The sequence below is a fragment of the Gorilla gorilla genome, chromosome 11 (assembly GCF_029281585.2).
Source record: "Gorilla gorilla gorilla isolate KB3781 chromosome 11, NHGRI_mGorGor1-v2.1_pri, whole genome shotgun sequence".
In the NCBI taxonomy this organism is placed as follows: Eukaryota; Metazoa; Chordata; class Mammalia; order Primates; family Hominidae; genus Gorilla; species Gorilla gorilla.
The window spans coordinates 34089482-34233660 of NC_073235.2; the positions used below are offsets into that span (position 1 = coordinate 34089482).

Here is a 144179-nt window from a genome sequence, read left to right on the forward strand (position 1 = left end):
TGATGAATTTCCATGCATTACTGTTGTGCTGTAATAATTTTAATATGTTGATGGATTTTGTTTGCTGCTTTCCATAAAATTTTGCAGTTCTATTCATTGAGACATTTTCCTTTAGTTTTCTGGCTTTTGTTGTTGTTGTTGTTGTTGTTGTTGTTGTTGTTGTTTTTGTTGTTGCTCTGTTGGGGTATAATTTGGTTATCAAGATTATACTAGGATTTGGGGTAGTAATATAATAAGCTAAGAAGCTCCTAACACGTTCTGCTCTCTGGAAAAGTTTATTCTAATAATCACCTCATTGTAGGTTTGTGTTATTTCTCTCTTAGAGCATTCAGAATAGATTTCCTATTTGGGGATGAACCTTAGGTTTCTTCTGAGGTTGTTGTTTTATTTAGCATTTATACTGCTTGTTAAATATATTTGCATTCTCTATATATTCCCTGAGAATTATATTCTTCATTTCACCTCTGTTTCTTCTGTATTACCTGCTTTCCACTTTCTCTGGTTTTGTTTTGCTGCTGTATATCTGAGACATAGATAGTTCAGTGTTAAGAGCATGGGGCCAGGCTCAGTGGCTCATGCCTCTAATCCCAGCACTTTGGGAGGCCGAAGCGGGTGGATCACATCAGGTCAGTAGTTCAAGACCAGCCTGACGACCTTGGTGAAACCCCATGACTACTAAAAACAAAAAATTAGCGGGGCGTGGTGGCTCATGCCTATAATTGCAGCTAATTGGGAGGCTGAGGAAGGAGAATCACTTGAACCCAGGAGGCAAAGGTTGCAGTGAGCTGAGATAGTGCCATTGCACTCCAGCCTGGGCAACAAGATCAAAACTCTGTCCAAAAAAAAAAAAAAAAGCTTGAGCTCTGGAAACTTCCTCTCAGTTTGTTGTACTAGATTGTTTAGTAGTTGGTCTGCCTTTTACTAGACATGCCGTTCTCTGTACCTCAGTGTCCTCATCCATAACATAGCAATATAATAGTGCCCATTTTGTAGTGTGACATGAGAATTAAATGAAGTAATACACATGAAAGACTTAGAACACACAAATCCTAAATGCATATCAGCTACCACTGTTATTACCACTTTCTTGAAATGGAAGTTAATTTATTTTCACTCTTGTGTTTCATAAATTTAACGAATGTTACAAGTTTTCCTCTGAGTATGATTTTAAGCTATTTTCCTCTGTTTTGGATATGTACTACTTTTGTTTTTATTTATTTTCAAATGGTATGTGACTATTATTTTGATTTCCTCTTTAATCCAAGCCTGCATTTAAAGAGTGTCCTCGGGTTCCTTTCAATCTTGAGGTGAATAAATAACTTACAGAACACTCTTTGGTGAATTTAATTGCATTATGATCAATGAATGTGACCTACATGGTTTCTGTTCTGGGACATATGTTATCTATTGCATTCGAAAACTACCATATGAGCCAGGCGAGTTGGCTCAGGCCTTTAATCCCAGCACTTTGGGAAGCTTAGGCAGTGAAGTTTGAGACCGGTCTGGGAAACATGGCAAAACCCTGTCTGTACAAAAGATTAAAAAATTAGCTGCATATGGTGGCATGCACCTGTAATCCCAGCCACTTAGGAGGCTGAGACAGGAGATTCCTTGTCTCAAAAACAAACAAACAAACAAAACAAAACAAAACCTACTATGTGTTTAACTCATGATTCTATAAATCAGTAGTTTGAGTGTGCCTCAGCCAGGCTCACGCTTGCATCTGAGTCAACTTCTAAGTTCACACTGCATATAATAGAACTCACGCATCCTTGTCAACTGCACCAGCTGGGTCCTGGGGTGGGGTGGGGCCCTCAACTGGGATCTCTGCCCCACTTGGTCTTATACTTCAGCAGGTCACACACTCACAAAGTCATAGAAGTCACAATGGCCCCAGAGACTGAACAGAGTTGTGCATTCTGTCAGATAAAATAAGTCACAATGCCAGCATTCCAGGGATGGGGGAATAGACTTCAGCTCTTGAAGAAATAAGGGGCTACAATGTCACATTGTCAAGAGTGAAAGATTTGGTCACTTCTGCAATCTCCCACAGAAAATAATTCTTGAGCTGTCATATGTAGTCTATATTTTGTTCTTCATCTTAGTTTCTCAGTGCTTTTTAATGCGTGTTTCAAAACTATATTAGTTTCCTCAGGCTGCTGTAACAAAGTACCAGAAACTGGGTGGCTTCAAACAACAGAGATTAATTCTCTCACACTTCTGGAGAATAGAAATCTGAAATCAAGGTGTCAGCAGGGCCATGCTCTCCCTAAAAGCTCTAGAGAAGAATTCTTCCTTGTCTCTTCCTAGACTCAGTTTCCAGCAATCTTTGGCATCCCCTGGCTTGTATCATTCCACTTTTTGTCTCCATCTTAACATGGCATTTTCCCTCTGGGTGTGTCTGTGTCCAAAGTTTCTTCTGTTTTTTAGGACAGAAATCATTGCATTAAGGCCCACCCTAATCTAATGTGGTCTCATCTTAATTTGATTATATCTGCAAAGATTCTGTTGGTCAATAAAGTTATGTTCATAGGTACTGGGTGTTAGGACTTGAACATATTTTTGGGATGGGGGGGCACACGATTCAACCCACAACAAAAGCCATGCATTTTTTTCTGGTCTTTGTGATATAAAAATTATGTATACATGAATATTTACAGCATTTTGTACTTCAAAACCTTTGTATCTCTTCATTTTATGTCAATGTCTCTGTCACTTTTGGAAAGCAAATGATGTTCTTCATCCTATCTCATTCATCCTCCTCCATGACTATTCACTAGTCCTTATTTTAAAAAAATCAAAACCTCAGTTTCCATGATCAATCTGCAACCCCATCCCTGAAGTTTATGCATCCTTCCCTCTAGTATCCCAACTCCAGCAATACCTTGTCCTGAGGGAAACTTCAATTCATAAACCCATGAATTTCTATGACTTTATCACACACCTCATGTTCCCATTTTTTTCTCCATACCCAATCCATAGTGCATTATAACCACAGCCTTTTGTATATCCTGAGTTCCCATTCCATTATCTCTCTTGCTTTTGTGGCAAAACTCTTATCCTTATTAAATGCAAATTTTTATCACAAACTTGTTGGGCATGCTGGCTCATGCCTGTAATCCCAGCACTTTGGGAGGCTGAGGTGGGTGGATCTCCTGAGATCAGGAGTTCGAGAACAGCCTGGCCAACATGGTGAAATCCCATCTCTACTAAAGATACAAAAATTAGCAGGGCATGGTGGCGGGAACCTGTAACCCCAGCTCCTCAGGAGGCTGAGACAGGAGAATCGCTTGAACCCAGGAGGCAGAGCTTGCAGTGAGCCGAGATCGCATCATTGCACTCCAGCGTGGGCAAGAAGAGCAAAACTCTGTCTCAAAAAATCAAAATAAACAACAACAGCAAGAAAATGTATCACAAACTTACCTGAGCAGTGGCTGGAGAAAAAAACACACAATTGTGCTGCCTGGTCTTCCCCTAAATTTCAGGCCACAGACAATGAACCTGTGCTCACTGCTTCCAGGCAATCCTACTCTATTTCTCTAGACTATTCAGCCTCCCATTTGCCAGAATGACCATTTCCCACTTTTCCATCTCTTCCCAAACATCTCTCCCTGCCCTCTTCTCTTCTAGCTCATGACCTTGCTTCTCCTTTCACTGAGAAAATAAAATCAATCAGGAAAAATATGCCACCTTCTACTATGAAATCTAGCAAATTTCTTGCACTGAATCCCCATATGCCTTCATGTCACCATGGCTGGGCTGTGCCTGCTTCTAACTGTAATCCCCTCAGCTTGTGCCCAAGATCCCATCTCTTCTTGACTAGTCAAGTACTCTGTTCCTACTGCTGCCCCTTCAATTCTCCAGCATCACCAGCATCACTCTCTTTCAGTGCATTTCCATCAACTTAGGAACTTGGTTAACATCTCCAGTCTTGGTAGGCGTGGGATGGTATTTGATTCCATTAGCCTTCCTAGCTACCCTCCCTCCTTTCACTGCTGTTCTTGACCAAAAGTGGTCAAGAGACACTGCCTCAGTTTCTCTAATTCTTTTAAAACGCACTCCATTCATGCTTCCCACAACCTCCACATCATCTTGTCTGGCACACACATTTCCCCATAGCTGCTCTAGTTAAGATTACATCGCCAAATCCAGCAGTCAGTTTTCAGCGTCTCTCGTCTTACTTGACCTACCAATAGCATATGACTCCACTTGTATCATTAGTGTGGATGATTGTTTCCATTAGTATAATGCAGCGTTGTCTCAATTAGTATAATTATATTAATATGCATTAATATAAATTCTATTAATATTATTCACTATAAAGCCATGTTCCCACATGGTTATGATTCTACTACCACTAATACAGTTTTTGTTTTCCTAGTGTTTCTAAGTGCTTTTTTGGTACATTATATATAGTTATTATTTCTCCAAGTTTTCAGTGTCTCAAATATGTTCTATAATGTATGGAGTCTACTTTTTCCAGATTCCACCTTCCTGGATCCCCCCATCTTTATCCTTCCTTGAGGGCTGATTACCATCTTGGCCTGATTACAGTCTGGTTCAGTCTCCTGGGACTTCCTTTCGCTGTGATCCAGCAAAAAATCCAGGGTTGAATTTCCTACTCCCTAGATACTAAGTCTTCCCCTTTTTAAATTATTACCTCATTTGCTGCAGCACGTAATCAAGTAACAGCATGAGGGTTACTTCTCCTGCACTTAAGAGTACATAAAGAGTACATAGGAAGTACATTTTCTAAATCCCAGTATTTTTCCATTTAGGCAATTTATAGTTTGCATAACTATTACTGGGTCTAAGTTGACAATCATTTTATTTCAGAATTTTAAACAAAAATATGAATTGATGGGCAGAATAATGGATGCATATTGCTGAAGGTGCAAATTAGTGAGCTGGAAGATTAGGCAAGGGATTATTCCAGAAAGTAATGCAAGCAGATGGCACATTAGGATATGTGATGGGTATATGATGGATATTAGGAGACATGAAAGAAGGAAACAACATATGGATAATAAGAGTATCACAAAGGGAGGGAATATACAATAATGGGGAGGAAAACCTCAAAAGAAAAAAATAAAATAAAATATCCCAGAGCTGGAGGAGAGATTTGAGATTCTAATTGAAAGGTCCTGCTGAGTGCTTAACAGGAAGAAGCAAAAATCTCGTCAAATTTAATTATGGTAAAATTTCAGCTGATAAAGAAAAAAAATCCTAAATGCCTCAAGAAAAAAAGTAAAACCCAAATATTACCTATTAGAGATTGAAGAATTAATTTGGTATCATAGTATTCATCAGTAATAAAAACTAAAAGAGAGAGAGATAATGTTTCAAAGTTATGAAGAACTGTAACTTGTGTCTAAGTATTATATGCCCAGGCAAGCCAACATTTGCTGTGAGGGAAGAATGAAGACATAAGACAAAAGGACACAAGGAACTTACCAACTTCAGACTGTCTGAAAAAACTTCTTAAGAATACAGTCCAGCAAAATAAATAAATTCAAGATAGAGGAAGATGTACAGTATGTACAACAAGCAAGAATATACAGTAAATCTTAAGGTTAAATCTAAATAATTGTTTATATGTGAGGAAAAAAGAAAATTTAGTGTTCAGATTCTAGAAGACATAAGTATGGGAGACGAGAGGAGAAGAAAGGAAGAAAGCTTGTTAAAAACATTCTTGTGGGCCGGGCCTGGTGGCTCACGCCTGTAATCGCAAGACTTTGGGAGTTCAAGGCGGGCAGATCACAAGGTCAGGAGATCGAAACCATCCTGGCTAACACGGTGAAACCCCGTCTCTACTAAAAATACAAAAAAAATTAGCCGGGCGTGGTGGCAGGCACCTGTAGTCCCAGCTACTCGGGAAGCTGAGACAGGAGAATGGCGTGATCCTGGGAGTCAGAGCTTGCAGTGAGCCAAGATTGTGCCATTGCACTCCAGCCTGGGCAAAAGAGCAAGAGACTAGGTCTCAAAAAAAAAAAAAAAGGAAAGAAAAAAAGAAGAAAAAAACATTTCTGACCAGACTTGATGGCTTGTGCCTGTAATCTCAACATTTTTTCAGTCCAAGGTGGGAGGATTGTTTGAACACAGATGTATTAGACCAGCCTAGGCAACACAGTGAGACTCTATAAGAAAGTTTCTAAAAATCAATTAGGCATGGTGGTGCACACCTGTAGTTCCAGTTACTTGGGACACTGAAGTGGGAGGATTACTCATGCCCAGGAAGTTGAGGCTACAGTAAGCAACAGAGCAAGACCATGCATCAAAACAAACAAACAAAAACCAAAACAACGAACAGAAAACATTTTTTTAATTTGGAAAGATGATATCAACACTGATGAACTCTAATAAACTTTTAATAGAGGAATTTTATAACTTATATTTATAAAACATCTTATTATGTTGCTATAAACATGTGTGTGCAACTATCTTTTTCATATAATGACTTCTTTTCCTCTGGGTAGGTACCCAGTAGTGGGATTGTTGAATCAAATGGTAGTTCTACTTTTAGTTCTTTAAGGAATTACCACACTGTTTTCCATAGTGGTTGCAGTAGTTTACATTCCCAGCAGCAGTGTAAAAGTGTTCCCTTTTCAGCCCATCCCCACCAACATCTATTATTTTTTAAATTTTTTATTATGGCCATTCTTGCAGCTGTAAGGTGGTATTGCATTGTGTTTCTGATTTGCATTTCCCTGATCATTCGTGATGTTGAGCGTTTTTTCATATGTTTGTTGGCTATTTGTATATCTTCTTTGTAGAATTATCTATTCATGTCCTTAGCCCATTTTTTGATGGGATTCTTCGTATTTTTCTTGCTAATTTGTTTGAGCTCCTTCTAGATTCTGGATATTCATCCTTTTTCAGATGTATGGATTGTGAAGATTTTCTCCCCCTTTGTGGGTTGTCTGTTTAATCTGCTCAGTGTTTCTTTTGCTGTGCAGAAACTTTTTACTTAAATTAAGTCTCACCTATTTATCATTTTTTTCTATTGAATTTGCTTTTAGGATCTTGGTCATCAAGTCTTTGCCTAAGCTAATGTTTTGAAGGGTTTTTCTGATGTTATCATCTAGAATTTTTATGGTTTCAAGTTTTAAGTTTTTGATCCATCTTGAGTTGATTTTTGTATAAGGTGAGAGATGAGAATCCATTCACATTCTTCTACATGTGGCTTGCCAATTACACCAGCACCATTTGTTTGAATAGGGTGTCTTTTTTTTTTTTTTTTTTCTTTTTGAGACGGAGTCTTGCTCTGTCACCCAGGCTGGAGTGCAGTGGCGGGATCTCGGCTCACTGCAAGCTCCACCTCCTTGGTTCAATCCATTCTCCTGCCTCAGCCTCCCGAGCAGCTGAGACTACAGGCCCCCGCCACCGCACCAGTCTAATTTTTTGTATTTTTAGTAGAGACGGGGTTTCACCATGTTAGCCAGGATGGTCTCCATCTCCTGACCTTGTGATCCACCTGCCTCAGCCTCCCAAAGTGCTGAGATTACAGGCGTGAGCTACTGCACCCGGCCTGAATAGGGGGTCTTTTCCTTACTTTATGTTTTTGTTTGTTTTGTCAAATATCAGTTGGCTGTAGGTATTTGGATTTATTTCTTGGTTCTGTATTCTGTTCCATTGGTCTTTGTGCCTATTTTTATACCAGTACCGTGCTGTTCAGGTGACTACAGCCTTATGGTATAGTTTGAAGTCAGGTAATGTGATGCCTCCAGATTTGTTCCTTTTGCTTAGCCTTGCTTTGGTTCTGCGGGCTCTTCTTTGGTTCCATATGAATTTTAGAATTGTCTTTTCTAGTTCTGGGAACAATGATGGTGGTATTTTGATGGAACTTGCATTGAATTTGTAAACAACTTTTGGCAGTATGGTCATTTTTACAATATTGATTTACCCATTCATGAACATGGGATGTGTTTCCATTTGTTTGTGTCATCTATGATTTCTTTCAACAGTGTTTTATAGTTTTCCTTGTAGAGGTCTTTCACCTCCTTGGTTAGAAATATTCCTAAGTATTTTTTCTTTTTTTTTTGCAGTTCTTGATTTCATTCTTAGCTTGGTTGCTGTTGGTGTACAGCAGAGGTATGATTTGTGTACATTAATTTTGTATCCTGAAACTTTGCTGAATTCATTTATGAGTTCTAGAAGCTTTTTGAAGGAGTCTTTAGGGTTTGCTGTGTATATGATCATATCATCAGCAAACAGCAGCAGTTTCACTTTCTCTTTACTGATTCGATCATTTCTTTCCCTCCTTTTGTTTGATTGAGGTTGTTGTTCATTTTCTTTCCTTTAGAGCAGTGATTTTCAAGGGGTTACTGTTGGGCGTTTTGAATGGATGACTTCTTTGTTGAGATAATTAATTTACAGATGCAATATGTTTAGCATTCCTTACCTCTACATACTAAACTCATACCCCAGTCACTGGAGCAAGCAAAGATCACCCACACAATTCAAAAGAGTCTTAGGGGGGGCTATTTCCTTCCTCTTTGAGGGTCCCTGTTCTACTTTTTCATTTTCTTTTTCTTTTTTTAGACATAAAATCTCATGCTGTCACCCAAGCTGGAGTACAGTGGCACCATCATTGCCCACTGCACCCTGAACCTTCCAGACTCAAGCCATCCTCCCACCACAGCTGCTTGATCAACTAGGATTACAGACCAGAGTCACTGTTCTATAGTTGGGAATTAGGAGCAGCTCCTAGATCAATTATTCAAGCACTTTGTCTTTTGTTCCTAACACACCCATTTAAGTGTGTATTTTCAGACTAAAGACAAGCTCTTAGATTAGGTAAAAGTAACATTTAAAAATAACTATAATAATAAAGAGTATATAAATAATAAGGTAAAAAATGCTAATTTTAAGAGAAAGTGAAAAATAAATACTAGAGGAAATCTAATGAAAAGAAAGCAGGTACAGTCGGCAGTCGGCACTGAAAAGTAAACTCAAGGTGAAAATACAAAGTACTTAAAATGTTAATGACATTTTTGGTCCATCAAGAAGATATGACCATTATGAAACTTACACAGGGTCAGCATCACTAAATTTTAAAATCCAAATTGTTCCACAATCCGAAACTTTTGGAATGTGAACATGACACCACAAGAGAAAATTTCCACACCTGAAATATTTGCTTTCTTTCTCTTCTTTTCATTAATTGATTTTTCTTTGGTCATCTGACGAAGGCAATCTTTGCTTCTGATGGTTCAATGCACACAAACATTGTATACAAACCTTGTGAACAAAATTAATCAAATAATTCTATAAAATTAATTTCAGGGTACGTGTATAAGGTGTATAGGAAACGCAAATGAATTTTGCGTTTAGACTTGGGTCTCATCCTCAAGATATCTCATTATGCATATGCAAATATTGCAAAATCTGAAAAAAATAAAAAATCTGAAACACTTCTGGTCCCAAGTGTTTCAGATAAGGAACAGACCACTTCCATACCTAATAACACGACTTTTAAAATGTAAAGCCGCTTGTATACCTAATAACATGACTTTTGAAAAAATGAAGTAGGCTGGGCGCGGTGGCTCATGCCTGTAATCCCAGCACTTTGGGAGGCCGAGGCGGGCAGATCACAAGGTCAGGAGATGGAGACCATCCTGACTAACACGGTGAAACCCTGTCTCTACTAAAAATACAAAAAAATCAGCCGGGCGTGGTGGCGGGCGCCCGTAGTCCCAGCTGCTCGGGAGGCTGAGGAAGGAGAATGGCATGAACCTGAGAGGGGGAGCTTGCAGTGAATTGAGATGGCGCCACTGCCCTCCAGCCTGGGCAACAGAGCGAGACTCAGTCTCAAAAATAAGTAAATAAATAAATAAATAAATAAATAAAGCAAATGCTATAGAGAGGAAAATGACAAATATACCATTATAGGCTTTTTTTTTTATTTTTCTTTCTTTCTTTCTTTCTTTTTTTTTTTTTTTTTGAGACAGAGTCTCACTCTGTCGCCCAGGCTGGAGTGCAATGGCACAATCTCGGCTCACTGCAACCTCCGCCTCCCGGGTTTGAGCGATTCTCTTGCCTCAGCCTCCCAAGTAGCTGGGACTACATGTGTTTGCCACCATGCCTGGCTAATTTTTGTACTTTTAGTAGAGACGGGGTTTCACCATCCTGGCCAGTCTAGTCTTGAACTCCTTACCGCGTGATCTGCCCACTTCGGCCTCCCAAAGTACTGGGATTACAGGCTTCAGCCACCACGCCCAGCCTGTGAGCCTTTTTGACATGAACTTTTCAATCACTGACAGATGCTTAATGAAAAAATCTAAGTAAGCATAAATAAGCATGTAGGAAATTTAAATAGCACAATTAACAAGTCTGGTGAAAATATAAATGTATGCATATCCCTCTGATAGAGAAAACACATTGTTTTCCAATAGACACAGATGTCACAAAAATTAACATTGTATTAGGTCAAAAATAAAAATGTTCCTGAACTCGCTTTTTAAAATTCAAGTATGTCAAATTAAATCAAGTAATCCTTCAACTTAGAGCAATATATAAGAACATCAACCATGTAAACATCAAAAGGCAGAAATAAGCCAAAAGAATTGCACTGTCCCTTTATGTGCCCTAAGTTGCAATGTCAAGCTATAGTTGGATATTATTCAACCATTTCCTGCCCATTGCCTAGAGGTAGGGGTCTTCACTTCTCTGTCTAGTCTAGGACTGGGACTGCCTCACGACCCCTACAGCTTGAGGGTGCATGGAAAACAGAATGCCAGCCAGATATTCCAAACAGAGCCTCTACCAGCAGGACCAGGTGACCATTCCTAGGAGAGAGATTGTTCTCACCCTTTATCAGGGCTTTCCTCCAGGCTAAAACTGTGGGTCTCTAATGGAATTCTTATTCAATTTTCTCATCCCATTAGAGTACCCAAAATTTTCTTTAATAGAAATCTTAATTTTTTTTAATTTTATTATTATTATACTTTAAGTTGTAGGGTACATGTGCACAATGTGCAGGTTCGTTACATATGTATACATGTACCATGTTGGTGTGCTGCACGCATTTAGCATTAGGCATATCTCCTAATGCTATCCCTCCCCCCTCCCCCCACCCCACAAAAGGCCCCGGTGTGTGATGTTCCCCCTCATGTGTCCATGTGTTCTCATTGTTCAATTCCCACCCATGAGTGAGAACATGCGGTGTTTGGTTTTTTGTCCTTGCTATAGTTTGCTGAGAATGATGGTTTCCAGTTTCATCTCTGTCCCTACAAAGGACATGAACTCATCATTTTTATGGCTGCATAGTATTCCATGGTGTATATGTGCCACATTTTCTTAATCCAGTCTATCATTGTTGGACATTTGGGTTGGTTCCAAGTCTTTGCTATTGTGAATAGAGCCGCAATAAACATACATGTGCATGTGTCTTTATAGCAGCATGATTTAAAATCCTTTGGGTATATACCCAGTAATGGGATTGCTGGGTTAAATGGTATTTCTAGTTCTAGATCCCTGAGGAATCGCCACACTGACTTCCACAATGGTTGAACTAGTTTACAGTCCCACCAACAGTGTAAAAGTGTTCCTATTTCTCCACATCCTCTCCAGCACCTGTTGTTTCCTGACTTTTTTAGTGATCTTAAATCTTAAATGCAATAACATAAAGTAAAATAAAGCCTAAGTCCCAACAAGGAGAAATTTTCAAAAATAATCTGAAAACTTCCCGCGTTTTCTTGTTATGTTGTAATGAGTATTCCTGCAATTCCCCTATTAAGGATTCAGACAATGGTTGTTAATTCATTCTGCTTCTTCTGAGACTAGGAAAAAAATTACAGGGCTATGTTATATCGCAAGTGTAGATTATGCAGTGTCTTCATCAACAGAAACAAAACATGATGTGGGGCGGGGATGGAACTATTTAAGTGAATTTTAATTGAAAAGTTTCGTGGTTTTAACATTAAAAGACATGCCTATAAAATAAGAACCTGTAAAAGTCTTCACTAAAATGGTAAAGTGCTCATTTCCAAGTAATAAAATATTGAAACTTTTTCTTTTCATCGTTGATAGTGATTTAACATTTCATTACTTTATCGTTATTATGATTGTCATTATTTTAGACGAATGCACGAAGTCAAAGGACTTCCAAATGCACGGACGTCAAAGGCTACCTTCACCCGGGTAGCCTTGCGAATGGCCACTGCTGCGCGTGGGGCTTTCTGGTGATTGTAGTCCATAGGCCTCCTTGCGCAAGCGCGTGGTACCAGACGCAAGCTACGGGCGACATTGTTTGGGTTGCTGGGTTGAGTCCCGGCTGGACCGCGCCCCTCTCGGAAGTGTAGCCAGGAGTAGGGGTGTAGGATGTGCAGCTGTGACCCGTCCCTGTGAACTGAAGTAGGAGGAGTGGAGGAGGGGACTGGTGACCAATGAAAAGGCCTCGTGGGTGGTGTAGGCTGGGGAAGTTCAGCGGCCCCTACCTACCCGGGATGGGATGGGATGGGAAGCGCTTCGGCTCGGTTTGGGGAGCAGCCCTGGGTTTGACAAAACGTGCATCTTCACGTTTCGTGACAGCGACTTGCGCTGTGCCACCTTGGGTCGAGGCTTAGGGTCAGTCTTGGAATGTGCATCTCTGGATGAGGGCAGAGGGGCGCTGGCTCAGGGTTTGGGAGTAATGGCTGGGGCTGTGCCTCCCTGAATGGGATGAGGGATTTGCTTAAGCAGCTTGTCTCTGGAGATAGAGGATGGCTTGGGCTATTCTCGCTCAGTTTGGTGGGGGCGATTCTGGCTCAGCACCCCTAGGTTCTTGGATGGGGAGTTGTCTTGGGTCTGAACTCTGGATTTTGGCAGCTCTGACTCCATTGGGGCATTTCTGACTTCAGGGCAGAGGTTCCGGCTTCTGGCAATAAAGAAACAACTCAGACTGTAAAAACTCTGGAGTTTAATGTCACCGAACACATTTTGAAAAGAACTGCCCCAGGCCTGGGGCGGTGTCTCACTCCTGTAATCCCAGCACTTTAGGTGGATCACGAGGTCAGGAGATCGAGACCATCCTGGCTAACACGGTGAAACCCCGTCTCTACTAAAAAAAAAAAAAAAAATTACAAAAAATTAGCCGGGCATGGTGGCAGGTACCTGTAGTTCCACCCGGGCATGGTGGCAGGCACCTATTGTCAGGAGATCGAGACCATCCTGGATAACACGGTGAAACCCCGTCTCTAAATAAAAAAAAATAATAATAACAAAATATTAGCCGGGCATGGTGGCAGGCACCTGTAGTCCCAGCTACTCGGGAGGCTGACGCAGGAGAATGGTGTGAACCCGGGAGGCAGAGCTTGCAGTGAGCCGAGATCGCGCTACTGCACTCCAGCCTGGGAGACAGAGCGAGACTCTGTCTCAAAAAAAAAAAAAAAAAAAAAGAAAGAAAGAAAATAAAACAACTGCACCAAATTATTAACTCCATTCTCACCTCACATGCTATGAGCCAGGGAGTACGGAATTTGAGTATTATAAAGCACATGAGCAAATGTAAGTTGTTAAATTACACTCACCAAATTTGAAGTTTGAACGCTCTCTGTATATTTGATAAAGTTAGAGATTTAGTGTTAATTATTTTAGGTGTAATAGCAGCATTTATTACATTTCTGATCGTGTTTCTGGACAATTGCAGTTCCAGATTCAGCTGCACTTTTCCTCTAGGTCTTCATTCCCTGAAGAGGTTGATATGGGCATCTGGTCTCATTCCTGATGTATTCCTCAGATAAGAGTAGTTGTCAGGTTGAGGGATGAGAAAGGCATTTGTGTGAGAGAGCTGTGTGGACTTTGGCAGATAGGGAAAAAACAAGAGTCCTGAGGTGGCATGTGTCCCATGCCTTTGGCTCCCCACCTTTTCCACCCTGCTGTCTGCCCTGAAAGGCCACCATTGCTTCTGGCCTTGCTTGTCTTTGGCCAGTGGGAAGTCTCAACAAGAAAGTTTGGAGAGAGGAAGAAGTGTGAGTTGGAGGATCTTGTCCACCAGTTCTCTCTCTGCAGGATTGTCACAGATTAGCTGTCCTTCTAAACAACAGGTCATGGTTTGGGTGGCCCTGGCCACACAGTCCTCTCAGTTCCAGGCTCCAGGGACTGCTCCCTCCCCTTACCTCTTAAGGTCCAGGTATTATAATGGCACCTCCCTGTCACTTCCCAGGATAGAGCCTTATCCACTCTGATTTCCTTACTCCCAGCCAACACCATCGTAAGCCGTCTGTTTATTAAACTCCCCTCAAATTTGAATGTGCCATCTGGTTCCTGCCATGGCCCATAGTTGATACAGGCAGGGAGTGTCTGAAGCCAGAAATTCAGGAAACCAAACCCTCAACCATATATGTGTGACTGCATGTGTGTAGATGTGTGCTTGAAAATAAATCTGTCCCATTATTGGCTCTTAAGTGAGAACAGGTACTAGAAGTAGAGGGTGAGTTTATGTCTTTGCACGTGCGTATAATGTATAATATCCAAGCCAATTCTATTTGTTCATTTGTTAATATTAAGAAACATTGATTGAGTGCTTGTTAAATGATAAGATCCTTAGCAAGTACAGTGGATAAAACACTGCAACTTGTTTTTTTTTTTTTAGGATTTGTAGTTTTTTGACAGGGGAAAGAAGGAGTGTTTCCTTGGTAGGTTTTAACTATTGTAAAATGATGTAATTCATGTTGTATTAATAAGTTGAACATTTCTTATTTTGGCCTTTGTTGGAGCCCAAAATAAGAAGTGATTAATGATGTCTCTTAAAGGTATTAAAGGAGAGAAAAAGAGTCCAAGGATTTACCAAAAAGACATTTCAGATTCTATTAACCTGATTCTATAACTCTGTAAGCTGCAATTCAAAGGGTAACCAACAGACCAGTGCCAATAAATGATATTGGTCTGTGACCAGATAATTTGAGAACTTGATTGTAGATGTTTAAAATTTTGTCTTATTGATTAATATAATAATAACAATTGGGCTTTAATTTGCATACCTTCTTTATTTCCTTTTTCCAGTAATTTCTTTTTACTGTATCTTACCAAAATATCAGTCTGTGACAGACTGAAAGTAACGGTAATAATAATATAAAAACTAGTCCTTTATCACAGATAGTGTGAGAAGCACTATCTGAGAAGGCAGAAACGTGGTTTTTGGCTTTTATTTTTTAATCTTTGGAGTTTACACAGTGCTTAAAGTGGCAATTTTATACAGTAAGTTTCCCCACAAAAGCGAGAGGCAATTGTGTTTACAGGGTTTACCAGATGGAATCCCAATAAAAAATAAACAGAACACTCAAATTGGGTAATTTGAGAAGAGCTTAATAAAGGGACAATCTATAAAGTTGTAGGCAGGCTGTGGTAATCAACAAAGGGTATTGCAATATTTCAGAGCTAGTGATAGCAGGGTAACTTACTGCCTTTAGGACTGAAGGGCTAAGGGAGGAGGCAGTCACTAAAATGTGAAGAAAGATTTATGGGATGACAGCTGCCTGATGGTGGCCATGACCTTTGGTCAATGGATATGGAGCATAGCCATTCCACAGCAACCTCTAGGGAAAAACCTGGGGGAATAAATATTCTGACTTCACTCTTGTCCCTTCCCTGGATCTCTTGCTGGCTTTCCCCATTGGCTGAACCCAACTGGAAGCTAATTGGCAAGAGAATCCACTGATATAAGCAGAACAGGAAGGGACTTTAGTGTATATGAATTGGCAAGCTTAGAAGGTCTATCTAACTACTTTGGTCTACGTGCAGTCTGAGAACATGTATAGTTCAGTATACTGTGAGCATTTCCAGAGCAGAGGTTGTGTCTTATATGTCATAAGTGTGTCATCAATATTTGCAAAAGCAAGGGATAGAATGGGTGCTGGAGAGACAGTTTAGGAAGCCAAGAATCAAGGTGTAGATGTTTAAAAATTTGTATTATTGATTAACATAATAATAAAAATTGGGATTTAATTTGTATATCTTGGCTAATCGCAAGTTCTTTAGACCACAGGCCTGGCCATACAAGATCAAGTCTTGCATGTGAAAGTGGAAATAGCAGAAGGTCCCTGTCATCCTGAGATTGCTCTCTTTTTTTTTCCTTTTTTTTTTTTTTTTTTTTGAGACAGTCTGTCTCTGTTGCCCAGGCTGGAGTGCAGTGGTGCAAGCACAGCTCACTGCAGCCTCTGCCTCCCAGGTTCAAGTGATTGTCCTGCCTCAGCCTCCTGAGTAGCTGGGATTACAGGTGCCCGCCACCAAGCCCAGCTAATTTTGTATTTTTAGTAGAGACAGGGTTTCACCATGTTGGCCAGGCTGGTCTCGAACTCCTGGCCTCAAGTGATCCACCCATCTCGGGTTCCCAAAGTGCTGGGGATTACAGGCGTGAGCCACTGTGCCCAGCCCTGAGATTGCTCCCTTACTCAGCAATTCTGGGGCCTTTTTTCCAGCATAATTCAGATGTAGATTATGTCAGTTCATTCACAAGTCTAAGAAAAGGAAAAGAATGTGCAGGTTTTGACCCAAAAGCTTGAGGAGAGAGATAGGAGTTACATAGTGGTCTGAGATTGAGGGACTGGCGACAAATCTAGGGAAGTCTTGAGGAGGTGGGAGTTCAGTCTGTTCAGAATGAGAAGAGATGATATCTAGGGAGAGAAGAAATTGTGAGAAATTTGTACAGATAAGGAAGGAACCAATGTTCATTTATAACTTGTTGAATCCATGATCTCATGGATTCTTTCTTCTTTGCAGTTCTGCTTTTCCAGAATCCTGCCCTTTCCAAAAGGAAGACGGTATGATTAAGTTCCAGGTAAGTTAAGGGTTTCTTTCTCTTTAAATATACTGTTCATTCTGGGGAACCAGCACTTCTGTTTTCTGAAAGGAGGTCAGCATTTTTTGAGTGACTACTATGTATTAGGTACTTCATCTTGCTCATAATGACTTTGTGAGGCAGGTGGTTTGACTCCCTTTATAGAAGTGAAGAAACAAACTCACAGATTTCAAGATGTCTACTTTGGTGCTACTCTAAGTGTGGTTCATGTACCAGTACCAGTCCATGAACTGCTTATCACTGCCCCATGAGGGAAAAAGAATCAAGACTAAGTTCAGAAGCTTTTATAGCAATTTGGTGTTGCCGCAGCATCTGAGTGCATGGGCAGCATATACATGACCATACTCTAAATGTCACTGGTCTCGTGCGATAAGTAACAAGATTTGAATGGGTATGTATTGGTCAGAGTTCAACCAGCAAGGCAGAACCAGTAAGAGATATATATTAAGAGATTTATCGTAAGGAATTGATTTATATGATTATGGGGGCTAACTAGGCAAGTCCAAAATCCACAGGGCAGTCCCTCAGGAAGGGTGGGCCAGAACTCTTAGACACAGACTGAAGCCGCTGTCTATGGGTGGAATTTCTCCCTCTCCCAGGGAAGCCTCAGCTCTGCTCATAAGACCGTTCAGTTTTTTGAGTCAGACATACTCAGATTAGTTAGAATAATCTCCCTTAAAGTCAACTGATTATGGACTTTAATCACATCTACAAATTATCTTCATAGCAATACCTAGATTAGTGTTTGATTCAATAACTGAGGACCGTAGCTTAGCGAAGTTGCCACATTAAAAAGACCATCACAGTGTGGAGGAAGGATTTTCTTTTAATCATGAAAAAAATTAATTATGAAAATACACAAAAAGAACAAATGGTATTATGAGGCTCCATTTGCAGTACCCATCATGCAGTTTCAACGATTAACTTATTGCCAAAGGGATTTGCTTAATCTCTTTTTCAGTTTTTTCTTTCCCAGAGTATTTGAAAGAGGCATGGTATTTACACTGTATTGGTTTTTCTCTGAGCACATCGCTTTTGTATAGTACCTTATTATATATGCAGCTAAAATGAATGAGCTCACACTTTTATCCTTCTGCCTGGAAACCATCTTGCCCAAGTCCAAGATTCATTAGGTACATTTTCTATCTTCTAAATTACAGCAACAGTTTAACAAGTGTTCACCACTACATCACCCAGGTCATCATTTTTCCATCCTCCTATAACAGTGTCCTCAATGGTTATGGCCTGGACCTAAAGCCAATGCCATGAGTATTTGGTAGCACTCTGCTGGTTTTGGTTAGCTTGGGTGTGTCCTCATAGTGAAGACAGAGGGACAAGAGAGCAAGTGAACACGTGAGATCTGTCAAGGCCCAGGTTAGAAATGGCACATTCTCACTTCTGCTTCATTTTGGTAGCCAGAGCAAGTTACATTGCCAAGTCAAAACTAAAGGGGTAAGAAAACACACTCTGGTCCTTTAGTGGGATTGGTGAGCATGGAAGAGGATATTTCTAAACAGCAATCTAATTTACCACATTCTCTATGTATTTCAGTATATATTTCCTTAAAAACTGACTAATGAGATAATCAATAATTATTTGGTATTATCTAATACCCAGACAATAATCAAATTTCCCTGATTATCTCAAAAAATTTTTAACAGTTGGTTTGTTCAAATGGGATCTTACCAAAGGTCTATACTATCATATAGTTGGCAGTTGTGTCGCATAATCTCTTTTAATCTAGAGAAATCTGCCCCTCTACTTTATTCTCTCCTGCTATTGACTTGTTGTAGAAACCAAGTTTGGTGTCCTGTGTTCTTTCCTACATTTGGAATGCATTTGTTTGCTTCCTTTTGGTGTCTTTCAATGTGTTACTCTATCCACAGTATTTCTTGTAAGTGGAAGCACCAGATGCTTGAATAGATTCAGGTTCAAGGTTTTACAAGAATACTTCATAGATGGTTATACAAGAATACTTCAGAGAGGAAAATATTTATAGGTTTTTGCAAGTGTTTATTCATTGAAAAATTTGGTTTCTTAATATTTTGGGGCTGTCCTTGTATCTGCATCCTATGACAATCGCTGCCTAGGATTCCTACAAGGCATCCATCCAGCTACAAGGGTGGTGGAGAAATGAGTGTTTTGTTTTCCCAGGCTCTATAGTTGAGGCAGAGAAGGGAGAATGGGGTGTAGGCTGGGTGAACCTCTATTCCTAACCCCTTCTCCCTACATTGGAACACCCCAAGCAGACTTCAGGGTATCTGTACTTCCTGAATGATTAACTCCAATTCAATTTTGTTGCCTCCCACAGAAGAAGGCATACAGTAGTGTTACTGAGAGAGTGATGCTATTAGGACAACCGTGCTGACTCCCCTAGATTTTGTTTTTAATCATTGTCAGATTTTGGTAATTGGACAATTGTTAGGAACATATTCTTTGTGAAGTCCTTTGTAACTGCTTACAACTTTCATTTGAAAGCTCTGCATTATTTAGAGATGCAGAGTCTATTGAGAGAACATATCTGTAAATACTTAACTCTGAGCAGTGTGATATATGCAGCAATAGAAATATTTTATGTAAAAATTGTTTTCTTGATTAGGAGATGGTTATTAATATCAGATTATTCCCCACATCCTTTTATTTTGAGAAATTTCAATTTATCAGGAAAATGAAAGAATAGCATAATGTGTAATCTTCACCTAGATTCACCAATTGTTAACAATCACCCATAAACATATGCATAATATACGTATATACACACACATATCTATATTTTATTTTGATGACCAAGTTGGGGATAAATTGCAGGCATGATTATAATTCATCCCTAAATATTTCAGCTTGTATCTCCTAAGAGTAAGAGCATTTTCCTACATTTCCACGTTACTGCTAACATACTCAAGAAATTTCACATTGATACCACTATTTTTTAATACCTAGTTGATATCCAAGTGTTCTTAATTATGCTAATAATCTCCCTTTTCTCTATTGTGTTTTTTGAAGCTGGGAGCCAGGCTTTTAGTTACCCTGTCTTCTTACTTCCTTTTAACATGATAAAAATAGATTAATCTGCCATGAAAAAGTGAAAATACCAAATCTTGGTGTGTGATGAGAAATGAACTCATGGAACAGTACTAGACTTGTGTATCAGCACAACACCTTAGTATAGATTTATCTGTGCCTATTTCCTGGGCCATATTTTATAATTTGATTAATATTGTCCTTTGGGAATCCCTGATCCAATAGGATTAATGTCCTTATGAGACAGCCTCAACAGAGCTTGCTCTCATTCTCCCTCTGCCATGTAAGGAGAGGACAGCTGTCTACAAGCCAAGAGAAGAAACCTGAATGAAACCTATCTTGGTGGTACTTGATCTTAGACTTTCCAACCTCCAGAAAAGTAAGAAGTTAGTTTATTTTGTTTAACCTAATCAGACTGTGGTATTTTATTAAGGCAGCCCAAACAGACTAAGACCAGTCATTTGTGTGGATGATTGACGTGGCATGTGGTTGATGTTTTAGGAAAGGGTGACATTCAAGGACATAGCTGTTATCTTCACCAAGGAAGAGCTGGCAGTATTGGATAAAGCCCAGATAAACCTGTACCAAGATGTGATGCTGGAAAACTTCAGGAACTTCATCTCAGTGGGTGAGTAACTGAGCATCAGACCACTGGACCTGTGTCCTGAAATCATCATTTCAAACCACATAGAAAACTCCAGTAAGATCACAAAGATAAACTTTGACCACTGGAAAGAAAACACCTAAGAGATGCATGTGCAGGTTAGAACCCTGCAGTTAATGAGCTTTTACAGATCAATGTGAGGATCTGGCCCTTTGTGATGGGTTTGTGAGGGAGCTCTCCCCAAATCTCATACCCCTGGCCTGTGGGCATCCAATGCAGGCAGTAATCCCTCCCTCCCCTAATCACACATTTAGGCTCTCATTCTTTCCTCATATTTCTCAGAATGAGACATAAAATTCACACATCACCAAGAGCCTTGATCTATTGGATGCTTCTGGAGAAAAATCAATGTTTATCCAATGTTTTGGATAAATCAGTGTTAAAGGAACAAAGGGAGAACTTTGATTTGGTTGGCAGTTACAATAGCCAACACTTACTGGTATGTAGTAAGTGTAATCTAAGTGTTGGCTTATTTGATTACTTTTTGATAAATATCTAACCTCATTTTCATTTCTCAGAGGTTCATATACAGTTATGTGCTACCTAAGTTTATGAGATAGAGATATGGTTTGGCTATATCCCTACCCAAGTCTCCTCTTGAATTGTAGTTCCCATAATTCCCACATGTTGTAGGTGGGGCCTGGTAGGAGGTAACTGAATCATGGGGCAGGGGTCTTTCTCATGCTGTTCTTATGAGAGTGACAAGTCTCATGAGATTTGATGGTTTTATAAATTGATGTTCTCCTGCACAGGCTTTCTCTTTGCCTGCCACCATGTAGGATGTACCTTTGCTCTTCCTTCACCTTCTGCCATGATTTTGAGGCCTCCACAGCCATATGGAAATATGAGTCAATTAAACCTCTTTCCTTTATAAATTACCCAGTCTTGGGTATGTCTTTATTAGAAACATGAGAATGGACTAATACAGATAGTTACTGTTATTATCCCCCTTTTATGGACATATTACTCTGTTTTCACACTGCTGATAAAGACATACCTGAGACTGGGCAATTTACAAAAGATAGAGATGTATTGGACTTACAGTTCCACATCCCTGGGGAGGCCTCACAGTCATGGTGGAAGGTGAAAGGCACGTCTTACATGGTGGCAGACAAGAGAAGAGAGCTTGTGCAAGAAACCACCCCACCTTTTTTTTTTTTTTTAAGAGTCTGGCTCTGTAGCCAGGCTAAAGTACAGTGGTGCTATCTTGGCTCACTGCAACCTCCAACTACCAAGTTCAGGCAATTCTCCTGCCTTAGCCAACCCAGTATCTGGGGCTACAAGCATGCACCACCATGCCCAGCTAATTTTTGTATTTTTTAGTAGAGACGGGGTTTCACCATGTTGGCCAGGATTGTCTCAATCTCTTGACCTCGTGATCAACCCACTTTGGCCTCCCAAAGTGCTGGGATTACAGGTGTGAGCCACTGCACCCATTCAGAACTCCCTTTTAAAAACCATCAGATCTCATGAGACTCATTCACTATCATGAGAACAACACAGGAAAGACCCGCCCCCATAATTCAATCGCCTCCTACAGGGTTCCTCCCATGACACATGGGAATTGTGGGAGTTACAATTCAAGATGAGATTTGGGTGGGGACACAGCCAAACCATATTATCCCACCCCGGCCCCTCCCAAATCTTATGTCCTTACATTTCAAAACCAATCATGCCTCCCAACAGTCCCACAAAGTCTTAACTCATTTCAGCATTAACTCAAAAGTCCACAGTCCAGTGTCTCATCTGAGACAAGCCAAGTCTCTTCCATCTATGAGCCTGTAAAATAAAAAAACAATTTATTTACTTCCTAGATATAGTGCAGGTACAGGCATTGTGTAAATGCTGCTGTTCCAAATGGGAGAAATTGGCCAAAACAAAGGGGCTACAGGCCCCATGCAAGTCTGAAATCCAACAGGGCAGTCAAATCTTAAAGCTCGAAAGTGATCTCCTTTGACTCCATGTCTTGCATCCTGGTCACGCTGATGTAAGAGATGAGTTTCCATGGTCTTGGGCAGCTCCACCCCTGTGGCTCTGCAGAGTATAGTGTCCCTTCCGGCTGCTTTTGTGGGCTGGTGTTGTTTGTGGCTTTTCCAGGCACACAGTGCAAGCTGTTGGATCTAGCATTATGCTGTCTGAAGGATAGTGGCCCTCTTCTCACAGCTCCACTAGGTAGTGCCCTGCTAGGGACTCTGTGTGGGGGCTGTGGCATGTGGGAATTATGGGACATGACACTTGGGAATTATGGGAGTTACAATTCAAGAAGAGATTTGGGTGGGGACACAGCCAAACCGTACCAATGGATGAAACAACTGAGTCACTGAATTAATAACTTGCCCATGATCACACAGCTTATAAGAAGAACTAGGATTTGAGCCCTCCTAATCTGGCCCTAGGTCCTGTGCTTTTAATAAATAACCTCGTGAAACCAAAGTGTAATCTGTAGACACAGGACCTTCTACATAAATCTGCATATCCATGCAGTTGTTTCTCAAACTGCAGGATAAAACCCTCTTGGTGAGTCCTGAAATCAAATTACTGTGTCATAACTAGCAATTTTTAAAAAGCAAAATAGATTAATAGAGCAGAAAACAGAAGAATTTATCAAAATGCATTGCACATCGTATGTAAGTATCAGCTGATAAAACTTCTGTTTTAGTGAGCAGTCTGTGTTGATGTCCGTGCCTATTCCTACTGAGTCACAATGCTGATTTTATTGTGGGTTACAGTCAAAACAATTGGGAAACCACTGCTTAAAACCCATTTGGGGCAGCTCATGGTCTCCCTTTCCCTGATACTATCTTATAAACTAAAGTCACTTTCAATAAAACAACCCAGAAAGGACCTTGAACCAGAAGCAGTATCCAGTGGGACTTGACCGTGATATTCATGCCATTTTGAAACCCATCTTAGGGTCCCAAAAATATGATCATCCTCTTCTGCCTCAACCCCCTGTTTGTTATATACCACAGTCTTGCTTCCCTGGGTGCCAGGCCATTGACAGTGCCACAGTATCTGTTCCCCATTCTCATAATCATGGCTGTTTGAGATTCTGCAATAACTTAAAAGGTCAGAACTTAAGGAAATGGATTATAGTATCTGAGTGGTCTCTATCTTTTCATGAAGACAAAGAATCTCGGGGAAAATAAAAAGGATGTCTCTTAAAGCTTGTCTCAGAGGTTTACATATGCATCCCCGCACAACGCCAGGACCACGTTTCACAATGTTTATCCCTATTTCAATCCCCATTGCCTTTTTATCCCCATCCCCTTAAGGCTCACCATGTACAGTTGTGCATGTTGTACACAAACATACATGATAGTCCTCCATATGACAGTGATGTGAAGGAAGGGAAGCCATCAGGAGATAGGACTTGCTTGTTTCTGAAACCTCTTGTGACCCTTGTGTCCCTTACTCTGCCCAACATATAAAAACCACTCCATCAATATGTATTATTTCTATACACACATATACTACATAAAATGGGAGCCTTTCGCATACCTTCTGTAGCAAGATTATTAAAGTCTTTTTATTGACCACTCTTATAGTGGGGAGGTGAATTTCTTCCTTCATAAATTTTTCCTAAGATTTCCTTTTATTCTTTTTTGCTGTGTGGGGGTGGAAATGTCTTGCTCTGTCACCCAGGCTGGAATGCAGTGGCACAATCTTGGATCACTGCAGCCTCTGCATCCCAGGATTAAGCAATCTTCCAACTTCAGATTTCCAGGTAGCTGGGATCATAGGCAAAATAGAACCAATTTTCAATTTTTTTGTAGCGATGCGATCTCACCATACTGCCCAGCCTGGTCTTGATCTCCTGAGCTTGAGTGATCCTCCCACCTCAGCCTCTGAAAGTGTTGCTGTGATAGGCATAAGCCACTGCACCTGGCCAAGATTTCTCTTAATTTCCCTACAATACTTGATTTCTAATTGGCAGCTCACAGGTTAGAATTACTGTGGCTCTAACTGTTTCTCTTGCCAATAGAAGCCAGGGACAACTTCCCACCCCATCATATTTCATTTTCTCAAAACCTCTGGACAGGTGATTCACAAATTCTCTTTCTTCTCATGGGAGATGGGATTAAAAACAACATTTTGAATCTTCAGGGAAAGGGGTTAAGTTACCTTTCTCAAGAAGAGCTTCATTGCTGGCAGATTTGGAAACAAAGGATCCGGGATTTAAGTGTGACTCAGGATTATATCATGAACCTTGAAGAACAGTGCTCCCCACATTTAGAAGATGTTTCCCTCTGTGAAGAGTGGGCAGGCGTGTCTCTTCAGATTTCTGAAAATGAAAACTGTGTAGTAAATGCCATTATCAAAAATCAAGATATGACAGCATGGCAAAGCCTGACACAGGTTCTTACTCCAGAATCTTGGAGGAAAGCCAACATAATGACCAAGCCCCAGAAATCTCAGGGAAGATATAAGGGAATTTACGTGGAAGAGAAATTGTACAGACGTGCTCGGCATGATGAGAGCCTCAATTGGACCTCACGTGATCATCATGAGTCCCAAGAATGTAAAGGAGAGGACCCTGGTAGACATCCCAACTGTGGGAAAAACTTGGGTATGAAATCAACAGTTGAACAGCATCATGTGGTCCATGTTTTACCACAGCCTTTCACATGTAATTACTGTGGGGTGGCCTTTGCAGATGATACAGATCCTCGTGTCCATCACAGCACTCACCTAGGAAAAAAATCTTATAAATGTGATCAGTATGGAAAGAACTTAAGTCAGAGCCAATATCTTATCGTTCATTGTAAAACCCACTCAGGAGAGACTCCCTATGAATTCCATGAATGGCCTACAGGCTGCAAACAGAGCTCAGACCTTCCCAGATGTCAGAAAGTCCCCTCAGGAGACAATCCCTACAAATGTAAAGAATGTGGCAAGGGCTTCAGGTGCAACTCCTCCCTTCACAACCATCATCGAGTCCACACAGGGGAGATGCCCTACAAATGCCACGTATGTGGGAAAGCGTTTGGATTTAGGTCACTTCTTTGTATTCATCAGGGAGTACACACAGGGAAAAAGCCCTACAAATGTGAAGAGTGTGGGAAGGGCTTTGAACAGAGCTCCAACCTTCTTATCCATCAGAGAGTCCACACTGGAGAGAAGCCCTACAAATCCAGTGAGTGTGGCAAGTGCTTTAGTTCAAGCTCCGTTCTTCAAGTCCACTGGAGGTTTCACACAGGGGAGAAACCTTATAGGTGTGGTGAGTGTGGAAAGGGCTTCAGCCAAAGTACACACCTTCACATTCACCAGAGAGTCCACACAGGGGAGAAACAATACAAATGCAATGTGTGTGGAAAGGATTTTGGGTATAGTTCTGTTCTTCACACTCATAAGAGAGTTCACACTGCAGAAAAACCATATAAATGCGAAGTGTGTGGAAAGTGCTTTAGTTACAGTTCATATTTTCACTTCCATCAAAGCAATCACACAAGAGAGAAACCATATAAATGTGATGAGTGTGGTAAAGGCTTCAGTCGGAATTCAGATCTTCATGTTCATCTGAGTCCACAGAGGACAGAGGCCCTGTAAGTGTAAGGCATGTGGTAAGGGCTTCAGTTGTAATTTGCACCTCCTTGCCCAACAGAGAGTGCATATAGATGACACACAGTACACACATTGTGAGCATGGGAAAGACCTTCTGACTCATCAAAGACTACATGGCAGAGAGAAACATTATAAATGTAGTAAGTCAGGGTTAAATTAGGAAAACAGAAGCCACACTCTATTCCAGATAATAGAGGCTTACTCAGCCTGTGGGAGGGCTAGGGTAGCAAAAGACAGGGACACTGCCATCGATAATGTCAGCCTGCAGCACTGGAGTGTGCCAGGCAAGGGTTGTGGATTTCAAGAACTTCTGTGAAGCTCCCATCAACTGCTGTATGCTACAATGGCAAAGTAGGTTACTCTTGACAAATGGGTGGTTTGTGGTAGTGTATATATACATGTATATATACATGTATATAATATCACTTTATAGCCCATAATTATGTATATATGTGTCAATTAAAACAAAAGAGAAGCTACATTCATCCCATTTAAAACAAAGAATATGGGCCAGCCTTACTGACTTCCTTCTAATGAGTAGAATGTAGTGAAAGGGATACCATGTGGCTTCCGTATCTCAGACTGTTTTCCCTTGGAACCCAGCCCCAATTGTGAGAGCCATCAGGCCACAAAGAGAGCCTGAAAGTGCCTGTGTCAGTGTTCATGCTGCCTGTCCCAACCAAGTTTACAGCCAATGGCCAGCATCAACCATCAAACACGTGGGAGAGCAAAGCTTCAGAGGATTCCATTTCCCCAACTGATCAGCTGTTCCTAGGGAAGCTGAAGGGAGCAGAGACAAGCTGTCCTGGCCAAGTTTTTCCCAAACCACAGGTTCATGAACAAAATAAATGTTTTTCTTTCAAGCCACAAGACTCTGGGTAATTGTTAGGAAAATAAGTTTTAAAAAGAGACAACAGGAAACATAACTTATGCAGCAGAAAAGAGTCTCCTTTAAAGCAGGATCTAATAAATGTTGATATTTATTTATTGATGTCAAACATTATTGAGAAGCAGCAGATAACCAGGAGAGAGACATAAGCTGCTGAGGAGGAATTTTCCTAAAACTTCTTCAATTATGAGCTCTGATAAGAAGGCAAGGGTGTCTCTTTATAATTTCCCCTCAAGTTAGGAAATAAGACTGGGAAGCAAGAAGATGCATGATGTGAAAAAAAATTAGAAATACTTGGTGACATAGCCAAAATCAGACATTTACATGATTTCAATTAACTAAAATTCTAAAAGAAGAAGCTTTGAGTGTTTATTAATCAACCTAGTATTCAATTTTAATTTTCTTTTCTAAATGAGGAAATAAGGAGAATATTATGGAATGATTTTTAGTCTTCACAGAAGTAAAATAAGCATAGTGTGTTTTGAGTGTTAAGACATCAAATGCAATTTCTCCTTTACCTTACTCCAAGCTTGTTTGTATGGAGAGGTAAAGACCATCCCATCTCTATGTTATGCCACAATGTTTCTCTATAACACACAACTTGGCTCTGAAATTTTGAAAGTCAAAATACTTATCTACTATGTGTCTCTGATAAATTGCCTGAACATTACCTGATTTTGAAGTGCTACACGCCTAAGACCTTTTCTTGGAATGAGTTAAACTTTTTATTCCAAGAATCCTCTACTGATCTAGAAAGCAGAGCTGTGCATCTCTGTTTCAGTAAAAGGAGGTCAATACAGGGAACTGTGGTTTCTGAGAATGCAAGATCTGCACTAAGAAAAGGATTAGCCACAGTGCTACCCCAGAGAACCAGCTACCAGCAGGAAAGAGGGTCTGTAAACTGCAAGATGATGACTTCACTTGATTTCCACTGAGGAAAGCTGGAGGCTCAGACTTAAACTTCTCCTTCCTAGATGGTAAACATCTATGGAAGGTTCTATGAATTCTAATGAGTTAGTGAAACATAATGCACTAAATATTAGACTATGTCAGCAGATCCTGTGACCAAAACTTACTGAAAATATAACTATAGTGGGAGGCAATGGAAAAGAGACTAAAGGTTTGAATGGAGAAAAAAAGAAATTAAGTGTGCCTTGTAAGCCTGGCTTCTGATCGTGTCTTAGAAGAAGTAAGGTATAAGCTGGCCAGAGACTCCTTTGTGACACAAAAGGTGAAGTTAAAGATATTCCACTAAATTTAATTTTTATTATGACATAAGACAACTGGTAATATGCAACATGATTGAAAAAAAACTTCTCATTCAATTCGATTGGGCCTTGACATAAGAATAAACAAGCTAAGAACTGATAATCTAAAAATAAACCTGCACATTTACAGTCAATTGCTTTTATACAAGCTTAACAAAAGAACAAAATTAGAAAAGAATAGTCTTTTCAAGAAATGGTGCTGGGACAACTGGGTATCCATATGCAAAAAATAAAAAAAAATTGACCAAATATCTTATTTAGAAATTAACTCAAAATAAAACAGTTAACTGTAACAGCTAAAACTATAAAACCCTCAGAAGAAAACACTGGCATAAATCTTTGTGACTGCATTTGGCGGTGTTTTCTTAGCTATGACTCCAAAGAAAAATGCATTCAATGGACTTCAAAATTGAAAACTGCTGTGCCTGAGAAGACAGTATCAAGAAGTGAAAAGGTAAGATGCCAAGTAGAAGAAAGTATTTGAAAAGCGTATATCTGATAAAGGACTTACATATATAGGAAATATAAATAACTCTTGCAATTAATAAACAACAAGATAACCTAATTTTAAAAAACGGGCAAAAATTTTGAATAGATATATCTGCAAAGAAGATATAAAGATGGATAAGCACATTAATAGATGCTTAACGTAATTAGTCATTAGGAAAATGTAAATCAAAACCACATGTGGCATCACTTCACATCACAGGATAAAATCTTTGTTCAAGAAAAAAGAGTGTTAGGAGAAATGTAAAGAAATTAAAACACTTATCTAATGCTGCTGGGAATGTAAAGTGATACAGCCACTTTGGAAAACAAACAGGCAGCTCCTTAAAAGGTTAAGCATGAAGTTACCATATGACCCAGAAATTCCAGTCATAAGTATATACTCCAGAAAAATAAAAACATACGCAAGCACAGAAACTCATACATAAATGTTTACAGCAGCATTATTCATAGAAGTCAAAAAGTAGAAAGAACCGGAACGTCTATCACCTTTGGGTGGGAGAGAACCCAAAGGTCCATCACCTGGCCAATGGATAAATAAAATGTTTGATGTATCCATACAATGGAATATTACTCAGCAATAAGAAGAAATTAAGTACAGATACTGTATTAGGAGGAGACAGCAAAATTCCTAGGCAGATACGGAAGGGTCCCCGGAGAATCTCCAACCAGCCCCACAAGTGTTTACACCAGATGTTATGTGCAGATAAGAGAACCTGGACTTGTCTTGCCTGGACATGCCTGCAGCAGACCGGAGGCCCACATGCACTGGGGGGATGGGGTGGAGTCACCAGGAATTCACGCCTTATGCAGAGGAGGAACCTGGCCGCTTCAGCTCATGTGCTCCTGGTATTCAATTGTGAGGTGGAAACCTGTTTGCAGGACCCCTCTCTTTGCTGAGAGCTTTCCTTTCACATAATAAATTCTGTCCTCCTCAATGTGTCTGCGTGCTTAATTTTTCCTGGTCATGAGAGAAGAACCCAGATGTAGCTGAACCAAGGAGCAAAAGCCCGGCATCAATACCTGCTACAGCACAGATGCAGAATGGAAAATTATGCTCAGTGAAATAAGCCAGTCCCAGCAGACCACTTGCTTTTCATTTCAGAGGCTTATAGGCAAATCTATACAAAGAAGGTGGGTGGTTCCCTAGGGCTGAGGGAGGAAGGGAAAACTAATGAAGATGGTTAAATGATGTGGGGTTTGTTTTTAGGGTGATGAAAATGTTCAAAATTGATTGTAATGATGACTGCATAACTCTCTGAAAATACTAAAGTTAATGAATTGTATATTTTAAATGAGTGAATTGCATGGTGTGTTCATTATTTCTCAATAAACCTGTTGCCCCCTACCCCAAATTAATTTGGTACTAGTGATTTTGGTACTAGTGATCTGGAGACAGGTACTGCTTGGTTTCAGATCACTGGCCAGGGTTCAAGGCCTAAGAGAATCAACAGCATGTCCTCTATAGAAAAAGAGATTTATATTTTAAAAGCTATCCTTTTCATTAGTATCAAGCCTGTAAAATTAAATGAAAAATCTTTCTTTCACTGCTTAAAGCACTGACAGACTTATATTGAGGAGTAAGACCTTGTTTTCTTTGGCCCCAATTTCTATCTAAAGGGTCTCATCAGATGGGTTGTATTAACTCTTATAATGTGGCTTCCTTTCTAACTTGATTCTGGTGCAGCATCACAGAGAGAAGAAGCTGAAAGAAATCAAAATATTTTACCCCTAAATATATTTTTTGACATATTTTGAAATGGCTGCTGCAGGGCCAAGAGATTGAAATGGCTCTCACTAATGTAGCCCAATCTCTCCCCTTCTAGGTCTTCCCAGATCTGGGGAAGATTAACTAAGAGCCTGAGGCATTTAAAGTCTGAAAAAATATATTTACCTTCTATTTTCTCCACATATTTTGGCAGAATTTGGGTTTTTCCATTATCAATATTTTCCAAAATTACGTGATTTTTAATACCAAAACTGATTTAAAATTACTATACGTTGGAATATAAATTATTCTACTATAAAGATACATGCATTTGTATGTTCATTGCAGCACTATTCACAATAGTAAAGACATGGAATCAACCCAGATGTCCATCAGTGATAGATGGGATAAAGAAAATATGGTATATATACACCATGGAATACTATGGAGCCATAAAAATGAATGAGATCATGTTCTTTGCAGGGATATGGATGAACCCAAAGCTGATATCTTCAGCAAACTAATGCAGGAAGAAAAAACCAAACACTGCATCTTCTCACTTATAAGTGGGAGCTGAATGATGAGAACATGTGGACTCGGGGAGGGGAACAAAAAAAACTGGGGCCTGTTGGGGTCAGGAGGGAGAGCATCAAGATCATAACTAATGCCTGCAGGGCTTAATATCTAGGTGATGGAGTGATGGGTGCAGCAAACCATCATGGCACACGTTTACCTATATAACAAACCTGCACGTCTCACACATGTAATCTAAACCTTAAGATATTTTTTTTAAAACTACCTTCTGTTTTAGTTTCTTAATCAGAATATCCATTTTTAGTTGATCTGTTTTTAAGTCTTCATGGCAAACAAAGTCTTCATTTCCAAATACATTTAACATATTTATTGTCATTTCCAGGAGTTTCTTATATCTGCAGAAATGTACAGAATTAGTAAGTCAAGTATTTTTAAGAGTAAATATTTAATAATTGTTTAAACATATGTTATGGCATATCAAAGAAACAAATCTATAAACTATGTTCCTTTCAGTTTCAACTGAACATAGTTTGAAAGCATTGTATATGGAATTATAATCTTAGATAAATAATATGAAGAACAATTTTATGGCATATATGGCAGGTAAAGTGATATTATAACCATACAGTGTTTTTGTTTTGTTTTGTTTTGAGATGGAATTTCACTCTTGTTGCCCAGGCCACAGTGCAATGGTGTGATCTCAGCTCACTGCAACTTCTGCCTCCTGGATTAAAGTGATTCACCTGTCTCAGCCTCCCAAGTAACTGGGATTACAGGTGTGTACCACCACGCCTGGCTCATTTTGTATTTTTAGTAGAGATGGGGTTTCACTGGTCAGACTGGTGTTGAACTCTTGACCTCAAATGATCCACCCACTTTGGCCTCCCAAAGTGCTGGGATTACAGGTGTGAGCCACCACACCTGGCCTAACCATACACTTTTTGTAAATAAACTACTCAAATCCATGTTGGTATGCTAGGTAAAATAACCTATTACTAAATATAAGCCATAACCCAGAGATGAGTAACCAAGATAAAAAATTAAAACACATACATTTGAAAAAGTCACAAAAATACATTTTGATACCCATTGACCACAGTCTCTCAGAAGAAGAAAAAGTACACACAAAAAGCATCAAGGAGATCATTCAATGTAGAAAAAGAGAAGAAAATATCTTTAATATCTGAGTTGAGGAGAAAAAGGAAACAGGCAGTTTTAGAAAAAAGGAAAGGGGCAGAGAGATGTGAGACGATTTAAAGACTTTGAAGAAGAGATCTAGACACCTTTGCTGACATAATGTCGACAAAATGAAAGAGATACAAAACCATGTAGAGAAAGGCAATGACAGAAAAATGTTGATTAGAATCAGAAAACCAAATTAAGTGCTCAGTAAATACATAGAAAAGTAGCTGTGTTCAGGGCTTCAAAGACAGATTCCATTGTTTTTAAAAAAATCTGTGATCAAAACGTGAATGTTCATTTTACTTTTTCTTCAAGTTATACATATATTTATATATATGAAATTTATTTATGTAAAACAAGTTTAATAACATTCATGTATACAACAGAGGTACTCATGTACAATGAGTAAATTTCCATGATATGTTTTATATCTAAAAGAAAAAAGCAGAAACAAAATATAAGCTACATATCAAGATAAATTTGATGTTAAAGAATGACACAAGCAGGTCTTCTTTAAAGAATTTGAATGCAGCAGAGGATACTACAAAAGAAAGAAAAAATGACCACAGACAGCAAAAAACATCTTCAGAAATAAAAATTCAAACTAGATAATGAAGAGTGCACTGGACATTATATGTCCAAGGCTTGGTCATTGTTCTCAAAATCATTAAAGAACAAGTGGCCAGGCATGGTGGCTCACGTCACTTTGGGAGGCCGAGGCGGGCAGATCACGAGGCCAGGAATTTGAGACCAGCCTGACCAACTTGGCAAAACTCTGTCTCTACTAAAAATACAAAAATTAGCTGGGCGTGGTGGCATATGCCTGTAATGACAGATATTCAGGAGGCTGAGGCAGGAAAATTGCTTGGAGGCATAGGTTGCAGTGAGCCAAGACCGTGCCATTGCACTCCAGCCCGGGAAACAGAGCCAGACTCTTTCTAAAAAAAAAAAAAAAGAATATTTTGGCATTCAAAAAAAATTTCACCTTGCCCCAGCAGCTCAGCTGACTCCCACCCCCATGACACAAATGTCTAAAAAGTTGCGCAGTGAGTTTCTGAAATACATTTTAAAATAGAATTCATTTAATTATGAAAATGCAAACATAAAATGAATTAGTATCTATGTATTAGTCAAGTAAAATTAGAGTTAAATCAATTAATAAGTGGTTAACATGTTCTACAACATGAAAACCATACCCAGTTGCCTCTTCTTCTAATTCATGATTTTTCTTTCTTATTCAATCCACATTATACTCCAGTGATGATATTAACTCAAAAAGTTTTCTTAATTCTACATTTTTTTCTTCAGGCTTAAAAAAAGTGTTTAAATTTTTTTTTGTAAAATCTAGAGTCCCTCTTTTATGTCAAAAATATTATTTCTCATAAGTGGATGAGTAATATGTATTTAGGCAGGTGTATAAAGTGCATTTTATAAACCTGATGCCAATAAGGGCAGATTTCAAAAATAGTCACTTTTCTTAAAACTGCTAAAAATGATTCAAATTTTCATCATCTTTTCTGAAATTTAAACTGCCAAAAATGTTTGTTACAAATGAGGGTTTTTACACACAAAATACTAAGGGTTAGTCAAAAAAAAAAAGAGTAGATATATTTACATTTTAGTTTTTAAAGATGCTCTAGAAACATTATCTTTAATAGTTTAAGATATTCCAAGTTTTCTTAAATTACATCTTACTAAGACAATTTTTAGAAAACTCTTATCTACTTCCCATTACAGTTTTGATCCTCATCTGTCTTCAGGCTGAGCTAAATACTGTCATTCTAAGTATTCACCCATAGGTTTCTGTTTTTCCCTTTCTCTTAACCATTTCTCTTTAAGTTTATTTTTTCTATAATCAACAAAAACAACTTTTGTCTACTTTTTGTGGCTTTTCTATTATCCTGTTTCTCCCCTTCCATTGGACTCTATGACACATGGTCTCATTCAGAAATCTATTTTTCATCACTTATTGTGTTTTTTATACTCAAATCTGATTTTTAATAATTCCAATAAAAAAGTCCAAGGGTCATGAAGGACTTTATCCTGTTTTGCTCAGCAGAGCAGTGACCAAATGCTCCCTCTGCTCCTCTGACCCCTCTTCCTTTCTAAATGCAGTGACCTCTATTCTTCAGCCCTATCCCTTTCTATTCCTCTGACCCCACTTCCTTTCTAAATGCAGCAATCTCTGTTCTTCAGCCCTATCCTTTTCTATTCCTCTGACCCCGATCATTTCTAAATTTAGCAACCTCTGTTCCACAGCCCTATCCTTTTCTGGTTTTTTGTTTTGAGATGGAGTCTCCCACTGTCACCCAGGCTGGAGTGCAGTGGCATGATCTCAGATCACCGCAACCTCCACCTCGTGGGTTCAAGCGATTCTCCTGCCTCAGCCTCCCAAGTAGCTAGGATTACAGGCATGTGCTACCACGCTCAGCTAATTTTTTGTATTTTTAGTAGAGACGGGGTTTCACTGTGTTGGCCAGACTGGTCTTGAACTCCTGCGCTCATGATCTGCCTGCCTTAGCCTCCCAAAGTGCTGGGATTACAGGTCTGACCACCACACCCAGTGGCTATTTCACATTTTACATTCTCTCAGGACTCCTAAAATCTCAAAACTTTGACCTAGATTCCCTAATCTATATTTCCAGCTCTGAACTTCTTCTTGAGGTCTCTTCCTTCTAGTACACATATTATAGACAATATTCTCAACCACACGCTCATACATTGCTACTTGGTGCAGATTACTTTCGTAGATAGTGAATCTTGTCTATTTTATGTTGGCTCTCATTAATGTTACTTTGAGTATACTGTTATTTTCTAATCTCAAAGGGGGACTATCTCACTGTTATGATACTAACCAGTATACTTTGTCCTTTTTTTCTTTCTTTCTTCTTTTTTGGACCAGTATACTTTGTCCCTTTTTTGTTTTACATTTTTTATTTTTTTTATTTTTTTGAGACGGAGTCACACTGTGTCATGCAGGCTGGAGTGCAGTGGCACCATCTCAGCTTACTGTAACTTCCACTTCCTGGGTTCAAGTGATTCTCCTGCCTCGGCCTCCCAAGAAACTGGGACTACAGGTGCACACCACCACACCTGGCTAATTTTTGCATTTTCAGTAGAGACAGAGTTTCACCATGTTGGCCAGGCTGTTTTTGAAATGCTGACCTCAGGTAATCCACCCACCTCAGCCTCCCAAAGTGTTGGGATTACAGACATGAGCCATGGCAGCCAGCCCTCTTTTTCTTTTATAATGAAAACTTTCCCATGTGAATCAGATTATCAATTGTTTGCCTTTGTTTTCTTTTAAAGAAATTCCTTTTCCATAGAGATATGGCATGATGAAAGGCTTGTTCTAAAGTTTCTTTTGGGGGACATTTAACTATGTCATTGGGAAGCTTCAGTAAGTAGAGATCTCCCTTCTTCCCACTCAAGATTCTTCATCTCAAAATGGTGTCCACCAAATGTCTTAATCCAGGTTGTCTCTTGTTTAGAAATTCATGAAATAGGAACCTTCTCGAGAAGTTGGAGGCTATTGATTGAGATGGTTAAAGCTGCCCCTTATTATATGTTTACTCCCAAGGTAGACATCAAAGTGGCTAATAATTCTATGTCTGATGTCTAACTCACTTCTATGGGAATCTATACAAAACGTTTTATTTATGAGACAGAGTCTCCCTCTGTTACCCAGGCTCGAGTGCAGTGGCTTGATCACCATTCACTGCAGCCTGAATATTCCAAGCTCAAATGACCCTCCTACCACAGCCTCCCAATGTAGCTGGGACTACAGGCATGCAGCACCATGCCTCAGCTAAGTGTTTAAAAATTTTTTTTTTTTTTTAGAGACAGGGTCTCACTATATTGCTCTGGCTGGTCTCAAACTCCTGGGCTCAAGCGATCCTCCTGCCTCAGCCTTCCAAAACCAAGTGTTTAACTGGGGACTAACATGAAGCACTTAGAAGACTACATGGAACATAGTGAGCTACATAAAATATTTGCTATTAGCATAATAATTTTATTGTATATCTTAACAAAATTGTGTATTTTAGGCAGGTGGCATGCCAATGGAAGTACTGTCCTATAGCTGAACTGAATCATTCTTACCACTGAGAGTTGCAGCAAATGGGGGACATAATTTATAACTTACTTTTCTCTCTGTATGACTCATTAGTCAATGACTATGTATGTACTACAATGTAAACAGCACCTCCTGGATTCAATAGAACATAACTGACATGACCAGCAGAAACAGACTAAAGACACTGAGCTGAAAACCCTGGACTCTATTGCTAAATCAAGGCTCCTGAATCCGTTCACTCTGAGCAACTTTTGCTGTGGTGCTGCCTTCACAAGCACTCTGCTGAGCACTCAGACTGAGGGGCTGTGCTATCCGTCATCAGAGAAGCTGCAGCCAGAACTGCTCAGCTGACAAACTGGTAACAGTCCAGAAACACAGTTCTGATTGCATAGTGAAAAAACGCCAATTTAGATTCTTTTTCATAGAGAGAAAAACATAAACACGTGATTGAACACGTCTCCTGTATTAGACTAATTGGTTTAGATTTGATATTTAATTGCTAAAAATACATTTAGAATATAAACCTTACTATGTCAAGGTCTCAAAGCAGAAACAATTGGTATGGCATAAAGGATTGAATTGAATGCTGCAAACTTCTAAGCTAAAATATTTTCAATGTATACAAGGATAGGTGGCATACATATTATATATTATTCCCCCATTAAGCAAATTTATAATGAGAGAAAATTATCTTCCATAAAAAAATAAAAGCCATGTAAAATTAAGGACTAAGTTTTTCTGCACAGACTAGACAACGATTGCTAACACATAAGGTCAATGAGAGAACACTCAGAGAAAGCTTCATGAAAACAATAAATTGTCTGCCACGTCTGAATGAATGAGGCTAGATGAACAGAAACTGAGAAGGCAGAAAGGATAGCATGAGCAAGACAAGTGCTGATATCTGCCCAATTAACTCTGAGGATAAAGTCCAATGGCAGGGAAATAAAAACCCGTGTCCACATAATAACCTGTAAGTGAATGTTTGCAGCAGCATTTTTCATAATAGCTAAAAAGTGGAAACTAACCTGAAGGTCCATCAACTGATGGATGAATGGAAAACCAGTATAGCCATGGAATAGAATAGCATTTAACTATAAGAAGAAATAAATTACCAATGTGTGCTAAAACATGCATGAATTCTGAAAACATTATGCTAAGTGAAAAAGCCAGTCACAAAGGACTAAATATTGTATAACTCTATGTATATGAAATATGCAGAACAGGCAATCATATGGAGACAAAAGTAGATAGATGGTGGTTGCCTACAACAGGGGTAGGTGGAGGGACATGGAGGAAGGCTGCAGTCATGCCTAGGAGATGGGGGGTTGCTTTCCAGGGTGATGAAAATGCTGTGAATACACTAATAGATACTGAGTTGTACATTTTAAATGGTTGAACTCTCTGAAATGTGAATGATATCTCAGTGAAACTGTTTTTAAAATCCAAAGGCAGGATCAAGATAATTTTCTCAACTCTCAATTTTTGATGTACATGCTATCTCAAATTTAAATATTTCTACAGTTTTATAGTATATTTTAAATAAAAGACAAATAAAGAAAATGCCTAACTTTTCAAATAGTTTGCAAATTAACCTAAAACATGCACATTTCAAAGAATAGTATAATGGCCTTTCTGTACAAGTTAAGCTAGAATCTGTGAAATAAATAGACACAGATTCTGTGTCCATTCACAAAAGTGAAGAAATAAGACAATTTTCTGGAACATTCCATGAAACATTCTCCTCTGATTTAATCTCACCTGCATCATCAGAGCAATACAAAAATTACTTAAAAATACTGTTTTAACAGGAAAAAAGTCAGTTTTCTATGAGGAATGATGTATAATTCTCAACTTTTCCAAGGGTACATATTGTAAGAGAAAACATATGTAATGGTTTTTCAAAATGGTAGAATGAAAGTCACAATATAAAAAAATAAGTACATTATAAAGATAGTAAAATGGAAATAATTCATTGTAATGAAAATAAAAAATCAAGCTTCTGCCAAAATTAGTATCCTAAAACATGTTATATAATTCAACTAGCTACAGAATACAGTTGACATGTTAAGTTCCATACATACTGACTTTCCACTTGAAATAATTTCTTCTTTGGGGCCTGTGTCTCATCCAAATTAATGTGATAATGTGATATACCTTCCAGTGGAGACTCTAACATAGTTAATATTTTTAAGCTGTCAACCGCTTCTTGTTGAAGTTGTCTCACAACCACCTGAGAAAATATTTTTGTTACTAATTTTATAAATTGCCTTATTATTAAATTATGTTAATATTTAACTCTAACATACCTACTTTGAAAATTATCACCACACATATCAATTCACCTTCTTTTAATCACATGTACACATTTTTATTTATTACTGAATTCAGTGAGGGATGCAGAATATGTTCTCTTCCTGCCAAATTGGTATTCTCTTACTTACACAACAGATTCATCCCACCATTCAATCATCTTAGAAGCTCAACTCAACCTTAAAGTTCCTAACATATTCAATCACCTGTTCAAATCCTTCCAACAGATTCCTATCTCAGAATAAAAGTAAAATTCCAATGGCCTTTGAGGTCCTAAGTAAACAGGCCTCTACCTCCCTCTCTGACTTCAAAGCTCCTACAACTCCCTCCTGTGATTACTCCATTCCCACTGTACGTGAAGCCTGCCACCCCTCAGTCTGAAAATAGGGATCTAATGCCTAATTCATAAATCACAGGCAGCTACAAGTATCTTTGTACTGAACAAAATTATATTCCAATGATAGTCATTGAGCCTTGAAATAAAAATTATCAGCTAATTATTAATATAAATATTCAAAGTAAACTATAAATACCAGTGGGAAGACTAAACCAAATATAGTTTTGATAGTTATTACCACATGTATCCTAAATTATGATTTTATAACAAGTAGGTGCCTTTAAAACATTACATAGTCATAAAAATATGTAATTTGACATATTTTCAGATTTGTTAAATTAATATGAATAATAACAAAGATATACCAACTAAAATACATAAAAAGCTACCTAAAGCAAGGTATTACAAGACACAGCAATACACTTCAGTTCATCTGGGAAATCTAGAATTAAGTGTTGAAGAAAATCACTTAATTAAATTTTAATTTGAAAATACTCATTTCAGGTGTAAACATTTCCATTTATACCTATATTATGGTCTTAACATGTGGCAACATAAAGTCATTAAAATTATTGTTTCAGCAGTACAGAACTATCTACCTTAAAATATGACTCTGTGCCTAATAAAATTTCATAGGTGACACAATGTCTTTTCTCAAAGTAAATCATCTCTCACCTCTACCTTTTATTTCCTAGAAATGAGGCATGTTTCTAAGCTGGTATAGTAAACACATTTTTCCTTTTTTTTTTTTTTATTAAAACAGCTTTGTTGAAATACAATTTACATACTATAGAATGTATCTGTTTTAACTTAAACTTAAACGATTTTTAGTACATTTACTGAGTTGTGCAACCATCTCTACAATCCAACTTTAGAGAATTTCCATCACTGCAAGATTCCTCACGCCCATTAGCAGTCACTACCAGCTTCCAGCCCCAGCCCTTTACAAACATTAATCTACTTTTTGTCCCCATACATTTATCTTTTCTGGATGCTTCATGTAAATGGAATTATACAGTAAGGTAAACACACTTCTTATCCATTGATTTTTGTATTCAACTAAGTTCAACATGTATCCAGAATCAAATGTTTAAATTTTCTTTCTAGAAGTTTGAAAATATTTATCTTCCTTGATACTTAGTACTCTTTCTGCTTTCTCTCTCTCATATTGAAAGAGACTTTCTTTTAAATGATCACATTCATTCATTAGCTTCTTATTTTTCTCTTCTAGCACGAGGTCTTTCTTTCCACTCTCAATAAAGCCTCTTTGGATATTAGTTACTATCTCTTTATGATCCTTTTTCTGATGAACATCATCTAGTTGCTGTTCAATGCATGGATTTTCATATTGGAGTTGACATATCCTCTCTTCTACAGAGCTCCACTTTCCAGTGGAATTACTCACTTTAGCTTCTGCACTTTGATACATCTCTTTCATTTCCTTTATTTGCTGCTGTGTTTGGCTTAGGTCGTTTTGGACAGTTTCTAAAGCCAAGGACTTTTTTCTGAGAGTATCTCTTGTCTTACGGAACTTATCTTCTAAGGTATTGAATTTAATTTGTGTTTTAGAAAGTTGTTCAGTAAGAAACTCATTCTTATCTTCTACTTTGGGAATATCAGAACTCATTTTTACTTGTATGGAAACATCTTGTGTTCACTCTAAAGCAAGTTTTAGCTTTCTTTCTGTTTTCACACTTTCACTGTGTTTACTTATAGCAGCAGCCAGTCTAGACTGATAAGATTCAATTTCAGCTTCCAGTCTTTTGTTGCTTTCTTCTTCCTTCAACAGTTTGGAATTGAGCCTTGTATTCTCAGCTTTGAGATCATTAAGCTCTTGTAGATACTGGAATGCTGTTTTTGTTATCAATTCCTCATTGAGTTTTATATAGTTTTCAAGGGCAGCATTTGTTTTTTTAACAATTTTAACATCCTTAAGATATTTATTTTCTTTTCCCAGGTTGTCATTTTTCATTGTGCATATTTCCTGTCTGAGTATAGCAATATCTGTCTTCAAAATGCAATTTTCATCCATCAGATCTTTTATTTCTTCATGATTATGAAAATCCTAAATAAAACAAAAGAAAGTTTTAGCTAGTACTCAATAAAATAACATATCATGATTGCTTCTGAAGTTAAAGAATAACCTGCACATCTATACACTAAAAAGGTTACTGTAAGTGGATGTCCAACTGGAGAAAAAGTTGAAGCAAAACTTTGAACCCTATAGAGCATAAATTCCAAAAAGTTCAGAAATTTATTTAAAAGTCAAAGAATTTATAAAAGTAAACACACATACACACACGCATACCAGAGAACTTTTAAGAATTTCAGAATTGGAAAAGCCTTTCCCTGAATTACAACAAACTTAAAAGCAAAAATTAAAGCATTAACAAATTTGACTAAATTAAAATATATCAAAAAATTGCATTTACCCTTTGATATCTAACCCATACACCACCCTATAGTAAGAACCTTAGTTCACATGTATTTGGACGGATAAAATTTCCCAGAGTTATTACAGTTCTGTTTCACTGATAACATTCTATTTCAATTTGACTCTTTTAACACTTTTATACTCAGTTGTAAGAATTACATTTACTAAATCATAAATCTAGACATTATACTAGTCACTCCTATATACATTCATTGATGAACTCATCTAGTTACCACAATTTTGAAAAGAAATGTTGAAAATATAAGCAAGCTACAGGATTTTCCCCAGGACTTCTGACTCTACTTCTAGTTCTCTTGACAGATCACAGTTACTTCTGTGGTGTAAATATATCAATACGAAAGAAAACTTTTATTTCAAAACACCAATGGTAAATAAGATAAAATTTATAAAGCTCTTCTTAGAATATCATGAGATTATTTGTGATTGCAATAATTTGTTTCCTCTTTCTAATATTATGTACAGTAATCAATATGAAATAGGGGGGAGTACAAGGAACAATTTTACTGGGAACAAAATCTTTATCAATAGGTTATCACTAAGTATATATTATGGCATATTATTGTTTTCAAAAGCTCTTTGTAATAAAATAATATCCTACATGGATGCCAAGATTTATAATAAATATTAATAATTGTACCTGTAAGTGTCATCATTCATTTTTTAAAAATGAGATAACATTTCTGGTTTGTTTTAGAGCTAAATATTACATATTAAATCAAGAGGATATTATAAGTAACATTGATAAAATAAAGTTTAAAATATAGAATTTTTACCAAAGATTGATTTATCTGATTTGGAGTATTTGTTGCAGTCTTCGGTTTCATCTCTAGTGATTGAACAGTTGGTTCAAGTTGTTTTGCTTCAACTTCTTTCTTATATTGTTTCTCTTTCCTTTCTAATTCTTCTCTATTTTTTTGTACAGCATATTAACATTTGTTTTTTCTTCATTTTCTTGTCTTAAGATGCAGCTGCAGATAAAGACATTTATCTGAAAATTCATTTTGTTAAAAAATAAAGAGATCATCCTGTGATCTACCTCTGCAGATGCTCTTTATCATCCTAATAAAATTTCTATGTTCTGGATTATTTTTCCTTGTAGTTCTCAGATATTTAATTTCTCACTTCAACATCTTCAAACGAATGCATATACTTGAAAAGTAGTAAGGAAAGAATATTCTGCTAAAGTTTTTGTTACTAGTCCCTCTAGTATGTATTATAAAAAAGGATACTGGAAATAATTCAGTATAGTTACAAGTTCAAAATTACCTTTTCAAATCACACAGTCATAGTTACTCCCTGATTAGAAAAGGTCATTTACAATCAACTAAATTTTTAAAGTTACTATTTATTGACAAGCGTATAAGTTCAGTAGAAATAAATTTTCATCTCTATGAAGTATTACAGGTATCTCTCCAAATGATTTACAGAGTAAGATGTCTCTCACACAAACTGTATCTGCAGATGATTGTCATCTAAAACTAGGCTAAAGAGTCTAACATCTGTTACTCCACACTTTTTATAATTCTTTCTTAATACTTCCAACTCACCTTCTTATTACATATATTTTATATATTTATTAAGCTATTGTTCATTATGTGTAATATATAATTAATGCCCTTAATAAGTGTGTGTATGTTTACACAAGTTATGTTTTCCTGTGAAATCTAGTCCCAGAAGTGGAGTTGTTGAGTTAAAGGGATGTCAGGTTATTTGAAATTTTGATACACAGCACTAAGTTACCCTTCAGAAATAATTAACCAATTTCATATATGAACAGTGTATGAGAATGCCTTTTTCCTCACATTTTCAATGGTAGTAATTACTTTTTCAATATCAGCATGACTTTACAAAATATATCTTATTTTATGTTAATTTGCATTTTTCTGATTACCAGGCAGGGCTAAATATCCCTGGTAAAACTGTAAAACTTGTTAATCATAAGGAACATTAGTCCAATTTTGAATTAGTTTATAGCACAATGACAATTATCTGCTGAGAAATACTGCTATAGGTGGCCAGGCATGGTGGCTCACTCCTGTAAACCCAGCACTTTGGGAGGCCGAGGTGGGCAGAACACCTAAGGTCAGGAGTTAGAGACAAGCCTGGATAACATGCTGAAACCTCATTTCCACTAAAAATACAAAAAGTTAGCCAGGCATGGTGGCACATGGCTGTAATCTCAGCTACTAGGGAGGCTGAGTTAGGAGAATCACTTGAACCCAGTATGCATAGGTTGCAGTGAGGTGAGAACACACCATTGCACTCCAGCTTGGGCAACAAGAGAGAAACTCCATCTCAAAAAAAAAAAAAAAAAAAAACACACACTGCTATAGGCTTACTTACCTATCATGCTCTTCCTTCAGTTTCTTGGGAAATTGCTGAGGATACATTTTCCCAATCTTTCTTTGTTTGGTTAATCGGTCAGCAGCAGCAGATGTACTATGACATACATTTTCTGATAGTTGTATTTTTTTCACTTTTGTTTGTATTATTTCCTTCTTTGACCTCTAATAAAAGTAATATGAATAATAATTGTTATTATTTTATTCAATAAAAAGAACTTTTTCCCTGATTTTTTCACTTGATTCAGGTTAACTATCACCATTTTACTGATAAAAGTATTTTGTGCTTACTTTAATTTTATCATTATACATAATTATTATAATTATAAGATACTCATCATTTTATCATTGAAATTTTTGTCAAGTCTTCTCATTTCTGTTTGTGTGAATGGAAGAATTTTCCAAAATTTCAAAAAGGGCTCTTCTCCATTTTGTGCTTTTATTCCCATCCACTCTTTGCTATCTGATATCAGTGTTTATGCTATCTGACTGACAGAAACAGAGAAATAAAAAAACACAGGCATAACATATATCTTCTGTCATTGCCACCTGGATTTTACATGAAATAGCCAGATTAAGAGGATGTGACCTTGTAGGGCTTCAGGAACAGTAAAGAAGTTTTCCCTTTTCTTCACTGAGCTATTCTTTTCCCCACTGCCTTTTATCTCTTTTTTTTTTTGAATCCTGTGATATCAAAAAAGTGAAACTTCTCCCTGAACTATGGGAACCAAAGTTTGCCACAACACAAGAAGCAGAGTGAAACTGCTGAGTTTCTAGTGCAGAATTCTGGAAAACGAGATGCTTCCCAGATTTCACATTCAATTACCACAAACGTTTATAGGTGGAAAACGTATGGCACAGTTATCTACTTTAGCCCCATTATCTATTGAAAATGGGAGTCAAACCAACCAAGACATATGAAATGTTTCATCCAGAGCTCTTGAGGTGGCATTCTCTAGCATTTCATGGCACCAAATAACACGATACAATTCCATATCGCTGAATGACATAAATTACCAGATAAATTTATCAAATTAGTCAGATATATTAAAAGTCTAACTTGAGCAAAGCAATTTAACGCCTCAGAGGGTGGAAAAAGGCCTCATCTGCTTTTATTTTGAAAGAAGAAAATCTCTAGATTTTTGTCTATCTTTAGAACACAATGTACAGAACTCAACTTTCTACTAAAGAGTCAAAGGCTAAATTTTTAGCTAAGAAATTACACTTCTTACATGATAAAAATCATACATGCCAAAAGTTACCATACTTTATTAAACAACATAATGTAAGGTCTGATTCAACAGAAATATTGGAGTGGTGATTTTTTAAAATATGTGGAAGTATATATTTGTTTTCAAAATATTGGAAATAACCATGATGGAACTATAAGTTCAAATAGTTTGAGCTAAGCAGATAAACTTAGATGCATGAAAACACATTAAACAGACTCATTTGGCTGGGAATATTCATTGCAACTCTCAAGGCTAGACGTATTTTTGTGGCTCATCTCAGTCATTGCTTCCCTCCCATTGCATCCCCATTTTATCATTAAATAAATGTAATTCATCTCTAAATGAATACAGAAAAAAGAATCTAGAATCTAAAGCTTATTTCTTTAGGAATTTCTTTATGTTGATCTGGTTCAGAACATCACATGGTGTATGGCTGAATTAGTTTCCCAGCTCATATGCCACTTCGAAGACTGAGAGTGAGACTTAGGTTGATTAATGAACAAACATTATGAGAACATTCTCCAGAACCATTGTTTAGATAACAGGACTAATCTACTTTGACACATAATTACACATTTAGAAAACCCCACTGTAAATGTACACATGAGATTTTCTTGAATGGAAAATTTGACTAAATCAAATAATTGATAAAGAGAAAAAAGAAGCAGCAAGTGAACCTCTGTCTTTTTGAAGTTGGACTTTCTCTTTCTCCAAAGCCAGGAACTCTACTTGTAACACGCCTACCTAATTCTTTTTTAGTATTATTATACTTTACGTTCTGGTACATGTGCACAATGTGCAGGTTTGTTACATATGTATACATGTGCTATGTTGCTGACCTTGGAATATCTTGCTGTAAGTCTTCTAGCTATATTTTTGATGTTCTCTCACTATGTGGCAAAGAATAAGCCACATTTTATAATTCAAGATTCATGCTTTTGTAGTTATTAGCACTGGGACTGTCATATAGTGGCTTCTGGAATAAGCACTGTATTGGATTTCTGTTTTTATAAGTATCTGTAGCAGCAGAAATACTGTGGCTTTCTATCTGAATCATATGCTTCATTTCTTTGGGGTGGGTAAACCACAAATCAAAAAGACTTTCTGGATCTCTAGACTGAGGCCAATGCCTAATGTCTAATTTCCAATTAGTGGTATTTGGGTTTATATTTTTTGCCATTTGCATGTCAAACTCTTAATCATCTTTCATTTCAATAATAATTACTGGGTTCCTTACTTTTCCAGTTTCTGTATCATAACACAAATTTTCATTACCTGTGTTAGAAACAAGCTATATGTCTGGTTTGTTACCATTTTTACAGTCTGATTTATTTTAATTTAAATGAAGCTTAGAAGATGACTGGTAAGTGTATTTCAGGGACCTGCAGTGAGAATGGAATAAAAAGACATTTGACATGGGCTTCCTCTGTTCAGGCGCTGCCTGGACTGCCACTGAGTTAGATCCTCCAGATGCATTTTTCTCCTAACAATCAGGGACATGATTCATCAGATTAGAGGGCACTCCTTTTTTGTTCATCCCTCTTTGGAGTTACTATGTAGGAGCTCTTCCTCAGGGCAAGCAGTAATTTTGGAGTTTTCAAAACTTTTACGAATATTCAGCTTGAAATTTTTTGTAATGAATTTTAAAGAAAGTCGTGAATATATAGATAGATTCCCTGTATCACAATTCTTACCCAGTTCTGGTTCTTGCGACTTTTTTTTTTTTTTTTGGGCAGGTGCAAAATGGAAAACAAATTTGCTTGTTTTGTTTTTCAGATGTCTTTTCTGTCAGAGTGCATGTTTTAAAATTAGCTTTAATCAAGTATAAACAAAGAAATATTAGAAAATAATTAAATTTTAACTGCGAAACTTAATCTGTGTGTTGCTACTCTTAAATTATGGGATTGTAACTAAAAATTGAAAAATAATTTGCCTTGGCTTAACATAGGACAGAAACATGAACCAGCAAGCTGAACTATCAGTGTCTGTTTGTACCAAACTTAATGCAATATGTGTAAAATCTACCAGAAATGAATTCAAAGATGATAGGTAGTATTATAAAAGCTTCCTCTCTTACAAAGACTTTACCTCAGCAAACCAGAAAGAGTGAGCCCCTACAATGCCTGTTTATTTCTGAAGATTAACTAGAGCACTAGGCAAACACTAAATTATTAAGAGCCAAACTGAACACCAATAAGAAAGAGAAGCAAAATTTTAAATTCTAATTCAAATGATATACTATGATACTGTTATGTATCTAGATAGAATTTCTGCTTATATCCACTTCTAATATATTTTAAGTTCCAGTAGTGACAAGGTTTGGATTTTTTAAATTTTAGTAATATTTACTACATATTTATGTTGAAATAAAGTTATTGTTTGCACCCTGACACCAAAGGTCCCATTCTGCAAGATAGGATTCTCTTAATAGGCAACTGGGTTGACTTTTATGACCCCATTCATTCCCTGAACACAGACACAGAAGTCAACTGGTGACCACGAAAGAGAATAAATCTTTAAACTCGGCACTGGTGACCAGCAATATAAAACTGCAACATTTGAACCACTGGCAATGATGACTCCTTTAACACTAGTTTAACTCAGTGGCCATTGTTGTTAAACTGTTCATAATTTCTATTCCTTAATAATATGACCCAATATTTCATGTTACCTTCTGTATTATGAGTAAGGTTATACAAATAAAAGAGCAAGATAATTCTGAAAATTTCTTGCCTCAATTCCAAGGGTAAAGACAGCTATAAGTTACTAGAGATAGTAAGAATTACTAGAACAACTAATATTACTAGAGATAGTAAGAATATTTTAAGTTTCATAACTGGTTAAAATGTTTTAAAAATTAAATATAAAATTATGATCTATTGGATTGTAAAGGTATAGTCTAAAAGGTCATATCATTTGGACTATGCTTTGTTACTAAAGCAAAAAAAAACTAACATTAAACAAGAAACTTAAATTTTCATATACCTGTGGTTGCTTCTTTTCACTTCTTTCATACCTTTCTTGTTCTTCCTCTGAAGCCACTGGTAAGGCTTGTTCTGTTGACAAATTCACTGGTTTAGTTCAAATGAACTAAGAAGAGTTAGATAAAGACTATAATCTTTATAAAAATAAATAAAGAATAACATTTCTTTATATTTTGAGAGTTTAAATGAAGCTTAATGTTTACTGAAATATTTACTTCTGTAAGAAATACTTCTAATTATCCAAAACTTCAACAAATCACTTGGGGAGGCACTAGATATCACCAGATTCAAGCCATACAAAATCTCAGGGTCACTCACAAATTGTTCCACCCAACGTAAGTCAACAAAACTGTTGGAAACAAAACAGAATTTTGAAATACAGTCAAAATATACAATGTAACACTTTACTATATACCTCATAACAGTATCTCTTTAACAAGACACTAATTGAGTTGGCAGTTACTAATAATTTGCAAAATTACCGTTGTTTATATCTCAATTAGTGTGCACCCCATTTTTTATATCACAAATGTTTTCCCCTGCTATTCTGAAAAATTTATTTTCATCTTTTAAGACTCAGAAAGTAGGCTGGGCATAATAGCTCACATCTGTAATCCCAGCACTTTGGAAGGCCAAAATGGGAGAATTGCTCAAGGACAAGAGTTTAAGACAAGCCTGGGAACCACAGGTAACCTTGACTATACAAAAAATTAGACAGGTATGGTGATATGTGCCTGTTGTCCCAGCTACTCAAGAAGTTTAGGTGAGAAGATCCCTTGAGCCCAGGAGTTTGAGGTTGCAGTGAGTCTCAATCATGCCATTGCACTCCCTCCAGGGTAATAGAGTAAGAACTTGTCTCCAACAACAGAAAAATAAAAGGCTCAGAATGCTATGTGAAGTATTCCTTGATTCTAGCTATCTTACTCCACACACACAGGTGTCTGCTTCGTTGGGGTCCCTTAGTACTTTGTCAATTTTTCTAGTGTCACTTTACCACCTGAACTGCACATCATTTCTTTACATGTTAATCCCCTTTGCTGCCAGACTGTAGAGGACAATCTTTTGAATCATCTTTGTATAAACAGTCTTAATTTTGCTAAATAATTAGTTATTGAGTTCCCGATAGGTGTTAGGCACTGGGGAATAAGGAAGGAAAATAAAAGCTGTCAGGGATGGCTTTCCTAAAGATCATGCATGAGCTGAGACTTAGAGAGTGAGGTTGCCAGATTAAGTGAGGCAGAGGGCAGGAAAGAGTGAGCACATGCCAGGCAGCAACAAGAGAGGGAGAGAAGCCTCCAAGAGAATACGTATTTGTCTGCAGAAGAGGAATGGTGAGGGGGCCATTACAAGCAGCTCAGTAATTCCGGAGAAAAAGGCAGATGGGGAAAGGGCTACAGATAGAGATTTGGGCAGAAATCACTTTCCTTTTCTTTTCTTTTTTGGGACAAGGTCTTACTCTGTCTCCCAGACTGGAGCGCAGTAGCATGATCTCGGCTCACTGCAACCCAGCCTCCCAGGTTCAAGTAATTCTCCTGCCTCAGCCTCCTGAGTAGCTGAGATTACAGGCGGGTGCCACTACCGTCTGCTAACTTTTGTATTTTATTAGAGATGGGGTTTCACCTTGTTGGCCAGGCTGGTCTTGAACTCCTGACCTCAAATGATTCACCTGCCTCAGCCTCCCAAAGTGCTGGGATCACAGACATGAGCCACCATGCCCAACTCAGAAGTCAGTTTCTGAAATCCTTATATAAACCTTTAAGATGCTTGGACATTAGGTATTCAGGAGTGGTTCACGGATCTATTTGCATTAGGGATAATTCACTCTAAATACTGTGAGGAGCATAAAATTCTGAGGCATATAAAGAAATGAACAAAGATAAAATATAAGACAATGTTGCAAAGATGATGCAGGCCTGAGGAGATGTTTTCAGAAATATTTAGGATATAGGTATCAGTGGCCATTATAAGAATGAATTTCTATTGAATGAATAAATTTATATATCTGGGTCCCTGGAAAAATACACTCTGCTCATTACTTTACAAATTTTATCAAATGAGAAGTAAAATAATATACATAAACTCTTTCAGTTACTTGTATTTACTTTACACTTTTTCTGTTTCAGTTTTTTTGGGTTTTGTGGTGGTTGTTGTTATTGTTGTTGTTGTTTTTTGAGATGGAGTTTCACTTTTCCTGCCCAGTCTGAAGTGCAGTGGTGTGATCTCAGCTCATGGCAACCTCTGCCTCCTGGGTTCAAGCGGTTCTCCTGCCTCAGCCTCCCAAGTAGCTGGAATTACAGGCATGTGCCACCATGAACAGCTAATTTTGAGTTTTTAGTAGAGACAGGTTTCTCCATGTTGGTCAGGCTGCTCTCAAACTCCCAACCCCAGGTTATCTGCCTGCCTCTGCCTCCCAAAGTGCTGGGATTACAGGCACGAGCCACCGCACCCAGCAACATATGGGGATTTTGTTTTAAAAGTTCTGTTTCCTGGATCTACCAAGCTCATGAGAAAATAGAGCAAACAAGTCATTTGCATAGGTAAGAAACTTTGGATTTATAGCTTGTCATCACTACTCTAGAAGATTATCATCATGTTTTGCAAAACAAAATGTTAATTACAGACATAAGGGGGAAAAAATTAAAACTATAGGGGTGGGTGAAAAAATATGGCATAATTTATTACTGTTGACCTCATCATATGACTGATTAAGGGCACTGAATTTAACTTGTATGTGAAGTACACTCCATATTAGCTGCAGTTAATCAGTAGACCAGGTGTTCTAGCAGAATTAAATTTGATGCTCCTGTGTTATCTTTAAATGACACAGCTTTTCTGAAAACCCATACTCATAGTGCATGATTATCCATTAAGAAAAGGTGATGAAATATGTGAATACAGCTGAGGAGACACCACAAGGCAAATGCTCAATGGTTCCCATTAATATTGGGAAAATCAACACTATAAAACAGAAAGCCATAGACATTATTTAATATTTGGTTTTGGAAGGTATTTTTAGTGACACTGCATACAGTTGTGCCTAATAATTGCTAAATTAGAGATGTAAAAATAAAACAAAGGCACATTGTTTTTGAGTAGGAAATCTGTAGACATCTAGGTGGTTTGCCCATCCAGCCACAAAATTCTAAATATAATCATGGTACCTGCACTCAAATTTATGTTAAATACCAACCTCAATGAAATCACTCTTTCTTCTCATTCTCTTTGTTATTTATATGTTGCTTTCCTTAAGGGAAGAATACAAATGCCTTGCTAAGAACCATTCTGTTTGGTTGTAGCCTGCATAAAGGGAGTAAACACAAAGTACATTTGCCCAAAAAAGGACTTTTTAAAAGTCAGAACTATGGTAGCATGAAGCCAAACGAGGTAATCTAGAATACATTTTTCTATGCTTCTTTCCCTTCTTTGCTCTCTTTCTACTCTAATAACTGCGATTCACACAGGTAATGAAGAGTGTAATTCCCTGATAGAAACACAGCTCCAAGATTAATCCTTTCTTTAACTATGAAGTTCGCGTGTCCAAAATCTGTGGTAGTTGCTGTCTGATTTTTGATCACTGATGGTGATACAGATATTTATCATGAACTCACAACTTCCCAAATCTTTGAAAAGTCTTACTATTATTGATGGTTCAACTAGTAGAAACATGATGTAAAATATCTGAAAATAAAGTTTTTATTTATTAGAATGTAAATAATAATACAAATTGTAATAAGGTGTAAAAGTTTTTTCTTCATTGAAGCAGTACCATGTTGTCCTCTACCCCACAAATGCACTACTCCCCCATGGTCTAATGTATTTTAAAAGTCCTGTAATTGCTATTAACTCAAACAAGTTTACTTAACTTGTTCTAAGCTTCTGGTATTTACTACAGTTTACTTTCAATCACTCAACCATCTCTGTTATATATGTTGTTTTCCATGAGAAATTTGTTTATTAGTAATTAAGATTCTTCAGGGATAAGAAAATATTTGAATAACTAAGTTTGTGCATAAACACATTAAGGTCAAATACCCATGATATTATTGTGTGTTTCTGTGTACTAGAGACAAAAACTTCAAAAAAATTTTTAATGAATATACGTTAAATTAAAAACTGCTTTCATTAAACTGAGATAATCTTCCCTCAATGCATGAATACCTTCAGAATTCACATAGACCAAAGAATTGTATAAAATATAATAGCCTTAAAAATCTTATTTGTAGCTGGCACAGTGGCTCCCACCTGTAATCCCAGCACATTGGCAAGCCGAGGTGGGCAGATCACCTGAGGTCAGGAGTTCGAGAGCAGCCTGGCCAACATGGTGAAACCCCATCTCTACTAAAAATAGAAAAATTAGCGGGGTATGGTAGCACGTGCATGTAGTATCAGCTACTCGAGGGGCTGAGGCAGGAGAATTGCTTGAACCCGAGAGGCAGAGGTGGTAATGTTATGCCCAGACCATTTATTCCCCAAAGAAGACCACCAGAGTCCAGAGTCAAAGCCAAGCAGCAAGGATCTTTACTACAAGTTCGAACCTGGTCCCTCCATTCCACAGCATACAAGAGGGCCCTGAACAATGCAAGTGTTTGCTTTTTATAGCCTGAGAGTTACAGGGGAACAAAGGAATTCTTTTGGTTCCCGCTTTTTCAGTAAAACTTTGAACGGCTGTCCCCTTATCGGAGACTTTCCTGGTGGTGTTTGTACTGGGCTCAGGAAGTTTGAGAGATATATGGCGATATGTGGTGAGATGGGAAGATGGGATGTGTTTGTACTGGGCTTGTTTGTTTTGAGCCCAGGGCTGAGGAATGTGCCCGGCTCCTTTCATTCCCCCCTTTTCTTTTCAGGTATTTTTAGAGCCAATCTTGGGTCTTATAAGTCTGATTCTGCTTCAGCGTTTAAAGGTTGGTATTGGGCTCTGAGGACCATGAGTTGTACAGTGTCAAACCTTTCTCTAATGAACCGCAAAATTCTGTTAACAACACAAGGTCCTGCGGTAAGCAGAAATAGTAGACTCAGCAGGGGTCCAAGGAAGGGGGCTAACAGAGAAAACATAGATGAGTTCCACCATTGGTCTGCAGCTGAAGCAAACTGCTGTGTTCTTACTTCTGTGCTTAACTTGCGTAACTGTTGGACCCGGTCTTCCACGAGCCCTGATTCATTTATGTAGAAACAACAGTCTTCCTTTAGAAACATACACGTTCCCCCTTTTTCAGCAGTGAGTAGGTCTAAGGCCCTCCGGTTCTGCAAGGTTACCTGTGCTAGGGACGTGAGCTGCTGCTGGAGGGAGGCAAGGGATTCAGCTGACTCCTCCATAGCAACGGCAAATTGTTGGTACAGCTTGTTACTTTCTATAAGGGTGTGACCTAGGGCTCCCCCAGCCAGTCCGGGCACCATGAAGGATGCGGTGAGGGAGATTCCTGCAATGAGGGGGAGAAATATGGCTCGTGCAGGTCTCGGTCTAGGGTCTGGATGAATAACAGCACTAGTCCAGTTACCGGTATACCCTAGGAACTCGCCGGCAGTAAGCAGAGTTAACCGGGGAACTAATGTGACAGGAAGACACAGTAGGTTGGTAACAGAGGGGCTTGATAGGTTTTTAGATAATGTTCCATTACACCAGAAGAATATGCCTGACGAAGCCCTTAAGGTGATGTTAGGGGGCATTGCAGTGATGCTGCAGAGGCTGGAATTAGTTCCTGAGAAACAGTAGGGAAGCTTTTCTTGACTGGGGTTTAGGTATAGTGGCACGTTAGGGATAGGGGCATATGAGAGGTTTCGGTGGTTGTTAGCTTGGGCTGAGGTGGAGGATCCCCACGGCAGGGGGACAGCGGTTAGCGGTGGACGCCCTAGAGTGGCACACAGAAAGCAGCCAGACAGGCTGTGAAGTCCTGTAAGGTGGGCAAGTTCTAATCCTTCTTGCAATAATTTTAACCAGGAAAAAGGACGTAAGTCTTGTGTCAGGCGGTTTTCTTGTCGCTGGATATTTCCATGGACCAGGGGCCGTACCTGCACTAGACCCCGCCACAGATAGAGGTGACTGCTAGGCCATGTGGAGGCGGAGGAGTAGTATACAGCCCCGTGTTGAGGCGTGGTCCAGCGGGAGTTCCAGGGGTCTCTAACTATCCATGTATATGAAAGGTCTCTATCTCGTCTGCGATGGAAGGGCCATCTGGGATCTATCTGTTCTTTTCCACTCCACCATTGTTTATGGATGTTACAATAGTTATAAGGGCAGCCGGCACTTTGGTGCCACCAATAGTGCTTACAGTTGTATTCAGTCTGATCATACTCGAAGCATATTACTGGTGCCACTGGTTTGGCTACTGGGAAATCGGTAAAATTTAGTAAAATTGGGCTATTGCACCCTGAGGAGGGGCAATCTGCACTGGCCACTAATTTCCCGGGCTTATGAGGTTGCCTAGGGTGGGTTTGGTTTTCATAAAGCCAGAATCTCCAGACAAAGGGATTAGGAGCTGGCTTTATGTTTTCCCCAGCGGCCACTAGGGCGACTAATGTTAGAGTTAGACTACCTAACTGCATGTTTGCAGTGAGCTATGCTGCCGGCACAGGGTGACTTTTAAGGGGTTGTTCTTAGCTCTGTCCACAGTCCACGTGTCCGGTGCTTCAGCTGCCACCGTGATTGGCCCCAGAAGGTCGGAGGTTGGGTCCACTGGCTTGACGTGGGTATAGTGGATCCACGACGCAATGCCTTCTACCTTCAGGGCAGTGGGTGTGGTCAGGAGTACTTGGAGTGGTCCTTTCCACCTGGGCTCTAGGGTCTCTTGTCGGTGTCGCTTAACCAGGACCCAGTCTCCCGGCTGGTACGGATAGGGTGTCGGTGGGGGACTGGTCTCATATAGCTCTTTCAGCTTGGGCCAGATTTCTTGGTGAATTTTCTGTAAGGCCGTACTTTCCTGGCTTTATTTCAGTAAAATCTACTTCTCAGTAGGTACCGGGCCTGGTTCCCCTGAGCCTTGTTCCTGTTGCAGCTTGAGATTGGGGGTATGCGTTGTTAAGTTGGCAGACTTTGCAACTTGTCATGATACTGCTGGCCGTCTCAGCTATATGTCTGATTTTGAGCTTGGAGCGTCTGATCAGGTCTTTCATCCGCCGGGCCCCCAGGTGGGTGGTTCAGTGGATGTGTTCTAACACCTGTTGTCCTAGTTTTTCTGGTAGGATGGTTTGGTCATTATTATCAGTCCACCACCCATTCTGGATTTGTTTCAGGGGAAGTTTGTCAATCCACTGGAGATCTTGTTCTGAATATTCAGGGAAATATGGCAAGTCCCGGGGGCCCGGGTCAGGGAGCTGGAGTGCAAGGAGTTGGCTGGGAGCCTTCGCCACATTCCTTGCAGTTTGGTCTGCCAGAAAGTTGCCTTGAGCAGTTGGAGTAGTTAGTTTCTGATGCCCTGGGCAATGTACAATGGCTAATTTTTCTGGCCTCCATAGGGCTGTTAGCAGGGCTAGGATCTATTGCTTGTTTTTTATCTCTTTTCCTTCAGCCGTCAGTAACCCTCGCTCCCTGTAAATGGCCCCATGTATATGCGCCGTTGCAAAAGCATATCGGCTGTCTGTATATACTGTCAGCTTTTTCCCCACCCCTAAGGTAAGAGCTTGGGTGAGCGCTATCAGTTCGGCCTTCTGGGCCGATGTCCCCGGGGGCAGGGGTTCCGCCCAGATTACCTCAGTCTCTGAAGTTACTGCCGCTCCAGCGTACCTCTGGCCTTGATGCATGAAGCTGCTCCCATCAGTGAACCAGACGAGGTCGGTGTCAGGAAGTGGGCGGTCCTGCAGGTCTTTGCTCAGATTATCATGCCGGGGGGGCCACCTAGGTTGGGTGTACTCTGGCTGTAGATGCTCTTTCTGTACCACTGCTGCCAGGACCTTGGTCATTTTTTCAGTGGCCTTAAATTGCTTTTCCTCTGGAGTATCTCTGTTATTGTAAACCCGCTGGGCTATCTGAAGGAGATCCTGAATCCGCTTTCCCTCCAAGTCTTCTAATTTCTGGAGTTTTCTCTTAATATCTGGGGCTGCCTGATTTATGAAAGGCATTATAACAGCTGCCTGACTTCCTGGAGCCTCTGGATCTATGGGGGTGTACTGTCTAAAAGCTTTCATTAATCTTTCTAAGTAGGTAGCTGGGCTCTCTGTCTTCCCCTGCAGAATAGAATATACTTTAGCCAAATTAGTGGGCTTGCGAGCAGCTGCCCGGAGACCTGCCATTATAGTCTGGCAATAAAGGTGTAGCCGTCCCCTACCTTCTGCCGTATTGTAGTCCCAAGCCGGCCTGGTCAGAGGAAAGGTTGCGTTTATGAGGTCGGGTTTGGCAGTCGGTTGACCGTCGTCCAACGGGACCAGCTTTCTAGCTTCTATCTGTATTCTCTCTCGCTCCTCCGTGGTGAACAAGATTCGGAGGAGCTGCTGACAATCATCCCAAGTGGGCTGGTGGGTGAACATGACACTATCCAGTAAAGCCAGTAAATCTTTGGGGTTGTCTGAAAACCGAGCACTCTGAGTCTTCCAGTTATACAGATCACTGGTGGAGAATGGCCAGTACTGGAGCCTGGGGATTCGTGTGTCATCTGGGGGTCCTATTTCCCGAAGGGGTAAAGCCACCGTGGAGTCAGGCGGCTAAGGGGGGCTAGTCCGCGAAGTGCGCCCTCGCGTCCGCCCCGCCGGCCCTTCAAAGTTACATTCCCTTTCAGCGGGCCCGTGTGTGCCGGCTGCCTCCCGTCCGCCTGCTCCCTCCCACAGCTCAGCCAGGGGGGCTGGGGCCTGGGGCCCGGAGGGGTACGGAGGGGGTTCTGTGAACAGTGGGTCCCCGCTGTCAGGTAGAACAGGATGGGGGGGGCAGTTGGCTGCTTGGATTTTAGTGGTCGAGCAACCAGTGCCTTACAGGGTTCAGAGGCTAATTGGAAAGTGGACAGCCAAGGAGGCAGGTTCTCAACAAGGTCCTGCCATATGAGGATATATGGGATTTGATCTAAGTGGCCCGCACGCCCAGGTAGGAAAATCTTGGACTTTACTCTAGTGATGACAGCAAGTCGGAAGGTCCCTTCGGGTGGCCACCCCACATCAAAGGCAGGCCATTCGGAGTGACACAGAGTAATTAGCTTTCCTTTCCTGATTTCTATACCAAGATCATGGCCCCTTGCTCTAACTTCTTTGAAATTACTTGTAAGGAGAGATAGGGGAGTGTTCTGGGTATTACCCATCCTGTAATAATTTGTAGTCTCTTCCTATAAAGGAATGTGGGTTTGAATCCCTGTAAAGGAAATCTGATTTGACTTCTTAGTGATATCTAATCACAGGCGCACTTTGGCAGCCTTGGTCAGAGTTAGCTGCCTGGGTCCCGGTCGCGCTGAGGCAGCCCAGGTCAGAGTTAGCTGCTGCCCGCCAAACCAGGGCAGTTCAGATCACAAGCGTGCACCGGAAGCCCAGGTCAGAGTTAGCTGCCTGGGTCCCGGTAGCGCTGAGGCAGCCCAGGTCAGAGTTAGCTGCTGCCCGCCAAACCGGGGCAGTTCAGATCGCAAGCGCGCACCGGAAGCCCGGGTCAGAGTTAGCTGCTGCCCGCCAAACCGGGGCAGTTCAGATCACAAGCGCGCACCGGAAGCCCGGGTCAGAGTTAGCTGCTGCCCGCCAAACCGGGGCAGTTCAGATCACAAGCGCGCACCAGAAGCCCGGGTCAGAGTTAGCTGCTGCCCGCCAAACCGGGGCAGTTCAGATCGCAAGCGTGCACCAGAAGCCCGGGTCAGAGTTAGCTGCTGCCCGCCAAACCGGGGTAGTTCAGATCGCAAGCGCGCACTGGAAGCCCGGGTCAGAGTTAGCTGCCTGGGTCGCGGTCGCACTGAGGCAGCCCAGATTAGAGGCAGCTGCTGCCCGCCAAACCGGGGCAGTTCAGATCGCAAGCGCACACCGGAAGCCTGGGTCAGAGTTAGCTGCCTGGGTCCCAGTCGCGCTGAGGCAGCCCAGGTCAGAGGCAGCTGCTGCCCGCCAAACCGGGGCAGTTCAGATCGCAAGCGCGCACCGGAAGCCCGGGTCAGAGTTAGCTGCTGCCCGCCAAACCGGGGCAGTTCAGATCGCAAGCGCGCACCGGAAGCCCAGGTAGGAGTTAGCTGCCTGGGTCACGGTCGCGCTGAGGCAGCCCAGATTAGAGGCAGCTGCTGCCCACCAAGCCGGGGCAGCTCAGACCACAATATAGATCAGATGAGAGCCAGGGGACGTCTCCCACCGGTCTCCGCTGGCCGTCCTATAGCGCATCCGCCAGGACTGTGCCAGCTCCAGTTTCAGACCTCGCGAGTCACAGATTCGGATTCAGAACAGACACAGACAGACAAAAGGAGACGAGCCAGCTCACCTATTAGTAGATCAATCCTAGCAGATCCGTTGACCAGGGGTCTGGTGGGCTTGGGGAATCCCGGACGGGCCCCCAGATGTTATGTCCAGACCATTTGTTCCCCAAAGAAGACCACCAGAGTCCAGAGTCAAAGCCAAGCAGCAAGGATCTTTACTACAAGTTCGAACCTGGTCCCTCCATTCCACAGCATACAAGAGGGCCCTGAACAATGCGAGTGTTTGCTTTTTATAGCCTGAGAGTTACAGGGGAACAAAGGAATTCTTTTGGTTCCCGCTTTTTCAGTAAAACTTTGAACGGCTGTCCCCTTATCGGAGACTTTCCTGGTGGTGTTTGTACTGGGCTCAGGAAGTTTGAGAGATATATGGCGATATGTGGTGAGATGGGAAGATGGGATGTGTTTGTACTGGGCTTGTTTGTTTTGAGCCCAGGGCTGAGGAATGTGCCCGGCTCCTTTCAGTAATGAGCCAAGACTGAGCCACTGCACTCCAGCCTTGGTGACAGAGCAAGACTCTGTCTCAAAAACACAAACAAACAAACAAAAAACCTAATTGTTCCCATATAAGTCTATGTTCACACAAGATCTGAAGAGTACACAACACCGTGAGACAGGACAGACATATATTTTAAAAGTTATATTCCTGGTTTCTGTAAAAATAAAACAGTTGAATTTAAGCTTTCAAGACAAGTCAAGGAAAAGAGCAAAAAATGCAAAAGTGAAACTCGAAAGGTCATTTCCCTATCAAGGGCTCATGATCACTGGACATTCACAAGCTATACTGTTCAAAACATTAGTTCTGAATTTTGATCTGAGTATCCTTTTAGTAGCAGTTTCATTCAAGGATGTCCAAGAGGTAAAATAAGACAATATCATTTGCTATTTGCGGTTTTATTTTCTGAGAACAGCCCAGCATTCTTCTTCAGAGAAATGAATTGTCCTAACTTCATAGGCTAAAGGCTCATGAGTCATAGTTCTAAGGGCATTAATAAAATATGGTGGTGCATGCTTGTATTCTGAACTTTTCAGGTTTAAACTCTCATATAGTAAACGCTAATAGATACAAACTGATTAAAGAAAAGCCCTCTTAATCTGACATTATTTTTATTTTTATTTCTTCATTTATCAGCAACAGGAGAGTCTAACTAAATGTGGTAAAGTGGTATGAGGGAATACAATGAACAGTGTAAAATGAATTAAACCAGAGATAATCACACCAATGTGGGTACAAGTGTAAAATATAATACAAAACACACCAAAGAAAGTGGCAGAAAGGTATATAAAGTGTATTACCACTCACATACCATTTTAGGACACAAAAAATTCTGCATATTATTTCTGAGCATCACAATGTAGTTAAAGATTTCAAAAGGGCATTGAAATGAAAAACAACCAACTTATGATGTTGGTAGCCTCTATGCAATCATGTTTTAAAAACTTTAACACCAAAAAGTCTCAAAATCACCATTTTAAAATACTGTGTCTACCAGTTATAAATGAATCATTACTTTCATCATTTGTAATAGTCAAAGATGCCACAAACGCACGCATACACACACCTATATATACACATACACACACAGTCTTGCTCATTAGAACATCTGACAGGCTTCAGATCATCAGTGTAATAACACTAGCAGCAAGCCTCTAAAGTTAAAACAGAAACGGACACTTTAATAAGTAAAGCTTTCCTCTAGGTAAAGATCAGAACTCCAACTAGCACTTAACTCACTGGAAATATCTTAAGAGTCTCAAAATTCACTGCTTTGAATCACTGACAAGTATAAAAATTTTATACTGAAAACTTCATGCTATTCAAAATATTAAAACAGAAATATCTGACTTAAAGCTTACATTTTTAAAATCTTCTTTATACTTCTAAATTTGTTTTTATTCAAATATGGATACCAACAATAACATTTATGTCAATGCCTTCTGTTCAATATTGAATAGAATTAGGAATAAGAATAATGTGAGTACTTCCAATCATTGAATGTACTTATTTCCAGTATTCCATTAAATGTACCTGCTCTCAATGTCTGTACATCCTTTCTTTGTACTGCTCCTTTCACAGCAGGATCTTCCACTTCAGTGCTAGGCTGAATGGGTTTTAAAAGAAAACGATTCATAAATCATATATATTTTATACAACATGGAGTCAGTGATTCAAAAATATACATAATTAATTACCTTCAAGGAAGGATGTTTTGCAGGAGGCCCTACAAAGCAAAGGGGATATGTCATCAATTATATGTAAGTATGACAGGGCCAACCAAACATTCATGCAGTGTTATATCGAGCTGAATTCTCAGGCCTGGCTATAAAAATAATTACTTAAGGTTTTGAGGGTTCTTCTTGGCTTCTTTTTTTCATTGCCTAGGACACCAACATGATAGAAACACAATGAGGAAAATAGGAATATAGGATTCCCAAAATGCACAGTTTACATTTCAGTAGTGAGATTATGTTTCAAATGCCTATACTTAAAATAGAAAAGCATTGATATAACCTTGAACACGTGGACTGATGAGGAGAAAAGAGACCATTAAACAGAGGGCAAATCAAACCTGAGGGAATCAATGTCAAAGTTGATCGTGAATGTACAGAGTATTTTAACTCCACACACCAGAGGCATTGCTGCCAGCACAGCACAAATAAATTCCCCTTGTCTTGTCACTGAGGAAATACACAGTTGGGATGACAGTTCAGGTGAATGTGTGATTCACCTCTCATCAAAGAAAGGGTTCTACATTGATCAGCTAGGATACACACTTATGAAATAACAGCTAATCAAACTACTCATTTTTCCCATGATAACATGGGCTACTACAGCATCTACATTTCTCCTATCCCCTCATTTGGCCTTGAATTAGAGCTCCTTGATCCACTCATGCAAGGTGGTCCATAAAACACATCAAATAAACCATGTCAAATAAGCTTCTGATATCAAAATATTTATCAAAAAAGAAAACACTGAATGACCACAGACTTGCTGGATATGAATACATATTTATATTTCAAAATCAGTGCAGTATTTATTGAAAATGAGAATTTTGGTTTTCATGCAATGAATTTTATGATTACTTCTAAAATTAACTAAGTTTGGTATATTATCTTACATTGTAAAGGACTTTTATAAAACAGCTATCATATCAAAGAACTGGCTGTCTCAAAAAATAAATTCGCCAAAGCATCTATATGCAACTTAATCACATCTTATTCACTCATGTCAGTGAAACTTCTCTCCCTGAGGCCTGACAGTTATCAAGTGAAATGAACTGCTGTGATTTACCCCAACTCTAGCACTCCCTCCTGCCTCCAGTACTCTCCACAGCAATAACCTCTTTTGTGAGACTGGGCATATGCTGAAGCAAATGGAAGTGAGCTGTCTCAAGTTTACTTGGCTTTAACTCCCAAGATCCCAGCAAATGTCTTTCTTTCCTCCTTTTGTGTCCTTTCACAATCCCTCTTCCTTTGAAGAAATGATTATCAGAACTGTCTTCCTGATGCTTCCCTTCCTAACTGCTTTTTATGGATGATTGTGACCACTTTTTTCATCTGTATTCAGCAGTAGTATACACCTGTAATCTCTCTTTTTTCATCTCATTTTCCTTCCCCTGTGGCTAGAATCATGCTCAGAAATAAAAGGAAATTAAAGCTTTCCCTGGATTCTGTTATTTTTTAAATTGCTCTCCAGTGGTTCTTTTTCCAGATTTCCCTAAAGGAAGGCTATTCCCTTGCTATTCAGAGCTGTGTCCAAGGACCAGCACAAACATCACCTGAGTGCTCATGAGAAATGCAGACTCCTATACCTGCTGAATCAGAATGTGCACTTTCCAGAAGCTCCTCAACTAATTCATGACAATTTGAATGCCCTGTTCTACAATGGTGTGCTTCCATATTGGTTTACTCTAATTGGCCTTTTTGGCCTAGCCTCAATTTATTTCCTATTATGTTCCTGAATTTAATACTACATTATAAGCCATAATGTTTCTAATGAACTTTTAATCAGGCAAAGCTTCTCTAATTAATTTCTTCCCAATAAATCACCCAACACTATTCTTTTCAATTATGTTAATATGATACTATCCTATGAAGTTACAACATTTTCTATAAAAACAAATTACAGCCATACATGGCTGACCATTTACAGTGATGTTCATCTATGGTAGATAAAACACAGGTCTGCGTGGTAAAGTACCTCAATCCTTAACGCCTCCCCAGTAGCGAGGATGACAGCAAGAGAAGGAAAATGTTACTGTAATTATATGACACATTTTGGTACTGGAAGCTCACTTTATCTTCCTTCCTATTTCTAACACCCTGTTCTTCCTTTTTCTACAGATCAATTTGACTTTACTACCCTCCATTACATACATCTGCATTTTTTTATTTATTCCATGTACACTCTGCCCTCCTCATTCTTTCTTTCTCTTTTATTCATTTCCTCTTCCCTCTCTCCTGACTTGCCTCAGGTCTTACAGTATCTTAAAATGGAACTCATAACTCAGCTCCTTTAGTGGTACTTCAAATAGAATCAACTGCTGACCCTTGGTTAGAGACACCACTTATCACCATTTCACTTCTCCTTTACTTATTATACAGTTAATAGGACATTTTCTTTAGCTATTAAACTCTATTAGTGCTCATATTTTAAAAGAAACATTCCATCAATGACTTTTTTTTCTTTTTTTGAGATGGAGTCTCACTCTGTCACCCAGGCTGCAGTGCAGTGGCATGATCTCCGCTCACTGCAAGCTCCACCTCCCAGGTTCACACCATCCTCCTGCCTCAGTCTCCCGAGGAGCTGGGACTACAGGCACCCGCCACCATGCCCAGCTAATTTTTTGTGTTTTTAGTAGAGATGGGGTTTCACCATGTTAGCCAGGATGGTCTCGATCTCCTGACCTCATTACCCGCCCACCACAGCCTCCCAAAGTGCTGGGATTACAGGCATGAGCCACCGCGCCTGGCTTCCATCAAATGACTTTTTAAATAAAATACGGTTCTCACCTTCTCCTTTTCCGTTGACTATTCTGTTTCCTTTTTCATGAGAAGGTCCACGTAAAGGCTCTGACACTTTCTCGGGGACACACTGCTAAAGTAATATCAAGAATTAGTTTCCATTTAAAATTATAATGAGTTGCATCAAGAGTTTCTTATCAATCTATTTTTATGAAACTGGGTCTCACTCTGTCAACCCAGGGCTAGAATGCAGGGGCCTGATTATGGCTCACTGTGGTCTCAAACTCCTGACCTCAAGCAATCTTCCCACCGCAACTTCCTGAATAGCTGGAACTACAGGTGCATACCATCATGACATGCTAATGTTTTTATTGTTATCTTTGTAGAGACAAGGCCTCATTATACTGCCCAGGCTGGTCTCAAGCTCCTGGGCTCAAGTAAATCTTCCACTTCTGCCTCCCAAAGTGTTGAGATAAGCAGTGTGCACCACCACACCCAGCCCTAATCAATGTCTTTAAATCAATCTCAATGTTGCCCAGGCATGGTGGCTCACACCTGTAATCTCAGCCCTTTGCAAGGCCAAGGTGGGTGGATTGCTTGAGTTCAGGAGTTTGAGACCAGCCTGGGCAGCATAATGAGAACACATCTCTACACAAAAATACCAAAAGGAGTCAGGCATGATGGTGTGTGCCTGTAGTCCCAGCTGCTTGGGAAGCTGATGTGGGAGAATCACTTGAGCCTGAGAGGTGCATACTGCAGTGAGCCAAGATCACGCCCCTACACTGCACATGGACAACAGAGCAAGACCCTGACTCCCCCAAAATTTCAACTTAAAATGTGAGAATGAAGAGAGATACAAACAAAAAACAAGCCTAATTGGTCAATGAAATATAAGCTTAAGCCAAGAAAGAAAACAAACAACATGAAGTACAATAAAGCACATGGGGAAATAGATCTGTAACAGAGCATTCGGTCTTTCATACCCCTGATAATACTAATTAATATTTATGCTGCAATTAGTTTTTTGTAAGTACTTCTGTGATAGCGTTTCTTACTATAAGACATTCAATTAGCTAAATATGGTCATCTACCACTACCTGAAAGAATATTATTATATCAGAAACAGAAAACTGGAACTTTCCATCAACTTTCCACCCAGAAAAAGAATTGGTCACCAGAATTCTAAAGAGTAATGTATGGCAGACACATGAAAAAATACTCATCATCACTGGCCATCAGAGAAATGCAAATCAAAACCACAATGAGATATCATTTCACACCGGTTAGAACAACAATCATTGAAAAGTCAGGAAACAACAGGTGCTGGAGAGGATGTGGAGAAATAGGAACACTTTTACACTGTTGGTGGGACGGTAAACTAGTTCAACCATTGTGGAAGACAGTATGGAGATTCCTCAAGGATCAAGAATTAGAAATACCATTTGATCCAGCCATCCCATTACTGGGTATATACCCAAAGGATTATAAATCATGCTGCTATAAAGACACATGCACACGTATGTTTATTGCGGCACTATTCACAATAGTAAAGACTTGGAACCAACCCAAATGTACATCAATGATAGACTCGATTAAGAAAATGTGGCACTTACACACCATGGAATACTATGCAGCATAAAAAATGATGAGTTCATGTCCTTTGTAGGGACATGGATGAAGATGGAAACCGTCATTCTGAGCAAACTGTTGCAAGGACAGAAAACTAAACACCACATGTTCTCACTCATAGGTGGGAACTGAACAATGAGAACACTTGGACACAAGATGGGGAACATCACACACCAGGGCCTCTTATGGGGTAGGGGGAGAGGGGAGAGATAGCATTAGGAGATATACCTAATATAAATGACCAGTTAATGGGTGCAGTACACCAACATGGCACATGTATACATATGTAAGAAATCTGCACGTTGTGCACATGTACCCTAGAACTTAAAGTATAATAATAATAAAGAGTAATGTATGGCTTGAAAAGGTATATTTAATAGAACATGAGTTGAGTCTAATAAAAAACTTAAGAAATGTTAATCTAAAATCTCAATGTTAAGATTCCAGTTGAATGATACTAGAAAATATATTGTAACCCTCTTTGCTACCAATGACCTATTTCTATTTTATTTCCTTTTTAATTATGGCAGAATTTCTCAACATAACATATCAAAACTTATGCACACTTTAATATTAAAAATAATACAATGTAAGCAATATTTTAAAAACAGTATTTAATTATTAGATACATTAGGTTTATTATATTACTTATAATATTCCATTATATAAAAATTCATTTGTCTATTTATTCAGATTAAACAACTATTAAAGCTGAATGTCTCATGCCTGCAACCCCAGCACTTTGAGAGGCTGAGGCGAGCAGAACACTTGAGCCCAACAGTTAAAGACCAGCCTGGGCAACAAGGCAAAACCCTGTCTCTACGAAACTCAGCCGAGCATGGAGACACAGGTCTATGGTGACATAGCTCTATTGTTTCAACTTCTTGGATTGCTGAGGTGTGAGGATCACCTGAGCCCAGGAAATGGAGATCGGAGTGAGCCAAGATCTCACCAGTGCCCTCCAGCCCAGGTGACAGAGTGAAACCCCATCCCAAAAAACAACAAGTAAAATGCTTCTTACATGGAAGACTGTATTCTAGGTACTCCAGGATACATACAAATATGTTTACTGACCTCCAGTAGCTTATGGTATGCAGGAGCTTCCAATGATTATTTAAACAACTAAACAGAAAACCTTCTGACATTCAAAATTTCAGAATATGATATAAGGACTTTGAGTGGTTATTTTATTTTATTTTATTTTATTTTTTAAGATATAGTCTTGCTCTGTCACCCAGGCTGCAGTGCAATAGTGCTATCTTGGCTCACTGCAACCTCCACCTCCTGAGTTCAAGCGATTCTCCTGCCTTGGCCTCCTGAGCAGCTGGGATTACAAGCATGCACCATCATGCCTGGTTAATTTTTGTGCTTTTTATTTTTTTTTTACAGACAGGGTTTCACCATGTTGGCCAGGCTGATCTTGAACTCCTGATCTCAGGTGATCTACCCACCTCAGCCTCCAAAAGTGCTGGGTTGGCCAAGTAAATATTTTAAATAAACTACAATGACAAAATTATGATGATAAAGTCCTACCATATTGGTATTAAGAGTCTCTGCATCTAGAACTGGTTATTTGCAGCAAAATACATGTTATTCAATTAGATGAAGTGTTTTATATAAACTCTTCATGGACAACTCATAAACCACACAAAAATCCCTTTGCAATACAAATCTTGAGAACATAAATTTAAATTTCTACATTTCCACAATTTATATTTTTCAATCAGATACAATATTGCCCAGGCTGTTCTCAAACTCCTGGGTTCAAGCAATCTTCCTGCCTCAAACTCCCAAGTAGCAGGGACTACAGGGGTAGACCACCAAACTCAGCTATTTTTCTACAATTTTTAATATTTTTTAGTCTCACTACAGAACCAATAATATAAGTAGAGAAACAATTTCTCCTAAAAACTATATCACGCCAAAATAATAAGTTTCCAAGAACAAAAGCTATATGCTATGTGCTGAACATTTTTGCCACTAAAAATTACCAGGAAGATTCCATGATTACTGCAAATAATTTGATCCATTGAAGATTTATACAAGCATAAATATTAAGAAAGTCACACTTGTATGATTTAAAAGTCAAAGTATTAGTATTTATCCAAATAAACCTTAACCAAATTTCATATTTCCTCTATTGGAGAAAGCATTTCCTAATGTGATTTTCCTGCAACTACTTATTTTCCAGTTCATTTATTTTTCAGCTCCCACCCTGTCACAGTACTTATCAATCTCTGTTAGTTACCAAAGTTAAACACATTTTTTGAATCAACTAGCCATATGTATGTTTTTCTCTGAGCAACTTTCCATTACCACCATAAAACAATTATAGGTGAACCACTGCTAAATTTGAAAAGTAAACACTTGCAAAACTACATTCAGAGTGAGAAAATTAATTTTACAAGAGACCACTTTACCTTACTAGCAGCACTCAAGTCTTCATCATCCAATGTAGGCAATGAATCCACACACACTTCATGCAAAATGCTTGAGAGCAAAAATACACAATGAAAATGAGCAAGTTGATTTCTTTACAATTTTTTTAACTGCCGGTTTATATCCAGCTTCCCCCTCAAAAAAAGGAAAACATAATCTGGGGAAAGGTCAGTGATCTATATATTAAATTATGATTCTTGATATAATTAAAATATGTCCTCTGTTCTAAAAATAGATTCTATTTACCTACTTCTGCCTCCACCTCTCTAAATCTATAAAATATTCAGTGAAAACTAACCTTGAGCTTTATAACAAATAGTGACGTCAATACATTGGCAGAGCCTGACAATACTTTGCCCTCACAAATTGTCTGTCCTGAAGCTGAACTTAAAATTCAATTAGTGGATGACATAAATTTTGTTATCTAAACTGGAAGAAAACTGATGACCTAAAACAAGTTAGAAAGATCCACTGTCTCTTTTCCATGATCTGTCTCTGGATAAAAGACAAATCTGCATCACTTCAAAATGGCAGTCTTGATTCCTCAGCATGGATCCAACTTAGGAAGGTCCTATTGCTTTCCTTTGCCCTAAATTGGTACAGGAAAGCCCCTACAATATTTGAAATGTATGAAAGCCAAATGTACAGAAGTCAAATAACAAAGGTGTATGTTCTTATTGAGAATACTTTCCCCAGAAAGATTAAAATATTAACAATTATAAAATCACATTATTTTCACTCTATAGGTCCTACCTTATTCAGGTCCACATAAACTAGCAAGCCCTTAAAAATTTTCATAGGCGCTCAGACACCCAAGGAGAGAGACTGCCAGAAAAAAACAGAGTCCTCATTGTTGTACCTCTATTTCCCTAAGTATTATCTAAGCATCTTTCTTCCTATGGGCTCCCACTTCCAGATTCCACTTCTGCAGGGCTCCACAGAAGTCTCCAATCTTCAAATCTTCAGTCTATGAAACCACAGATTCCTGAAAGGATGGCCTCAAATGACCAGGAGTAGGAGCTCTCTATATCCCTGCTCTTGAAAAACAAGCTAACTGGAGTCTCCATCACCTGCCCCCAGCTATACACACTACCAACTACACAACTGAACTCCATGACTGATTTGCCAGCTAATCATGCCCCTGACCCAGCCCACATGGACATGGGAAGGACATCAGTGAACTGGGAAAACAGGCAGAGGTGAGGAGACACCTGCCCTGTGCCACATGTCTATGTAGTTCAGCAATTTCCATCCCCTTAGTACTCCAGGGGCTCTAAGCCACCCCTTTGTAAGTCAGGATGGAAGTAGATGACACCTCATTTGTATCTGCTGTAGACACTCCTCCCAGTGTCTCAAAATGTTTTAAAAATCTTCAAGTTTGTCAGTCATTGATTTAAAAAAAAGCAGCAAACTTTTTAGAGCTCCCTTGAACCTTCTATTTTAAAGTGCCTTTGTAGATAATTCCCAATATTTTGTGTCCTTCATTTTTATAATTTATCTTTATCAAACTTGTCATAAACCCCAATACTTTGATCTCTTATAGAAGAGTCCGTACTCCTATCCAATCCAGTGCTGTTTATCTTCAAATTTGGACTTCCCCTGCTCATTCCATTCTTATCTACTTCCATTATGTTCACCAGCTAATTCCATTCTCATTCTATCTACAGACTCACTCCCATTTGTATTATTAAGACACATGTCAATAGTATACAAAAAGAAGCAAGAGTACTGGGCTTTAACATGAGTTCAAATCTCATTTCTGCCAATTCCTGTGTCTAAAAAAAAGCATCCTAATCTCTTTGAGCCTCACATTCTCTATCTAGAGAATCACTTGACCAGAATGTTTAACACAGGTAAAAATAATAGAAAGTATTTTAATTCATTCCAAGATTCCTTAAAATCCTGTAATTCTATGTCCTCTTGATTCTGTCTATAGAAAAACTTGGAATACATAGGCAGCAGAGTTTGAAAAAATAATAGAACAAAAGAAACACCAAGAAAATCAGAGAAGAAAGTTTTTAAAAATCAAGACAAGATTATACAAAAGTCATGGGAAAAGCAACAAGACTAAAAAATGTATTATGGAAGTAAGCAGAAATGCTTGCCTAAATGGAAAACCAAACTGGGAAGTCAAATAATTTGTCTCTAAGACTTGCCTAAACTTGCTTTGGTAAAAGTTACAGTCCTATGGCCAAAGCTAAGTCAGATCTGCCCTAGAGACTTTGATGTTAAAAATAAGATACTGGCTGCCACTGAAATTGTCAAATTTATTAGGACTAACCACATTCTAGCAATAAACTTGAATGAGAGCTCAAGGTATTTAAACTATCATTAACTTAGACATTAATCAGATTAATGAATCTGATTAATCTGATTCAGACCTATACCTTGATCCAAGGGCTGCACAGATATCTATCAATCTATGCTGAGGAGCAAGAGAAAGGATTTGGAAGGCAGGCAGGCTGATGGTCAAACTGTAGGCCAGCTACTTTGTTAACTATGGGATCATGAGGCAATTAATCAGCTCTAATCCATAGTTGTTTATTTAATAGTAGGTTATAGGAACACAGATGTTATGATGGCTTTATGAGATGATAAATGCATAGAACATATTAAGATGTCTAGCCAAGAATACAACACTCAATAGATATTAGTTTCTTCCATCTATATTTTCTTAGTTAACACAATTTTTTAAATCTGTGAAATCTTACCTGACTGCAGATTCATCAGAAATTCCAACATCTATTAAAGAAAAAGGTAAAATGCATTTTAAATCAACAATAAATGTACAGAATATTAAAAGCATAAGAATGCACAGTGATGCATGCCTCTAATCCAAACTACTTGAGAGGATGAGGCAGGAGGATCACTTGAGGAGCCCAGAAGTTTGAGACCAACTTGGGAAACATAGTAAGACTCTACCTTCATAAAAAAATTGTGTACACTTGTGTGTATGCTTTAGATCCTGTTTTTTTGTTGTTGTTGTTTTTGTTTTGGTTTGGTTTGGTTTTTTAAAGCATAAGACTGATGCTTTGTCACAAAGCATTCCTTTGGGAGCATGCCTGGGACCTTATTAGAATTAACATTCATCATACTTATTGGTAGGTAATTAATGCAGTAAGAACTCTTCCCTTTGTATTTATTAGATGCAAAGAAGAATAAATTTATTAAAATTTGGTATCTACAAGTGAACTGCTGTATACAAGTCATCCTAGCCAAACCCTATGAGATTGAGTAAAAATGGTATTGTTAGCAGAACAGGTGTGATAAGTCAACAGTGTCAAAGAGCATGATTTCTGGAACAAAATATGAGGGGCCATTAAAACAGAGTATACAATAGTACCCCTTATCCACTATATGCGCAGAAAGACATACTTGACAAGTTTTTCTCTGCTGTCACACCACAGCAACAATCATCAACAAAGAAGGCTTCTGTGACCAAATGTGTGGAGAGTTTTTCCCCACCAACAAGTAAGCAATCATTCCTGCTGATGACACAATTCAATTCTCACAACCTATCTACAGATAACATCAGATTTAATTTAATTTATAAATTAAAATTTATCATAGATATGTATGTATAGGGAAAAACAGTTTGTGATTCAGTACTATTCATGGTTTCATGCATCCACTGGGGGTCTTGGAATGTATCTCCCACAGTTAAGGGGGAGCTACTGCACTTATTTTGTTATAACACAATACAGCCTCTCTAGTTCTTCAGTTCAAACTGTTTAGTTTAGAATAAAACACGCTATCACCAGAAACCAGCAAAACATAGGACTCAGACCAGAAACAAGAATCCTTGCAAATACTTTCCAGCCACCAGCGGAGAAGACCTCAAGAGAGATCAGTGTGTTACTCTGGCTAATACTCTTCTGGGGAAAGTGCTGGGTGGTTTCTTTAGTTGTAGCTATTTGCTCTGGCCTACGTATAACAAGGCCCAAATTCACCTGTCATTTTACTTCCCACAGAAAGAACCACTGGAAAGATTACTCCTTTAAGAGCTTATCCACATTCAGAGAGAGGCTGAAGAAACACTGGGGAGGTGTGGCAGGCTGCCGGGCAGTATTATCTGATGTGAAAAAATATATAGAAAGAAAACTATCAATGCCCTTTTACTATCAGAATGTTCTAATGCTTGCCCTTCTCCCTAGTGGGAGAAAAAAAATTTTCACCTCACATAAAGCAAAACTCCCTTGTCATCCCTCACGACAGAATCTAGTTGTAGGTGAATCGTGTCATCATAATACAGGCTGTTGTCAACCTCATCCCTCAAATGAAGAGGATCAGTGAGGAACTTATATATTTACCTAATAGCATTCACTGCCTGGTCTTATTTCCAACTGAAGATAAGTATGAAAGACTTTGTGATTCCAGTTTTATAAAGTACAACCCTTTGCACTTGTCCCCTTCCATTGCTAGAGAGCTTATCTGGACCCACCTCACAGAGCAAGATGCTCCAGGTTGTGCTGTGTGGTATGGCGTGGTGTCCTTTTCCTCAACCCTTTCTATTATGTGCCACATATGTATACAAATCATGTTTTCTAAGTATGTAAAGCATATCTCATCAGAATATACCATTCTTTACAATGATAAAGAAGCAAAAGAAAAACAAAAGGACAAAGAACATCTTAAATGACTACATTCAACTGCCATGGAGCTTTAATTTTTTAACTATTCAAAAAGATATCCACTCTTCTTATTCCAACTATATGACTCTTCTGAAAAAAGTAAAACTATGAAGACAGAGTAAACATCAATGGTTGCCACGAGTTGCTAGGGAGAAAGGGAGAGATGAACAGGCATAGCATAGAGAATTTTTAGGGCAGTGAAACTGTTCTGTCAATAATATTACAGTAATAGATACATGTCATGTCATTATACATTTGTTCAAATTGACAGAATGTACAGCATCAAAAGTGAAGCCTGATGTAAACTATGAACTTCGAGTGATTATAACGTGTCAATGTAAGTTCATCAGTTGTAACAAATGTACCACTCTCTGGTGTAAAATACTAATAATGGGGGAGGCTATGCATGTGTGGGAGGCATGGGATATATGAGAAATCTCTGTACCTTCCTCTCAATTTTGCTGTGAACCTAAAACTGCTCTAAGAAATAAGGTTATTGATTTAAAAAATATATTCAGCTGGGCTCAGTGGCTCATGCCTGTAATCTCAGCACTTTGGGAGGCAAAGGTGGGTGGATCACCTGAGGTCAGGAGTTCAAGAACAGCCTGGCCAACATGGCAAAACCTCATCTCTAATAAAAATACAAAAATTAGCTGGGCATGGTGGCTGGCACCTGTAATTTCAGCTACTCAGGAGGCCAAGGCAGGAGAATCGCTTGAGCCTGGAAGGCAGAGGTTGCAGTTAACCAAGATCACACCACTGCACTGCAGCCTGGGAGACAGAGTGAGACTCCATCTCAAAAAACAAAAAAGATATTCACTGTCTATGCATCCCAGGATCTCCAGAACAACAATTAAAATAAATAAGTAAAAAAGATGGCTGGGGGCAGTGGCTCATGCCTGTAATCCCAGCACTTTGAGAGGCCGAGGTGGGTGGATCACCTGAGGTCAGGAGTTCGAGACCAGCCTGACTAACATGGTGAAACCTCATCTCTACTAAATACAAAAAATTAGCCGGGCATGATGGTGCATGCCTGTAGTTCCAGGTACCTGGGAGGCTGAGGCAGGAGAATCATTTGAACCTGGGAGGTGGAGGTTGCGATGAGCCAAGATTGTGTCATTGCACTGCAGCCTGGTCAACAAGAGCAAAACTCTGTCTCAAAAAAAATAAGTAAATAAAATAAAAAATAAAGATATTCACTGAACCTGTTGCTATGATATATTTAAGCAAGTCAGGGTGACCCTAAAAATTAGAGATCATTGAAGACCAAAGTAACAACATGTGGTCATTATTTCTCAAATTGAAGTATATAAAATATATAAAATAAATAAATTTAATTGCATGCTTAGGTAAGAAAATATTGATAAAAATGATTGAATATTTTATCTTATTTCATAATTCTAAGCAGGGATTTAGCACAATATGAAAACTAGGTTATTCATGTAATCAAAATAAAAGACAATTTTTATTCTAATTTTAACTCAGAAATTATTTTGCTTATTTAACAATTTTACTGAAAGGTAAATGAGATAAATAGGACAGATTATAATTACCTAACATTGCTATGGTAACTTATGTACAAATAGCTGTTCGTCACCGAAAGTCAAAAAAGTAACCAGCACTGCAACTTAAGATGGATCATACAACAGAAATTAGTACCAAGTTACCTTATCTTATAATATTATGTTATTAAAATAAAATTTTAAAACAACACCAAAAATTAAGTTGGGGCTATACAAAGTGTGCAGAAAAGATTTCATATAACAGGCAAGAGACTGCCATCCTTAGAAAGGCCTGCATGCAAGGCTGGCCCTTGGCTGGTGTTTAGGAAATTGGAATTGGGAGGGTTTCCACCATTCCCTGAGAAGATTGGCTCACTGTATCTAAAGTGTTTGTAGAAACAGTGTGTTTTCTCTGAACAGCTGCTTTCCTTGTAAGAGTCTGGAATTTGGGTACATGAGAGGGAGAGTAACCTCCATAGAAAAACTTGGGCACTTAGTCTCTAATGAGACTCTGGTACTGGTAGACATCGCTGCACATATGTTGTCAAAATGTGAGCCTGGGAGAATTAAGCAGATCCTGGGAACTCCACAGGACAGAACTCGTGGAGGCTTGTGCCTCGTTTCCTCCAGAATTGACCACATGCACTTTTTCCTTTACTAATTTCGCTTGTCCCCTTTCTTGTTATCAATTAAAGATCTGAGTATGACTATTTGCTGAGTCCTGCGAGTCCTTCTAATGAACCAACAAACCTGGGGTGGTCTTGGGAAATCTTGACACAAATGCATTGTGTAAGATTTGTATTAAGTTGATATGATATATGTAACTGTAATCAGATGGTTATTTCACAGTATAACTTTCCCTAATCTGTTTTTCTTTTCTTTTTTGCCCTTGATATTTGACTTGGAGATTCTTGTATTTCTATATCTATCCAATTGAATAAAACCATAAAAGGAATAAATGAAACAATAATGTCAGAAAATAATGTGAAATAAGCAGCAATCCTCTTTTAACCAAACAAAAAATAGAGAATCTGGGTGATTGACAATATGTTCTACAATATGAATATTTTTAGAAAAAAAATGAAAAAATAGTCAATTTTCTGCAACTCAACTGGGCTTCATTCCTTTTTATAATAATTGTGCAGGCCAGGTGCAGTGGCTCACACTTGTAAATCTGAGCATTTTGGGAGGTTGAGGCAGGAGGATCACTTGAGCCCAGAAGTTCCAGACCAGCCTCGGCAATATAGTGACACCTCACCTATTAAACAAACAAATAAACAAACAAACACCCTTAAAAAGAAAATTAGCCAAGTGTGGTAGTGGTTGCCTGTAGTCCCAGCTACTTGGGAGGCTAAAGTGAAAGGATCATTTAAGTACAGGAAGCAGAAGTTGCAGTGAGCCAAGATGGCACCACTGCATGCCAGTACTGGAAACAGAGGGAGACCCTGTATCAAAAATAAATAAACAAATAAATAATTGTGTATCAGGCCAGATGTAACCACACAAAACTGTAGTCCCAGCTACTTAGGAGGATGAGGTAGGAGGACTGCTTGAGCCCAGGAGTTCAAGGCTACAGTGAGCTATGATTGCACCAATGAATAGACACTGTATTATAGCCCAGGCAACATAGAGAGACCCCATCTCCTATGATAATAATAATTGATTAATTGTGCATCATTCAAGTAAATTGTATAACTGGAGAAAAACCTATGACTATTGAGTATACTATTATAGTCTACTACTGACCATAGAGTTCCCGTTTACTTGCTTCTAATCTTTTTCTTCATTTCTTATAACACTAAAAACATGATTTAAACCCATTAAAGGCAGTTCATTGCAAAACAAGTCAAAAAGTCAAAAGAATTGCATCCAAACCGTAGGATGTGTTATCCACCGCTCTCTGTGAACAGTTGGATTTGGTCCTTAAGAATCAGCAGGACTTTCAACTTTGTGTCTGTGTGCACACGTGTGTGCACATGTGCGTGTATGTATGTGTACATATGTAAACTATGACAGATAAAATCATTTTGCTTGTGTAAGAATATGTAATACAACTTGTGCTTCTCACAAAGGAATTGCTTTTCCATCTTCTGTGCTCAGTAGCTATCTTAAAAAAATAATCTCCTATTTGTATGGGTACCCGCTGGTTCAGTTCTACAGTTCTTATTGCCATTTATTTATGGTACCAGAAAGGGATTGCTGAGTTCCTTGTTCTAAAGATAGTTACTTTCTTAGTGACACAAATCAATATGTAATACAGTTCACCCTTGAACAGCAAGAGTTTCAACTGCAGGGATTCACTTATATGCAGATTTTCTTCTGCCTCTGCAATGCGGAGACAGCAAGATCCACCTCCCCTCTTCCTCTTCAGCCTAATCAACCTGAAGATCATAAAGACCTTTGCCAGGATCTACTAATGCTTTATGAAAAGTCAATATGTTTTTCCTGATGACTTCCTTTCTAACAGCTTCATTTCTCTGGCTTATTTTATTGTACAAACATAGTATATAATAATGCAGCACAAACAAAATAGTTGTTCATCAACCGTTTATGTTATCAGGAAGGCTTCCAGTCAATGGTGGGCTATTAGTAGCTAAGGTGAAGGAATCAAAAGTTATACTCAGATTTTCAACAGCACAGGGATCAGGGTCCCTCACCCCCACATTATTCATGTGTCAACTCTAGTTATTTGTTTACTAAATGTAAACAATTCATTATAAAAATGAAATAGAAGATCCATTTGTATAACAAGTCCAATTTGTTATAATGTGACTATAGAGGAAACATACAACATACTAACTTAAAAATCTTTTTTCTTATTTATGCAAAAATATTATGTAGGATTTTATGGATCATAATTAAATAAATGAATGTTTTTAGACAATAATGTTTGAGATTATAAATTAGCTACAACTACCTTCTTAAACAAATCTGAATTTCAAACTAAAGAAGTTAAATTTAAAAAATTAATTTACATATGTATATACATATATACACATTCAATTTACACACATTGTTAAACTGGTCTTTTTTGACTGACACTACCATAATCTTACATCTTACTTCTTATTTTCTTATCAAGAGTAGGACCACCAAGAGAAGTAAGAAATTCACTACCAGAAGCCTTACCTGGTTTGTCCTTTTTAAGTATCTTCTTTTTATATTCCAAAATTTGTTGTTGAATTCTAAGTATACAAAAGTAATAAATAAAATTGCTATTTTAATACTGAAATAAAAAATATTTACCAAACATATTAAATTCCAAAATGATTTCAGGCAATATCAGACCTAATATCAGAATTTTAAGGTCCCATACACTTCAAATTTTTAAACCTTACAAGCTTTTTAAGTTTATAATTAAAGAAGAAAAGAAAGTGAAGTACCCATAAATGGAAGCAGCACAGCTCAGTAAATTAACTCTAGTTAGCTGGATATCACGCAAAGTGTCCTGCACTCACAGTAAGTCCTCACTCTGTAACCAAAATACCTCATTCTGTAGGTATTTTGTTTTCAGACAAGTTGCTTCTCTTAGGCTCCATGGTTTCTTCTAAAAAATAAGGATTCTGCTACCTTACTTCACTAGGTTGTTTAGAAGATGTAATGAGATTACATGTTTAAATGTTCAGAGAAATAGTAAAGCAATGGAATAATTTATTCTTGAACCCTATTGCTGAAACCATTTTGGAATCCCAGATAATGCTCGGTGCGTGTTTTTCTATAAGTTCTAATATTCAAATGTTGCAGTTTTCAGAAAATGTTATTAAGTGCTAATTTTGGTTATTACTTGCATTCATTGTGGCTTGTAATTCAGGACATTTTACCTAATTCATAACTTATTACTAAATTTATATACATATATAAATTTAGTGAGCTCATCACTGAGCTCATCAATCATACCAAGGGCAGAAAACTAATAGGTGTCAAAACCTGGCTTGGACAACTACCACTCCTTCTCTACCTCCTCGAACTCTGAGCCAGCAGGTCTGTGCTTGGCTGCTGGATCTCCATGTTCCTCTCCAACTAACAGACAAGAAAAAACCCTGCTATGATTGTTTTTCAGTTCCATGAAGGAAATGCAAGTTGACATTTTCTCATTTCCAAGACATGTACTAGCAACATGTAACATCCCCTTATTACTCAGCTCTGTTCCCATTTCAGAGATCACCATACATCAATAGTTCCACAGTGATAATCACAATTTCAATATTGCGTGTCACCTGTTTTGGTTTTGCTCACACTGCTTCCTTGGAGCTACTCAACAAATAGTCAAATGGCCTTCCTGGGACTATGTAAAATATGGAATGCTTTCTGAATTTGTGTGCCATCCTTAGGCAGTAGCCATGCTTATCTGCTCTGTGTTGATCCAATTTTAAAGTATGTGCTGTTGAAATAAGTACAAAGCCCTGTTTGATACATGGATACTCATGAGTCATGGATGAAACTTAGCTCTGTTAAATCCAACTCACTTACTTCAGATTCAGAGAATTTTATTGGATGGCTTCCTGTGAGGTAGAATTTTAAAATATATTGAAAACTTGAGGAAGAGCTGCAAGTAGCCCAGGAGATTTTCATGATTATAGAGACACATTACTTGAGGGGCCAACTGCAAGCTGGTTCCCGCTACTCAGTGGAAAGATAACATGGAACATTCTATCTAACCAAAGCTGCTGCACAGGATATAAAAAAGCCTCAAGGTACACATCTGATAGCAAAAGGGAAAGGGAACTCTGATCTCTTCCTGTAACATTATTTGAACATCCCTGACTATTGAGAAAAATCCCAACTAATATTGGTTAAAGGAAAGACAAGCAAGGCTCTCAAAGGATAACATACCATGAAGGCCTAGGCAAAGTCTAGCTAAGAGGCAGGCTCCAAATAAGGTTTTTAGTGTAAGATGAGCATCAACTTGCTCAATATTTGTGTGGATAAAGCTAGGAGGCCTAGCTGCCAGAGCACGGTGCTGGGAACAATGACTGAGCACAAGTACATAAACTAATAAACACCATAGCTTTGACCTGTATATATGAATCACCATGAAAACTGAGAGGTCTGAATCAGTGAAGGCATCCTGGTGGCAAAGATCAATCAGTATCAGATTGCAGGACCGGTCACAATGACAATAATACAGCAAGTGAGGCCATGGAAACAACAGAATGATTAGAATGCCCCTTTTCCCCCTTCTTCTGACTTGTAAAGAAAGATTGCCTTCCTTGGACTTAGGAAACCCCTTAGCTTCTTGGAAAATTCAAAGAAGGAAGGCACAGGAGAGAGCCCCAGGGGACAATACAAGATTTTCTGCTAAATTGGACATTACAAGACTCAATAACTAATTAGAAAAGTCAGGCCAGTCATGGTGGCTAGCACTTTCAGAGGCCGAGGCAGGGGGATTACTTGATCTCAGGAGTTCAAGACCAGCCAGGGAAACAGAGTGAGACCTTGTCTCTACAAAAAAAAAAAAAAAAAAGGAAAGGAAAGGAAAAGAAATCAAAGATGTGGCTCTTTTTATCCCATGCATGGGGATTATACTCAGAATAAAATGAACAACATTGAGATCCCTAGGGTTAAATGTCTCAAAAATCCAGAAAAAATCTCGCACTCTACTTCTAACTAATCTAGACTTCTGCTTGATTTCTGGCTAAAAGGTAGACTAACTCATGGCTATTTCAAACTATCTGAACCAAACTATGAACTCTCACCTAATGTATATAAGATGGAGTAGTTGCAATTATTTTAAACTTCAATTTAGTATTAACTGGATTTTTAACATAAACACTTACTTTGTCAAATGATGAGAAATAGCGTAATCTTCTGCATCTCGTCCACATACGTCTTTAGCGAAGACATCAATATTTTGCTTAAGAAGGATATTGACAATACCTGGTGAGTCATAGTGTATAGCAAGCAAGAGGGCTGACCTAAAATAACAAAGAAATAACTCCACTCAAGAACTTTAATAAAGACTTTTTTAAAAAGCTAGTTCTATACACTTTACCAATTTAATATCTGCCTGTCAGTGTAGATGTAATAACCATTTGTATGTACTAGCTTGGGTCTATAAGCATCTAGGGTGCTCAAGTGTTCATCTTTGTAAATTGTCACCAAGGCTAAAAGAAAGGGACAACAGGGAAGCCTCTTGTCCCACTGGGGTAAGACATAATACAAGTTGCTAACTTATAGTCTTTTGATGGCCAAGAAACTGTGCTGAGGTCACTTATCTAAAGTAGGCAAAGATTTAGATGAAGATTCCCTCATTGCTTTCCTAGTTAAATCAGCTAGGGGTCAGATAAGAGTTATCTGCAGGCTGAAAACAACAACAACAACAATGACAATAATAATAATAACGACAATACTAGTAGTCATAAACTAGAAGTCCACACTTTAAAAATTAATAAAACTGGTCAGGTGCAGTGGTTCATGCCTGTAATCCCAGCACTTTGGGAAGCCAAGGAGAGCAGATCACGAGGTTAAGAAATCGAGACCATCCTGGCCAACATGGTGAAATCCCATCTCTACTAAAAATACAAAAATTAGCTGGGCATGGTGGCGTGCACCTATAGTCCCAGCTACTTGGGAGGCTAAGGCAGGAGAATCGCTTGAACCTGGGAGGTGGAGGATGCAGTGAGCCGAGATCACACCACCTCACTCCAGCCTGGTAACAGAGCGAGACTCCATCTCAAAAACAAAAAATTAATAAAGCTAATACAAAACCCTTTAGCTAATAAAAGATTACAGTACAAAAAGCATCTGATTATAAATACCAAACACTCTATATTATAAGAGAAGATGAATCCTACTATATACTATTCTTTATGTTACTCAGTCCAAATATTTGCTGGTCTACCTGATTATTCGTGGTGATATTTTTCATTATATGCCAATAATTATGTTAATCTTCTTATTAATATTTCTGACTTGAGTGACTGTTACCACTCTAGAATACTCAGGTTTTATTTTTTAAAAAAGAACAACTGTACTGTCTCAGCCCATCAACAGCATGTGTACTTGCTTTTGTTTTCAATAAAAATTCCACCATTTTCTCTTTCTTGCAAATTATGGCAAATAAAAGTGGGGTATTATTGTCCTATGAAACAGCAGAAAAAAATTAATAATTCACAAAATTACATATTTCTCAACTAAACTGAAAATCTTCTCTGGGATGCTTTGAACTTCAACATACAGTATAGAAAGGAAGTAAATGAAAAGCAGTCCCTTCCTTCTCACTCCTCTGTGCTTTCTGATGTGCTGCACTTTGCCTTGCAACAACCCTCCTCTGTCTCCCCGGATTAACTGTGGTCATTGCCAAAACTCACTTTAAACGTTTACCAGTCCCAAGAATCCTTGCTTTGATCACTGCACTTAGCATGGTGCATTGTAATCATTTCACTGTTTCCCACTGAAACCAAGAGCTTCTTGAGGCAAGGGCTGTGTCTTTTGTCTCTATAGCCCCAAAATCCGAAGACATAGTAGCAAACATTTTAAGTTTTTTACATAAATTAATGATCTAAATTATTCTCACTAAAGCAGTGTTTCTTAAACTATATTCCAAAGAATATTTGCTTTACCAGAAGTATTATACCCCAAGAGAAAGACTCCATGACCATCTGCATTTGAGAAGTATTATAAAACTGTATGTTATGTCCAATAATCAAGAAATCTCTTGAATTTTACCTAATCCCCATTTGATAATACTATTTGTGGCAAACATTAACATTTGAGGAATTAAGAGTTTTAGGGGTACAGTTGCCAGAGCTTCCCAATGCAGGTGGAGGTTTCTTCTGGGTGGTACAAACTTGCTTGATTCACTTCTATCAATGCTGTCAGGATCCCAGATGCCAATGTCAGGCACTCCTGCTCCAAATGGGTCACTACAGAAATGAGCTCTGAATTAAGAGAGATTGGCTTCAAATGCACTTATTTTCCTTATTATTAAATAGTCCATGGGTTTTTTCCTTAATACAAGAGAATAGATTTTTATCTTTACTGTTAGAAAGATCAGTATGTTCTGTGTGAGAGAAATAGGTTTAAAAAACTTAAGAACAAATATTTAAAAAACCAAAGCTCAGTAAGAAATACTATTCTCAATTATAATGGTAATCCCAGGACCCTAGGGCAGCTCTACTTTTTAAATCCATTTTTATTGGCTTCCACTTAAAGGGCTACTTAAAATTATTTTTTATTTTAGACAAAATATAAATCAGAAATAAAAACATAATGGCTTATCAATAAAAGTTCTCATACTGATCCATATGAATTATTTCTGGCATAATAAAAGCCAGTAAGTCACTGGCATTTCTAAGGAAGAGCACTGATGAGAAAGATGTAATGTCTGCAATATTCATAAATTATCCAACTATAACCAGGAATAACCTAAAAAGGCTTCTAGACATTCTTATGGGCAGATAATTATTTGTGGTATATATAAAGAAAAGAGTTTCAAAAACTTCTAAATTCTAAAATTCAACTCCATAACTGAAGGATTTACATACTCAATAGACTATATATTATAACAAATACATGCTGACTTAAAAACCTTGAAATCTTTATCAAAATATACTATAACATAGGAGTTGTAAACTCAGATACTTACAAAGACAAAGGAAGGTTGCCTGAGTAAAGAAAATACTAAGGTGGACACAGTAGCAAACTGGAGAATACATGCCTTCTCTAAAGGGGCAACCTCTGCACAGCAGACCAAACAGTGATAGAAACTCAGGGGACACCAGATTTGATTTTTTAGAATAAGCCTGAAGTCCAGATATCTACACTGGTCTTCTAAATTTTACATGCTGATTCAACTTATAGAGGAAGACAAACAAATCTGTGTACCACATTAGAATATAGCCCTTGTGTTTTTGTATTTGCTATTAATATGTTACTAAATGGTTGTGTATAATCCAAGTATTTGCATGTAAAATATTTTCTTTCTCCAGTATCATATGTTTTACCAAAAAATCAGGCTCTCATATATAATAAAAATTGCCAAAAATGACTCATAATACCTACTTCAAGAATTTTTCCAACATTTATTCATTTAAAATATATTTGTATATAATTTTCCCAGATTGTTAACCAAATAGATAATTGGTTCATAGGACTGTTAAAACTAAATTATTAAAAGAATTCATATCTGTATTTTTATTAACTCCATGGACTTCAGTGTTTAAAACTGACATTTTGGGTATGCTAAAGCTCCATAAACTTAACAAACATACTGAGCCAGTTCATAATACAACTTCAACTAAATGAATAGTTTAGGATTTGCTACTGTTCTAATTGAGAAAGCCCAACTTGTAATGAACGTTTGTTGACACATAATCATGTGCATGGTGACAAAGGGGCATCAAATCACGAAAGGGCCAGCCTCTACTTATTGAATGATTACCCATAAGCAAATTTCTAAAGACTCTCTGAATGTTAGTGAAGGATTCATGGTGGGAAGGAAAAGGTGTTATTCTGTAAGCTGAGATATATTGCCAGTAATATTTCCTTTCACTTCCCAGTCACAGATGTAGAGAAAAACAGATAAGTCAGGCTAATATTACTGAAAAGGAGAACTTTGAAGGAAGTAGCACCTATCAAATGCCAATTCTTCTAGAGATTTCTTACGTTTTTGAGATACAGAAATTTATATGTTGCACTTATCTATTCTGGGGTTCTTAATCAGGACTGTATCCGAAACTTGAGGTTTTTTTTTTTTTGTTTGTTTGTTTTTTTTTTTTGCTGTTATTGTTGTTAGAGGCAAGAGTCTCATTATGTTGCTCAAGCTGAACTTAAACTCAGGCTCAAGCTGGGACTACAGGAACATGTCACTGTTCCCAGCTTCAAGAAAACATTTTTTAAAATGTTCAGGCCTTATTAGGTCTATTACATCAAAATCCTCAAGGGAAAGCCTACAATTGTAGATTTTTAACAAAATGTCGTCAGGTCACTGTAATGCACAATTCTGAGAATTGGTGCAGCAATCACTTCAGTCTCATCTCTCACCCTCATGGCTAACTCCCTTTATCAGTTGGACATGTGGTCAAAAAGAGAAAAGAGTAAGAGATAGTGTCATTTATTAAAACTCCAATTAAGTTTCCTGGGTATGGGTAGAACACAGACAAATAAACTCAAAATCCCACTTGATTTTGCTATTTACAAGCTTCTTATCTCCCACCTTCCCACCAAGACATTCTAGGTTTGAGAGGAGGCTTTAGACTCTTATCTAAGTGGCTGTTTCTGCCAGAATGGGCAATAAGTCAGTTGATAATTTGTCCTACCTTCTGCTGAAGTTTTTCTCACTTCATCACCACCTATTCACTGCCAAATTGGTTTCCTCAGAGTCCTCCTGAAATTAATCTCTAGGCAAGTTTCAACTCATTCTTTTTCAAACCAAAAATTATTAGACCCAAAGCTAAAGAGCACCTTATCTCAACACATAAACTGGAAGAACAACAAACTAAAAAAAAAAAAAAAAAAAAAAACAAAAAAAACTCTTCTTGGCATTTTCCCTCATTACCTAATTTCCAAGTGACCTACATATTTCTCATTGCTCTCCTTTTCCCTACCCATTTTTCCCTCTTAAGCCTTGTGCCACTGAGAGATGATACATCAGTTTTTCAGAAAATTATCAGCAGCAGCAACATGTCCACTTATTGTAAGTTGCTTTAGTTTTGTTTGAGTTTTAAGATAAAGCCTAGTTCCAGGGCATGTTTTCTTTCCTGTGTTGTTTTACACCAATTAGAGGGGAAGAAAAGGAAAGAATAACCCTGCATGGAAAAAAAATTAAAAGGTTTTACCTTTAACATATTCACAAATATTCAGGGAAAGGTTGAGCTTCCAAATATAAAAAATTGACCCTTACCTATGTCAATGTTAAAACAAATATTTTGGAAAGAAAGTTGATTGATCTATACCTTGTCCAGTGCTTCAATATTTACACCATGGAAAAGCAGTTTTTCTGCCAGTGAGGTGCTCTCACTATACACAGCATAATGGAGAGCAGTGTTGCGGTAGATATCCCTAAGGTTTGGATTGGTGCCATGTTCCAGCAGAATAACGGCGCAAGCCTCTTCCTGGCAATGGACAGCCTGTCCGTATTAGACCAAGAAATAGATTGTAAATTCTAAGAAATTCAAAATAAACATTCCACAGGTTTCACCAACTAGTTATATTTAAATGAGATCAATTTATTTTAATTCTATGTATGCAAATCAAATCCATGTCATGCTAAAAGAGTTGGCTCTAATATACCTGTATCAAAGGCGTTCTATTTTCTTTGTCACAGATATCAATCTGGCATTTTCTGCTAACCAGGAGAGTGACCACTTTCACATGGCCACTGGCACAGGCCAAATGTAGAGCAGTTCTACGAGAGTAAGAGGACTCTTTAGGAAACTGTAGTGCAACATCTCAAAACATACAATCATTCATGTAACTGTAAAAATTGAAGAGCATGTTTTTCCTCTGCCTTCAAAACAAATACTTAATTTTTTTGAAGAAAGCACAATACTTACTAGCTCTTATTGCTCACTGCCTTAATAAAAACAGTAGCCTATTTGAATAGAAAGAGCTCAGTCTTTGGATTCAGTTCAACTAGGGCTTGAGTCCTACTTTAAACCCTGTCACTTACCAACTATTGCTTAGCCTTTCTGTGTCTCAACTTCCTCATTAATAAAGATGACAATAGTAGCTATCTCACAGGACACCACCGTGATGCTTAAATGAGAAGCTACGTATTTAGAATAGTTCCTACAACAACTCAATAATTGTAAGATTTTTGTTTTTTTGAGACAAAGTCTCACTCTTTTGCCCAGGCTGGAGTGCAATGATGTAACTATAGCTCACTGCAGCCTGGAACTCCTGGGCTCAAGCGATCCTCCATCCCCAGCCTCCTGAGTAGCTGGGACTACAGATGTGAATCAGCATGCCCAGCTATTTATTTAAAAATTGTTGTAGAGTAAGAATCTCACTTTGTTGCCAAGGATGGTCTCAAACTCCTGGCATCAAGCAATCCTCTCACCTCAGTCTCCCAAAGTTCTGGGATTACAGGTGTGAGCCACTGCACCCAGCCAGATATTATAATTGTTACTATTACTACTACTTAACAAAAACATTTTAATTAGGTAAAAGACACAATTATACCTACTTTGCAGGATGGCTTAAAGAGTAGGTCACATTTTAACACTTCTGACATTGGAATATCACTTATATTATTATAACTATAATTGGTAGCATTTTAAAAATTATCTTATCTATATATAAAATAGCAGGGCATCTCACAATCCATGAGACCTTACATTAAGTAGAATATGGTGTACTAAGCAGGTCTAGGGCAGTTCTAGGCATATAACTGGCATGTAAATACATTTTAGTTCTTAAAGGTACTATGGGGATAGAACACTGAAATTATAATAATGCATTTTTTAAACAAATTAATTCTTTGATTTTCAAACAAATTGAAGACAAAGGAAACTCATGATTCAAATGAATACATGTGGCTCATTTTATTCAATATTTATGCTTACAGAATATATGCAAATAAGACTTTCCAATGATTAATATTAGCATTTAAGACTGATAATCTTTTGAATGGCAGTTAAAGGTTATCTTCTACTATTTTCTAACTTCAGAAATGCTTTTGTTTGAAAGTTGGGAGACAAAGTTTCAAGGAGATTAAGTCCCAATTTTCCTATTTTAAATCTCTCAGCTTGTGCAGGCAGGGCAGGTAAACATGAAGTTTTTAAGGATAGAAGGGTCCTGAGAAATAGCAGAATATGTCTGCTACATAACAGGTACTCAGGTTATGTTTGATGAATAAATGGAATGAAAGAACGGATAAATACAGTTGGGGAGTTCAATATTTTTAAATAAACTCCTATAAAGCAATATTTTTGCAATAGTAATTATTTATATGTTATTTTTATTTTTAAAGAATACAATTAAAATGAAATGATTAATCTATCATTGTTTGCATAAATTGAATGAATACATAAGAAAAACGTATGTACATAATAAAATATATAGATAATAAAATCTGGAAACAGATAAAAACATTCCCTTTTTACTTCTGAAGTGGCTAAAAGTTCAAAGAAGATAACAATACACTCAATAATGATAAAAAATAGAAAGCGAGAAATTATTTTTAATATTATAAGATTCATATTCCTCTCTTTCCAAGGATTATTCCTTTATTAATAAACTTTACTAGAAGTTTTGTACATGCTCACTGCAGCAATCACAGATAAGAAAAAGGAAAAGAACTTTACTTAAAATACAAATGCTCAGAAATTACAAATTTTATATTTTGTACATATTTTTTGCTAAAACAAGACCATAGTATGTTTACATGTATAACTTAATTGATTTTTTTTCCTCACTCGCTATAACAAAATACATCTTCGCACATCAATATACTTCTGTATCTATTGCCACCTTCAATGGTCACACATTATTCTATCCTGTGGATGCAACTGAAATTTATTTATAGGATCCATTCTATGGGTTCTTTTTAAAATAAGTGCTGTGAAAAATAAAGTGCATGTATCTTTATTTCCTAAAGGTGTTTTAGTATAATGGAATTGATGGGTAAAGGGCATACATATTTTTTAAATGTAGTACTTACCACCAAATTATCTATTTGAAAAGTAATCAGCAACTTAAACTTTAAGCAGGAGTATAAAACATCCTCACAAATATTGTGGATAGAAAACTGTTTCATTCCTCTTTTAATTTAAATTCTTATACCAGAAATGCGAAGGACTTTTTCCTATGTACACAAGTAACTTGCAGATCTGGAAAAAAGTACTTTGCCCAATTTTATAGTGTTTGATGATTTGATTTGAAAGAATTCCCTGTCAAATGAAAATGTACTTTTCATCTAATGTGTATATATAACTGATATATATGACATATCTGGTATATATGTATAAGTATCAGTTATATATATATATATCTTATGATATATAATAAGCAACATAGGCTGGGCGCGGTGGCTCATACGTGTAATCCCAGCACTTTGGGAGGCGGAGGCGGGCACATCACTTGAGGTCAGGAGTTCGAGACCAGCATGGTCAATGTGGTGAAACATCCTCTCTACTAAATATACAAAAATTAGCCAGGCACGCTGGCACCTGCCTGTAATCCCAGCTACTTGGGAGGCTGAGGTAGGAGAATTGCTTGAACCCAGCAGGCAGAGGTTGCAGTGAGCCAAGATTGTGCCGTTGGACACCAGCCTGGGCAAAGAAGCGAGACTCCGACTCAAAAAAATAAAAATGTAATGAATTCCCTATAAAATAAAAACATACTTTTCATCTGAAAAAATATATATATAGTATAGTAAATATTTTTCAAGTAAGCTCTCTTATCTGAGAACTTTTTGCCTACTGAAATAACTCACGGTATTTTTGATAGGTGAATGAGTTCTCTCATTAGGCACCTCCTATAATGTATATAAACCATGTTTTAAACGTGTACATTAAAAATAACAACACTGTGTATGCTTAACTTTGTGAGTTAAATCACTCAAATTCTCCAACTGCTCCAGCCAGAGAATTATGAGGGATGGAAAACAGCTGAGAATCCTTTTGGCTCCGCCGCTCTGAGGGTGCCCGGTGCCCTGCAAGGCCCCATCCCAGGGGCTGCGGGGAAGCCGGGCCTGGGGACCCCCTCCCACCACGGGCTGAGCCCCCGCTACCTGTGCTGCTTGTCCAGGGCGTCCAGGTCTCCGCTCCTGCGCGCCAGGCAGCGCTCCACCCCCGCGGCGTCGCCCTTGACAGCTGCCCTGTGGATCTTCTGCAGTTCGGAGTCCCGGATTCGGTATCCGGAACCCGTGTAGACATGTTCTATGGAGCCCTGGGCCGTCTGGCCCCTGCGGCTCCTGAAGCCGAATAACTTCAGAGTGGTGACTTCTCAGACCCCCAACCTCCGGCTCTTGAGCGGGGGCAGCTCCCTGTCACCTTTTCACCACCCCCCTCCTCCGATCCCGGCCGACCTCCCTGTCACCTTTTCACCAACCCCCTCCCCTGACCCCGGCTGACCCAGCCCCAAATCCCCTATCCAACCCCAAATCCCTGATCCAACCCCAAATCCGCGATTCAACCCCCAATCCGCGATCCCAAATCTATGATCTACTCCACAATCCGAGATCCAGCCCGGTCCACCACAGCCTTCAGCAGCGACACTCGCAGCCTCCGACCTCTCAGACCGAGTGAGCCTCGCAAAGCCGTTGGGCGCGCGCCTGCACGGAGGTTGCTGCCCGGCTCCCGGAAGCCGCTCCCTGGCGGCGCGCGCCGGCAGGTGGGGCTGCAGCTCTGGGAGGGCGCCGATGGGCTCGCAGGTCCTTTTGGGATCGCCCGGGCGGCCCCAGGACCGCAGGAGCGCCGCCAGCCCGGCCTGAGAAGGAAAGCCTGTCTGGCCTTGCAGCCCGCCCCGCTCCTCCTCGGAAGTGAGATAGGGTGCTGGCAAGGGCACTCCGCGGCCACCTGGGTGGCTTCGCGGATGGCCCGGCTTCACGCTGAGGCTCTGGCCCTGGAGTCTGTGTGGCTAGCATCAGGTAGCTGGAGAGGCATGGAGGCAGAGTCAGGGGCTGCTCCTTCCCCCACTCGCCCTCACTGCTGCCAGTGCCCCACGCGCAGTTTGCAGCTGCAGATCTGGCACTGGCGCTGGATGGCTGAGCTTCCCTTAGATGGCCTCAGGGTCGCAGAGCGCACAGCCCACCTGGGCTCAAGGTCCGCTCCTCTTGTACATCTCCCTGGATCGTGGGCCCTGGCACTGGGCACTCTGTATCCACACGGATGAAACTGAGCGGCTGCTGGCGGGGCCCGTCGCCTGATTTTGCTGCCTGGGGGTCTGGTCTCAGTATCTGCGCTACTGGGGGGCGGGCCTGGTCTGGGGTGTTCAGTCACTTGCTGCGGGTGCACCACATCTAGACTGCAGCTGCAGCTCCGATGCCGGCCTGAGCTAGTGGGCCTGATACCTGATGTCCTCAGGGTCAAGTGCATCGCCCGCCCACTTGAGGGGTTGCAATGACTTGGCCTCTTCCAAGAACGCAGGGGCCTCCGGGGCTGGCTCTTCATGGTAACCGGGATGGTATCGAGCAGCAGGTTTTCACCCTGGTGCCGCTGCTGTGCGGACTGCCTGACTTGGGCTCCCGGGCACCGGCCTCAGGGTCCGCGTGGCAGGTGTGTGTGCGGGTAGGGTGAGTGGCACGGAGGGTCAGGGGTTGCTCCGTCATCTCTGCCCGTGTGCAACTTGCAGTTTTGCAGTTTTCTGCAGCAGCTGAGGCGCTGGCGCGGGAAGGCGGAGCTCCCCTGGATGGAGTCAGGTTTGCAGGCACAGAGCACAGCCCACCAGGCCTGAGGGTCCGCTCAGGGGCCATGGTGGTTGAGTTCTCCGTGGAAACTGGGATGGGGTGAACGGCCAGTTCCCGTCCTTTGGCTGCCTGGCCAACTGCCAGACTTAGCCGCTGCCGCCCAGGCATCTGCCTCTAGGGTTGCCGCTATTTGGATAGAAGTGGGGGTCGGGGTGGGGCATGGAGCATCACCGGTTGCCAGGCCAGCACTCTCTTTGCAACATATTCAGATGGCAGCGGGCAGCTCGGGCACCAGCATGGGCTGGCCGGGCTCCCCTGGACGGCCCTCAGGTCGCTCACAGCATTGTCCCAGGACTTCCTCCGCCTGTGCCAGGTGGGCAAGGTAGGGGGGAGCTTCCAAGGCTTCTATCCCAACTCTACCTATTTCTAGCTATTTTCTCTTGAGTTATTTTGCCTCTATCTCAGTTTTATTTGCAAAAATAGTATATGCAAAATACATCGAGTGAATGTACATCAGGTATATAGAAGATCTGGCAGAAACACTTTTTCTCATGCCCATTTCCAGTCACTATTTGAACACAGAGGCTTCCATGGTTTTGATTCTTTCCACAAAAGGTTAGTTTTGTCTGTTTTCACCATTTACGTAAGTGAAACTATAAATTATATAATTTTTATGTTCATTCACTAAACATGTTTGTGACACTTATCATGTTGCTCCTATTGATTATTCATTAATTTTATTTTGTAATACTCAATTTTATGACTATACCACAGGTTTGAGGCCTTTGCTTGTTTTGTTTTTAATCCATTCCGCTATTGATAGACACAAAAGCAGTTTCTGATTTGAGGCTAACATGAATAAACCTGCTACGAACAAATCAGATATACACGTTTTTCTGTAATAATATTTTCACTTTTCTTGAGTTTAAGTACATAAGAATGGATTTTCTGGGTTATAAAATAAGTATATATTTGGCATTGTATGAAATGGGGAGACATTTTCCTAAGTGGTTGTGCCATCTTAAACTACAATGAAAATGTTTGAGAGAATCAGTTCCACTTTCTAACCAACACTTGATGCTGTCAGTTGTTTTAGTGTTATCCATTCTTATGGGATATAACTGCTGAGTAGCTGTCTGCCTTCCCAATAACACAGAAAATTGAGGGCTCAGAGGACAGTTTTATTTTCATATTTGACATCTTCTATTATTTTTTATAGAAGGGTGATTTGGGTAGTAAAATTGTATTTCAATTTTCTAGGTTGTCTCTGAATCTTACTGGGGTTTCTTGTCCTAAACCACATTCAGAAATTTTCACGACCAACTTCTTTTTATCTTTGTCATACCAGGCCAATGAGGGACTGCATTCCTGAGACTTTTTAAGTACTTTTTGTGTGTATGATGGTCTAATAATCATAGCCTTAAAACTTTCTGGCTGGGCATGGTGGCTCATGGCTGTAATCCCAGCACTTCGAGAGGCCGAGGCGGGCGGATCACCTGAGGTCGGGAGTTTGAGACCAGCCTGACCAACGTGGAGAAACCCCAAATCTACTAAAAATAAAAAATTAGCTGGGCATGGTGGCACATGCCTGTAATCCCAGCTACTTGGGAGGCAGGAGCTACTTGGGCTGAGGCAGGAGAATCGCTTGAACCCACGAAGTGGGGGTTGTAGTTAGTCGAGATCACACCATTGCACTCCAGCCTGGGCAACAAGAGTGAAATTCCATCTCAAAAAAAAAAAAAAAAAAAAAAAGAATCTCAGACTTCTGGGAGACACTGAATTTGTGAATCTGTACAGCATGTCACAATAACTTTTTTTTTTTGAGGCCAAATCTCACTCTGCTGTCCAAGCTGGAGTGCAGTGGCCCATCTCAGCTCACTGCAACTTCTGCCTCCTAGATTCAAGCAATTCTCCTGTCTTGGCCTCCTGAGTAGCTGGGATTACAGGTGCTGCAACCATGCCTGGCTAATTTTTGTATTTTTTAGTAGAGACAGAGTTTCACATATTGGCCAGGCTGGTCTCGAACTCTTCACCTCAGATGATCCACCGGCCTCAGCCAATGGGTGGATTGTTAACTCACAATACGCACCATTGAATACTGAGGAAAATGTATAGCCATCAACACCAGCAGCTGAGATGACAGTTGAGACACCAGAAATGCCCCAGCATGTAACTCCACTTTTAATTCACACACACACACACACACACACACACGTACACTCATGGTAACCAGTTCAGGATGGACACAGAAACAGTCACAGTCTTTTTTTGGGAACACACTCCCCTGTGACACTTAGATCCTAATGCTGACTCCAATTCCCTCCCGGGACCTCCCCTCTCCTTGCAGCATGCTGGGCTTTCCCTTAGAAAACCCCATGTCATTTCATTCAATGGAACATCAATCAGCTTCACCCACAGTGTCTGCATGTCTCTGTCCATAGCAAATGTTTTTATTACTTTAAAATATAGATTTTTACCTTAACTAGCCAAGACTTAGGACCCTTTTTCCAAGCTCTTTTAGATGAAGTAATAAATGCAAATATTAGAGACGTGTATATGTGTATAAATATATGGAGAAAAGATGTTGCCTAGTTGTACAAATTAGCTTTAACAAAACTCCTGATTTAAATTATTTAATTGTGAGAAGGGCTATTCTAACTCAACACACCAATGAAATAAAAGCCTTATCCCTCTGCTCCGCCAAAATATACCATTTAGAGCCTGCGTGTGTGTGTACACACACGTGTGCACTCATCCCCATCTGACCATTTCAAATTATTATTTAAACTAGATATTTTTACTTTGTTGCATAGTAGTAATGGTTTCTGAAATGAAAAAAAAAAAAAAAACAGGAGAATAAAACTGTTTAAATGTATCTCCAGGTGAACGCTGTGGCCACTGCACCGACCCCGCCAATGGCGCCCAGTACCTGCGTCTCAGGAAGAGGTTCTGGCGGGGCCTCCGCCTGAGGCCGCGCTCCTGAGACCTGTCCCGCGTCCACGTGAACGCGGAGCGCAGCATTCACCATCCGCTCCCTGAAACAGCGGTCCCCGAGGTGCTCCACAGGCAGGGCCGAGCTGGGCGAGGGGGAGCCCAGGCCCTGCATGGGCCGCCCTGAGCGGTGGGGACGCAAGAAGAGCTCGCCGGTTCCACCAGCCCCTACCCCAGACGCGGGACCTGGGACCAGAGGGGACCTGGAGCCCCCGCCCCACGGCTGCCAGGAGGTTGACAGGGGCAGCTCCTGGGGGGCTACCGCCCCGAGGCCGTTCCGCCAGAACTTGAGCCACTTGGGAAGGGGCAGCGCCCCGCCCCTGAAGAGGAACCTGTGTCCTGGAGGCAGCAGCCTGGGAGCTCCTCCTCTGAGGACAGGGCAGAGGTGAGTGACTCTGGCGGCGCAGGGCAGGCTTTCCCGTCCGCGGAGGAGGAGAGCTGCGGGGCTGGGTGAGCTGGACCAGGGAGCACGGCTGGCTGCTCTCGGCCTCCGATGGGGAGTGGACAGCTTAGGGGGTTGTCCCCGTGCCAGCCGGTCTGCTGGCCACGCTGAGCTTCATCACCGCCTCACCTGCCTGCGCAGGCGCCTAGCACCGCAGACTGGAGCTTCTGGCCATGCTGGTCAACTTCCCCAATGAGCCTCCGCTGCCTGGGAACAGCAAGGCCATTGCTACACCGCCCTGCACTTGGCAGCCATGTACCTTGGAGATGGTGAAGCTGCTAGTGGGGATGTAGGACGCCGATGTGGACATCAGGGACTACATTGGGAAAAGGGCCTCCCAGTATGTGAGTCAGAGCACCACAGAAGAGATCAAGACCCTGGTGGGAGTCCTGGACAAGGACGACGGGGAGAGCACCGCCAGCAGCGGGGATGGGTACTGGAAGATTTAAAAGGTGCTCCCTCCATCTCATCACCTACAAACTCTCACACGTCCTGGAAGATGGGGGGACCCTCTTCACCATCACCACTTGGCTGAAGGTGGTTCAGAGGCGAAGCCAAGGATTCCAGGGCGCACAGCCTCGGGCAGGACTAATGGACTTAAAAAATACAGGCTCAACAAAATCCACTTCACACCCCAGATGGCTCACATCACACCCTCTTTCAGGGACCCAGAGCAGCCACTGGAAGAGAAGGAGTAGGAACGCTCTCTTAAAGGCCACTTTTCCTATTCCTTCAAATTAAGACCAAAGTCCAATGTATTTAGGTAAAAATAATTTCTTTTAGAAAATGCTAAGGTTTGTCTTCTGAAATTTAATAACAGAAACAAAAAAAGAACACTAGATGTAAGGAAGTGGGACCAGAAAAGACAAACTAAACTATCCTTACTAGGTTGGAATGGATGGGGTGGAGTTCCCATCAGGCTAGCATTCTGGGGAAAGTGTTTTTTTTGTTTTTTGTTTTTTTTTTTTTTGGCGGGGGGGGGCACGGAGTCTCGCTCTGTCGCCCAGGCTGGAATGGCCTTTGACATGTCAGTGTTTTATTGTAAATCGTGACAGACTATCTACATAGAATACTCATGATTTACAATTTGAGATTGTCAACCCAGCCAGTAACCTATGTAGCACTGAATTCAAATACCAGAAAAAGGACCCAGATTCCCTCACCACCTAGCAGAGCTCAAGTGAGCTACACAGCCTGGTAGGGAATGGGGAGTAATTAAAAGGTTGTAAGCAGGTACTACTATAGTCAGATGAGTTTTTGACAGGTTAGTCTAAAAGCACTGAGAAAAGAAAACTGTTGTAGTATTCCAGGTAAGATCATGTGGTCTGTAAAAGGACAGTGTCAAGGATATAGAAAAGAACAATCAAGGAATTTCAAAGGGTAAACTGGATGTGATTATATAGTACCACATCAAATGAACATCAGGCTCAAAGAAGGCACGGGGGAGCAGGAGGCTGCTTTCCCAAGGTACTCTCTTTCCCAGGCTTGCCCAGTAGTCCTGGCAACTGACATATATATATATATGGAAACCATCATTCTGAGCAAACTATCACAACGACAAAACCAAACATCACATGTTCTCACTCATAGGTGGAAATTGAACAATGAAAACACTTGGACACAGGATGGGGACCATCACACACCGAGGCCTGTCATGGGGTGGGGGGAGGTGGGAGGGATAGCATTAGGAGATATACCTAATGTAAATGATGAGTTAATGAGTGCAGCACACCAACATGGCACAGGTATACATATGTAACAAAGCTGCTCGTTGTGCACATGTATGCTAGAAATTGAAGTATAATAAAAATAAAAAATAAAAAAAGTCTTCCTCAAGTTTACCATCAAAAAGTGCTACACATGATTTGCAAGTATTTTCTTCCATCTTGTGAGTTGTCTTTTCACTTTCTTGATGGTGTCCTCTGAAGTGCAAAAATGTTTAATTTTGATGAAGTCCAATTCATCAATTTTTATTCTTGTTGCTGGTCTCATATTTAAGAAAACTTTGCCAAATTGAAGGTCATGACAATTTACTCCTATGTTTGCTTCTCAGGATTTTATAGTTTTAGTCCTTATGTTTATGTGGATTAGCTCAAAATGGGTCCATTTGATCCATTGTTTTTGCATCCATAGTTTTTGTATATGGTGTTGGGTAAAGGTAGTACTCCAGGTTTTGCATATGTTTACATATCTAGTTGTCCCTGTGCCAGTTTTCAAACATCTTTCCCCACTGAATAATCTTGGCACCCTTGTCAAAAATCAGAGTTTATATATGTATGGGTTCATATCTGACTCTCAATTCTATCCCACTCGTCTATACATCTATACTTCTGCCAGTATTATGTTGTCCTTATTACCATTGTCTTGTAGTAAGTTTTAAAGTCAGTAAGTATGAGTTCTCCTACTTTGTTTCTCATTTTCAAAAGATTATTTTAGCTATTCTTAGTCCTTTGCAATTCCATATGAATTTGAGAGTCAGCTTGCCGATTTTACAGAAAACTCATCTGGGATTCTTACAGGAATGAAGTTAAATCTGTAGACGAGTTTAGGGAGGACTGCCATCTTAACAATGTTAAGCCTTCAGTCCATGATCATGGGATATTTTTACATTTATTTAGATCTTCTTTCATTTCTTTCAACGATGTTTTATAGTTTTCAGAGTAAAAGTTTTACACTTCTTAAATTTATTAGTATTTTATTCTTATTGATGCTATGATAAATGAAGTTGCTTTCTTAATTTAATTTTCTGATTGCTCATTGTGAGTATGTAGTACTCAGTTAAATTGTGTCAAATACTATTGATTTTTGTATATTGATTTTGTATCTTGCAACCCTGAAAAACACAAGGGATTTGTGTCTGGCATACATAAGGAACAATTACAATTCAGTAATAAAAAGACAAAACAACCCAATTAGAGATGGATAATTCAAGAATGGATTAAAAAAAACTGCAATACATGCAAACAAATGGAATATTATTCAGCAATTTAAAAAGTGAGCTACCAAGCCATGAAAAAACACAGAAGAATCCTAAATGTATACTGCTGGGTGAAAGAAGCCAGTCTGAAAAGGATACATACTACATGATATTATATGACATTCTGGGAGAGGCAAAATTAGAGAGTAAAAAGATCAGTAATGACCGGGGGTTTAGAAGGAAGAGGAGGGGGAGGAATGACTCAGTGGAGTACAGGAGATTTTTAGGGCAATGAAACTGTTCTACATAATGTCCCTGTCTGACAGCTTTGAAGAGAGCAGTGGTTCTCCCAGCACGCAGCTGGAGATCTGAGAATGGGCAGACTGCCTCCTCAAGTGGGTCCCTGACCCCTGACCCCTGAGCAGCCTAACTGGGAGGCACCCCCAAGCAGGGGCACACCGACACCTCACACGGCAGGGTATTCCAACAGACCTGCAGCTGAGGGTCCTGTCTGTTAGAAGGAAAACTAACAAACAGAAAGGACATTCACACCAAAAACCCATCTGTACATCACCATCATCAAAGACCGAAAGTAGATAAAACCACAAAGATGGGGAAAAAACAGAACAGAAAAACTGGAAACTCTAAAAAGCAGAGCGCCTCTCCTCCTCCAAAGGAACTCAGTTCCTCACCAGCAACAGAACAAAGCTGGATGGAGAATGACTTTGATGAGCTGAGAGAAGAAGGCTTCAGACGATCAAATTACTCTGAGCTAAGGGAGGACATTCAAACCAAAGGCAAAGAAGTTGAAAACTTTGAAAAAAATTTAGAAGAATGTATAACTAGAATAACCAATACAGAGAAATGCTTAAAGGAGCTGATGGAGCTCAAAACCAAGGCTCGAGAACTACGTGAAAAATGCAGAAGCCTCAGGAGCCGATGCAATCAACTGGAAGAAAGGGTATCAGCAATGGAAGATGAAATGAATGAAATGAAGTGAGAAGGGAAGTTTAGAGAAAAAAGAATAAAAAGAAATGAGCAAAGCCTCCAAGAAATATGGGACTATGTGAAAAGACCAAATCTACGTCTGATTGGTGTACTGGAAAGTGATGGGGAGAACGGAACCAATTTGGAAAACATGCTGCAGGATATTATCCAGGAGAACTTCCCCAATCTAGCAAGGCAGGCCAACGTTCAGATTCAGGAAATACAGAGAACGCCACAAAGATACTCCTCGAGAAGAGCAACTCCAAGACACATAATTGTCAGATTCACCAAAGTTGAAATGAAGGAAAAAACGTTAAGGGTGGCCAGAGAGAAAGGTCGGGATACCCTCAAAGGGAAGCCCATCAGACTAACAGCGGATCTCTTGGCAGAAACCCTACAAGCCAGAAGAGAGTGGGGGCCAATATTCAACATTCTTGAAGAAAAGAATGTTCAACCCAGAATTTCATAACCAGTGAAACTAAGCTTCATAAGTGAAGGAGAAATAAAATAATTTACAGACAAGCAAATGCTGAGAGATTTTGTCACCACCAGGCTTGCCCTAAAAGAGCTCCTGAAGGAAGTGCTAAATATGGAAACAACAACCGGTACCTGCCGCTGCAAAATCATGCCAAAATGTAAAGACCATCGAGACTAGGAAGAAACTGCATCAACTAACGAACAAAATAACCAGCTAACATCATAATGACAGGATCAAATTCACACATAACAACATTAACTTTAAATGTAAATGGACTAAATGCTCCAATTAAAAGACACAGACTGGCAAATTGGATAAAGAGTCAAGACCCATCAGTGTGCTGTATTCAGGAAACCGATCTCACGTGCAGAGACACATAGGCTCACAATGAAAGGATGGAGGAAGATCTACCAAGCCTATGGGAAACAAAAAAAGTTGGGGGTTGCAATCCTAGTCTCTGATGAAACAGACTTTAAACCAACAAAGATCAAAAGAGACAAAGAAGGCCATTACATAATGGTAAAGGGATCAATTCAACAAGAAGAGCTAACTATCCTAAATATATATGCACCCAATACAGGAGCACCCAGATTCATAAAGCAAGTCCTGAGTGACCTACAAAGAGACTTAGACTCCCACACATTAATAATGGGAGACTTTAACACCCCACTGTCACCATTAGACAGATCAACAAGACAGAAAGTCAACAAGAATACCCAGGAATTGAACTCAGCTCTGCACCAAGCAGATCTAATAGACATCTACAGAACTGTCCACCCCAAATCAACAGAATATACATTTTTTCGGCAACACACCACACCTATTCCAAAATTGACCACATACTGGGAAGTAAAGCTCTCCTCAGCAAATGTAAAAGAACAGAAATTATAACAAACTATCTCTCAGACCACAGTGCGATCAAACTAGAACTCAGGATTAAGAATCTCACTCAAAACCTCTCACCTACATGGAAACTGAACAACCTGCTCCTGAATGACTACTGGGTGCATAACAAAATGAAGGCAGAAATAAAGATGTTCTTTGAAACCAACGAGAACAAAGACACAACATACCAGAATCTCTGGGACGCATTCAAAGCAGTGTGTAGAGGGAAATTTATAGCACTAAATGCCTCCAAGAGAAAGCAGGAAAGATCCAAAATTGACACCCTAACATCACAATTAAAAGAACTAGAAAAGCAAGAGCAAACACATTCAAAAGCTAGCAGAAGGCAAGAAATAACTAAAATCAGAGCAGAACTGAAGGAAATAGAGACACAAAAAACCCTTCAAAAAATTAATGAATCCAGGAGCTGGTTTTTTGAAAGGATCAACAAAATTGATAGACTGCTAGCAAGACTAATAAAGAAAGAAAGAGAGAAGACTCAAATAGATGCAATAAAAAATGATAAAGGGGATATCACCACCGATCCCACAGAAATACAAACTACCATCAGAGAATACTACAAACACCTCTATGCAAATAAACTAGAAAATCTAGAAGAAATGGATAAATTCCTCGACACATACACTCTCCCAAGACTAAACCAGGAAGAAGTTGAATCTCTGAATAGACCAATAATAGGATCTGAAATTGTGGCAATAATCAATAGCTTACCAACTGAAAAGAGTCCAGGACCAGATGGATTCACAGCCGAATTCTACCAGAGGTACAAGGAGGAACTGGTACCATTCCTTCTGAAACTATTCCAATCAATAGAAAAAGAGGGAATCCTCCCTAACTCATTTTATGAAGCCAGCATCATTCTGATACCAAAGCCAGGCAGAGACACAACAATAAAAGAGAATTTTAGACCAATATCCTTGATGAACACTGTTGCAAAAATCCTCAATAAAATACTGGCAAAACGAATCCAGCAGCACATCAAAAAGCTTATCCACCATGATCAAGTGGGCTTCATCCCTGGGATGCAAGGCTGGTTCAATATACGCAAATCAATAAATGTAATCCAGCATATAAACAGAGCCAAAGACAAAAACCACATGATTATCTCAATAGATGCAGACAAAGCCTTTGACAAAATTCAACTACACTTCATGCTAAAAACTCTCAATAAATTAGGTATTGATGGGGTGTATTTCAAAATAATAAGAGCTATCTATGACAAACCCACAGCCAATATCATACTGAATGGGCAAAAACTGGAAGTATTCCCTTTGAAAACTGGCACAAGACAGGGATGCCCTCTCTCACCGCTCCTATTCAACATAGTGTTGGAAGTTCTGGACAGGGCAATCAGGCAGGAGAAGGAAATAAAGGGTATTCAATTAGGAAAAGAGGAAGTCAAATTGTCCCTCTTTGCAGATGACATGATTGTATATCTAGAAAACCCCATTGTCTCAGCCCAAAATCTCCTTAAGCTGATAAGCAACTTCAGCAAAGTCTCAGGATACAAAATCAATGTACAAAAATCACAAGCATTCTTATACACCAACAACAGACAAACAGAGAGCCAAATCATGAGTGAACTCCCATTCACAATTGCTTCAAAGAGAATAAAATACCTAGGAATCCAACTTACAAGGGATGTGAAGGACCTCTTCAAGGAGAACTACAAACCACTGCTCAAGGAAATAAAAGAGGATACAAACAAATGGAAGAACATTCCACGCTCATGGGTAGGAAGAATCAATATCGTGAAAATGGCCATACTGCCCAAGGTAATTTACAGATTCAATGCCATCCCCATCAAGCTACCAATGCCTTTCTTCACAGAATTGGAAAAAACTACTTTAAAGTTCATATGGAACCAAAAAAGAGCCCGCATCACCAAGTCAATCCTAAGCCGAAAGAACAAAGCTGGAGGCATCACACTACCTGACTTCAAACTATACTACAAGGCTATAGTAACCAAGACAGCATGGTACTGGTACCAAAACAGAGATATAGATCAATGGAACAGAACAGAGCCCTCAGAAATAATGCTGCATATCTACAACTATCTGATCTTTGACAAGCCTGAGAAAAACAAGCAATGGGGAAAGGATTCCCTATTTAATAAATGGTGCTGGGAAAACCGGCTAGAAATATGTAGAAAGCTGAAACTGGATCCCTTCCTTACACCTTATACAAAAATCAATTCAAGATGGATTAAAGACTTAAACGTTAGACCTAAAACCATAAAAACCCTAGAAGAAAACCTAGGCATTACCATTCAGGACATAGGCATGGGCAAGGACTTCATGTCTAAAACACCAAAAGCAATGGCAACAAAAGACAAAATTGACAAATGGGATCTAACAAAACTAAAGAGCTTCTGCACAGCAAAAGAAACTATCATCAGAGTGAACAGGCAACCTACAAAATGGGAGAAAATTTTCGCAACCTACTCATCTGACAAAAGGCTAATATCCAGAATCTACAATGAACTCCAACAAATTTACAAGAAAAAAACAAACAACCCCATCAAAAAGTGGGCGAAGGACATGAACAGACACTTCTCAAAAGAAGACATTTATGCAGCCAAAAAAACACATGAAAAAATGCTCACCATCACTGGCCATCAGAAAAATGCAAATCAAAACCACAATGAGATATCATCTCACACCAGTTAGAACGGCAATCATTAAAAAGTCAGGAAACAACAGGTGCTGGAGAGGATGTGGAGAAATAGGAACACTTTTACACTGCTGGTGGGACTGTAAACTAGTTCAACCATTGTGGAAGTCAGTGTGGCAAGTCCTCAGGGATCTAGAACTGGAAATACCATTTGACCCAGCCATCCCATTACTGGGCATATACCCAAATGACTATAAATCATGCTGCTATAAAGACACATGCACATGTATGTTTATTCCAGCATTATTCACGATAGCAAAGACTTGGAACTAACACAAATGTCCAACAATGATAGACTGGATTAAGAAAATGTGGCAAATATACACCATGGAATACTATGCAGCCATAAAAATTGATGAGTTCATGTCCTTTGTAGGGACATGGATGAAATTGGAAATCATCATTCTCAGTAAACTATCGCAAGAACAAAAAACAAACACCGCATATTCTCACTCATAGGTGGGAATTGAACAATGAGATCACATGGACACAAGAAGGGGAATATCACACTCTGGGGACTGTTGTGGGGTGGGGGGAGGGGGGAGGGATAGCATTGGGAGATATACCTAATGCTAGATGACGAGATAGTGGGTGCAGCGCACCAGCACGGCACATGTATACATACTTAATTAACCTGCACAATATGCACACGTACCCTAAAACTTAAAGTATAATAATAAAAATAAATAAATAAATAAAGAAACTGTTCTACATAATACTGTAATGGTGGGTCCATGACTTTATGCATTTGTCAAATCCAAAAATCTATAAAACACAGTGTGAACCCTAATGTAAACTACAAACTTCAGATATAAGTATCAGTTCATCAAATCTAATAAATGTAGCACAGTAACGCAAGGTGTTAACAGTTAGGAAAACTGGGCGGGGGCACTGTAGGGGAGCATATGTGAACTCTCTGCACTTTTCTCTCTATTTTTTCTAAAACTGCTAAAAAAAAATCTATTATGTTTTTAAAATAAAATGATCCCTAGCAGGAAAAAAAAATGGCAAAAATCTCAACAAATATTTCCCCAAAGAAGATATACACATGACCAATAAGCATGAGATAAGACACTGGACATTACCTTCAATAGGAAAATACAAATCAAAACCACAATGAGATACAATTTCACATATATTAGAATGGCTACAATTAAAAAGTCACACAGTAAGTGTTTGTGAAGATGTGGAGAAACTGAAATTTTAATACACTGCTGTAGGGAATAAAAAATAATGCAGCCATTTCAAAAAGCAGTTTGGCAGTTCCTCAGTTAGACAGTTATCATGCATCTGAGCAATTCTGCTCCTAGATAAATACCTAAGAGAAATGTCTACACAAAAACTTGTACACCAACGTTTATAGCAGCATTATTCATAATAGCCAAAAGGGGTAAACAATGTCCTAAGTGTCCATTAACTGACAAGTGCATAAACAAAATCCAGTGTATCCATGTAACAAAGTATCATGTGGCCATAAAAAGTAAGTACTGATACATGTTACAGCATAGACAAACCTTGTAAGCATTATGCCAAGTGACAGAATCCAGTAACAAATGCCCATATGATAGATAATCCCGTTTGTATGAAACATACATAATAGGGAATCCAGAGGCAGAAAGATTGGTGATTGCCAGTGCTACAACTGCGGGGGTGTAGATGACGGGTTTGGAGAGACAGAATTGAAAGCTAAAGGCACAGGAGGCATGGTGTTGTGGTCTATGCCTGTACTCCTAGCTACTAGGGAGGCTGAGGTGGGAGGATTGCTTGAGCCCAGGAGTTCAAGGCTGCACTAAGCTATGATTACACCACTGCACTCCAGCCTGGGCTGGTCGACTGAGCAAGACCCCATCTCTTAAAAAAAATAAATAAATAAATAGAAATAAAATAAGTTAAAGGGCATAGGATTTCATTTGTAATTTTTTTTGAGGTGGAAAAACAATTCTAAAATTGATTGGAGTGTTGGTTACCAATATCTGTGAATATACTAAAAACCACTGAACTATATACTTCGAGTGGGTGAATTACATGGCATGTGAATTACCAATAAAGCTGTTTTAGAAATCCTACTATTTGCTGTGCTATAACTGCGGCAAAGTACCGCAGGGCAATAATTGCAGAGCCAACCCTACCATTACAGTATGACACAGGAAAACTTAAAACTGCACTTACGATCAAGCTAGATGCAGAGCATATTAGCACAGCAAAAATAAATGACTACACTAAAGACCCATCCTTCAAGGATTACAGAATTTAAGTGCTGAAAAGGAGAGTAAAACTCCTCTGTTTTTTAAAAAAAGGTTAAGAACTCACAACTTAATTAGTCACTTGTAAAATTCTGGATTGCTAAGAGATTTTCAAATATAATTTAAAAGAAAACACACGACGAAGACAATAATGGAAATCTATAGATAAATTTACTATTACCTTTAGCTTCTGAACACACAGCCAAAAATCCATCTTCTGTCACTGCTTTAAACAAAGGTCTGACTCCTTATGTATCTGCCCAGGAACACTTTCTTGTTAGCAGAATCCAGTAAAACAAATGTAAACACACTATCCAGCATACGAATTGTTTGCTCAATTCCTCCTTTGTCATAAAGATGAAGGATTATCTCACCATCCACTTTGGTCTGGTATTCAAATTCAAAACGGTGCTGCACCTTAGGAAGCAATAGCAAAACCAAAACGCTATAGACTCCTTGTGCATTCACTAATAATTTTTTATCACAAAGTTGCTTCAGTATTTCTGGAGCTCTAAAATCATTTCATGCACTTTGGTAATTTAGGAGAATCATAGCATTTTCAAACTAGGGTTTGCTTCAACTCATAATTCTGCAAATTCTGTTCAATATAAAGTTGAACCCATGAAAGTTTTAGTTGCAGTCTGATAAACAGAATATAATGGGAGTGTACCAGAATAGTAACCTGTGGAGGAATGGAAATTCATATTATATATATATTATGTATGTGATACATAAATATTTTTATATATGCAGATTGAGTATCCCTTATCTGGAATGTTTGGAACCAGAAGTGTTTTGGGTTTCAGAATTTTTTTGGGGGGATTTTAGAATATTTGCATCTACATGAGATATCTTGGGGATGAGACCCAAGTCTAAACGTGAAATTCACTTATTTTTCATATATCTTATACACATAGCCTAAAGGTAATTTTATATAATATTTCAAATAATTTTGTGCATGAAACAAAGTTTGTGTACAAGGAACCATCAGAAAGCAAAGGTGTCCCTATCTCAGCTTCCACGTGGAAAATCTGTGGCTGTCTGATGTCACTGACCATCATTTCTGACTCAGAATTTATATGCTACTGATGAGCAATCATTTTCACACACTTATTCACACATAAGTAAAAAATATGACATGCCATTAATACAGTAAAAAATAATAAGCAACACAGTAGCATCACCAGAATACCTGCATCAGCTGTTAAACAGCTGTACAAACAATGGCAAGCTTTCAGGCTCCACCTACAAGGCTGTGTTTTGATTAAAAGGTTACGGTGCATTGTATTTTTTTCTTTTTTTAGGTGAGAAGAAATATCAGAAGAGTTGAGCAACTAGGATGTGAGTCCTCTGAGGCTGAGGAGGCATTCTGCCAGAAGGCTTTTTATAATGTTTCTCCAGAGTCATCTGCCTCATTATCAATGGCTATTGTCTTGGAAGTCTCTCTTTAATTTTATAAACTGACATGACCTCTTGTTCTGTTATGAATGCAGGTAGCTCTAGTCCTTCAATATCTTCAATATCTCTATCACACATTTTCACCATGTCATCTATACCTTTACACTACAGTCCAATTTCTCCAACAGCTTGACTTTCTGTGTTATAAGTATTTCTACTTTTCCTTATCATTGCTGCTCGTAGGGATATCTACAGGCCTTATTGACATTTTCAGTATGTTAACATCACAGAGCAGACAATAAGCAAAAATACACAATGGGTAATGCACTTAGGTCCTGTCTGTGGGGATCCTGCCATTGGCGTGCCCAGCTTGCACATGTGCCATTCTGTGACCCTTTGTGGATGTGCTTACATGGGGAAATCTGAGCATGTGTACAAAAGTTATACTGCAACTGAAGGGGGCTGAGAGGGTCTTTTGTCACTAGAGAACATCAAATAAACTGTGTGTTGTTCACCTACATTTTGACTGGGACATCAAAATCCACATGTAGTATCATGTCGGTGCTCAAAAAGTTTCAGATTTTGAAGTATTTCAAATTTCAGATTTTCAGATTAGGGATGCTCAACCTCTAAATTTAAGTTATGGTAATAGGTTGCCTGGTTGCCATGACATTAAAAAATGTGTCTTCTGCAACTGTAAACTTTTGGTTTGAGAAGACAGTATTGGCTAAGAAGTTCCTCCAGTTCAGCTTCAAAGACCTAGCTATAAAAATGTAAAGCAAACGGACAAACATCATTTGGCATCATTCCCTGAAAAATAAATGGCTCCATCACAATAACAGATACATGATCCAAAACAAAGCTGCTTGTCCTCAGGGGTGGATGACAACGTCCAGTGCTCCCACCACTGCAGTAGCATTAAAACTACTCCTCACTGAGAGATAAAATGATGGTGGCACTTTATTAGTCTGCATGCCCCAAAGGAACAGCAAAGGGACTGTCTGCCACTGCATGCAGAGTAAGAAGGTTTGATTAGGCTACTTCCCAATTCTGACACTCTCCACCATCACTGGCAAATTATGAGGATGAAAAGTCCTTGATGTATTACTCTTTGTATGTCATACTCACATTTTTGGCTGACAGAGAAAGAAGAGGTTTAAATCAGGTGGAAATCCTAGGTTAAGTTTAAAACATGTCTTCAAATCTCAAAAAGTAAACCTATTATGTATGTGCATGACCCATAAATAAGCTTCACACTCCATCCAGCTCACTCCATAATTTGTGAACATTTTGTCTGTAAGCCCTCAATGAAGTGTCCAAAAATGGGCTTTGCCTCCAGTGACTATAAAGCCACTACCTGGTCAGCCCTCTCTGCTCTATCAGGGATGATCTGTAACTAGCAGGTGGGGTCTGGAAACAGTCTTCTGCTGACTGTCCTGGGCTGAACTGCCTGAAGGGTAAGTGACCATAAAGCATGGAAAACTGTCATTAGCTGAAAAAAATAAACCCAGCACCTAGGACAATAGATACATGCCATATACTCCCAAATAGATGACGGGTCTCCAACTTGTTTTCTGCCTCTTAGGAGCTTATAAAACTAAAGTTCACAATTAATGGGGAAGGGAGGAGACAGATGATTTTCATTGCCTTAGTTATAAACTTGCTTTGGTCTATGCTGATCCTGTGTTAAACTGTGAAATAGAATCTATCATCCTGGCTCTCAGAGGCCCTTGACTTCACCCTTTTAGTGCTTTTCTTACTTATTTTCAAACCTTCACCTCTCTCACATTGAAAATCCCAACTCTTAATACCCTCTCTAAAAAACTACCCCTTCCCACCAACCACCACCACCTACCTCACTCTATCATCTAAATCTGTTTCAAGTATAAAAATCTTGGTAATTTATATCTTAACACAAATTACATATTACATTTTCAAAAAGCAAGTTAAGCCTGATTCTAATTGTGGGATGAAAAGTTTTTTCCCTATGAAGAAATTTTAAATATCATCAAGCATGTTGAGAGGTGCTAGCGAGGGCATGGAGCAATGAATCAAATTCCATAGGTGATTGTTTTCTCTATCTTTGTATAAAAATGTCCTTGCCCCAATTAAAGCCTCCACCAAGTATAAAAAGAAAGCATTTGGTGATATTAGCAAGCAACAGATTCCCAAATCTACCTTGCCCACCTCTTTGGCCTAATCTCTGCAGGTAATTTGTTCAAAAAAGAGAAGAGTCCTTTGGGTAACAGATGTATCACTTCCTACTCTCTTAAACCAAACTCTGATGCTGCATCTTAGATAAAAGCCCTCAAATCTGGCCTCCTGAAGTCATGCTGTCATTTAACTTGGCTACAGGCCCCTGATACTCCCCTGCAGGGAGAGAGTCTGCTCTTTGCCCCAGCCTTTACCCCATTCCTACTTTCTTTCACTCAGTACCCCTCCACTCCCAGCACACCTCTGGTGGTATTTTATTATTAGTAGTAAGCTTTATTTTTATCAAAAAGGGGGTTGGGGGTATTTTTGAGCTTATGTTGCAGAATACTTTATATAAGCCTAAAATATGCATTCTGTTCATTAGATTTCTAGCTGCCCCAACTACATAAGCTGAGATGCTTGGTAGAAGCAATGGAACAAACTTCTGTAGTTTTACAAATATAACATTTGACTAATTTAGAATAGAAATTAATTATTTTCAAAATATTTAACTTCTTTTAGCTTTTTAGAAAAAAAAAAAACACTGTCTGAGTAAAACAGGGCACTTCCTATTTCATTTAAGGAGAAAGCCAAGCTGATAATGCCATCATACTGCCTAGCTTTCTCATGCATATGACACTGATTTGACTTAGAAAGAAAAAAGTTTTAATACTCTCTTCTACTTCCCACTAGCAGGAAATTCCATTCTTGCCTTTCCTTTTCACCATTTCATCTACAATCACCCAGAAAAATGATGTCTGGTTCATATTAGGCCCTTAATAAAGGAATAAAGAAATGTGTGAAAGGAATTTCTTGAATAACTATTTTAAAACTTTTTGAACAAGAAGACTGTTATTAAGAGTGTTCCCGTGAGCAGGCAACAAACAATGACAAAAGCTATTATTCAGAGATAAAAATGTCCAAAACATGGTTAGGATATAACTCTCTATCAGTGCATGACAGGTATCTATCAAGAAGTCTCAGAAAAAATACCAAGAAACATCACAACCAAATGCATGAATCTTGAATGAAATCTGGCTCTAAACAAACAAATACCAGCTATAAAGATAATCTTGGTAGCACTTTGAGGGGCCAAGGTGAGCAGATTGCCTGAGCTCAGGAGTTCCAGACCACCCTGGGCCCAGTCTTTACTAAAATACAAAAAATTAGCCAGGCGTGGCGACAGGTGGGCCTGTCGTCCCAGCTACTCAGGAGGCTGAAGAAGGAGAATCGCTTGAACCCGGGAGGCAGAGGTTGCAGTGAGCTGAGATCGCAACACTGCACTCCAGCCTGGGTGACAAAGTTGAGACTCTGTCCCAAAAAAAAAAAAAAAAAAAATTCTCCAGACACTTAGGGAAATTTAAGTATTAACTGGATATTAGGTGGCATTATGGTTTTTTTTTTCTTTTTTGAGACAGAGTCTTGCTCTGTCTCCCAGGCTGGAGTACAGTGACTCAATCTTGGCACACTACAAGCTCCACCTTCCAGGTTCACGCCATTCTCCTGCCTCAGCCTCCCGAGTAGCTGGGACCACAGGTGCCCACCACCACGCCTGGCTGACTTTTTTATTTTTGTATTTTTAGTGGAGACGGGGTTTCACCGTGTTAGCCAGCATGGTTTCGACCTCCTGACCTCGTGATCCACCCACCTCAGCCTCCCAAAGTGCTGGGATTACAGACGTAAGCCACCACACCCAGCCAGGTCATATTATGGATTCTTAGGTTTAATAATGGTATTGATGTTATGGAGAAAAATGTCCTTATTCTTAGGAGATAAATGCTTATATATTTAGGAGTGTCACAAAATCTGCACCATACTCTCAAATGATTTGGCAAAAAACTGTGTGTGTGTGTGTGTGTGTGTGTGTATGTAGAAAGAAAAATCAAGCAAATATGGCAAAACATTAATGATTATTCAATGTAGTTGCTCACTATTCTGTTCTTTTCTGTATGTTAGAATTTTTTTCAAAACAAAAAGCTGGGGAGAAGGAGAAAAAATTCTAAGAGTCAAAGAAACTGTGTAATCCCCATTTTTATCACTTTTTTTGTGACCAAGTGATTTCACTCACCATTTTATTCATCAGTTCCCTATCTACATACTTAGAGCAAATGAGATAACATAGAATGCTTTGCAAAGTAAAAAGCATGATACAGAATATATAATGTCATCGTAACCAACAAGTTCTGAAGTTTAATCGCATCCAGACATCTGGCTTCTTTTTCCCTACCTTCTTATGGTTGTAGATTTCACCATTGTAACAGAGCCACATATATGGATATGTCTTCACTTAAATTGTCTGCATTCCAAACAGCGGGTCAACTACCACCAATGGGTGAAATCCAAAGCAGCAGCTGGTGTATCCATTGACATTCTCAAAACAGGATGCATCTGGACCCCTGTGTACAATCTTCATAGCACACAGACACTAAACAGAAAGGCAGTCATTGCTGCCAAACAGGACCCAAATGCCACACACAGTGCAATGAAGCTATAAGCTCCCTATGGAGAGAAAAGTAGACAAATCAAAAATATTCAATATCCAATCCAAGTCCACGTTAAATCTTGATTCCAGAAACGTGCATAAACCACTTCAAAGACTAAAATTTAAACCATCTTTTCTATAGCGATTTCCCATTTGGTTGGCAGGCATACAGGAGTAGAGAATGACTTAATTTACTTACAAGTATTCAGAAAAGATAGTGACCTCTACATTCAACCAGCTACAGCAGCTTAGCACCCAGCCAAAGCCTGCATCTCTCCCACCTTAAGATTTAGTGGTTGGCTAGAGTTAACAGCATCCAGGCCACATCTATCTCTGCATTCTAAGTTTGCTTCCAAGATAAAGATACAAATGCAGGCTGGCTCCAACCTAGCCAGAGATCCCAGCCCCACTCTCTGCATCCCAAAATCCCTCAAAGACCCAAGAGACTTTCCAGATTTCTACAGTCTCCTCTCAGGTTCCCTTGACAGTTAAATGCCCTCTCTTTACCTCAACTAGCTGCAGGTAGAATATAATGGGTACAACAGAAAATCACTGTAAGTGTAATATGAAGATACACAGCCCTTTTAACCATTTCATTATATTACATCTAGCTTACTTCTAAGTGATTTATTCAGATGTGACTGAAGAAAGTCTAAAGGGAAAAAAAGCAATTTAATTTGATAAATTAAATTATCAATTATAGCCAAATTATTTGGCTATAACAAATTAAACATTTTAAGCTGACAGAAGATGCAAACATTTTAAGTTGACAGAAGATATAAAATGTTCACTATCAAAATGTCACAACTGATAAAAATGTTCTCAAATATTTCTGTCTCAAACTTGCATTGTTCATTAAGGAAGCAAAATAGGTGGGACATACACAGCAATAACATCCCTCAAAAAACAACTTGGCTCATTCCTATAAGCCAGGCAGCAAATACATCATCCTTACATATGTTAATTACCTTCCAATTTCAAATTCTCAACTGTGAAATAAAGGGCCATTTTATTTGGCTGCTGCCAGTTCAAAATGACTGTTTTTATTAAAACATCTCCAACTTGAAAAATATTTGGTGTTTTCTAAAAAACTGCAAATTGCAGCAAATGGCCAGACAATTTGGAATAAACACCCTACAGAAAAAATATATATTCAAGTTTCATAAGTCACTTTGAGCAATCCTTTGAGGATATTTCATTTATATCTAAATGAACCACAAGTTTAGCTGGCTTTTCCAGAAAACCAGAAGCAAATAAAGTATGATTATAATGAAAACCATCTCAAGCAATTTGGAAATGAAGTACCACATGTCCTATGCTGTCCCTTCCATACACTTGACAAAATAGCCTATAACAAATTATTTACTTTGAGATTTAGCAGGAAAATTCCATGAGATTTAAATGAGATGACTACTAATAAGCCATCTACCTTTGACTCTATTCCAATTAAAAATGGGTTAGGAAAGTGCTTTGAAAATCAAGTGTGTTCATCAGGGAATCATTTACCTAAGTCTTCTTAACACTGTTTAGTGAATATTAAGCCTGATATAGTAAATACACGCTAACCACTAAATTGAAGGGGAAAGAGGGAGAACAAAGAGGCATGTAAAGTACACTTACTTTTTCTAGTAGGAAAAAGCCAATTAAAACTATCACCTATTAGTTTTATTGGAATCAGTCTCACAGGAGGTCAGACTTCCTACTGTCGCTACCTATTCTCAATATTTTTCTTATTTCTTCCTAAACTTCTAGAGCCGTGCTGTCCAATAAATATGTGAGCCACATATGTAATTTTAAATGTACTAGTAAGCCCCATTAAAAGAAAAGGTGAAATTAATTTTAAATATACTTAACTCAGTATGTCCCAAATAGTAATCATAGTAATAATTTTAACATGTAATCAACATAAAAAATTATCAAGCAGATATTCTACGCTGTTTTTCCCACTCCAGTGACAAAATCCAGTATATTTAACACAACACATCTCAGTTAGGACTAGCCAGGATTTCAAGTGCTCAACAGTTACAGGTGGCTAGCGCTTACTGAATTGGACACTGTAGTTTCAGTGCATTGAATTTCTATCCCACTTAGCAATAATTAAAACTTCACCCTCTCACCTGACAATTATGTTAAGATTTCAGTAAGTAACCAACTACAGGCAGTTTCAAGCCCTACTTTACCTCTAATTACTCTTACAGCAATACAATGAATCATGAGTTAAAATTAAAAAAAAAAAAACTGCTGTTAAATTATTAGTCAAGCGCCCAGGGCAATGGACAGTAAAGAAATAATGTAGGCCATGGGCCAAGATGACAAAACTGTCCTTTTATTTAAAGCTATAACAATAATCTGAAGCCAGCCCTGTAAAATAGACATCCATTGAAAAAGGCATGCTAGTTCTTTTGCTTTTTTGTATACTTGGCCTCCTGTGTCCCTAAACAGACCTCTTCTCAGCAGGGTTTGCTCAGCAAGTCACTTGTTGAGTCTTGCGGTCTACAGAGGGGGTGGGGAATGGCAGGGGCTGGCATAGGAGTGAGAGGGGAGGAGGCAAGGTGAGGGGGGCCAGGTGAGGAGGGGGGCACTTAAAGGGGAGTTCAAGACCAGCCTCGGCAACATGGTGAGATCACCGCCCATCACCACCGCCATCTCTGGTCTCACTCTGGTCTCACACACATGCACAAATTAAATTTAATTTTAAAATTAAAAAATTGTTTTAAAATAAGTGAAACATTTACATGGATTATGTATACATTCATTTTGTAGAACTATAGATCCCATGTAACTGGGAACTCTTTACTCTTCTAACACTACATTTATTTAGCCACAAATAAAAGAAGACCAGTGATGTAGCCTGTACACAAAAACGTAAGAAAACACTAGTTAGGCTGGGGCAGGGGTGGGGGGAAGAGATCTACAAAATTAAAATTTTATTGGGAAGGATCACTAATTAGAATCAGAACAATTACTGCTTTAAAGTAGTTAAGAACAGAGCACAAGGAACCCAGAGAAGAAGCAGCTATGATTCAGAGCAGAGCTCACAGAGCAGATGGTATCTAAGCCGAGACTGATAGAATAACATTAATAAGGGCATTCACGGCCATTTATTATCACTTAACTGCAATGCATTTTGTATAAGTTATTTCTACTCTTCATATCAACCTTGGAAAATAATACTTATTCTTCTGTTTTGAAGTTAAAGAAGTGGTAAGTGGTCTAAGAAGATAAATTAACATACCAACACCAAATAGCTCAAGTTCAGTGACTCAAGAGTGCCCGCGTCTCCTCAAGAGGTTGTTCAGCAGGCGGAAGAGGTAGAGAGCCCTTCCAAGAAGTGACAGTGAGATGTGAAAGGTCTCAGTGTGTCTCTGAGAACAACAGAAACCAGTAGGTAGACCAAGTGGGAAAAGCCACGGAAGAGGCAGGGATTTCCTCTTAAGAGAGCAAGAATAAACAGAGCAGGGCTGAGGGAAGCCATGGAAAATGGGCAGAATACCATGCATTTAGTGAGAAAAAAAACAACTTTTACTTTAGAAAGGGGGAAAGAATGGTGGTGGTCTAGGTAAGCCTAGAGGCAGAGGAAAGGGCAGTGGAGAAAAAATAAACAAAATGTATGAGTCAGGGTTCTCCAGAGGGACAGAACCAACAAGATACACGTATATGTATAAGGGAGTTTACGTGAGAGAATTGGTTCACACGGTTAGAAGGCAGTCCCACAATAGGCTGTCTGCCAGGTAAGGAAAGAGAGAAGCTAGTAGTGGCTCAGTCCAAGTCCAAAAGCCTCAAAACCAGGAAAGCCCACAGTGCAGTCTTCAGTCTGAGGCCGAGGGCCTGAGAGCCTCGGGGAAGCCGCTGGTGCAAGTCCCAGAGTCCAAAGGCATAAGAACCTGGAGTCTCATGTCCAAGGGCAGGAAGAAGGGAAGCAAGTGTCCTGCACGGGAAGAAGAAAAAAAGAAAGCCAGAAGCTTCAGCTAGCAAGGTTATCCCACCTTCCTCTGTCTACTTTGTTCTATACAGTGCAGCGTGTGTACAGCACTTTTGTGATATTGTTCCTAATATCCATGGGAAGAAAGGGTGATGTTACTCCCAATAGCGCATGGGTGTGTACATCCCCTGTGATATTATTCCTAGTAGGCAGGGGCAGGGAAAGGATGACATTACTCCCAATATTGCAGAGGGTGTACTCCCCGCCTTGTGATATTGTTCCTAATATTTAGGGGATAGTGGGTGATATTACTCCCAATATCACAGGGGGTGTGCACCCCCCGTGGTATTCTTCCTAATATCCGGTGGAGGGGAGAGGTTGATATTACTGTCAATGTCACAGGGGGTGTACATCCTCCCGTGTTATTGTTCCTAATATCTGGGGGGGGAGAGGATATTACTGTCAATATCACAGGGGGTGTAGAACCCTTCGGTGATATTGCTTCTAATATCTGGGGGGGGAGAGGATGATATTACTGTCAATATCGCAGGGGGTGTACACCCCCCGTGGTATTGCTCCTAATATCCGGGGGGGGAGAGGAAATTACTGTCAATATCACACTGGGTGTACACCTCTTCTGCGATATTGTTCCTAATATCCGGTGGGGAGAGGATATTACTGTCAATATCGCAGGGAGTGTACAACCCTTCTGTGATATTGCTCCTAATATCCGAGGGGGGGGGAGAGGATATTACTATCAATATCGCAGGGGGTGTACACCCCTTCTGTGATATTGTTCCTAATATCCACGTGGGGAGAGGATCATATCACTTTCAATATCGCCAAATGTGTACATCCACATTGTGATATTGTTCCTAAATTTAGGGGATAGTGGATTATATTACTGTCAATATCGCAGGGGGTTTGCACCCCCCCATGGTATTGTTCCTAATGTCCAGCAAGGGAGAAAACACTACTACTCCCAATATGGCAGGGGGTGTACACGTCGTATGCGATACTGTTCCTATATCCATGGGGGAAAAGGATATTAGGAACAATATTACAAACAATATCACAGGGGGTTGTACATGTCCTGCGATATGAGGAGTAATATAACCCTCTCCCCCTCTGGATATTACAAACTGTATCACAGAGGGGTGTAAACCCTCTGCGATGTGGAAAGTAGTATCATCCTCTCCCCCACTGGATATTACAAACAATATCACAGACGGTGTACACATGAGGTGTTTACAATATTGGGAGTAATATCATATCCCCCAGTGGATATTATGAACAATATCACAGAGGGGTGTATACACACTCTGCCTTATAGGGAGTAATATACTCCTCTCCCACCCTGGATATTACAAACAATATCACAGAAGGTGTACACACAGGGTGTTTATGGTATTGGAAGTAGTATTATCTCCCCCATGGATATTACTAATCATATCGCAGGGGTGTGTACATCCCCTGTGATACAGGGAGTAATATCATCCTTTCCCAGCCTGGATATTACAAACAATATGGCAGGCGGCAGTACACCCTGGCGATATGGGTAGTAACATCATCTCCTCCCCGCATGGATATTACGAACAATACTCTAGGGGGTTGTACACCCCCTGCAATATGGGGAGTAACATCATCCTCTCCCCCACTAGATATTATAAACAATATCACAAGGGGGGTGTACACTTCCTGCGATAAAAGGAGAAATATCATTCTTTCCGCCCAGAGATATTATGAACAATATCGCAGGGAATTGTTCTCCCATGCTATATGGGGAGTAACATCTTCATCTTCCCCCTGGATATTACGAAAAATAATCAAGGGGAATGTAAATCCCCTGCGATATGGGGAGTAAAATCATTCTGTCTGGCCAGGCGCGGTGGCTCACACCTGTAATCCCAGCACTTTGGGAAGCTGAGGCGGGCGGATCACGAGATCAGGAGATCGAGACCATCCTGGCTAACATGGTGAAACCCCGTCTCTACTAAAAATACAAAAAGTTAGCTGGGCGCGGTGGCGGGCGCCTGTAGTCCCAGCTACTAGGGAGGCTGAGGCAGGAGAATGGTGTGAACCTGGGAGGCGGTGCTTGCAGTGTGCCAAGATCAGGCCACTGCACTCCAACCGGGGTGACAGAGCGAGGCTCTGTCTCAAAAAAAAAAATCAAATCATTCTCTCCCTCCCTGGATATTATGGACAATATCACAGGGGGGTGTACAAGGAGTTTCTAGAATATATTTGAGGAGGCTGATGGGCAGTGTGTGCGTGCTTCATGGCCTTATTCAATTAAACATTCTGCTCTCAATTTATTGCTAAATCCTCCTTGAGCCCTTAGATTTCATAACGGTTGTCGCGAGATTTTTCTGGATGTAGAAAACGTTTCCATTTCTTGCCACCTCATGGGCTACACCTTGACCTAACCTTTTTATGTAGATACTTGTGCTTACTCTGTGGCCTTTCCAGGGTTTGCTGAAGATGGAGGTATTTAGGCTGAGCAAGAGGTGGTGAGGTAAATTGGGGTTTATCGATTATAGAACAGGCTCCTTTAGAGGGATATAAAGCACCGCCAAGTCCTTTGAGTTTTAAGCTGTTGCTTGTAGTGTTCTGGCGAACAGTTTTGTTGATCTAACTATTCGAGTTTAGGGTTAAGCATAGCAGGGTATCTACTCCCAGTCTGGATCTTAGCTATTTTGTCTTCAGAATATTAAAGGCACCTTCGTAGTTATTTCAGCTGGGGTTTTTTTTAGAACTTTTTTACAACTTATTTAGAAACTTTCAGGTTTCTAAATATATGAATGAACCATAATATAAGCCTCGGCCAATACAATGCCGGTTAGGCCTCCTACTGTAAAAAGGAAAATAAATCCCCGGGCTCACAGCATTGCGGGGGATCATTTGATATTACCGCCGTGAAGTGTAGCTAGCTAGTCAGCTAAAAACTTTGATGCTAGGAGGAATAGCAATAATTATAATAGCAGAGGTGAAGCAGGCTCATGTATCCACATCTATCCCTACCGTAAATATATGGTGGGTCCATACAATAAACCGTAAGAACCCAACTGATCCTATAGCTCACACTGGGCCCATATACCTGAATGGTTCTTTTTTTTCCAGAATAGTATGTTACGACGTGGGAAATTATCCCAAAGCCCAGTGGGATGAGGATGTAGACTTCAGGGTGACCAAAGAATCTGAATAAATGCTGATATAAGATAGGATCACCTCCGCCAGCCAGGTAGAAAAAAGTAGTATTAAGATTGCGGTCAGTTAATAATATAGTGATGCCGGTGGCTAGGACTCAGAGACACAGGAGTAGAAGAACTGCTGTAATTAGGACTAATCAGATGAAGAGGGGTGTGTGATATTGGGACATGGCTGGGGGTTTTATATTAACAATTGTGGTAATAAAGTTAATAGCCCCTGAAGTAGAAGAAACACCTGCCACGTGGAGTGAAGATAGTGAAATCTACAGAGGCATCTGCATGTGTTAGGTTTCCTGCTAAGGGAGGGGAGACTGTTCAGCCGGTTCCAGTGCCGGCTTCTACTATAGTGGATGCAAGTAATAATAGGAAGGAGGGTGGGAGGAGTCAGAAGTTCATATTATTTATGCAGAGAAATGCTATATCGGGGGCGCCAATTATCAGGGGGACTAATCAGTTGCCAAGACCTCCAATTATAGTATTACTATAAAGAAAATTATGACATATGCATAGGCTATAACAATGACATAAATTTGATCATCTAGTAGAGTTCAGCTCGAATAAGGCTTAAAGCTGTACTGACTACCCCTGCTCATGTGCCAAATAATAAATATAATGTCCCGATATCTTTATGGTTGGTTGAGAATAGTCAACTGTCAGCCAACATAAATGAAGTGAGAAAAAAGGGTAAAATGACTGAGTAGGGCATTAGACTGTACATCTAAAAACAGACGTCAAGGCCTGTTTTTACCAGTCCCGAGGTGATTTTCATGTTGAATTGTAAATTCAAAGAAGCAGCTTCAATCCTGCTTCTCTCACCTTTTTTCCCCCAGCAGCTGGAGAAGTAGATTCAAATCAGTTGACTAGGGAGTTTAGCTGTTAAGTTTTCGTGGGTTTAAGTCTCATCAATTTAGTAAGGACTTAGCTTATTTAAAGTGATTGATCTGTATTCAATTGACCAAGGGTGATCTGTATCTGAGAAAGTACATTTCAGGACAACCATACAACAACCGTTCAAAAAGGCCTCCAATATGGGATAGTCCTATTTATTATCTCAGAAATATTTCTCTTCGCTGGATTCTTTTGAGTATTCTACCATTCTAGCCTAGCCCCTACTCTAGAATTAGTAGGACATTGACCCCCAACAGGTTTTTCTCCCCTTGAGCCCCTGGAAGTACCTCTCCTGAATCCATCTGTATTACTTGCATCAGGAGTTTCAATTACTTGAGCCCATCACAGCCTAACAAAAAATAATCAAAAACATACAATCCAAGCACTACTTATTACAATTATATTAGGTATTTACTTCACCCTCCTACAAGTCTCAGAATACTTCAAAACTCCCTTTGCTATTTCTGATGGTATTTATGGCTCAACTTTTTTTATAGCTACAGGCTTTCACAGACTTCACATCATTATTGGATCAACATTCCTCAGTCTGCCTTCTCCACCAATTAAAATACCACTTTACATCTAGTCATCACTTTGCCTTTGAAGCCGCTGCCTGATATCGACACTTTGTAGATGTAGTATGACTATTCTTGTATGTTTCTATTTATTGATGAGGATCTTACTCTTTTAGTATAAATAGTACCATGATTTCCAAAGTTTCGATAGCATCCGAAAAACAGTAATTCACCTAACATTAATCCTAGTAATCAACACCCTATTAGCCCTGTTACTAATAATTATTACATTTTGGCTTCCACAACTTAATATATATATATATAGAGAGAGAGAGAGAAAATATACATATGTATAAAATAAATATATATAGAAAAATCTAGCCCTTATGAATGCAGATTTGACCCTCTATCCTCTGCCCACATTCCCTTCTCCATAAAATTCTTTCTAGTAGCCATCACATTTCCCCTATTTGAGTTAGAACTCGCCCTACTACTACCCTTACTGTGAGCCCTTCAAACAATCTGATACTAATAATCTCTGCGATATGTGTAGTGACTTCATACTTCACCCCCCCCCCCGATATTATGGCCAATATCAGAGTGGAGTGTGCACCCTCTGCAATATGGGGAGTGATATCATCGTCTCCCCACTGGATGTTATGGACAATATCACAGGAGGTTTACTTTCTCTGTGATATGGGGAATAATATCCTCCTATCCCCGCCTGGATGTTAGAGATATTTACAGGGGAGTGTCCAACCCTGCGATATGGGGAGTAGTAATATCCTCTGCTGCCCTGGATGTTATGGACAATATATAGGGAGATGTACAATCCCTTCGACATGGGGAGTAATATCATCCTCTTCCCCCTAAACGTTACGAACAGTATCACAGGGGGGTGTACAACCCCTGTGATATCTGGAGTAGTATCATCCCCTTCTTCCCTAAATGTTACAGAGACTATCACAGGGGTGTGTACACCTTCTGAAACATGGGAATAATATTCTCTTCCCCTCTGGATGTTATGGACAACATTACAGTCGTGTGCACCCTCTATCATATGCGGAGTAATATCATCCTCTCCCCCCCGGATGTAAGTGACAATACCACAAACGGGTTTATATCCCCCGTGATATGGGAAGTAATATCATCCTCTTTCCCACTGGATATTAACAATATCTCACGGGGATGTACAACCCTTGTGATATTCGGAATAATATCTTCTAATCCACTGAAAATTATAAACAATATCACCAGTGTACACTCCCTGTGATATTGGAAGTAATATCATCCTCTAATCCCCTAAAAATTATGAACAGTATCACAGAGGAGTGTATACTTCCTACTATATTGGGAGTAATATCATCCTGTCCTCTTCTAAATATTACGAACAAGATTACAGGGGATGTAAGACTCCCTGTGATATGTGGAGTAATATCATCCTCTCCTCCCCTAAATATTGTGAACAATATCACAGGAGGTTGTACACAACCTGCGATATTGCTTGTAGTATCCAGAGGGAAAGAGGATGCTATTACTCCCCATATCACAGGGGGTGTACACCCCCACTGTGATATATTCAATAACATCCAGAAGTAATATTACTGACAAAATTGCAGAGGGTGTAAACCCCACCTGTGATACCGTTCCTAATATCCCGGGGAAGAGAGGATGATGTTATTCCCAATATTGCAGGGGGTGTACACCCACCCTATGATATTGTTCTTAATATCCAGGAGGGGAGACAATGGTATTACTCACAGTATCAAAGAGGTTGTACAGCCCCCCTGTGATAGTTTCTAATATCCAGGGGGTGTACACCCCCCTTGTGATATTGTTCCTAATATGTAGGGGAAAGGACAATGATATTACTGTCCGTATCACAGGGGGTGTACAACATGCCCCCCCCGGGATATCATTCCTAATATCCATGGGAAGAAAGAATATTACAATATCGCAGAAGTTGTACACCCCCTCTGTGATATTGTTCCTAATATCAAAGACGGAAGGGTATGATGTTCTTCCCAAAATCACAAGGAGTGTACACACACCCTGTGCTATTTTTCCTAATATCGAGAGTGAGAGAAAATGATACTTCCAATATCGTAAGGAGTGTACACTCTCCCCGTGATACCAGGTGGGGAAATGTTGATATTACTCCAAATATCGCAGTGGGTGTACACACGTTTTGCGATATTGTTCCTAATATCAAGTGGGGGGGGAGGATTGTATTACTCCCAACATATTACTCCCCACACCCCATTATACTGTTCTTAATATCCAGATTTGGAGAGGATGATATTACTCCCAAAATCTCAGGAGGTGTAGACCCCTTCTGTGACACTGTTTCTTATATCCAGGGGAAGACTAGATGATATTACTCCCAACAGTGCAGGGTGTTACACGCCACCCCCCATGATATTTTCTCTAATATCAAGTTGGGGAGAGGGTGATATTGCTCCAAATAGTGCAAAGGGCGCACACCAGCCCTGTGATATTATTCCTAGTATCCAGAGGAGGAGAGAATGGTATTATTTTTAATATCGCAGAGGGTGCACACCCCCCTTGTGATACCGCTCCTAACATCCAAGGGGTAGAGGATGAAATTACTCCCAATATCACAGTGGGTATACAAGCCCCCATGGTATTGTTCCTAATATCCAGGGGCTATAGGATGATAGTACTATAAATATCGCAAGGGGTGTACACCCCTTCTGACATTGTTACTAATATCCGTGGGGGGAATCGATGATATTACTTCCAATATCACAGGGCATGTACACCCCCCTTGTGATATTGTTCCTAATATCCTGGGAGGAGACTACAATATTACTGGCAATATCGCAGGGGCTGTGCATTCCCGTGATATTGTTCCTAATGTCCAGCAAGGGAGAAAATATTACTCCCAGTATGGCGGGGGTGTACACTTCCCATGCAATATCGTTCCTAATATCCATGGGGGAAAAGGGTGATATTACTCTAAATGTCACAGGAGGTGTAAACTTCCCCTGTGATATTGTTCTCAATATCCATGGGGGGAGAGAATGATATTACTCCCAATATCACTGGTGGTGTACACCCCACCTGTTATATTATTCCTAATATCCAGGTTGGGAGAGAATAATATTACAGGTAAAATAGCAGGGGGTGTACACTCCGCCTGTGATATTGTTCCTAATATCCCGGGGAAGAGTGGACAATATTACTCCCAATATCGCAGGATGTGTACACCCCCTTTGTGATATTGTTCCTAATATCCATGTGGAAAGGGTATAAAGTTACTCCCAATATCACAGGGGGTGTACAACCCCCTTGTGATATTGTTCCTAATATTCGGGGGAGAAACAATGATATAGCTGTCCATATTGCAGGTGGTGTACAAACCCCTGGGAATTTGTTCCTAATATTCAGTGGGGAAGATGATATTAATTAAAATGTCATGGGGGGTATACAACCCCTATGTGATATTATTCCTAATATCCAGGGAAAGAAAGAATATTTTTCCCAATATCGCAGGGGATGTACACCCCTCTCTGATACTGTTTCTAATATCCCTGGGGGGAGTCTATAATATTACAGGCAATATCATAAGGAGTGTATACCCCCCGTTATATTGTTCCTTATGTCCAGCAAGGGAGAAAATATTAATCCCAATACGGAACAGGGTGTACACACCCATGAGGTATTGTTCCTAATATCCAGGGAGGGAAAGGATGATATTACTCCCAATGTTGCAGTGGTGTATAACCCCTCGTGATATTGTTCCTAATATCTAGGTGGGGAAAGTACAGTATTACTCCCAATATAGCAGGGGTTGTACACCACCTTTGTGATATTGTTCTAAATATCCATGGGGAAAGAAAATGATAGTAATACCCAATATCGCAGGTGGTGTACAACTCCTTGTGATACTGTTTCTAATATCCATGTTGGGGGAGGATATTACTCCCAATATTGCACGTGTTGCACAGACCCCCTTTGATATTGTTTGTACTATGCAGGGTGTGGGGGGAGAGGATGATATTGGGAGTAATATCACCCTCTGTCCCCGGATATTAAAAGCAATATTCAGGGTGGTCGACACCTCCTGCAATATTGAGTATAATATCCTCTCCCAACCTGGATATTAGGAACAATATCACAGGGGCATGTACAGTCCCTTCCTTTCACCACATACAAAAATCAACTCAAGGTGGATGAAGGACTCATGTAAGACCCAAAACTATATAAACCCTAGAAGAAAACTTAGGAAATATCATTCTGGACATAGACGCTGGCAAAGATTTCACGATGAAGATTCCAAAAGCAATTGCAACAAGAAGAATTGACGAGTGGGACCTAATGAAACTAAAGAGCTTCAGCACAACAAAAGAAACTATCAACAGAGAACACCCTACAGAACAGAAGAAAATATTTTCAAATTACATATCTGAAAAAGGTCTAATACTCAGCATGTACAAAGAATCAATAAGCAAAAAACAAACCCACTACAAATAGGCAAAGAACATGAACCCCCACATTCACCATCCTCAAGTCCATGTGCAACTTCTTTCTGGATGCTGGACAAGGACTTGGGTACCAAGAGGGCACTGAACGGGTTAACACTTAAGCCCTCTGTGGATTCTTTTTTCAAAAGACAACGTATGTGTGGCAAACAACCATATGAAAAAATACTCAACATCACTAATCATCAGAAAATCAGAACCATGAGATACCATATCACACCGGTCAGAATGGCTATTATTAAAAAATCAAAACATAACAGATGGTGCCGAGTTTGTGGAAAAAAGGGAATGCTTATACACTGTTGGTGGTAATATAGAAAGGAGACAAGGAAATACTGGGTAGAAGAGAGTGGTTCCCTGGCAAAGCCCTGCCCACAAGCCTGGAAACCCACGGCGCTAAATGGGAACAGGCATTCCTGCTTTTGCACCCAAAAGTTGTCTTTCAGCTCACCATGCACCCCTTGTCCTGTACCCATATGTGCCCCAGACCCCAGGCTCCAGAAGCAGACAAGCAGATGAGGAGATGAACAGAAGAGCAGAATTGCAGAATGATGTGGCAGAAAGAAGAGAAGGAGCATCTGAATGCCAAGAGGAGTTTGGCTGGCAGTGGTTGGAGAGATCAGCCTCTGGATGGCAAAGCTCCTGGGGAAGATTATCTTCCCATTCCATCCCCTTTCCAGCTCCCCATCCATCCCATTGAGTGCCACCTCTACCACTCAATAAAACCCCCACATTCAACATCATCAAGTCTGTGTGCAACTTAATTCTATCTGGATGCTGGACAAGGAACTGGGTACCAAGAGGGCACTGAACAGGTTAACACTTAAGCCGTCTGTGGATGGCAAAGCTAAAAGAGTGCACTGTAACACATGCACACTTGGGCTGTGGGAGTCACAGGCACCCACCCCTAGACAGTACCATGGCCACTTACCTTGCCTATTGCACCTGCCTGTCTGCATGCTCCCCTGCCCAGTAAGGGGTTTGACAGCACACATGGTGGCCAGACAAGCCACACCCCTGTTGCACATCCTGCCAAGGGGAGTCAGGGAACTCTCCAGTTTCATCAGTAATGTAAATTTGTTCAGCCACTGTGGAAAGCAGTTTGGAGATTTCTGAAATAACTTAAAACAGAACTACCATTCAACCCAGCAATCCCATTACTGGGTATATACCCAAAGGAATATAAATCATTCTCTCATAGACATATGCACGCATATTTTCATTATAACACTATTCACAATAGCAAAGACACGGAATCAACTTAGATGCCTGTTAACAGAAGACTGGATTTAAAAAATGCAGCATACATACACCATGGAATACTACACACCTATAAAATAGGATGAAATAATGTATTTTGCAGAGACATGAATGGAGCTGGATACCATTATTCTAAGTGAATTAATGCAGGAACAGAAAACCGAACAAACACTGCATGTTCTCACTTATAAGTGGGGGCTAAACAATGAGTCCACATGGACACAAAGAAGGGAATAATAGACACAAGGTCTACTGTGGGTGGAGGGTGGGGGGGAGAGTGAGGATAAAAAAACTCCCTATTAGATACTACGCTCACTACCTGGATGACTACGTAATCTGTACACCAAATCCCATTGACACACATTTTACCCATATAATAAACCTGCACATGTACCTGCTGAACCTAAAATAAATGTTGGAAGGAAATAAAGTTACAACCAACTCTTGTACTATTGTGAGGAAACAATCATATGTGTTGACAAAAAATCAACTACTAATAGATTTATAGTAGTATATATGTAGCAGAAAAATATCAGATATAACTTATATACCCAAAAGTATTACTTAAAAACAGCATGACAATCTTTATGATGGGATATTGTGCAACTACTAGAAGCACATTTTCAGAGATTATTTATTAACATATGATAATGACTACATTGAGTGGTTTTTAGAAGCATGAATTGAAACCATGTATAAGCATGACTTTATTGAACTTATATATAACATTACACACACATTTACATAATTATAAAATAAGTATGCTTATGTTCACAATATTTATTTATATTCATATGTAAGGCCAATAGGAAGTAATCTCTGTATCTGAGTTATTATTTCATAAATAATTTATGCTTGTTCTGTGAAAATAAAAACACTGCTATGGATCTTCCAAGTATCCTGAAAGGATACAGTTTATACTTAAACAATAAAAATTTTAGAAATAATTATTTTAAATAGGCTATGATAAATCTGGTTTCATTGCACACTTTAACTTTGGAACATTTCATGAAGCATCCCTTGATCACGACTCTCATATTCAGGAGTTTTTTGAGATCAAATGGGACAATCAGTATGAACCTATTTTTTAGACATGCAAATGGATAACTTTAAATAGCAGAAGCGATATAATCAGAGTGCACAGTTGCTCTGGGACAAAACTTGGAAATGAGCATATTTTTAGATTCTTAATGTTTTACACACTTTAGCATTCCACAGCACCATTACATACTCATTTTTCTACTAGAATACCTTGGTAGAAATTCACAGTAGAGATCAGGCTTGTCCTTCATACATTAACTAATCAAGTAGGAAAGTGCAAATGAGAACACAGTGACAAACATAGGCACCACATGGAAAAAAGCATGGAACTGCCAGGAAGCCATTTTTGTAGTTTTATAGCCCAATTATATTTTTCCTAATGTATGGCACACAAAACTTGGGGGAAAAAAAAAGAGGTAGAGAGAAAACAGGTTATATCAGCCCTATCTCACAATCCACAAGTTCATCCTATTAGAGGAGTAACTATGTAAACCAAATTTTATCTGTTGAATGTCCTATTTAGTTAATCGCAAAACTGTACGAGAACACACTTGTGACTTATTTAGCAGCTTGTTTGTTCGCTTTCCACTGGCTTCACAAATGTCCTTTGGAAAGAGAAAGTACATTTGGAACCCTGTACACCTTTTCTTTCTCCAGTACCCTCTTGTCACTTCCATCACTAAGGTGACAGAAGCAACTAGGGGCAATGCATTTGTAGCACACCTGGGTCAGAGTATCCATCAGGGGAAGGATCAGACCTGCTTGAAAGCATGTCTTTGGAATTGGGAGGCTTCTAGTAGCTATAACATAAGCAGTGATGTTTACTCTTCCCTGCCCTCCACTTTGATCACACTGGGAAACTTTTTTTAAAAAATCAATTGTATTGAAACATAATTTACATAAAATAAATACTATTTTAAAGTGCACAGTTTGCTGAGTTTTGCCAGATGTAACCGGCCAGGTGAATAAAATTGATTAAACTGATATTTCAAATAATAAATTAACCTTGCAATCTTGCTAGAAATTTAATTTGTTCACAGTTTATTATCCATTCTACGTACTGCTACATTCAATTGGTTATTATGTTTTAAGGACTTTTGAGTCTATGTTTATGAGGGATAAACATCAAAGTTGTATAATGCCTTTGTCTCGATTTGGAATCAGGGCAATATTGGGTTCATAAAATAAGATAGGAAGTGTCCCTTTAAATTTTCTTTTTTTTTTTTTTGAGATGGAGATTCACTCTTGTTGCCCAGGCTGGAGTGCAATGGCGCAATTTCGGCTCTCCGCAACCTCTGCCTCCCAGATTCAAGCTATTCTCCTGCCTCTGTCTCCCGAGGAGCTGGGATTACAGGCAAGCACCACCATGCCCTGCTAATTTTGTACTTTTAGTAGAGACGGGGGTTTCTCCATGCTGGTCAGGTTGGTCTCAAACTCCTGACCCCAGGTGATCTGCCCGTCTTGGCCTCCCAAAGGGCTGGGATTACAGGTGTGAGCCACTGTGCCCGGCCCTTAAATTCTATTTCTTAAAAAGAGTCCGTTCAAGATTGATATTATAGATACTCCTCAACTTACAATGGTCTTATGTCTTAATGAACTCATCCTAAATTGAAAATATTGTAAGTCTAAAACGCATTTAATATATTTAACCTACTGAATATCACGACTTAGCCTCGCCTACCTTAAACTTGCTCAGAACACTTACATTATCCTACAATTGGGCAAAATCATCTACCACAAGGCCCATTTTAAAATATTGAGTATCTCATGAAATTTATTGAAAACTATACTGATAGTGAAAAACTGGTCATATTGATGCTCATCATTAATGTACACAGATGAAAGCACCATTATCAAGTCAGAAGAGCACAAGTCAAACCACCATAAGTTGAGGACTCTCTGTACTTTCTTAAATGTTTGATAGAATTCACCTAAGAAACCATGTAGCCTGTAATTATAGAAATCTTTTTAAATTAAAAAAATTATTCAATACATAGAGAAGCTATTACTTTTTCTATTTCATTTTGCATCAGTTTTAAGAAATAGTTTTACAAATAATTTCCCATGTTATTTTATTTGTCAAATGTATTGGCCTAAAGTTCTCATAATTATATTGATGTCTGTAGGTTCTGTAGTTACATCCTCTATTTAATTCCCATTATCTACAATATGTAGCTTCTCTAATTTTTTTTGAGATAAATCTTGCTAGCCATTGTTTATTAAAAAAATTTTTTTTCAAAGAACCAATTTGTGGGTATATTAATTAGCTCCACGTTTTGTTAGTTGCTATGTTGTTGGTTTACATTTTTATCTTTATCATCTTCTTTCTTCTTAATTTGGATATACTTTGCTCATTTTTTTAGCCTCTTAAAAAAGAACCTAAAGGTCATTGATTGAAGCCTTTTATTTTCAATATATTACATCTATAAACGTAGCTTTAAGAAATGATTTATCTGCATCCCACATTTTATTAAGTTTTTAAAAAATTTTCTTTCAGTTTAAACTATTTTTTGTGTGTGTGTGTGAAACTTTTCTTGGCCAATGGGTTTTTCTGAAGTATTTTGTTTAATGTTCAAATGTTGGGGTGTTATTGTATATATCCTACTGTTGTCCATCTCTGGTTCATGATACAATGCATGTTCTCCATTGCACTTACATAACATGTCTCCATGTCTCTGGCGAATTCCTCAGTCTTTCTAAAATGCTTTTGAAGAATACTGGCAGTTATTTTGTAGAATGTCTCTCCTCAATTTCAGTTAGTCTGATGTTTTCTCATGATTAGGACTAAAGTTATACATTTTGTCTAAGAATACCATAGAATTGATGTTTTGTCCTACTCAGTGCATCATATAAGAAGTTACATGAAGTTCATTTATCTTATTATTAGTAATGTTAACTTTGATCACTTGGCTAAGTTGACATCTCCACTTTGAAGTTACTATTCTATAATTATCTTGTGGGAAGATACTTTCATATTATGCAAATATGTTCTTTCCCAACATATATTCACCACTAATCTTAGCATCCCTCCAAGGTTCTTTCTTGCAACAATTATTACTATCATATTTGCAAAGTGATGATTCTTATATTTTACATCTCCTACATTTAATGAAATCTTACTGTAATAAAATACTGCCCATTCTCAACCTTTGGTTTATTATTTATGTCAATATGGATTTTTTTTTTTTTTTGAGATGGAGTCTTGCTTTGTCATCCAGGCTGGTGTGCAATGCTGCAATTTCCACTCACTGCACTTCCACCTTCCGGGATTCAAGCCATTCTCCTGCCTCAGCCTCCCGAGTAGCTGGGACTACAGGCATGTGCCACCATGCCCGGCTAATTTTTGTATTTTTAGTAGAGGCAGGAATTCACCACATTGGTCAGGCTGGTCTTGAACTCCTGACCTCAAGTGATCTGCCCGCCTCAGCCTCCCAAAGTGCTGGGAATACAGGCATGAGCCACCGCACCTGGCCTGGATTAATTGAAAATTTTCTTCTGTAGATTGTAACATATTACTATTGTTATTTATTTTATTGCCCCAATTTTCTCAAATTTGGCTATGGAAGTTTATTCAAAGTGGATTCTGTCTCCTTTTCACATTTTCCCCATTTTGTGAGCATTTCCTTACTTTCTAACATGACAAAATATTTCAAACTAATCTTGTATTTTCCCTGCCCAATCCTGATATCAAATATGTCCCCAAGGAGCCTTGTTTCCTTTAATTGGAGAATGGTGATCTCATTGTTACTGGGATGATGTTGTTTCTAGGCCCTTTTCTTAGAGGAGCTAGAAAATGTATGTATGTATACTCAAACATTTATACACATCTGTACTTATTTATACAATTATCCATCTGTACGTATACTAAAAACAATGATTTCATAAAACTTTTGACCCCAGTCCAACTCTAGATAAAGACTATATAGGCCCATTTATTTGCAAATCAGCACATAAACATAGAAGGATTATTAACAATATAAGCTGTAGCCTATGCTAAATGTTGTTTGGAACAGACAATAAATTACGGAGAACTTCAGAGGACACTAAGTTTGGATGGGATCTTGGAAGTTGTACAGGTCAATGCCACTCCATCTATTGGCTGAGTTTCACAGGTTAATACATGAACAACAACAAAAATAACCTAGATCAGAAGTTAAAGATCATTTTATTGACTATCTGCCGTGTCTGTGCCATTGCAATGTACTAGGTGCACTTACCAGTCCTCTACTTACAAACTGCTTTTCACAAAATATGAAACTCCAGGCAAAGGTTCAGACATATGACGTTTGTTTTTAAAATCTTTCTACAGCCTTGTATCCTTTTTCTTTTCCTTCCTTTTACCCTTTTTAAAATGTGTTATGAGTTTTATCTTAGACTAACATCTGTAACGTTGCTATACGCCAGTATTCAGTTGCTGTGTTTGATGAATCATAAAATGGTGTAAAACTTCAATTAGTGTACTTTTTAAATAAAGTATCTATGAATGTATCCAGCAAAATGTTTATGATTTGAGTATTCACAAAATATTAGTTTTCTCTGGATCTAACAATAATGTGAAAACCCAAAATGAATATAAAATATTAGCTAATAATAGATTTCAAAGTATTCTACAAGTATGAAAAATATGATATGATATTATTACTTTCATATATCTAAAACATTAATAATTTTTGTCAACATAAACATCATCTTTACACCTAAACTTGTATTAATTCAATTAAGAGTTAATATAGTATCCTAAAGTCATCAAATATTCAAAAATAGGATGTATTCTGACTTGGAATATACATAAAATTAACTATTTTCAGCTGAGCACAGTGGCTCATGCCTGTAATTCCAGCACTTTGGGAGGCCGAGGTAGGCAGATTGCTTGAGATCAGGAGTTTCAGACCAACCTGGCCAACATGGTGAAACCTCGTCTCTACCAAAAATACAAGTTAGCCAGGCATGGTGGAACCTGCCTGTAATCCCAACTACTCTGAAGGCTGAGGCAGGAGAATCACTTGAACCCAGGAGGTAGAGGTTGCAGTGAGCCAAGATTGTGCCACTGCACTCCGGCCTGGGTGACAGAGTGAGATTCTGTATCAAAATATTAATAATAATAATAGTAAGAATAATAATAACTATTTTCTGTGAGTCCCAAGATAAAATAGCATTACAGAATACCTAATAATCCTGAGTTTGGTTTTCTTGGTTTTATTTTTTCATTTAGTTTTGTTCACCTTGACCAGTGTGCTGGTGGTTCTTAGGTGCACCAAGGTTTTCATTTTTCAGTTCAAGATTTTAAAACCTTAATGTGGTAATTTCTCTAATTTTTTTGACAATTGCATCCCAGGTTGCAAGTTAAAATAAAATTCCCATTTTACTAAAGTCCTTGGTTTATTAATGATTTTATAATGACTTAATATATAATTTAATGAGTAATGAGGGGTACTACATTTCAGAAATCAACACTGAAGAACTTATTCATGAAACCAAACACCACCTGTTTCTCAAACACCTATTAAAATAAAAATACATATAAATAATTTTTAAAAATAAACACTAAAAATAAAGTGAAAATGAAAAAAATATATATCCAGGTTTAAAAAAAAAACTACTTCAGTTAAACAATAAATACTTTTTGGGGGGACTCAACTCTACTACAAAATTATTTGTTGTTTATTATAATCAACAATACAGGTAAAAGAATAAGTTTTTAAAAATGGAAAAATTGTAAAAAAATAAAACGATATTAACAAATATTGGTATACTGGTGAAGGCTGGGCTCAGTGGCTGCTTTCCAAAGTGGTTACACCAGTCGGGTGTGGTGGCACACACCTGTAATCTCAGCACTTCTGGAAGCTGAAGCAGGCAGATCACTTGAGCTCAGGAGTTTGACACAAACCTGGGCTACATGACAAAACCCCATTTCTACCAAAAACTGTAAAAATCAGCTGCACATGATAGCATGCACCTGTAAGTCCCAGCTACTTAGGAGGCTGAGGTGAGAGGATCACTTGTGCCTGGAAGGTCACAGCTGCACTGGCCATGTTCACATCACTGCACTCCAGCCTGGGCAAAAGAGCAAGATTTTGTCTCAAAAAAATAAAGTTGGTGACAATTGGAATAATTGGAACTCACATACATTACTGGTGGGAACATAAAATGGTGTAATCAATTTGGGTGTTTTCTTGGCATTTGATTTTTTAAAAAAATCAAAACATTGTTTCCCTATGTTGCCCAGGCTTGTCCTGAACTCCCAGGCTAAGAAAATCCTCCAAACTCAGCATCTCAAATACCTGAGATTAAAGGTGTAAGCCACTGTGCCTGACCAGTGTAACCACTTTGAAAACCAACGTGGCAGTTTCTCGAAGACTAAATGTACAGTAATCACATAATGCAACAATTTCACTCCTGAGTGTAAATCCAAGAGAAATAAAAATATATGTTCACACTAAAACTTACATACGAGTGTTCATAGCAGCCTGACTCATGATGGTGAATACGCAAAAACAACACAAATGTCCATCAACTAATGAATGGATAAACATAAACTATTACTCAGCTATAAAAGGAAAGAAATCCTGATACACACTATAACATGAAATAAATTTGAAAACATTCTGCTAAGAGAAAAAAAAAGCAAACTACAAAAGATCACACATTGTACAATTCTATTTCTATAAAAGGTCCAGATTAGGCAAAACTACAATGACAGAAAATAAATCAGTGGTTGCCTATGAACATGGGGGACATAGGAGGTATCGGCTAAGAGGTGAGGGTTTCTCACTCATACGTGGGTAACTCATAAGTGGGTAATCACTTCTAAGAAAGACTGTAGTGATGGATGCACAGCTCCTTGAATATTCTAAAAACCACTCAATTGTATACTTTCTTTTTTTCTTTAGTTATTTAGAGACAGGGTCTCCTTTTGTCACCCATGCTGTAGTGCAGTGGTGCCATCTGGTCTCACTGCAACCTATGGCTTCTGGGCTAAAGTGATCTTCCAGTCTCATGTCCCCAAGTAGTTGGGACTACAGGAATGAGCCACCACACCCAGCTAATTTTTGTATTTTTGCTAGAGATGCTGTTTTGCCATGTTGCCCAGGCTAGTCGCAAACTCCTGAACTCAAGTGATCCACCTGCCTCAGCTGCCCAAAGTCTTAGCGTTATAGGAATTAGCCACTGCACGCGGCCTGAATTGCGTACTTTGATAAATGAATTGTATGATACGTTAATCATATTTCAATAACGTTATTATTTTAAAAATGGCTGGGCGTGTCATGGTGACTCACGCCTTTGATCTCAGCACACTGGGAGGCCAAGGTGGGTGGATTGCCTGATTTCAGGAGTTCGAGACCAGTCTGGCCAACATACTGAAACCCTGTCTCTACTAAAAATACAAAAATGTTAGCTGAGAGTGGTGACATGTGCCTGTAATTCCAGCTAGTCAAGAGGCTGAGGCAGGGGAGTTGCTTGAACCAGGGAAGTGGAGGTTGCAGTCAGCCAAGATCATGCCACAGCATTCCAGCCTGTGTGACAGAGCGAGAGTCCATCTCCAAAAGAAAGAAAGAAAAAGAAAATGGGCATTGAACACAGGTGGCTCCCACCTACGTATAATCCAAGCACTTTGGGAAGCTGAGGCAGAATGATCACTTGAGGCCAGGAGTCTGACAACACCCTGAGCAACACAGCAAGATCCCGTCTGTACAATAAAAAATAAAGAAGTTAGCTAGGCATAGGGGCAAATGTATGTAGTCCCAGCTACTTGGGAGGCTGAGGTGGGAGGACTGTTTGAGTCCGGGGTTTCAGGCTGCAGTGAACCATGATCATGCCACCGCACTGCAGCCTGGGTGACAGAACAAGACCCTGTCTCTAGAAAGAAAAAAAAGGAAATCCAAGTTTTTATCACCTTCTGAGAGTAATCAACATTCAGGAGGAACAGAGAAGAACAAAAGACCACTGAATGGTTGAGGGTGGGTTGCTGGTGAGGTTCAGTGGCCAGCTGAGTAGTATCTGAAAAATTCATTAGTAAAATTATGGTGCTAGGGGTGAGTCATGCAGTCGAATGATGAATACTAAATCCAATACAAACACCCATGGTCTTTCTTTACATGAATTCCAGTGAAAAATTTCTAAGTGCCTAAAATAGCAAGTGGTTTGAAATGATGGCAGCAGTTTATTAAAGACTGAAAAAAGAGGCCAGGTGTGGTGGCTCACACCTGTAATCCCAGCACTTTAGGAGTCCAAGGCCAGTGGATCACAAGGTCAGGAGTTCAAGACCAGCCTGGCCAACATGCTGAAACCCTGTATCTACAGAAAATACAAAGCTTAGCCGGGCATGGTGACATGTGCCTGTAGTCCCAGCTACTTCAGAGGCTGAGGCAAGAGAAATGCTTGAACCCGGGAGGCAGAAGTTGCTGTGAATCGAGATTGTGCCACTGAACTCCAGCCTGGTGACAGAGGAAGATGCCATCTCAAAAAAAAAAAAAAAAAGAAATGACATCTTCAAGAACCACGAGAGTTCCACGCTGAAGAAGCTCTAATTCTGCATTTGCTGAACTATTGATTTGAGTTAGCCAATATAACACTATCTTAGATAAAGTGTACAAACAACTCAATTTCATCTCCTCATTAATAACTGATTAGGTAGTCTAATATCAATTCTGATTTTTAAAAAGCTAATTAGAAAAAGAATTAATTATAGAACCAATAAGATGTTTGAATAGTTACAAGCTATTCAAAGGAGAATTCAAAAAAACACTCAGGTATGAGGCCATAAAGTATGATGAAATAAATTTCATTAATATATTTTAAAATAAACTGATTAGACAGGCAACAACACCTGGGCACGGGTCTCCTCACCTCCAGCAACACAAACCCAATCGCGCAGCTATGGGGTTGCAAAGGCTGCATAGTGACAAACAGACTGCTCTGAGTTGAGATTTCTTTACTTGTATCTGTATTCTGAGACCGGGTCTCACTCTGTCACTCTGGCTGCAATGCAGTGGTGCACTCATAGCTAACTGCAGCCGTGACCTCCTGGGATCCGGGGATCCTCCTGCCTCAGCCTCACCATAACTACGACTACAGATGAGCACCAAAACACCCAGCTAATTTTTTTTTTTTTTTTTGTAGAAAGAGGAGCCTTGCTATGTTGCCCAAGCTGGCCTCAAACTCCTGCCCTCAAGAGATCTGCCCACCTCGACAACCTGAGTAACAGGTTCTACAGGAAAATACCACTATGCCCGGATAATTATATTTTATTAATTTTTATTTGCATAGACAGGAGGTCTTGCTATGTTGCCCAGGGTGGTCCCAAACTCCTGGACTCAAACAATTCTCCCATCTCTGCCTCCCAAAGTGCTGAAGCTACAGGCATAAGCCACTGCACCTGGCCCGACTTAAGATTTCTTTAATCTAGCATCCCATACTTCATATAATTGGGAAAAGCAGTAGTTTTTTTTTTTTAATTACTTAGTATTTCAACAAGAATCAACCATCTCTCACCATTGCCAGGGCCCTGGTCAGAACCACTATCATCTCCCAACTGGAGGTTGTCACAGCTTGGCCTCCCTGCTTCTACCCAAATCTTTCCACAATCTTTCTCAACTCAGCCACCATGGGATGCTGTAAATCAGTAGACAGTTCGTGTCACCTCTCTGCTCAGAACCCTTCCGCATCTCCCATCTCAGACAGAATAAAAGCCAAAGCCCCAGCAATAGCCTCCCAGGGTTTACACAACCTGTACTGATCTGAGCCCAACAACTCCCTGGCCTCCTTCCCTACTTCTCTCCCTCTCTCTACTCCACAGACCTCTTTTCTGAATTTCAGACACACCACGGAGTTCCCTCTTAGCATCTTTATTCTGTTGTTTCTGCCTACAATTCTCTTCCCTCAGTACCTTGGCCAGCTCCTCCCGCTCCTTCAAGTCTTTGCTCAATTTTCACTTAGGAGGCCAACCTGACCACTCTATTTAATATTGCTATCTGTCCCTATTCCTGCCATGCTCACTCATTTCTTTTTTCTTTTCTTTTTTTTAAGATACAATCTTGCTGTGTCACTCAGGCTGGGGTGCCATGGTACGATCACAACGCACTGAGACCTGGAGCTCCTAGGTCAAGAAATCATCCTGCCTCAGGGCCTCTAGTAGCTAAGACTACAAGTGCATGCCACCACACCCGCTAATTTTTTTTTTTCCATGTAGATAGGGTATCATTTTGTTGCCCAGACTTATCGTGAACTCCTGGGCCAAAGCAACCATCCTGCCTCAGCCTCCTAAATAGCTGGAATTATAGGTGTGGGCCATGAACCCTGGCTTCATGTTCATTTCTTCTTGCTGCTGTTACAAACTACCCTACATTGAGTGGCTTAATACACCACAAATCTACTACCTAACAGGTCTGGGGGCCAGAAGTCCAAAATAGGTCTATTAAGGCTAAAGTCAAGGTGCCAGCAGGACTGCATCCCTTCTGGAGGTTCTGGAGAGAATATGTTCCCCTGCCTTTCCCAGTTGCTAAAGCCACCCCTATTCTTTGGCTCATGGCCCCTAATTGCATCTTCAAAGCCAGAAGCAAAGCATATTCGAATCTCCCTCTGTGACCTGTGCTTCCACCATCAAATCTCCTTCAATTCTGACTCTCTTACCTCCCTCTTTCACTTATAAAGACCTCTTGTGATTGCTGGACACAGAGGTCGTGGCTCACAAACATAATCCCAACAGTTTAGCAGGTCAAAGCAGGAGAAACTCTTGAGGCCAAAACTTCAGGACCAGCCTGGGAAACACAGCGAGACCCCCTCAATTAAACAACTAAAAGAAATAAGAAAAAATTAGCTGGGCATGGTAGTATGCATCTGTAGTTTCAGCTACTTGAGAGGTTGTGGTGAAAGGATCGCTTTAGCCCCAGAGTTCAAGACCAGCCTCGGCAATATAACAAGATCCCATCTCTACAAAAAAAATACAAATATTAGCTGGGCATGGATGGTGCACACCTGTAGTCCCAGATGCTTGGAAGGCTGAGGCGGGAGAATTGCTTGAGCCCAGGTGGTTGAGGCTGCAGTTAGCTACAACTCCATCATTGCACTCCAGATTGGGTGAAACAGAGACTCTGTGTTCAAAAGAAAAAGGAAAGAAATACACATTTGGTTTCTGCCCCTCGTCCTGGCACAGAGTTTCTCAAGTTCTTATAAAGGGCTTGCTGATGAAGGTGATGGGACATCTTTGGTTTCAATATTTGGTCTTAGTCCCAGGTTTCTAACACAAGAGCCTCTAAGACCTTTGGGATCACCATAGTAAGAATGCATTTGGTGATGTTACTGAGATGACTGGGTGACTGAAAGCTCCTAGACAGCTTCAGAAAAAGGGCTGGTTGTTGTCAGAAGAACAAACCATGTGATTAGAGGCTTGGAACTGTCAGCCTCACCCACTGGGCTCCAGGAAGAAATAGTGGCCGAAGACTGACTTAATCACCAATGGTCAATGACTTCATCAATCATGCCTGCATAATGAAGCGTTCATAAGCGCCCTCAACAACTGGAGTTGGAGAATGTCTGGGTTGCTGAACACAAGGGAGATACCAGGAAGGTAACATGCATACTAGAGGGCATGGAAATTCTGTACCCCTCCCGACATACCTTGCCCTGTTTTTTTTTTGTTTTTTTTGTTTTGTTTTGTTTTTTTTGAGACAGTGTCTGGCTCTGTCTCCCAGCCTAGAGTGCCATGGCACAATCGTGGCTCACTGCGACCTATGCCTCCCTAGCTCAAGCCCCATCCTCTCATACTCTTGCCTCAGCCTCCTGAGTAGCTAGAATTATAGGCACTGAGTAGCTAGAACTATAGATAACTTTTTGTAGAGATGCATTTTCACCATGTTACCCAGGCTGGTCTTAATCTCCTGAGCACTTAAGTGATGCTCCCTCCTCAGTCTCCCAAAGTGCTGAAATTACAGGCATGAGCCACTGTGCCCAGCATGTACATCTCTTTCACTGGCTGTTTCTGAGATTTAGCCTTTAAAATGAACCAGTAAAAGAAAGTAAATTGGTGAGATGCAGTGGTTCATGCCCATAATCCCAGCATTTTGTGAAGTTGAGGTGGGAGGATCATGGGAGCCTAGAAATTTGAGACCAGCCTGGGCAACATAACAAGACCCCATCTCTACAAAAAGTAAAAGAACATAGCCAGATATGCTGGTACAGGCCTATAATCTCAGCTATTTGGGAGGCTGAGGTGGGAGGATCACTTGAGCCCAGGAGTCCCGTGCTACAGTGAGCTTTGATCACACCACTGCATTCCAGCCTGGCAACAGACTGAGACCCTGTATCTCAGAAAAAAAAAGAAAACAATCTGCTTTTCTGAGTTCTGCAAGCTGTCCAAGCAAATGATTCCACCCACCAATGGGAGTCATGAAACCCTGTTTTGTAACTGGTTGGTCAAAACTACATGTAACAACCCAAGACTTGCAATTGGCATGTGGAGTGAGGGTAGACTCCTGGGACTGAGCCCCCATCCTGCGGGGTCTGCACTAACTCCAGGGAGTGTCAGGATGGAATTGTGGGATACCCAGTTGGGATCCAGATTGTCCGAAAATCAGTGTACAAACTCCACACGCACATTTGGTCAGAGGTGTTCGACCGTAACTACTATTCACGAAAAAGGTCTACTCATTAGAACTAAAAATCACAAAATTGTAAGTTCTACAAAAACAAATCAACCTTATCTACCGCCCAGTCCTACCGAACTACAGAATGTGAGAACAGAAGGTATGACCATGGAGTTGAGAGCTGACAGGAATGTCACCACCATCCTGCTCTCCAAGGACTCCTCATCTTCAACAGACTCCTCATCTTCAATGGGCAGGTTGGAAACTGCAACTTGTGCCATGATCCTTGCACAAGAAAAGTAGTAAGAAAATGAGTGGTAGAAATCCAGTGTCCTAAACTCACATCCAGAGCTGTGAGAGTTTTTTACCGGCTGGATAATTCACAGTTTTCTTGAATCAGGGGAAAAATAAGACTCAGAAACTAGGAATTTGTTTTGCCCAAAACTCTCATCAGATACAGAATCCATCCGCTAACTATCTAGTATTATTTCCATAAGTTAGATCAATTATCACTCCCAAAACAAATGCACATGGCACCCAGAATCTGTGCATTTCTCCCAAGTAAAAGAGGAGGTGGATGGGAGCAGGGTCTCATGCCTTTAACCCCAGCACTTTGGGAGGCCAAGGTGGGTGGATCACCTGAAGTTAGGAGTTCAAGACCAGCCTGGCCAACATGGTGATACCCCGTCTCTACTAAAAATAAAAAAAAGTTAGCCAGGTGTGGTGGCATGTGCCTGTAGTCCTAGCTTCTTGGGAGGCTGAGGCAGGAGAATCACTTGAACCCAGGAGGCTGAGGTTGCAGTGAGCAGAGATCGCACCACTGCACCTGAGCCTGGGCGACAGAGTGAGACTCTGTCTCAAAAAAAAAGGGGGGGGGGAGGAAAGGAGGCAAGGCACTTTACAACCCAGTGATGGGCTACCACAACTCAACACAGCAAAGAGGTGCCAAGCTCCCTTTCTCCCCTGCACAACCCGACACAGAAGAGTTGGTGCAGTGGAATGAGGCTGGATGGAGAGAAGTTCCTCTTCTTTCTTTCCTTTTTTTTTTTTTTTTTGAGATGGACTCTCGCTCTGTCACACAGGATTGGGTGCAGTGGTGCAATCTTGGTCACTGTAACCTCTGCCTTACGGGTTTAATCAATTCTCTGTCTCAGCCTTCCGAATACCTGGGATTAGAGATGCCCCCCACCACACCCAGCTAATTTTTTTTTTTTTTTTTTTTTAGTGGAGACTGGGTTTCCCTATGTTGGCCAGGCTGGTCTTGAACTCCTGACCTTGTGATACACCTGTCTCAGCCTCCCAAAGTGCTAGGATTACAAGCATGAGCCGCTGTGCCCAGCCAAGAAGTTCCTCTTCTTACTTAGAAAACAGATCACAGGGCATCAAGTGACACGTAAAATCCTTTATAATAAGCAGTATTACTTTTGGAAAACCTTTCCTAATATTTTGGTATCAGCAAAAAGCCTCAGATTAATTTCAAACACTATAAAAATACAATACATAAACAGAAAATATTAACTGTCAGCAATGCTATAGAGAAATTGGAAGCTGTATGCATTGCTTTTTGGAATGTAAAATGGTACAGCCCACTGTGGAAAATGGTTTAGCAGCTCCTTAAAAATATGAAGCACAGAATTATATGATCCATCAACACCCTTTAAGCGTATATACCCAAAAGAACTGACAGCAGGGACTCAAACAGGTATTTGTACACTCGATTAACAGCAGCATTATTCACAGTGGCCAAAAGGTAGCCCAAACCTAATGCCCATCAGTAGGCGAATAGATAAAGAAAATGTAATATATACATACACAGAGTATTATTCAGCCATAAAAAGAAAAATATCTGGCCAGATTCAGGGGCTTACACCTGTAATCCCAGTATTTTGGGAGGCCAAGGTGGGCAGGTCTCTTGAGCCCCATATTTTGAGACCAGGCTGGACAACATGGCACATTTGGTTAGAAGTGTTTGACCATAACTACTATTCCAGAAAAAGATCTACTCATTAGAACTACAAATCATAAAATTGTAAGTTCTACAAAAACAAATCAACCTTATCTACCACCCGGTTCTACCCAATTATATCACGTTAGAACAGAAGGTCTCACTGTGGACTCGAGAGCTGATATGAGCAATGTCACCACCATCCTGCTCTCCACGGAACCATCTTCAACAGACTCCTCATCTTCCATGGACTCCTCATCTTCCATGGGCAGGGTGGAAACTGCAACTTGTGCCATGATCCCTGTGCAAAAAAAGTAGTAAGAAATTGAATGGTAGAAGTGCAGTGTCCTAAACTCACATCCAGAGCTGTGAGAGTTTCTCACCAGCTGCCAAATTGTTTTTTGCGTCAGAGAAAAAAATAAAACTTGGTAACTTGGTATTCGATTTGCCCAAAACTCTCATCAGATAGAGAATCCATCCGCTAACTTTCTATCTACTATTATTTCCATGAAGTTACATCAATATCACTCCCAAAATAAATCCAGGTGGAAGACTAAATCCAAAGCTAGCAGAAGGAAAGAAATAATAAAGAGCATAATTAGAGCATAAATCAATAAAATAGAAGGTTGGAGAGCAGTAGAATGAAAAAAACGTAGATTCTTTGAAAGATCAAGCCTTTCACTATATTGACTGAGCAAAAGATTGAAGACTAATTATTAAAATAATAAATGAAAGCAGAGCCATTACTACCAACTTTACAAAAATACAAAAGGATTACAGGAGTATACTGTGAACAACTGTCTAACAACAAATTAGGTGCCCTGGATGAAATGGATGAATCACTAGAAAGACATAAATTACCAAAGTGGCTCAAGAAGAAAGAGAAAATCTGAATAGACCTATAACCTAGAAGATTGAATTAGTAATCGAAAGTGATTAACAAAGAAACATTTATGACCAAATAGCTGCATTAACTGGTGAATTAACCTAATATTTAAAGAAGAATTAATACCATTTCTTCTCAAACTCTTCTGACAAAATATATGAAGAAGGAATACTTGCTAATTCATTTTTTGATAACAGCATTATCCTTATACCAATGACAAAGAGAGTGCAAAAGAGAGAAATACAGCACTATATCCCTTATGAATATATAAGCAAAAATCTCAGCAAAATACTAGCAATACTAGCAAAATACTAGCAGCAATACTGTATAATCAAAGGATTGTAAACTATCACCCTTTGAGATTTATCCCCAAAATGCAAGGGTGGTTCAACATATAAAAAATCAATCAGTGTAATATGCTGTAACAGTAAAATGAATAAGCACGTGATTATTTCAATTGATGCAGAGAAAACATTGATGAAATACAACACCCTTCTCTAATAAAAGTACTCAATAAACTAGGCATAGAAGGGATCTTCTGCAACACGACAATGGGATGTACAAAAACCCAACAGTTAACATCATGATCAATGATGAAACAGTGAAAGCTGTTTTCCTAACATCTAGAAGAAAAGGATGGTGCATTTGCCACCTGTATTCAATGTAGCACTGGCAGTTCTAGCCAGAACAATTAGGCAAGACAAAGAAATAAAAGGCATCTACATTAGAAATAAAAAATAGGTGTAAAATTATATCTACACATGATCTTATAGGTATAAAGCTCCAAACAACACACAAAACCGATTATAACTAATAAAAGAGGCAGGATGCAAACAAACATAGGCAAATGAGCTATATTTCTATATAGTTGTAAAGAACTATGAAAACATTTTAAAAATTCCATTTATAATAGCATCAAAGAATACGTTATTCAGGCACAAATCTAACCATGGTGGTATACACAAAACTTTGCTGAAAAAAACTAAAGAGCGTGGAAATAACTGGAAAGACATTCTGTGTTCATGGGTTGTAAGACAATATTGTTTAGATGACAATACCATCTAAAGTAATCTACAGATTCAATGCAATACCATCAAAATCCCAAAGGCATTTTTGCAGAAACAAAGAAACTCATTCTAAAATCATACAAAAATTCAAAGGATCTGACAGACAAAACAGTCTTGAAAAAGAACATTGGAAAACACACATTTTTCAGTTTCACAGCGTACTACCAATCTACAGTCATCAAGAGAGTGTGGAACTGGCATAAGACCAATAGACTTTTAGACCAATACAATAGAACAGATTTGAGATCCTACAAATTAGTCCTTACATATATGGTCAATGACTGTTCAACAACGTGGCCAAGTCTAGTCAAGGGAGGAAAGAACAGTCTCTTCAACAGCTGGATGTCAGTGCACAAGAGAGAAGTTAGACCCCTACCTTGCAGTATATACAAAAATTAATTCTAAATTAATAAAAGACTTAAATGTAAGGACTAAAAATATGTAACTCTTAGAAGAAAACACACGGTAAACCTTTATGACCTTTGAGTTTTAAGTGTATTTTGAAATATGACAGAAAAGCACAGATAACAAAAGAAAATACACGAAAATTAGATTCAATCAAAATAAAACCCCTTTATGCATCAAAGGATACTATCAAGGGAGTGTAAAGACAACCCATAATATGTGAGAAAATATGTATCTGATAAAATCAAAGTGTGTATCTGATAAAAGCTTAATAACCCACAACTGAACAACAGAATTTCTAAGATCCCAATTAAAAAAATAGGTAAAGGACTTGAATAGATATTTCTCCAAAGAAGATACACAAATGTCTAAGAAGGACAAGAAAAGATGCTAAACACCGTTATTCATTAATAAAATGCAAGACAAACCCCAAATGAGATGCCACTTTGCATCCACTAGTAAGGCTTTCATAACAACGACAGAGAAAATCAGTGTTGCTAAGGAGGTGGAGAAACTGGAGCCCTCATGAACTGGCTGCTAGGAATAGAAAATGATGGACTTGCTGTGGAAAACAGTTTGGTTGTTCCTCAAAGAATCACACAGAGAAACAGGTGCCGCTGGCTTGCGGGTTCTCCTGGGCTGGCGCGGGACATCCCGGAATCGCAGGCGCGCATCCTTTCCCGCCTGAAGGCCCGCCTGGCCATGACTCCCGCCCCTCTTCTCCTCCGAAGAGGGATCGAGGCCGCCCCAGGGGCCGTCTGCAGCCACCGGGGATGGAGCTGAGGGTCGGTTCCTGCCCCGGTGCAGCCGCCCCCGGGTAGACCGCCTGGCTTGATCGCAGCCACGGCGACATCTAGCCCCGGTTCTACGAGGCTGTGCGCGCCAGCCAGCTTGGGAGTTGCTCGGCGCCTGTAGCTGGGCGCCCAGGTGGTGGAGCATGCCCTGAGCGGCCTCTGGATCGCCGGTGCCCCTGGCCTGAGAGCCCGCCAGACCCTGCCCCCGCCCAGCTCCTCCTCTGCCAGAGCTCCAGATTTCTATCCAGGGGCCCTCTGCAGCCACCGGGGATGGGGCTGAGGGTCGGTTCCCGCCACCGTGCAGCTGCTGCAGGACAGACCGCCTGGCTTGGCCACAGCCACAGGGACATTTGGCCCTGCTTCGGAGATGTGGGGAGTGCGGGCGGGCTCGGGAGTTGCCTGGAGGCTGCTGTCTGCACGCAGAAGGCGGCTGTAGCTCGGGTGCCCAGGCGGGCTGGAGGTGCATGGCCTGGTCGGCCTTGGGATCGCAAGCGCGCCCAGCCTGAGGGCCCCAGGCCGTGCCTCCCGCCCACTCCTCCACCTGAAGGAGATCGGAGCCGTTTGTATGGGCACTCGGCAATCACCTCGTGTGGGGTTGAGCGGTGGGTTCTCAGTTCTCGCTCCTGTGCAGCTGCTGCCGCAGGGCAGAATGCCTGGCTTGGCTGCAGCCACTGGGACACCTGGCCCTGCTTCTGTGATGCTGGGAGCGAGAGCGGGCTCGGGGATTGCCAGGCAGCTGCTGCCTGCACACAGAGGACGACTGCAGCTTGGGCGCCCAGGCGGCTGAGCATGGCCTGGGTGGCCTCTGGAATGCGTGTGCGCCAGGCCTGAGGGTCACCCTGGTGGGGCCACCTACCCCAGTCTTCCTCTGCTGGAGCCTGGAGCAGCTGGAATGGCGACTATCCAGTCACAGGGGATAGAGTTATGTTTTCTTATCCCACGCATGCACACAAAAAGGTAACTATTCTGTGAGGTAATAAACATGTTAATTGACTTCATTCATGCCACTCTGCATCCACATGTAAGGCTTTCATAACAATGACACAGAAAATAAATGTTGCTAAGGAGGTGGAGAAGTTGGAGCCCTCATGAACAGGCTGCTAGGAATAGAAAATGATACCCTTGCTGCAGAAAACAATTTGGTTGTTCCTCACAGAATGAGCATTGGGTGAAAAATAAAATCAAGATAGAAATGTAAAAAAATTCTTCGAACTGGATGACACAACCTATCAAGACCTCTGGGATACAGCAAAGGCACTGCCAAGAGCAAAGTTTGTAGTCCTAGAAACCTACATCAAAAAGTCTGAAAGAGCACAAACAGACAATCTAATTTCACATCTCAGGGAACTAGAGAAGCAGGAACAAGCCAAACCCAATCCCAGCAAACACAGGAAATAACCAAGATCAGAGCAGAACTAAATGAAATTGACACAACAACAACAACAAAAAATACAAAACATGAATAAAACAAAAAGTTGGTTATTTGAAAAGATAAATAAAATTGATAGACCATTAGCAAGATTAACCAAGAAAAGAAGAGAGAAAATCCAAATAACCTCACTAAGAAATGACACAGGGGATATTACAACTGACACCACTGAAATATTAAAGATTATTCAAGGGTACTATGAACACCTTTTGGCACATAAACTACAAAACCTAGAAGAGTTGGATAAATTCCTGGAAAAATACAATTATCCTAGCTTAAATCAGGAAGAATTAGATACCCCAAGCAGACAAATAAAGCAAGCAGCAAGATTCAAATGGTAATTTTAAAATTACCAGCAAA

The 144179-nt window shown here is 39.6% G+C and overlaps 2 protein-coding genes, 1 non-coding gene and 2 pseudogenes across 3 annotated transcripts; 2 read left to right on the plus strand and 3 right to left on the minus strand.

Annotated features, from left to right (window-relative positions):
- The first annotated feature begins 16741 nt into the window (after positions 1-16741).
- LOC101125875 (zinc finger protein 285) lies at positions 16742-36541 on the plus strand. The gene is given in 6 exon segments (XM_019021886.2): positions 16742-16756; positions 20300-20426; positions 24538-25984; positions 25986-26177; positions 28554-28638; positions 36356-36541. Coding segments are annotated over 6 exon segments (2052 nt in total).
- A 2981-nt stretch (positions 36542-39522) lies between these two features.
- LOC101153287 (putative ankyrin repeat domain-containing protein 20A2) lies at positions 39523-89426 on the minus strand (annotated as a pseudogene).
- LOC115933813 (U6 spliceosomal RNA) lies at positions 77662-77768 on the minus strand. Its single transcript, XR_004069667.1, has one exon. It is a non-coding gene; the product is annotated as a U6 spliceosomal RNA (small nuclear RNA).
- Positions 89427-89931: 505 nt separating the features above from the next.
- On the plus strand, positions 89932-109384 carry LOC109024804 (ankyrin repeat domain-containing protein SOWAHC-like; annotated as a pseudogene).
- A 32749-nt stretch (positions 109385-142133) lies between these two features.
- Positions 142134-142856, minus strand: LOC109024803 (uncharacterized). The gene has a single exon (XM_019019879.1). The coding sequence runs from the start codon at positions 142854-142856 to the stop codon at positions 142134-142136; it is 723 nt and encodes a 240-aa protein (XP_018875424.1).
- Between the last annotated feature and the right edge of the window lie 1323 nt (positions 142857-144179).

What these genes read in the sequence shown, in the direction of transcription:
- LOC109024803 (XM_019019879.1), bottom strand. Translation starts at nt 142,856, where the DNA reads ATGCACCTCCAGCCCGCCTGGGCACCCGAGCTACAGCCGCCTTCTGCG.